This window comes from Populus trichocarpa, chromosome 18 (assembly GCF_000002775.5).
Source record: "Populus trichocarpa isolate Nisqually-1 chromosome 18, P.trichocarpa_v4.1, whole genome shotgun sequence".
In the NCBI taxonomy this organism is placed as follows: Eukaryota; Viridiplantae; Streptophyta; class Magnoliopsida; order Malpighiales; family Salicaceae; genus Populus; species Populus trichocarpa.
The window spans coordinates 14,703,276-14,845,022 of NC_037302.2; the positions used below are offsets into that span (position 1 = coordinate 14,703,276).

Sequence of the window (141,747 nt, forward strand, 5' to 3'; positions counted from 1 at the left end):
TAAAAATGACATCAGTCCCTAAAAATTAGGAGACTCGTCTAAAATATTGACGTTTGTCCCTAAAAAGGAGAATTACGTCTGGGTTACCAAAAGAAAGAATGGACATAATCCATATTTGGTATTTACATTTTTGACATCGGTCCTTTTGAAAAAAGAGACGTGTCGACTTTGGTTTTTGTATTTTTACAACATGCAAGAAAATTTACAAGCATTTATATATAAAAAATGGTCGACATGTTTTGACCCTTATTGACTCGGTGGACTCGGTTTTGACCGAAAATGACGGTTTTGACCCGAAAACTCATTTTTACTTGGCCGACATGGTTTGACCTGTATTGACCCGGTGGAATCGGTTCTTGTGGAAAGATGCGGTTGACTCGAGAAAAATATATTTTTGAATTTTCCTTTTTCTTAATTTTTTTGGATTTTTATAAATAATAATAGAAATAAAATAACATTTGAGAAAATCTTGGTGGATCCAAAATTGGGTTACAACAGTTGCCCCCTCTTTACAATGCTTACGGTGCAAAGGCATTGGAAAATTCATTTTCTTTTGACTTTGCATAGTAAGTTTTGTAAAGAAAAACGATGGAAGTGTTGAAAAATACACAGATTTTTCAGTTGGTCTAATTCTTATAGGCGACCTGCCCAAATGAAAAACATGAAAGTGTTTTCAATATTGATCTTGTGAAATACATGAAAGTGATTTCAGATTAATGTTGTGAAATACATGAAAGTGATTTCAACATTGGTTTTTTTTTTTTTTGTGAAATACATGAAAGTGATTTCAACAATGGTTTTGTGAAATACATGAAAGTGATTTCAACCTTAGTCTTGTGAAATACATGAAAGTGATTTCAACATTTGTTTTATGAAACACATGAAAGTGATTTCAGATTAACATTGTGAAATACATGAAAGTGATTTCAACAATGGTTTTTTTTTGTGAAATACATGAAAGTGATTTCAACATTGGTTTTTTTTTTGTGTGAAATACATGAAAGTGATTTCAACAATGTTTTTGTGAAATACATGAAAGTGATTTCAGCAATGGTTTTGTGAACCGACCCGTCTGTGAAATACATGAAAGTGATTTCAACATTTTTGTGAAATACATGAAAGTGATTTCAACAATGAGCTTCAGGGTTGATGAAAAATTCTAAAGGAAGTCATACCTGTATGGTTGAGATCTGATTTGTAAATCGATCTCAGAGATGATGAAATCTTCTCAAGAAAGTCTTGTATGTACGGTTGGGATTTGATTTGTAATTGGATCCCAAAGATGAGGAAAGCTTTTCAAGAAAGTCTTGTATGTATGGTTGGGATTCGATTTGTGGATCCCAAAAAAATGAGGAAAGCTTCTCAAGGAAGTCTTGTATGTACGGTTGGGATTTGATTTGTGGATCCCAAAAAATGAGGAAAGCTTCTCAAGGAAGTCTTGTATGTACGGTTGGGATTTGATTTGTAGATCCCAAAAAATGAGGAAAGCTTCTCAAGGAAGTCTTGTATGTACGGCTGAGATTTCTGCCGTTCAAAGTGATGGTAGGAGTAAATGCCTTATAAATCACGCAGTATTTGGCAAAAGACATCATCAACTTCTTGCATTTTCAATACTCTGAAAGTTCTTAACTTTTGAAGCTCTAACCATGTCTTCTTCTTCTTCCAATGCGAACCCAAACCCTGTTCCTGAAGTAGAGCCTGCAGTTTGGCGTACTACCTTTGAAGTGAATGGTCGTCCAGTTACAATAGAGGATACTGTAATGGACGATGAAGATATTGCGGTAGCCGTGGCTAGAGACATGATCCTTCCTCGTGATGAAATAATGCTGGCAGCTAGGACCGATATTGAAGCAGTGAATCAGTCACTTGCTCTTAGTATCAGAGCTACTTCGTCTTTGGTAAACGTTGCAGAGCGTCTTCATGCCAGAAGACTTGAGTTGAATACTCAGGTTCCTGATCTCCAACATCAAATCGAGAATTTAAGGAATAGACTCTGTGATGAGAGACGTCACAGAAACAACTTGGAGAGGAGAAACCAAGAGCTGAATGCACGTGTTGACTTTTGGAGGAACTACGTTAACACACGACACCTCGAGTTCGAGGAAGAGATGGAGCGCATGCATAAGCAATTCGAGGAATTCCGAGGCATGATTAACCATCAAGATGAAAATATCCCTGATCGTCCTCGCACTGTTTAACATTTGTACTTGTAAACCCCTTTTTCTATGAATAAAAATCCATCTTTCTTGTCTTCATTTATGAATTTTGCTTTTGTGGAATTGCCATATTTGATGTGATTTACAAGAACTTCAATTCATGTGAGTCTCGTTGGATCCCAGTGGGAATATTGTTTCGTGAAATATCTGCAAAACAATTATGCAATGCATGTGAAGTTAGATGATATGCAATGCATCTTACCTGTTTTTGAAATATAGGTTCCCCCCTCTTTGATGTTTCATCGTCATAGGGTGGCTTTGTTTGCATTCCAAAGCCTTCTTTGTTCTTTCGATGCATTGGCTCATTCATGTGCTAGCCATCCGCTCAGCTGTAAATGCAGTGCCCATCTTGGGCTGTCCGCGATAATTACTGCTCTCACTGTTTATCAAGCTTGACAATGCCCCCAAGTGTAGTGTTGCTTGATTCATCATTAAGAAGTTTAACAAATCGTTCATCTCCTGGATTCTTTCAAGAATTGTTCTCTGATTGATTGTGCGCATCGTGCCAACACCCATCAAGATTGTCAATCAGTTATGAACTCGACTTTAGTTGAAATATACCCTTTAAGTATATGCAGTCATCCACTTTCATGGAACTGTCATGTCATTCAGACCTGCATTTCATATTTTGCAATAAAAAGCTCATCTTTGTATGCTCAGCTTCTTTCTCAATAAGTTCTTCTCAACTCATCTAACCAGATTGTGAAAAGAAGTGTCTCGGCCTCATCAATGATGTTGCTTTTATCACTCATACTCATGTGGTGCAATGCGCATTTGAGCTTCAAATCAGATGGTCCCACGGTCAGTCTAAGTGGGTGCGGTGCATCCTCCCAACATTCATGCAAAAGCAATCATGTGATAACATCTTTCAATAGTCATAGCCATATTGGAAATGATAAACCAAGATGAAGATATGAAGATGTCCTTCAGGTACATCTTTGCTCTCAATTGTTGTCGGGGTTTACTGGATCATAAACTGTTCTTGAACATCATTGCCCTTAATTGATATGAATGTGCTCATTCACTGATTATCTTTCTTTGAACCATATTGTCCTTAGTTCATTGATTCATCATTTGATCATCTCTATCCCCCAGCTGATTTAAACACTGTTTGTTTTCCTTCTCGGAGGTCCATTGTATTGCCCCCAGGAGTGTCGAGGAGAATTGATGTCATTTCTGTCAGGAATTTGCAAACTTGGTCGATGTTTTTCTTTTGAAAATCTTTCTTATTTTGGAATCAAATCTCACATTTCAAAGGTCATGTCTATTCAAGTCTGATTGTTGAAATGAAATCAGAGAGATGTCAATTTTTGAAAGTATTTTTGAAAATCAAGCTTTATTGGTCAAAGATCCAACACACGCTATTCAATGTAGTCCTTTGATTATCTTGTATTTTGAGAGAAAAGAAATTGACTCGTTGTAAGATTAAAATGGTTTTTCCATGGTTCTTTGTATCCATTTTAAACTCTAATTTTGGGTATATCTTTTGATTGTCTGTGATGAGGTGACCTTTTATGAATTTGTGGAAAAACAAGGTACCCGAGTCAAAACTTGAGGCTTTATCAAGAAAGATTATTTCTTTTTCTTAGCAACAATTTTATCAGCATGCATAATAATCAGTAGCTTGATTCATGAAGTCACGACCTGTATGAACAACTCTTTAATTTTTGAGATCGCCATTTATCGGTTCAGATTGCTTACTTGATTAAAAAGGACTTTCTAAAGCACGTAATGTAGGCTATGGTTCATGGCTATGAAAGAAAGGGATTTCACAAGCTCAAAAGGTGTTTGAGGGTTTCAAGAACCTAGGATCACCATCAATTACTCATCAATCTCTTTTCCTCACGTTGTCTTTGTAGAGACAGTGACATATAACCTTGTTAATCTCAAAAATCAAAATTTGTTTAACATAGGTCATAACGCAAATCCAACTTTTCTTTGATGAATAGCCAATCTAATCTTTTGAAGATCGTAAAGGCTTTATCATAGACACACCAAAAGACATCACACTTGATTTTTTCGGGTTAACTTTTGGCATTTGTTGTGTCTTTATCAATCTTTGGCTTTCTTCTTCTAACCCTTTCTCAATCATTGGACTTTTGTTCTAAGCCTTCCCTTTATCCATCGACTCTAACATTGTCTTTGTCTTTTCTAGGAAAAGATTCTCATTGCCCCCAGTGTGGGGTGTGATCCTAGTCAGGGTTTTTTATGAAAGAAATATTCTATCAGCTCAAAATGGGACTGCAAGGGATATATATTTCAAGAATTGTGAAAGGATGAAACAAAAATGGCCTTTTCTCATTTCAAGCAAGGTCGGTTAGAACCGATAAATTTTGACCTCATCCAATGTAATGATTTAGACTTATACGAATCATAATTCATGAGTCCATAACTATTGAATCCACTACGTATCATTATGCATACTGCTAAAACTTAGCTACATGGTGTATGGTTCAATTTCATGTGTGAGCTCAAAAGTTTCTTGGTCACCTCATGTCATTTCAACAAGCATTGAGTCATTCAAGCAACATAATTTTAATCTTCAGGATTGACTAATCTTAAACGCATGTTGGAGCTTGATCAAAATATTTTGTAAATAACCTTTGAAAGAAACATCTCATGCTTTCAGAACAACAAAGGGACAAAGAAAAGACATGTTTCGTTAAAAGATGAGATGTGATCCCAAAATATAATGCAGAATGACAAAACTCATAACAAAAAGGATCGACAGTTTAACACTCTTCTTGGATAAGCTTTTCTGGCGATATCTGTGTTTTGCCAAGCATTTCGATCACTTGTCAATCTGAGGATGTTGAGGTGACAATATGGTTGATGACGTCATTTTGCACAAACTCAACTTGATTCTTGAAATTCTTGCAAACGTTCAACTGAATGGCACAAAATCCCCCAATGATATTCATGTATCTTTTACTAAGGGATGAGGGCTCAAAGGCGCACTCAAAAGGAGTTGAGGGCTCAAAGGTGCACTCAAAATGGAGTTGAGGGCTCAAAGGCGCACTCAAAATGGAGGTGAGGGCTTAAAGGCGCACTCAAAAGGAGGTAGGGTTAGAAAACACACTACCAAAAGGATGAGGGCTCAAAGGCACACTCAAAATGGAGGTGAGGGCTTAAAGGCGCACTCAAAAGGAGGTAGGGTTAGAAAACACACTACCAAAGGGATGAGGGCTCAAAAGCGCACCCAAAATGGAGGTGAGGGCTCAAAGGCGCACTCAAAAGGAGTTGGGGTTAGAAAACACACTACCAAAGGGATGAGGGCTCAAAAGCGCACCCAAAATGGAGGTGAGGGCTCAAAGGCACACTCAAAAGGAGTTGAGGGCTCAAAGGCGCACTCAAAAGGAGGTAGGGTTAGAAAACGCACTACCAAAGGGATGAGGGCTCAAAGGCGCACCCAAAATGGAGTTGAGGGCTCAAAGGCGCACTCAAAAGGAGTTGAGGGCTCAAAGGCGTACTCAGAATGAGGTAAATTGGCGGAGTCAGGGCAATAAGTCCAGAGTCTAACAGATGCTGGTAGACAAACTCGAGTGGTTGAGGTATGTCAATCGTGGCAAAGACATTTGAGCAGTTGATGTTACAGTGAGACCTGGTTGGACCACATAATTAAGGCTTCCCATCGTTAGAGGCATCCTTTGATTCATCTCTCATTATTGTTCTAGAATTCTTGGTAGAATCTTCAATCATTCCCCTCTTCATAGCTTGTTCAAATCTTTCGACAATCCTCACCACATCATGTCAATCTTCCCATGTTGTTGTGGTTATTTGTGGATTGGTAGAAACTTTCCAACAGTCAGGTAATCTTGGTAGCGCACAGAAACATGCAGCACCATCATTGCTGATGTGTGGAATCACGCATTGTCTCAACTGGGAGAGAAAATGATGAATCTGAAACCCTTTTGTCTTTTCTTCGATTCCTCACTGGCAGTACATCAAACAAACACCTATAGTAGGAATTCTGCTTTGTTAAAGTTGCAATGTTTGCTCTTATTTTTCTCAGATCAGCATCCCATGCTGCTGGACTGGAATGGTGTTCACAATAGAGATGTCTGGAAAGAAGGCCAATGCACCAGGAACAGAAAGCTATCAGCTATTATGTGCTCTTGGAATATGTGAAGGCTTTGAACGACTATCAGTACAGTTGAACGAGAACAAGGGTTGTCGTCATTAATTGATGACTGAAGACATTGCTGTCATTGTTCATGATGAAAAAGGAGAGGTGCAACTTCAATGGAACGTGGACAAGTAGTGTTCCCAGCAAGAGACTGTGCAAACGTTCCCTTTCCACTCTTGAAGCTCAACACTTATTCAAACAGATTTATGAGTCGAGTAGACCTCAGCAGGTGGGGGAACTTATGTTTCAACCGTGTGCATGCTTGATAAATGAATGAAATGCACAAATGGATGCAAAATGTCATATGTTTTATGCATGCTTGTTATTTGTTGCAAGGTTTCCTTATAACGAGGAATAGACCAGATCAGATTCTCTTAAGAAAGTTCTCACTGAGGACTCCAAACCTACAGGAACTTGAACCGATTTGGGGGAGAAATTTGATTTTTATTGGATATCCTTTAGTTGTTTTTCCTTCTACTCTCTTAGCAGAAGTAACTCTACCGTGATGTTTCCATGCCTTCTTCACTGACTCCAATAATTTCTTTGAGGTCTTGAAATCTTCATAAAATGTTGCCAGTTCGGTAGTCCTTGGAATAAACTGCTCATGTTAGATCCCACATCGGAAGTGAACGTCAAGAGCTAGGGCCTTATAAGTGCATGCTCATCTTGACTAGTAAGACGCGTTTAAAACCCTGAGGGGGACCTGGGTGGAAGCCTTAGGAATGGGTGGACCGGGGGGCCTAGAAGGGACAGTATCTGACAGGGTGAGTGTGTTGCACTACTCTGAAAGACGCGTTTTGAGGCCATGCGTGGCTGCCAAGAACAAACCCGTTAGGGGGACCTGGGTGGAAGCCCTGGACATGGGTGGATTGGGAGGCCCAAAGCGGACAATTTTTTTGCTAGTGAGGTGGGGTGTTATAACTCAAATCCAAATTGTCGTAAAACCTTGTTAGGACAATAACTAATACCGCAACAGACTTCTATCAACGGGACCCATGGATACTCACCACAATATGCCAGATAAGATTTGAAGTAAGAGTATCGACTCCTTCAATGAAATTGGGATTTTCTTAGACTTAGAAACATTGATTCCCATGTGGTTCTTCCTACTTCATGCAAGTGTTTTTCAGCAAAATTCTCCAGCTGAGAATAAAGATGCTATGGGGTGCCAACCAAACCTGAAATCTTCCCCTCAATCATATGACTCACAGTCTAGACAAACAATAACTGTAAGCAACATCTTAAACGACCCCTTCCAGCTTTTCTACAATAATTCAAGGATGAGAAAGTTTCTGCCAAAATTGTTGTAGCAGGGTTAATTTAACATGCTCTGGCAACTGAGACTTAAATTCTGATGGCAAACAATCCCCTTCATCATGTTGGCTCAATTCTGATCTGGTCAAAAATTCCTCAATAGTAATGGGTTTTTCCATCTCACACTTTCCTGTAAGGATCGGTGGAGACTTAATGAGCATATGAAATGTATATGAACATGTATGTTCATGCATTGACATTTGTTCGTGTCCTAATGGGTATATCCTACTTGATAGGATCTAGCTCATAAGGTTTGACTCAGTTTAGTCTATCCTTAAAGATATTCTCCGGTTCTTAGATTGCCCGAATTACTCGTGAAGTAATCGGCCTCTTAACCTTATACAACATGAGTAGGGGAGAAAGACTCCACAGTACTAGTTGCATAGGGTGAGTTACAATCCAAGCAAAAGTCCAAATGAGCATCAGTGGACATAAGTCACACTTGCCACTTGAATCTCTCTTTTCTAATCTTAAAAAGGACGAGCTCGGGTCCAGAGCTTTTATGGGTTCACAGTGAAGTGTGTGAATACACAAATAAATAATATATATGTATGTGATAAAATGAAAAATTGAAAAGAATCACAGTAGATATTGCATAAAATAAATAATGCAAATAAAATAAGTGCCCAAAAATAAATAGCGATAAGAAAGAGCAAATGAAAAGCAAACACAAGCAGTTGGCTCAACCCTAAAGTCCCCAGTGGAGTCGCCATTCTGTCGATACACGACGTCGGGCGACGGCTCCCGCTTTTTTGTTTATTTAACAAAAAGGGTTTTTTCTTGATTGGGGGAAACAAAGATTTTATTGGAGTCGCCATCTAGTAATTTGAGGGAACTAGAAATCCCAAATTAGACACTGGTCCCAGAGATTCGGGTACGGGGTTAGTTATGATTAAGGGAAGGTAGACACCACCCTTAAAACATCCTTTCAAAAGAAAGGTTACCCTTACTTGTGTGTTTTTTTATTTGATTCAAATGCTATTATATTTTGGGTTTATTTGTAAATTTTTTAAAATGATTAACGTTGGTCCCTAAAAATAGGAGACACGTTAAAAATGACATTAGTCCCTAAAAATTGGAGACTCGTCTGAGTTACCAAAAGAAATAATGGATATAATCCATTATATTTTGGGTTTATTGGTAATTTGTTTTTTTTAAATGGTTAACGTCGGTCCCTAAAAATAGGAGACACGTTAAAAATGACATCAGTCCCTAAAAATTAGGAGACTCGTCTAAAATATTGACGTTTGTCCCTAAAAAGGAGAATTACGTCTGGGTTACCAAAAGAAAGAATGGACATAATCCATATTTGGTATTTACATTTTTGACATCGGTCCTTTTGAAAAAAGAGACGTGTCGACTTTGGTTTTTGTATTTTTACAACATGCAAGAAAATTTACAAGCATTTATATATAAAAAATGGTCGACATGTTTTGACCCTTATTGACTCGGTGGACTCGGTTTTGACCGAAAATGACGGTTTTGACCCGAAAACTCATTTTTACTTGGCCGACATGGTTTGACCTGTATTGACCCGGTGGAATCGGTTCTTGTGGAAAGATGCGGTTGACTCGAGAAAAATATATTTTTGAATTTTCCTTTTTCTTAATTTTTTTGGATTTTTATAAATAATAATAGAAATAAAATAACATTTGAGAAAATCTTGGTGGATCCAAAATTGGGTTACAACATACATTTTACTTACTAAAATAAATCTTGTTGGATTGATTTTCTTTTTTCCTTCTTTTCTTCTGAAATGACTAGAAATGACTAGAAATGATCCAAAAATTATGAAATGACTAGAAATTTACCAAATCATGTCAAAAACATAATTTCTAAGAATTTTTGTACTTGTTTTTAATTTTTTAAAAATATATTGAAATCAGAGGTAAAAAAAAAAAACAAGTGACGACACATACCATGCCAGATTATAGTTTAGGAAATAGTTAGGATATTCATACCAAATGATGAACATAGAAACTAAGAGAGAATTAATATCAAAGTGCATCGTCATAGCAAGAACCTTGCGTGAGTATAGTCTAGTCATCCATGAGAATTGAATTTGTTTGTTTGGTATATAATTAATATTAATTATGATTGTTTGATGTTGAATTTCTAAACTCTAACTCACTCTCCCATTAATTTCTCAACTTCTATTCAAACCAGCTTCAAATCCTTTCAGATTTAGTCAGTAGTTAGTTAACTACTTGTCCAGTACTTGCGCACAAATTCTCACAACACTTGGATTAGTTTAGAATCATACGCCAATAAATTATTTAGGATTGGACATCCCTATTTTTAAGTTTTGATCTGCGTGATGCGATAACAGCTAGAACACAATCTTCAGCAGAACGATTCTTACTTTTTCTGTACTATATATCGACAACCAGCTAACCACCATGTTCTAGGGTAAAGTTATAGGTTATTGTGTGCTTTACAAGCTAGGCATATAAATTGATCCATAAAAATAACTTATTTTCCAGATTCCCAGTCTTAACAATCATTCCAGTCAAGAATTCCAGCCACGCCACCTCAAAGAGGAAACGGCTGCCCGTTAAGTTGGGTGTATGGTGTTTAGAATTGTGATTATAATTGTTTTTTATTTGGAAATATATTAAAATAATATTTTTTTAATTTTTAAAAATTATTTTTAATATCAACGCATCAAAATAATCTATAAATATAAAAAATATAAAATAAATTTAAATTTTTTAACAAACAGGATAGATCCAGTTTTCAATTCTGAATCATAAAAATGAACAAAAATCCATTATTTTTCTTAGTATGGAGCAGATAATTAAGGTGTTAAATCTTGTATCTCCTTCATTATTTTTCTTCTCTATCTTTGTCATTATTAAGCTCTCTGATTTTATTTTTCTTTCTTAAATCATGACGATCATACTAATTGAAATTGCCTCGACATGAAGGGTCTTTCTTTTCCTAGTGCAAAAGCAAGGATGGTGATGGGTTTCGATAGTCTTGTAGCTCCTGCAAATTTATATAAAATATCTAATAATATTATTTAAATCCCATGCATATATTACCTTCTATATAGTTTCTACATAAACATATGTTTTTTAAAATATTTGGATCAAAGTCAGTAAAATTTATATAAATTTTAATTTCCGATATCTTGTTTATACTCTAAACTAAGTAATCACAATCAAGTATCTCCGACCCCTCTATATAATATCAAAAAACTATACATAACTTTATACATTTCTATCAATGATTATGTAAAATAGTTTTCATTAACATACCCACCTGGGCCCTGGCAACGAGAGCCAAACTATATCATCTGTTCTTCGTGCATCTTTATTTCTTCAGTACCGGGCAAGGCTAACTTGTGGTGACTCCATGGACGAGAATCGTGCTGGCTTACTATAGATTTGGGGTCCCTGCATGATGAAACATTTGGCAATTAAGCACATGATATGTCTCTCTTTGGTTACCGAATGAGAAACAGAAATTTTTGACAGATTTCGGAATTGGACAGTACATGGAATTTTAAAATCAGAAGAAGAAAATGACATGATAATGCATGGGTACAAGGTCATGTTGGAGCTGCTTGTTCTTGAAAATGAGAAATTTTACATTAATTTTATTACATACTCTCAAATAAAATAAATAAATAAATAAAAACGATATTAAGATTCGAACTCTTATACCATATTAAATATACCATATTAAAAAACAAAATCCATAAATTTAAATTAATGAAAAACCAAAACAAAATTATGTTATATTCTAACCGACTGACTTAGGTAACTTCATCAAATTTCCTTGATTTAATAATAAACAAGGAAGACTTGAATGACTTCATAGAATTTCCTAGCTTTAACAATAGACAAGGGAATCTTTACTTCCATAAATAAGAGAGAAAATTGTTTGCTGGTGGGGTAGCTTTAAGAATATATCCATGTGTAGGTGTGTATCATTTTCCTAAATGAAGACTAAGACTAAAATTTGAATTAAAAAAAATAGTTTGTTATGACTAATTATCTTCATGCCGATTAACTTAGTTGGAAAAGTCATCAAATAAGAAGAAAAAAAACTGGAATTTCCACTTATAAATATTTTGTTCATATTGTTGTATGTAAAAAAATGGAGAAATTTGATAAGAAGTCAAGTAATAAGTTCCGAGAAGGGATGGTGATGTAGTCAGGCATGTGACAACGAGTGATTCTAAGCAATCAAGTGTTAGTCTACAATAACTAGATGAGGATATGTCCACAGATTATGTGAATAGTCTAGCAGATACATTTATGAACTAGTGAAATAAGTTTAAGTCTAAAAAGAGGTCTGATAGTGCTAGACCAAACTAACAACTTAAACGGACCACAATTTTTTATCCAATCGTTGGATTGTACTCAAATTTTTACAAGAGAGTTTCTGGAGATTGTTTTCTCTTTAGTAGCTACTGCGTCGCTACGCGAACTATTGAATCATTAGATATCAAAAATCTCGTCGAGACCCCTAATTTTGGCAGTTTTTTTTTATTTTCCTTTTTATTTTTGGATTTCCTATTTATTTTGGATATTATGCTTTTTCTTTCCTTTGTAATTTCAAATTTTTATTTTATTTCCTAGTTAAGGTTAGGTTTCTAGTTTATTTAAAGCTTTGTAAACCTCATAAAAAGACAAACTTCATTACTATTATTTCAAAGAAAATAATATTGTGAATTTAGAGTTCATATTTGCAATCCTTTTTTGCTCATCAAAGATTTTGTGTTTTTTTTTTATAGTTATCTTTAACTTCCACCCGATAGAAAACATGTATTGTATTGACTCATCTTTTTGTTTGGTTCAATATTTTTATAATTGCTAATTGAAAAAAAAAATCCAAAAACTCTCCTTGCCTTGTCAAGTAAGTTTTGGAGATAGTGAACATACTTTTCACATGAAGTTTTGTGATTCTATTGTCTACTTTAACCTATACTTTTTAATCTTATATAGATTTGTGTATCCATTCAAATTCTTTTGTGCTATGTTAGCATATCCTCTAAAAAAAATTTTATTGCTATAATTATTATATTTATGAAAAAAAATTCAAATTTATTTTTAGAAAATAATTAATTTGTGTCACACCATAAGATCAAAGACATAAGTAGGATTTTATTGGCTTACCATTATAAGAAATATTAGGGTAAATTGAAATGAGTGAAAATAAAAATGAGTTAGTAACTATTAGTATGAAACTACCTCCTGCATGCATGGATCAAATCAGAAAGATTTTAAGTTTTAAAGGTCTTCATGACCTCTCCACGGAAGTTTAATATGAAATAACAAACATTATAACTTTGAGACACACACTTAAGTAAATAGAAAAACTAATTCCAGAAAATTTCTTACCATAAAAAAAAAATTAAAAAAAAATTCATGCTATGCACTATTCAAAAACTAAATCCAAATCAATTAAACCATACATTTTTTTTATTATTGTATTAGTATATATTTAGCACTCAAGTGCTTTGCTGGTCACTTGACTAGTACATTAAGCATTACAAAACCTAAGTTATTAAACTTAGTCTCACCTCTAATCTTTTCCATGACTAAAGTTATGGATTAATCTAGATTGAACTGGGTTAATATATTTTAATTTTTTTAATTTAAAATAAGAATAATTTTAAAAAAAATCAAATCAAGTTTCGTCCAAGTCAAACGAGCCATGACTTAATTTGTCAAGTTAATTGAGTTAAAATGAGTCAACTCCGAGATGACTTTTTTTAAAATTAACTCAGGTTATAGGTTTTATAATTATGCACAAAATTATATCCATCTTGTTTACATCTCCCAAATAAAATGCACTCCTCAATATTTTAGTGCACACTAGTAGGGGGTGGCTCGCGCGCTATGCCACGAGGTAATATTTTTTTACATGAAAAATATCAAAAAACGCTAATATCTAAGAGTGTTATGTCTATCTGCAAAGCTAGATCCAGGAGTCTTAGGTCTGACCGTAACGTCCGATCCAAGAGTAATATTTATAATATTAATTATAATACCAATAGTAATATTTTTAATATAAATAATAATATTTTTAATATTAATAATAATATTAAACTTGTCTGACCCAAGTTCTTATAGTTTTTTATTCCTTGAAATCAAATTTATGGTTTTTTTATAGTAATAATATTTTTTAAAAAAAATTATTAATGATAATGATAACCATAAGAATAAAAATAAAAATAATACTAATGATTATAAACTTGAGTCTAGCGCCCCAGCCAAACCCAAGTTTCTGGGTCTAGTTTCCCTGATAATAATAATAATAATAATAAACTTATCTGATCCAAGTTCTTATAGTTTTTAATCCCTTCAAATAAAATTTATAGTTTTTCTTCAATAATAATAATATTTTTTTTAAAATTTAATAATAATAAAAATAATAATAAGAATAAGAATAACAACGACGATAATGACAAAGACAATAACAACAACAACAACAATTTTTAATTGTACCCTTCAAATCAAATCTATAATTTTTTTCAATAGTAAAAAAAATTTCAAATTTATTAATAATTATATTAATAATGACAATAATATTTACAATATTAAACATGCATAACTCAAGTTCTTATAGTTTTTAATTTTACCCTTCAAATGAAATCTATGGTTATTTTTCAATATTAATAATATTTTTTCAAATTTATTAATTATTATATTAACAATATTCATTATAATAAAAATAATAATATTTATAATACAAGTAATAATATTTTTAATATTAATAATAATATTAAATTTACATGATCCAAGTTTAAGTGGGTATGACTGCAACTCCAGGCCCAAGAGCCTTGGATATGGCTACAACGTCAGGCCCGAGAGCCTTAAATCTGGGTCTAGCTGCAAGTCCGTGTCATGAAAGTTTGATAATTAAATAGAAAAAAATTAATATTAAAATAAAATTTAAAAAGAAATAATTGAAAAAGAAAAAAACAAGGCAAAATATTATTCTATTAAATAGTACTTTTCAAGGAGGGGTACAATAAAATTCCCTCATGAGATCACGATAATCTAATGAAAAGTAAATAAAACAAATCTTGAAGTTCAATTCTCAATCAAATTGATATTAAAATATGAAATTGAAAGAAAAAAACTAATTAAGAAAAAGAAAAAAATATGAATCAATTGGGTTAACCTGTCAAACCAGGTTAATCCGTCAAATCCAAGATCCGTATTATGAGAATGTGATAACTAAATAAAAAAATATTAATTAAAAAAAAAACAAAAACAAAATATAACTAAAAGCATAAGCCTTTTTACTATTGATTACACAGTGTAATCTATAGTAAAAAATTAATCTTTTATACTTAATAGTTAATAAATACATAATTGGATTTTTTTAATCATGTATATATAATTGGATGTTGCATCACCTAACAACCAAAACAAATTAGAATTTGCATAATCATCATATATCTTCTCTTTTCTAATACTGAAAATACTAATTAAGCATTTATACATGATTAAGCTCTTCCGCGGCTTCTAGCCCACATCCTATTGGACGGTTATGGTCCTTCCAGGAAGCATCAAAACATACGACACCGTAACAACACGTGGTTCGAGGGCTCCACCTCCCTCTTCCTCTATAAACATGTTGTGGCTTCTCAAAAAAAAAACACTACAGAAAGAAAAAAACACCCACCATTTGAGGAAGTCCCCTTTTATCACTCTCTCAAAAACATAAGCTCACCCTTCCAAAACCCATGGAACCTATTGAAAATATTGGTGAAGAATACCAAAATTATTGGGAGACTAAAATGTTTCTCCAAAATGAAGAGCTTGATAGGTATAGTGTGTGCATACCCTTTCCATGCATGGATTCTTGCTTTTGTTTTTCTTGTAACCTGCTAAGGTGGCTTTTTTATCTTTTTATTTTGAGGCAGTTGGGCAATTGATGAGGCCTTTTCAGGCTACTATGACTCAAGTTCGCCGGACGGAGCAGCCTCATCGGCAGCCACTAAGAATATTGTTTCAGAAAGGAATAGGAGGAAGAAGCTCAATGAAAGACTCTTTGCACTTAGAGCCGTGGTCCCCAACATTAGTAAGGTGATGACATCAACACTTCACAAATTTTGTTTCTTTCTTTAAGTTCTATCTTTAGATAAATTATTGAGTGTGATTTGGATTATACATGAGTTGATTATTTTGTTCTAATTCTAGATGGACAAGGCGTCAATAATTAAGGATGCCATTGACTACATCCAAGAATTGCATGATCAAGAGAAACAAATCCAAGCTGAACTAAGTGAACTTGAATCTGGGAAATCGAAGAAAAATCAGGGTGGTTTTGGTGTATATTACCACCAAGAGTTGCCAGTCTTGTTGAGATCTAAGAAAAAGAAAATTGATTATCAATTTTGTGATTTTGGAGGATCCAAGATTTCTCCTATTGAGCTTCTTGAAGTATGTCCCTTCGTCTCTCCTCTTATGACACTACTGATTCATTGATTTTCTTTTTTTTTTTCTTTTTTTTTTTTGTATATTCGTTTGTTGATGTTAACATCATATATATGGCATGTATAGAAATGGTGGGGTAAATTTATTTATTTATTTATTTATTTATTTTGCGCGGCAGCTAAGGGTTGCTTACATGGGAGAGAATACATTATTGGTGAGCTTGACATGCAATAAAAGAACAGACACAATGGTGAAACTTTGCGAGGTTTTTGAATCATTGGGACTCAAAATTATTACAGCAAATATCACGACTGTCTCAGGGAGAGTCTTGAAGACGGTCTTCATTGAGGTTAGTCTCTTTAATTAATTTATTTTTTTCCCTATATATATCATTTCACGCATCTCCACATGTCACAGTACATATGGCACTAATTAAAACCAAATGAGATTGAAGACTTTGAGTGATAAGCTCTCTGTAACACGACAAATTAGCATGTGATTGTGACATCAATTTAGATATGAATAATAGCCTAATTAACCACTAAGACTATAAGAGTTCTTGTTTTTTTACCATGTATATCATGATTGAGGAATATAACTCTACACGGAGATGTTATAATATCTTCTAATAATTGATAAATTATGGGTTGATTTAGAATCAAAATAGTAGTTTACATTCATTAATTAAGATAAACGATTGTTGCGAAGATATTTCAGCTAAAAGAAGGTCATAAAACCCCACAACTTTCAAGATAAACGTCCACCACCCATTAAGATGTAAAAATCAAGTTTATTTTCAAACTAGAGTGCAAAGATCAATCATATTTTTGGTAAAAAGTTTGCTGGTGTCATGATATTGATTTAGTTGTGCTCGCTGTGATGTGAACAGCACCCTCTTCTTTTGGTATATATATATATATATATATATATATATATATTACCAAAATAAAGAGAATAGAGTGAAAAATCAAATCAAATAAATAAATACATAAGCATATTAACGGTTAGGATACTTGGTGATTTAGTTAGCATCCCATCATCAAAAAGACGAGTATTCAAAGGGCAAAGTGATGGAAGTGGCATAAAAAAAGTGAGGCATGAATAGTTGGAAACCGATAAGACCACTTTAATAAAGTGGGATCATACCATTGCGATTTTAATAATTTGGGGCAATCATGATTGGTGCAAGCCAGAGTGTTGGAATAAAAACAATCGAGAGACCAAAGTGATGAAAGGACCCCATCAATTTTCCACCATGTACAAGCATAAATAATCTTTTCCCTCTTTAGTGATCTAACCCATTCAATATTTTTTTGTGGGAATTAGTGGGATCTTGTGAAGATCTTTTTTCCACTCCACAAACTAGATCACTTGAAAATATATATGTGTCTTATTAGATTAAGAATGTTTAGGAATGTGATAACGGTTGTTTTTTAAAGTAATTTTCGCTCAAAAATACATTAAAATAATATTTTTTTTATTTTAATAAAATTATTTCGATATGAAAACACTAAAAAAATTAATTTAAAGTAAATAAAAAAAATTAATTTTTTTCAAAAATGCTTTTGAAAAAAAAAAAAAAACACGGTCTAAATCAAATATAAAAAACTCAATGATGAATAAAAAAGTCACTAAAATCATTGTTAAACTTCATTCAAGATTGACCCGATACAAGTTCTGAATCACAAATCAAGGGGGTTAAACTAGACTCGAGTTAGGTTTCAGGTCAATCGAGTCCCAGATCAAATTAAATTTAATAATAGTGATACACTATATCAACTCTCAAATGATTTTTTTAAAACCAAACTCAAGTTAGGTTTTGAATTTATTATGTTATAAAATGTGTTAACTGTTGTTGTGGTTCAAAATATTTTTCGTTCGAAAATGCATTAAAATAATATATTTTTTATTTTTTTAAAATTATTTTTGACATCAAAACAATCTAAAAACATAGAAAAAAAATTAATTTTAAACCAAAAAAAATTCAAATTTGTTAAAAACACGTTATCAATCAATTTTAAAATAATACCTAAATTTAATAATAGTGACTCGTTACATTTACAATAAAAACAAATAAATTGTACTTACAAAAATGATATTTTAATGGTTTATAAATGGGAGCCGCAATAAATTAACTGAAAACGGACAACAAGATTCAGTTTTTTTAGGTGTCCATATCACAGATACAATGTATACAATGTTTAGTTTGCCAAAAATAAGAAGGCATGTTTCCCACATGCAATGTATTTTCAAATATGGAGAAGCAAAAGCACGTAAATCTCATGGCATAATAAAAGGATGAGATCCATACAAAGACATGCTTCTAATTTTATAAACTCTCTGGTTTTTCTAAGGTGGATCTAATTCAATTTGACCCTTCTAGTAATCACCTTCGCTGTTTCATATTTGTATAACCTTTTCTTATTCCCTAACAATTGCTTCATGGCACAATGCAAAAGCATGATGAAAAACTCAGACCGGTCTGACGAGTTGATCCAAGACCTGGATCGGTCTGAATTAAAAGAAATTGTCATGACAACAGTGTTTTTAATTTTAAAAAGAAATTGGAACAATCGAAAAACTTTCCTAGAAAACTACCCCATCATAAAACCATAAATGGTTGAAAATGAGGTCTACATGATATTGTTTTAGGAAATGCTACAAAGAATAAGATAGGAGGGTTTTGAATTAATTAATGTGTTATATGGATAGCTAGATATCATCAACATTTTGTCGTCTGTTTATTTTTTTGAATTGTTTATTCAACTTGTTTTGTGTTCATTACATTTAAAATTGGAAATCAAAACACCTGCTATGTTTGAAATTTGTGTTCAATCACTAATTAAGACAATTTTTTTACCTGTTCCACGACTGGACTCCGGGTTTTAGGGTAACCTGTACTCCAATGTCCTCGATTTCGACAAAGTATTGCATATTTATTTATTTCTTTACTAATTTTTTATATATCAAAATTAAAGAAATTTTCATAGAACCTAATCCAAGATTCGGGTAGTGGATTGAAAGAAATTTTTATTTGTTTTTTTTTTAATATATTAAAATAATATTTTTTTATTTTTTAAAAAAATTATTTTTGATATTTACACGTCAAAACGATTTAAAAACATAAAAAAATAAATAAATTTAAACAAAACAATATTTAAATTTTTATAAAACACACACCTGAAGGGCTATTGTTTACTGTAATGGAAAATATTGAAGGTTTCCGGCCAAGAGGTTCTAGGCTGACTTGAGAAGCATGTATGATAATAAGCCTGGCTAGCTTGTCATTCAATCAAATGCGGTCATGCTAATTAAACTCAGGTCCAAAAATAAATAGCAGAGTTTTTTTAAAAAAAATATATCAGTTCAGTCTCCTTTTACCAGATTGTTGATGCTTGTAATGAAGATCGAAATCAGCTATAAGATTTATTTTTGTGATGTATATAAGAAAAAAAGATAGATTTTGTTTCGATGAATAATTGAAAATATACAAAAAGAAAAATCACAAAACGTTTGTCAAATTTGTTTTGCAGGCAGATGAAGAAGAGAAAGATAAATTGAAGATAAGAATTGAAGCAGCCATTGCAGCTCTTAATGATCCACCAAGTCCTATGAGTATGTAACTAGATTAATATCAAATCCAAGCACAATGGATATCACTTTGCAACCATGCATGGATTTTCTTTTTCCTTTTAACTTCTTTTTTTATTTTTTCTCTTTATTGAGGTTTTTCCTCCTTGTTTCCTTGATGAAGGGTTTAAAATAGTAGAAATCGTATAAAAAAACGCATGTATGGTCACTAAACTTGGATTTCATTTGACGGTTTAATAGTATTTTAAGCAAAAAAAGAAAGGAAAATTATAACTTCTAAGAATAAATAGACTTTGTTTAAGGGATTTTAGAATAAATTCTCTGCTTTTTAGAAGTTAATTATAACATAAAATCTCAAAGCTTTGGTGAAAAAGAAAGTGTTTTCTATGGCCGTAGGCCAAAGTACATAAAGTAGGCCTCGAAGCCATCGTTCATCGAAAAGCTAGTAAGACATGCATAAATTTTCAAATCTTAACTTATGGCCCATCTTGCTGGATGGAATATATTGAGAAGCACTAGCACATGCCTTAAGAACAAGTTTCTCTGCAGGAATATTTGCGAGTGGTTAAAAATTAAAAAGGTATAAATTAAAGAAAAGATGATGCTGTTGTCACTTTATAGTTCATAGTTAATTTCAAATGATTGCTTCGTGTTTTTCTTGAATAAAAAAAAAATATTTAAATGTTGCTCATATTTTTTCCTAACAGAAAAAAAAAGTGTGAAAATTTACCCAATATAACCCGGTTGACTTTGCTAGTTCAAAAACAATTCATACAACCCGTGAAAATAATATTTGACTAAACAAAATTTCAAGATGATATTTTTTTTAATATTAAAATAACAACATATTGAATTGACCTGAGACAACGTGTTAAATTCATGACCCGACTTATGAGATTATGATAATCTCATTGAAAACAAATCAAAATAAATTATAAAATCTAATTCTCAATCAAAATAAACATTATTCCTAAATTATAAAACTAGAATAACCTAATGAAAATAAAATTGAAACAAATCATGAAGCCTAATTCTCAATAAAACACAATATTAATTGATGAAATTGAATAAAGAAAAAGAAAAAATAAGTCAATTGTATAAACATGCCAAACCTTCGACCCGAGTCATGAGACGAGGACAACCCAATAAAAAACAAATTCAATGTTAAAGGACACGTGACCCGGGTTATGAGACCAATAATAACCTCTTAGAAGAAAACAAAAACAAAAAACAACCTGATTTAACTAGAGTTAAAATGTCAAAACCAATGATCTTAATCGTGAATCCAAGATATTCTCATAAAAAACAAGTTACAACAGATTATAAAACTCAATTCCCAACTGACCTAATGTTTAATTGATAAAATAAAAAAAAATCAATTAAATAAAAAACACAAAAAAACAATCCGAGTCAACTCGGATTAACCCGTTAAACACTATTCTCGAGTCATGAGACCAAGATAACCTAATGAAAAGTAAACAAAACAAATCATGAAATTTAATTCTCAATCAAATCAATATTAAATGATGAAATTAAAAAAAAATAAGTCAACTGGGTTTATCTGTTAAACTAGGTTAGCCTGTCAAATTTGGAATCCGTATCATGAGAGTGTGATAATTAAATAGAAAAATAAAATCTAATATTAAAAGAAAAAAAACATTAATTAAAAAAAAAAAGCAAAGAAGGAAAAAAAAAACAAAGTTAATGATGACCAAATTAATATATAAAACAAGAGGTTTTCATTACAATTAAACTAATAATACTATGTTAAGCAATTCTATCAAGAACAAATCTATTTTCAAGGGGGGAAAAATGGTGGAACGTAAGATAAACATGTTAATTATAAGATCAATAACCTTTTTATATAAACATTAAAATAATTGTAGCGTTTTGAATTTTTTTTTCTAATAAACTTGTTTGTGTTGATTATTTTTTTTTAGTTTTTTTAATAACACACTTAAATAGCTAATGCAAACCAGACTTAAAAGAATTTGTATCATTTCCTTTTCTCAGTCCCAATCTCAACTTCAAGCTTACCAATCTTAACCTCCTACGCTTGACTTCTAAGAGACCCGAAGAGCTCTTAATTCTCTCTTTTTTTTATAGGCAAATACATTAAAGCCTGAAGAAGGCAAAATTAACAACCCAAAAGGGTCGGGGAAAGCTGAAAAAACATAAACAAAATAGTCATGCCAAGGCACAGACATAACCCTACAGCAGAAATTAGCAAGAAGTAGATATCTATCCCCTGCCAAAGCCTTCCACAAGTAGGCAACCAAGAATCCTGTCCCTGCGTAACAGAGTCCCGAGGCATGAAAATCTCCATGAAGATTTACTCAGTATCAAACACAACACACTTAATTATTTTTATTCTTGGAGTCAGTAAGTACTTATCAAAGCCAAGCCACCAATCTGCAAGCTCTGTTAACATCTGTCGTCTGGTGGCTGGAGAAAATCTTGAGGCAAGTATGAAGAACTGATCCAATATTGAATCTTAATTTTAATCTCGATCTTAACCTCTTACGTGCTCAGGACTTAGCATGATCTCACTCTTTCCATCAAGCATCTTAGAATAAAATTACATCCAATTAAGACACCTCAAACCTGACCCAGCTAGATCTTCAATTACCTTGGGCTCGATCTTTTGATTGTGATTGTCGAGGACTTAAAACCAACCCGGACTTTGAGCACCCTAGATCTGATCTAAACTCAACCTTGACCTAAACCTAATCTCAACCTCAAAAGCCTAGACTCAAACTTGTCTCCATCTTTCCCTCGAGACGTAATCATGGTTCGTTCCTCGGGCCACCTCAAACCTGACCCTATCCTTGGATGCTTAGAGCCCGATCCCCTAACCTTTGAGTGTATCGAATCCAAACCTATCCTGGTCCTAAGCACTCCAAACCTATCCTGGCCTTCATTCGAAAGGAGGAGGAAATGGGGCTCCATGCTAAGCACCATTGCCGTGTCTAAGCTACTATCTCATGACAACCAGATTTCAATCCTACCCTGATCTGAAGTTTGAGCCATCCCTACATATTCTAGACATTATCGGATATGATATGCGCTATTTCCCTAACATCTAAAACGTAACCAAACTTCCAAGTCATATGTTAAAAGTAAAAACTAGTTTTGGCAACCATTTAAAAAAAAAACTTTTGGAAACTATCTACTTTTTTTATAAAAAAATATAATGGCAAACAACTTTCTTACTCATTTTAGGAATACAATATATTTTTACACTAATAGAAAAATATAATATATCTTTCACAACCCAAACAAGAACATAAACATCAAGAACCCATCTCAAAAACCCAAGTCAAACCCCAAAAGAACAACGATAGAATTGCTAATATCAAAGAGGAAGAAGAAGATAAAAGGCTAACCTTCAAATCTTCCATCTTAAGCTTTTCTCTTCATTTCCACAGCCAAAAACTGAAACTTCACAGCAACCCATATCAAGTTTCACGCCTTTAAATGCTAATCCTAAAAGGGTTGTTCAGTTTAAGCCTCCCATTAACAGGCACTCGATTTTGGATGAGGAGGATGAGGAGGGAAAGGAGAGGAAAAGAAAACAGAATGAGACTTTTTTGCAATCTGATTCTTCTTCAGTGAAGGGTTTTTGTCTAGTATACCTGTTCCAAGAACTTAAGCTACTTTAGGGGTTGCTTCATTGGTTCTGGGTCTGGAAGGAGGTCTGTGATTGAAACTAATGGGTCCACTTCTAGTTCTGGATATGGGGTTGATCAAAGTAATGAGAGTTGTGAGAATTACGATGTAGGTTTTGATCAAAATGGAGAGGATTATGTGAATCATGATAGTTATGAAGATCACATTTTGGGATCATATTAGGGTTTTGTCCAGGGAGAGAGATCATAAAATCTTGCATAGGTGTTTGTGTTTGCTGTGGTTTGGAGTTTTAAGGGAATATCAGAATGCATTTTCTTTCAAGACCAGCAAGTGCTTAAAATCCTTGAGACCTCTATGCAGACTAGATTACAGAAATAATGTTAGCCTGAGTGTCCCAGTACAGATATTCATTGAGACGATGGTCTTTTAGTCTGGTCTTATTTTCTCTTTTGAGTCAGGCTCATTAAGACATGACATGAAATCGAGTTTTCTGGATAATGTCTCTTCCGGCCTATGCGTAGGGTACTTTGACCTGACCCATTGAAACCATGAATTTGTTTCAACTTTAACCACAGAGGAGGGGTAAAAGTGGTCTTGTTTGTTTTGTATTTATAGTACGGTTGCTGTCGGTGATATTTGGAGTTTTTTTTGTCTAGCATTCTAAAAAATAATAAAATAAAATGGTATAAAAAATATTTAAAAAAATAATATAGTTTAATTAGTCATAGATATCTGCGAGTCATAAATATCATTCGCATCTCTTTTGAATTGCAAAATTTGAAAGGCATGGGATTTAATTAGGAGATAAGAGAGGGAAAAAAAAGGAAAAAAAAAGAAAACGACCAAAACTTTAATGATGATACTGTTGATATCGTTAGAAAAATATTGACAAAATAAAACCAACGACATCAAAAAAAATCATCAATGATGATCGGAGTAGGTCACTGAGCGGCTCGGAGGCAAGTGAACCTCGAAATCTTTAGACAGTCCGTGTGGCTCACTCCTTTTATCGTTTGTGATCTTCTTTCGTGTCATCGAAGTCGTCTCATTGAGATATTTACAACGGTACTGGTGGTGTTATTTTCAAAACTTTGATGTGTCTTTAGGGTTATTTTATTTTTTTCTCTCTCTCCTTTCTCCTCCTTGTAATTTGTAAAGAGAGAGGAGAAAGAGAAAAAAAAAAAAAAAGAGAGAGATCTTAGAGAGCTCTGAACTATACTAACAACATCGTGGAAAAGATCTTCACAAGACATTCAAAAATATTGAGACACGCATGCGTCTCCGGGGTCTTTTTCTTTTTCTTTTTTTTTCTTTCCTTATAAAATCCTGTGCTTTTCAAATTTTGCAATTTAAAAAAATCATTGCATATGTCATCTATTATTTTTTAAACTCTGTTATATCTCTTAATATTATTTACATTGTATTATTTTATAATTTTTTTTTAGCATGCTAGAGTTCAAAGATACTCTTGTATTTTCTATAAAAAAGATGAAGGTGATATCTGATTCCTCACCGCAATGAAGTTGCTGCTGTAGGCTAAAAGTTTGCTTGATTTAACAGCCAAAAGGAAAACGTAAGAAAGAAAACAAGGGCAGGCCTGTTCAGTGCGCCACCAAAGCTTCATTAATTATCATCATGGAAAGTATTTACAGTCTAAGCCACCAGAACCTTTTCTCCTAAATGTTCTTACATTTCTGGCAAATTCTTTGATTCTATAGCTGTTGGGCTCAAACTTGAGGCTGCCCTCATGACTAGATATTATTGAGCCAGAATTCTGAAGTAACCTAAAGAAAATGATATCAAAATTATCATTTCTTTGAGCTCCTTAAAGGAGTTGATGTGAAATTATAGGATTCTAGTTGAGTGCGTGAATTATCAGCTTTTAGATGCTCCGTATTTCTTTATGTATATTTCTCTTCTTCCGTAGCCTGCTTCATCTAAGGGGAAGCCATTGAAGCTGCACAAAAGGAAGCATCAAATTGGTTCTTCGTACTTATGATATGAAGCAGAATTGGCAGAGCGGCGTGCCAGAGGGTTTCTCAGTAAAGCAGAAACGCATGCCAAGTACGGATGGTGATATGGAGATATTTTTTTTTCTGTGGTGTCAAACAGCTGGTGTTAGGGATATTTTACCTTTCTAACACAGTTTTGATAAAAGTTTTAGAAAAATAAAAGACTATTAAAAATAGCATTGAGTTAAAAGAATGGATAAAGCTTAGATTTTTAAGATACCTGTATTATTAAAAAAAAAATTTGATGAGATAATTTTAATTATATCTAGAAAAATTATTAAATAATTTTATAATTAGTTAGAGATTTTATTCAAAATTAATTTAGAATTAATTACGATAATCTTTCTAGATATAATTAGAATCATAGTTTTTAGACCTAGCCCGGTACATGGCTCGTGTTCTAGGTTTTGACCGGCTTACTGGGTTAATTTTTTTAAAATCAAAATGACATCGTATTTTTTAAAAAAAAACAAAAGTTAACAGGTTGCAATCGGGTTTTTGACCGGGTCGCTGGGTTAACCCGTCGAGTCACACCGAGTTTTTCTTTTCCTATTTTTTTTCAACCCGGCCCGGTTCCAGCTCCAGGTTGGCCGGGTCCCGAGTTGACTCACCGAGCCGGGTCGGATTTCAAAATTATAGTTAGAGTCTTCTTATCAAAATCTTTTTAATCTTACCTAGTAGGTCAAAAATTGAGCCTCAATGTCTTTATAATGATCCATTCTTTTTTTCTTTTCTCTTTTCTATTTCATGCCACGTTATCTTATCTTCTCCCTCTTTTTTATTCATTAGATTTTAAATTTTATCTTTTAGTTACTGGAATTTTATAAAATTTTAGAGTTAATTTTTATTTAAATTAATTAATTGAAATATATATATATATATATATATATATATATATATATATATAATTAATGTTTAGAATGTTAAAGGATGACATAAATTTAATAGCATCTGATTCACAGCTGAATCACCCAAATATCAGTAACATATTTGCATGGCTGAGACTAACAGATTTATGGATTCATATGCTCGTATGTTGCCCTTCTGACCATTATTTTGATTGTTGTAACGGGTTGCTTTTGCTTGTTAAAAGAGAGAAATTTATGCATCATTATTGTGTTTGCAACACCACTGCCAAACAATGCCCTCCCAAATCTCCTATGATCATATCAAATCTACTCGCTACAAAGTTGTTTGCTTTATCTATTTGGAATCAAAAACTCCTTACCCTGCAAAGTTGGATATCTTTTCTTATGATACTGGAAAGTGGGTTCGGCGCAGGGTCCTGTTATCCATCAAACTTCCTCCTCCTCCTCCTCCTGCTGCGGACATGGATAGTTGTATTAGGCATGCTTTTCACTTGGATGGAATGATATACAAGCTATCCTTTCCCAACAACCTCATCAGGTTTGACCTAAATGCTCTCAGTGATGTGGCTATTCAACTCCCACACAAGAATGTCACTGATCGTCATGATGGATTCATTGGGATGTCTAAAGGAAGCTTGTATTATTCAAGTCATGGCGAGTCTAGATTGATGATCTCCATTTGGGTTTTGGAAGATCGTTGCAAACGTGATCCTTTTTGGACACTCAGACATCGCATCTCAATGGACTCTGCTTGATGTCCAAATACCCCCGTCGACGAGCATGGCTTTCATTTTGATACCTATGCTCTTCATCAAAATAAGCTTCAGATATTATTTTTCTTGGAATCCCTGCCCTGCTCTTCAGTTACCATCCTGCATCCAACAAATTCGAAGAGGTTTTTGCAATGGCCAGTTAACATAGGGCCAGCATTTTGACCACCTTTAAACATGCATTTTTATTTATTTTAGCGAATAAATTGTTGCTGCTAATAATAAATTATTTTTCTTTTGTATAAAGATTTTATTTAAATACAACTAATTCATATAACATAGGAGAAAAAAAAATTTCATGAGAAATCAAACTAATTTTTTTGAAGTTTCATGCAACTAAAAAATATATAAAAATATAAACCATTATTTAAAAAACAAAATTAATTCAATTTATTTAAGAAATACAACAAAGGGCAAAAAAATGTTCTTTAAATGGAAACACTTAATGGAAAGGGAAAAAAAAAAAGGGTGAAGCATTGATCACGTCTTTTTTTTTCATAGGAATCATCTGCTCCTGCTATTTTGTAATTGAGCAAAATCAAGTAACAAGTGCCTTGTTTCCTACTAGTTGAAAGTTTTTGTACCCTGAAAACCTAAATTTAAAGTTATTTTTACCTTAAAAAATCTCAAAACCAACCATCAATATTATATTAAAAAATATATAAATACAGTACACATGCATATAATGCAAATATATACATCTCAAATCAGATTTAACAGCATCCATTGGCAATCAATTATTCATCGGATAAAATAACTATCCGAAACAAAATTCACCCATTTGAAACAGTATCTATAATGTCTGGTCCAATCATCAAAGATACCATACCGCAGGGCTCATCTTGAGAGAGAGAGAAAATGACTTCTACGGATACAATTAATTGGTATAAAAAGGACCAGGAATGGATCATGGATGTGATAAGTTAAAAGTGAACAGCTTAAAATGTGATTTTCTGCCCTCCTCCTAGGTGCAAGATATAATACAGAATTGGCAACCACGCAACAAAATACACTTAAGTTGCTAATTCATGAGCAGTTTGGCAGCAAGATCTTTGTAGCTGACTTTCTTCTTCACTGACAGTAAACTGGGATTTTCAGCTGGCTTTTCGGTATCTAGGGTTGGAGTTGTATTTTCCGCCTTCTTCATACTGAGGCTTGACTGTGCATAGGGACCTTCAGCTTGCTTTTCATTGTCAATTGTTGGATTTGTGGTCTCCCCCTTCTTTATACCAAGGCTTGGAATCATGTCCATTAAGATGGCATGAACTGGATCGACCATGACTTCTAGTTTCTCAGGCTTCTCAGTCACCTGGTCATAATACCTTTCGCTCATTTCAACATCAGGAGCTTTATCTAACCACTCTTCATGTCTGTTCTCTTCAGCAGTCTCCTCCTTTGCTTTATCTCTCCGTGATGATTCTGAATCTTCTACCGTTTTAGTTTGTTGGATATCCAAATTGTACTTGCTAACTGGCCCATGAATTTCTTCATTTCCTTCACTCATTTCGTTTTCTTCAATTTCATCATCATGCAAACAGCTTTCTTCTGATTTCTCTTCAAGTATTTTAGCAGGCTTGTTTGCTATTCGTGTCCGTGTTCTTAGAGCTTGGCCAGCACCTATTTTTCCCTTCTTTGTGCTCCCACCAGCAGGCCTCCCTCCATGAATTTCATAATTTCCTTCACTCATTTCGTTTTCTTCATTTTTATCATCATGAGAACAGCTTTCATCTGGTTTTTCTTCAGATATTTTAGCAGGCTTGTTTACGATGCATGCACGTGTTCTTCGAGCTAGGCCAGCACCCATTTTTCGTTTCTTTGTTATCCCACCAGCAGGCTTCCCTCCATGAATTTCATCATCTCCATCACTCGTATCATTTTCTTCATTTTTATCATCATGAGAACAGCTTTCGTCTGATTTTTCTACGGATATTTTAGCAGGCTTGTTTACAATTCGTGCCCGTGTTCTTCGAGCTTGGCCAGCGCCTATTTTTCCTTTTTTTGTGCTCCCACCAGCAGGCCTTCCTCTTTTCCTTGTTGTCTCCTTTTCAAGTGAGCCCAGTTTATTTGAATCTTTTAAAGCTGCTTTGCTTCCTTTCTCCTTGGCTTCACTATCAGTAACTGATGGCAATCTCTCATTTTCTGCACCATCTAAAATGGGAGTTGCTTCTTCCATATCTAGGTCACATACACTTGAGGAAAAGAAAAGGCAGTATGAATGAGCGGTGTTAGTTACACTGCTTATAAATAAAATAGAAGAATTTTAGAAGAGGCATGCATGAAAATGTGAGCAAGTTATGGTCCAACCAAAGTCTGATATATTATGATATTAAGTGGAAGAAATAATTCTATCATCGTTGTCAGTACTAAGCATAAACCAGCATCTCAGAAACCATCATGACAACTTTCCACACTGATCACTATTTCCACTAAGTTAAAAATGATAATCCCAAAATAAAAAAGAATGAAGTTGAGCAGTAACAAATTACAATGGCTCGCCTACATGCAATTGAATAAAAAAAAACAATTCATACTGAAGATGGTCAGCAGGTAAGTCAGAGCAAAGCTAGGATTCAACTGCCCACAATTAATAGGCAACTAGTCCCAGAGAGGATGGGTAAATGGTGAAGTTATTGTCCCAGCAAACTATGAAATGATGTAGGCAGTCTTCCAGTAAATTTATGACTTGGATTTGAGTTTGAATATTACAACCGTAGCATATAAGACTTTTCACCCAACTTTACAATTCACAAACCACTACAAAATGTTGTATGATGTTCTGACTAGGTGTTTGAATTTCTTCTTAATAAGACAAAAGGATATCATATTTATAATTATTTCAGGCAAAAGTACATATGCACTTACACTTCTTTGCAGTTTGACTCTTCCAAACCAGAGGGTTTCAAGTTATATGTATCCTCTAGCAACTTTTGCCCCCTCTCCAAAGAGTCCTCCAACCATTGAGATCCAATCACATACAACCTCTTATTCAGGAGAAAATGTTTCTCTGCAGTTGTGAAACTGTAGAAAGAATATCTATTACTATTTAAAAACAAAAAATTGAAATTTCTCCTTGAATATTTAACAGTGTGAATCACTTGCATAATCAGCAACATGGATTAAGTTTCTAGCAATACAGTATTGTATTATATAATTTCATCAGCCATAACAGTCAATAGAGTTAAGTAATAAGTTAAGAACTATAATGAATTAAAACAGAAGCACCACTACAACCAAAATGAGATAGTGGCAGTGACATGTCTGAATCTTTCCAATACAAAAAAACTGACAAGATGATCAAACCATGAAATCTTCTGCGGCACAACAAATGCTTCCAATAATCATGTTGAATTGGTTTGGAAATATGCAATATGTCATGTGAGTATGGGTTATGAGTCATGTGCAAAGATGCACCAGCTAAAAAACAAATAATCAAATAATTCAACTCGACTTGTCAAAGACCATTCTGAGATAAGTCATTGTATGTCTATTTATTCAGTACCCAGAAATATAATCACTTTCAATTTCCACCTAAATCTAGCAAATCAGATCCCGCTGCATCAAATAAAAAATGTGACTGTCAGCTTAAATTGACAATCATATTACATGAAATTGCCACTTAAATTACTTCTTTATTCATGCAGCAAACGCTATGCCCTTTGTAACACAATGTGTTGTGCTGCAACCCTACCAATAGGCTCACTCTTAAAATATTATTTAAACAAAAATAGAAAAAACAAAAGAACTATCAATTTTGTTATTCCAACTGCTTGACTTTTGAAATGACTAATAAAACCTTTTATTGATTTTTATTTTAAACCAACTTAGAAGGAATTTAAGTGAAAGACCCAAAATAAAATGAATGAAGTTACATTAGCCATTTTAAAAAGTTAGATAGCATTCAAACCTATAGTTAAAGATTCCGCATGAAAAGGAAGTGCAAGTTATCCAACAGTTTCAGCTGCCAAACACCCTTGATCATGCAGGAAAACAATCGATAACTTAGGAGTACCTTTTCACAAGGGAACCAAAATCCACATCAGATGCTGGTACAATCAGGACCACCAAATGAGTGGCATGAGCAATATTATTGCTGACTTTGCCACCACCCATGAAAATTTCAAGTTTCAACCTCCTAAATGCAAGTCCCAACAAGGATTCCCAATCGGGTGTTCTTCAAGAAAAAGTGAATTTGCAAGAAAACAAGTCAACAACTCTTCAGATAATAAAGCATTCGACCACATAAAGGAAAGAAGATGTATTAATGGAGTTATAACAGTCATTAAATCTTACAAAGACTCTCTTGAAATGTGAAAATATACACAGCAGCCATGAAACAGAGACCATTTTTCCTCTGGACAGTACTTTTGCTTTAAGTCGTCTATGGCTTTGGCATCTTCTGATGCATTTATGTTGCTCAAAAGCTGGAAAGAATCAAATAAATAAAATAAATTGAATCCTCTCAAAATTCCATGTATCTATGTAGCAGTTCCAATACATCAACATAATATGATCAGAAATTAATGCTCCAAGCGTCCAAAGAGGTGAAAAGAATAATAAATGAATACAGTTTTACCTGTTTGATGTCTGAAAGATCAAGGTCCCAGTAGTAAGAATCAGAAAATTCATCAATTTCTTCGTGTAACTTCTTCTTTGAACCATCAGAGAGGAAAAGGAAGGACCTTCAAAAGGTATGTGTAGTCAAAAGCATTACCATCACAGCTTGTCATCAAAATGGATTAAAAAAAAACCCACTAAGCAACGAATTAAATGAAGGCAGGACTCACTTTGGCTGCAATGGAAGGAGCTTCTTTTGCAAACAGCAATCCAAGACCCATGAATAATGAATAATATCTCCGTGAAGCTTTGCTGCTTGATATTTAATCCCTGATACATACCCCTCTATATTATTTTTCTCCTCCAAAAGAAGTGGTATTTATGAGAAACAAACAGTGTGTGATTGTGGTGAGAAGGAGAGAGAGAATGGATGGAGGAGAGACCTTTGCTTTCAGCAGCTATACAATGGGTGACTGAGTTATTTAAATTCATTGAGAAAGTTCCCCCATTCTCAGCAACCATTTTGTGCAAGGATTCGAGAGAATTAGATGGAGGCACATTGACAAAGTCTGTACATGTTAAGGAAAGTTGCAAACATGGAAAAAGCAAGGGAAAAAGCTGATAATAGAGCATTGGAGGTTTAAAAACCATAAGGCAGCATAGTCCATAAAAGTGAAAATTTTCAAACTGAAAAAGTTCAGAGAATTTCTACTTCATCATATTTCAAAATGTGCTTCAGTCATAAGAGGCAAAGAAATGAAAGCATGTAACAACCAGAAGAAGGATACAAAACATCATATTTGAAAATATCAAAGTTTCCCCCTTGATGTCAGAAATATCAGTCTGAATTAAATGAGATGGAACAACAGACACACTCTTTTTCTCTCCTTTCCTAGAGGATTTTATGTGTGTCGGTTTGCTATCTTGCACATATCCGTACCCTTTTCCTTTTTGTGTGGTACCATTACTTGAATGTACTAGCTCTACAAATGCTGCAGTAAGAGAAAGGAAACAATTACCAAACTAGCTTAAGCGAGCTAGACCAAAGTTCAATAGGTCAAATAATAAATTTATACAGCGCCAGTGATGCATGGAAAATCTGAACACATTATGTGTCCTTACACTGCACATCAAGACATTCATGCCAAGGCTTGTCATATCTCACTCTGTCAATACGCGGAAATCTCAAGCTGTATGGGGCAGAAAACACCTGGAAATCAGAAAGTGAACTGAGTTCAGGGTTGATCAGACAGGTATAAGCAGGAGTTATGATCAAGGAAGCATAACACGATTTTCAAAGGACAAAAACATTATGTTCTTCAAAAAAAAGAAAATAAACCAAATTTGACACTTCTAAACTAGGAAGAACTTAAATACTAAAGTTACACATACCTCAGAACTTATAGTCCGAATATCACTGGTAATGGAAAGTATAATTGATCTACAAAAGTTAGGGCAAGAAAAAAATATTATGGGCCAGAATAATATCAGTAGAATACATATTCCATCCAATGTAACAGGAACCAGAACAGAAATTTTACTTGTCAGGGTTTTCAATCCACACATCTGGTCTCTCTTTTGAATTATTTGTAACTTGATAAAAACTTGGTGGTGAGTTCTTTGGGTATTCATTCTTCCTGAGAAAAAGTACATGTGAAAAGATACAAGTAAATATCTTTATGATAGCATCAACAAGATGCTCAAAGATGGACCAAAACTTCCAAATATGAGAGGGTTCTAAGGCTACACAGGCAAGGCCTTTGCTTTAGAAAAATGGACAATGCATGCCACCTAACAAAGACTATATGGCAAGTAATGATGAAAGTAAATCCTATTGTCAGACGATTTCAGTTCCATCCACAGCTTTGCAATGCTTCTCTTGGAGTGAGTGATACAAGCATGTTTTAAACTCAGAATTCCAAAAGTACCTAAAATAAGGCTTTAGTTTGGAGACAACAGTATCCAGCTCCTCATCTGACAGCCCATTGCCCACTCTGCAAAAGGAGATAAATCTACAAAAGAAAAGAGTGACTTCATGTGCATTGAATTTTACATAGAATATCAACTAGTACATAATTATATTTACAGAAAATTGTCGATAGGGGTAAATACTTACCGCCTGGGATATGTATTAGAAGCAGGACGCTCTGCTAGACCCAACAAGAATTGAGCCACCTGCAGTTTGTAAGAAAATTCTTATTCTGAAGGCCAAAACATTAAGATCACATAGCAAACAGGATCCTAAGAAAGAAGCTGAAGAAACAATCCTATCCTACAGCATTTTTCTGCGAGTGGCAGTTCAACACCTCCATCACTGCACTAGGAAATCGTTTCAATATTTCCTTTTCCCTAGATAAACAGTGTAAAGAAGAAAAAAATTAGAAAGAAGGATGGCAAACAAACCTCTCCTCCACGACGTCCAGAACCATAGTATCCCCCTATTGACAAATACATAAACAGTGAAACGCATTCAATTTCTTTAGAGGAACTAAAATTAAGAGAAACGAGTACAGACCTATGATAAGAACATCTAAGTCAGAACCAGCACGAATGTACTCAGGCTTCAGTTTCAACCACTTTCCACTCCGATCACTTGGTTCCCATTTGGAACCAAGGTCTTTTAATACAATACCTTCATCCCTAAGAGCATACATCATTTAATAAATAAGAAATATTTAATTAACAACTCTTAGAAAAGAAAAAAAAACAAAAACGTTTCACATTTATACACATGCTATGGACATGTTTCTCTCTACGAACAAATTTTGGAGTGGGGGGGCTGGAAATTGCAAGTTCATGTTTGTGAAGATACGGGAGACAATATTACAAGTTCATGGAAGGATTGAAGCACATTAGTAACTCCCAAGTTTCAATATCACTAAAAATAAGGCACAAGCTGTCCACACTAAGTAACAGCCACTCCAACCTAACAGATTTAGTGGGTGTTATTCGAAGAAGATTTATAACATTAATTAAATGAAAGAGAATACCAACCTGTTTTCAATGGTTTCCTTAAAAAACTTCTCAATGTCATCCACGTTATATGCAATAAGCGAACAATAAGGTTCCCCTGTATGATTAGTGTGAGAAAATTACTAATAATCCATAAAAATAGACATCACGTAAAACATTCACATAATAAAATTTTACATACATATACTAGAGCTTAGGGTTAAAATGCCAAGCAGTACAGTATCCTGCATATCCTAATGAGTCTGCATATCCAGACAAGCAACAACCATGAGTAAGTACTAAGCCAAACTGAGTAGGTGTTTGGAGGGGGGGTGGGGGGGGACACACCTAGCAAGTACTTTAGCTAGGAGTTGAGCATCCACTTGACTTGGGTTGATAACCTCCCAAGGACGCTCGACATTAGGATTCAAATATAGAAAAAACCAATCGGAAACATAATATATAAAAGGTTTTTTAAAATTCCTTACTCGGATTTTATAACTATTAAATGAAAAAAAAAAGAGGAAATCTAATCTATTCATGTTGGATTCATAATATATATAAACATTCATCAGGCCTGTTCATTTAAACCCACCAAACCAATAAGTCAAATCAACTTGACTTAATTGGTTTATTTTGGGCTCCAAATAGACCCAGCCCAACCAGTCCGAACCAGCACATGCCTAAGGTCACTACCTAAGCTGCTACAGAAAATTCTACTCACTACCTAAGTTGCAAACACAGTTAGTGCCAGCAATGATCACAGACTACCAAGGAAACAAGTCACTGAATTTACTTAGAAAAATCAAACAATTTTAGCTTGAACAACTTCATTTATACGCTACAGTCTACATCACATGAGAAGATTATTGAATGCATCAATTATGCACAAATGATACCAATGTTAATTTGTGTACCAGGAAGACGATGAGCATTAAGACCCCCATTAGGTACTAAGATCTCTAAACGACCCTTCACTGGCTTGACAACTTTACGGAGCAGCTCATGCCTTTCCTTCAAGGTTTGGTGAATCACACTTGTATCTCCAACATAAAGAATATCAAATGCAACATCTAGGCAATTATGTAAAGGTAAACTGAATCCATTAAATTATTTAAGTTGTGATTTTGATGATAAATTCATGTGGTTACTCATAACTATTTTGTTATCTCAAAGTGAAAGAAAAGCTGAAACTGGACTGAACTTCAAATCAAGTCTGACAAAAAGGATACAGCATAACTGCAAGAGAAAAGACATGCGTGTTATATCTTAACCACTGATTTCTAATTTAGGAACAGGGAAAACAATTACTAACAAAGAAGAGATAAAAACCTGTCTATCACTATCAAGCCCATCCCTTGCAGCCTTTGCTGCGAAAAGATAATATGTAGTTGTAAGTGATCATTACTCCCAGAAATGAAAACAAACACCCCCACCCCCAAAACAACAAAACAAAAGGGAAAAAAAAGGGCAAAATTTCAATCAATGTGTCAAATAACCTATTTCTTGATTTGAACCAAACTCTGCAAACCGATTCAAAGATGTATCCCAGACCAGCATTTCACCATCAAGAATACACCTACAACGTTATGAGGAAAGAAAATTAGTAGAATCTAACATTTCTAAACTTCACAAGGTTAAACTTGCGGTCCTGAAATTTTTCTAATGTTGGGTAATGATTTGGTACAAGGGAAATGGGGTTTAAATTTTACCTTTGTATTATTTAACCATGTTTGGTTGAATTTTTAAAGGATTTTAATTATTAAGGAGGTACTAGGTACCCCCATATTGGTGTTTTTGGAGGCTAAAATTTATTCTCCAGAAATATTTTTTTCTCTCAAAATACACACTAAATTAATTTGTAATTGTCTCTCACCAATCAGTACTAGTAATTTAAATATTTTCTCTCTTCCCACTAACATTTAACCCTTCAATTTATGAATATACCAAACATCTTTAAAAACTGACTTTCACATCCTTAAAATTGCTCTTGGAATAACTCCTATATTAATTCACCCTCATATTTTTTAATCTCATACCAAATGCCACCTTAAAAAGATTCATTATGCATCTATGTCCTGCCTTGTCGTATTGATCTTTGAACACTTAGCTAGCATTTGAATTATAATGCCAGTGATATCAAATATATTTGCAAGTTTTATACACAACAGGTAGCTTCAAACACACACACATAGACACATTATCCTAATAAACATGGAAGAGGAGTAGGAAGGCCTGCAGTGAAATCATCCATTTAGAAAATAGTTTGGCCTACCTGTGTGTCTTGCAACTTGCAGGACACACAAAGCAAAAGAAAATTAAAAAAAAAAAAAAGACATAAAAATCCAACATAAAGAAGACAATAATAACTAGAGATGGGATTACCTCTCATCCAAAACATTTTGTACAATAATGTCCGACATTCCATGAGCATATTCAGAGTGATCTAGAAAGTTCCTGCACCAGTATCCTGCATGAGTATCTACGAAACAAACTCAGAAGTGTGTGCAGTTGACATTTCTCAACATGATAGAGCTTAAAGAACTATTAAGTTCACAGTGATCTGAGTTTTGCAAAACTTCACATGGAAGAAAAATTGCTTGTCTTGGGAAAGTATTGACATATTGTAGACCTTGAGTTCAGGTTTTAGGAACTACAATGATACATTTACTTAGAGTCGGGAAACTACAGGCTTATGCAAAAATAAGCAGGTGAGAATAGTGTTACATGTAAAAGTATAAGCAGCATCTATTACCAACATAACTTTTTAAAAAAAAAATTAAAAAAAAAAAAGACCTACCTTGAGAAATAGTGTACTTCCGCACCATTCTTATGTATTTGGATGCGATCACCATCAAATTTACATTCCACCACCACTTCCTTCCCATGCAACTGCAGAAATAAGGTACAGCATATGAGATGCTAGTTCTTAAAAAAAGACATTAAAGAAAAAATGATGTGTACATTGCAAATGCATTCATGTAATCCAAAAATTAAAAAAAAAATGCTGGAAGAAACCTTTTTCCATGCAGCATGTGCATCACTAACTCTCATTGCTAGTTGAGGGCGCACTGCTTTTCCAACTTCAATATCCTGAAACAAAAAAATAAAGAAAAAATCATAATTCCACAAGGTGCTAGTCGTTAACATATAATGATAGTTGCAAGACTGACCAAAAACACAAGAAAATCATCAGATAGCCAGAGATAGAAAACATTCTCTTATCCCCTAAAATGCTTACACAATGCACACTGTCTTTGAATCCAAATTGATAATCTACATGTAATCTGTACATAAGGTGAGAACAAGACACTTTTTTCAAAGTTTAGCAACACATACCTGACGTTTATGCCTTTGATTTCGATCCCTCAGCTTTTCACAAACCAATTTCAAGTCACATGTAACATTAAACAAGTCTTCCGCATCCGGGTGAAATTCATGAAATACACTCTTTTCACTCATCCCCAACTTCAAATCTGCAACATATTTACAAAAAGACGCCTCAAAAAAACTCACATACCTGAAAACAAAACACAATTTTCAAAAACTAGTATTAAACCAATCATTACCTTTAAGAATAATCATAATAATCCACTTCATTTCCTGTGTATTTGTCTTGTTTATCAAAGCAGCAAGTACTGCAGTTTTCTCACCCCTGATCATAAAATCATCAAAGATTATAAATAGCAATACTTCAAGTACCTAAAACACCACAGGAAAAAAAAAAAAAAAAAAAAAAACACCTCTCAACAGCAAGTGAAACCTGCTATGGGAAAAATCTGTTTCCCACCACAAGTATTCAAGAATCACCACTACTAATTTAATGGGGCCAACAAAACAAAGGCTTTGATTTCGTCTAATGCAATTCATGATCATCAAATCTATCACAGATACAAATGCTCTAATTCACGCACAACCAGCAATTGATTTGCTAAACCCGGTCACATAAAAACTAGTGTAATTTCCTCCTCTCAAGTCTCAACACCCACAATTCACTAAAACTATCATTACCTTCTACTATCAAGAAACTTAATCTAACAGTATTCACAAACAAAATTATCATCATAACTCCAGCAATGCCTACTTACTCAGCCGCTAATTTTCACTTCCAACAACACCTAATCTAAAACACTACAATCAAAACCCTAGCAAAATTACCAAAAGAATCAAACTTCAATACCTATTTTCACTGGATGCCAATTTATCAAGCAAACCATTCAGCTCCTCAATCGTCAACCCACCCGACACCGTTCCCTGCCTCCGCTGCAACACCTATTTAACCAAAATTAAAAATTAAAAAAATATATATTATTTTTCATCCAAAATAACTAATTTTTTTGTTAAATTTTATTAAATTACTTACTTCGGCAGCAACGAGAGAGAAATTGCCGGCATTAGCACCGGTAGCGTTGGCGCCACCTTTACGCCAATTAATCAACTTCAAGGCATCAGGGGAATCCCTGGACATGCCGAGTGCTTCAATGAGGGAAACGGCGAGGACAGATTCTTTGAGACCATAAGTGCCGCGTTCGCGGTCGAGGTTAGGTAGGATCAAGCGGACGGCGGAGAAGTAATCGGACGGAGAGCAGAAAGTGTCGATGAATTTGCGGAATTTAGAGCGTTTTCTGGAGGAAGTTTTGGTCTTTGAAATCCAGTTGAAGAGACTCACTAAGATGGAGAATTTCGTGTGCGCAGTTGACGACGAAGAGGAAGAGGAAGCCATTTTCGGGGGCTTTTTTTTTCTTGGAGGTTTGAATTTAAATATGGAGGAGGTTTTTCTTGTTTGTATTTGGTGTAGTGACACGTGTATTGATTTTAGCTTGCAGGGGAAGATGTTCTATTACGGTAGTATTTGGTAATACGATTGAAGTTCTCTTTTTTTTTTAAGTGATTTTCGTGAAATTAATGCCTTTTTTTTAATATTAACTTGGTATTTTTAGATAAAAAATTGAAAAATAATTTAAACAATAACTTTGAACATCTACAGTCAAGTTTGTTTTTGAATCATTTTTAATGGATATTAATTTAATATTTTTTAGATAAAAAATAATTTAAATAACAATTATTATCTCCTATTTAATTTGATAGATCAACTCAATGATGAAGAGTCTATTTAATGTTATGTTTGTTTCTCGGAATTCAGTTTTCGGGAAACTACTTTTCAAATTTTCCAGTTTTTGTTTGACATTAAAAAAGTTGGTCAACGAAAAATATTTTCCAGTCAAAGAAAAATTCAACTTGGTTTCCAGGAAAGTGTTTTCCTAGAAAATTTAGACGGAAAACACTTTCCGGAAGTTGTGAAAAATTTAGAAATGTCATATTACTTGCTGATTATATCAAATTTGGTCCTCAAACTTTTGATTGGTATATATATTTTGTTTTGAATATTTATTTTTCAATTTCATCTCTTAAAATTTAATTTTTATATTAACTTTGGTCTTCATTTTTATAATTGTTATTTGCTTTTTCCTTATCATTTTTTTATTGAAATTTTTTATCTATCAAATTTGGTTCTCATTCTTTTAATTATTACTTTTTTTTTTGAAATAATTTATGAAATGCTAATTATTATTATTTTAATTTCTTCATCTTTCATTTTTTTTTATTTTTTAGATTTGATCTCTATTATTTTGATTATTATTTATTTTATTTGAGATAATTTATGAATTTATATTTTTTTTCAATTTCATTCTCATTCAACTTTTTAATTTGTAAGATTTGTTCCTCATTATTTTAATAAACTTGAGAAAAATAAAACATTAAGAAGTTATTTTCTAACTCATTTTTCATGATATAACCAAACACTGGAAAATGTTTTTCAACTTATTTTTCATTACACTACCAAACATCAAAAAATAATTCACTTTTCCGGAATTCACTTTCCAAAAGAAAACTACTTTCCAGCAAACAAAGATGCAAACTATGTTATCTTAAATTTTTTCAAAAAAATTATATATTTTCAAATTATCTTGATGTGCTGATATCAAAATTAATTTTTTAAAAATAAAAAAACTTTATTTTGATATATTTTTAAATAAAAAGCATTTTAAACTATAATCGTTATCACAATCTCAAACACGCCGTTAATAACTTGAAAACTTAAAGCCTGGTCTAAACTAAATTTATTTTTAATGGTTTTGGGCATTAATCCGATTAAATTCAAGTGTACAAATCATGAAACAACTTCAATATTTTTTTTAATTTTTTTTTTTTAATTTTTAATCTAAAAGAATGTTGTTGTAGTTTCTTTATTTTATTCAAAATAAAATCATTTTAATATTGACTCAGGTTAACCAATGGTTCCTGAGTCTTTGAGATACCAATAGCTTCAGAGTAAATTAACAATCGTTAGGTTGAAATCCAAACATGGCTCACTGGCCATGTACAGGCTTACCTATGGATTTGAATTAACTAGATTTGGAACTCATCAGAAAGTTGAGCCATTAAAGCCGAAGAACAGACGCTGGACACATTATAAGAAGAAAAAAAGATCAAGACAGGTTTGTCTACGCGGTGAAAACTACGGTTAAAGCCAAAAACACAAGAAAAGATGCTTTTTGGCTTGAAACGTAGACAGAAAAACGGGCATTAAGTTTCACTCTCTGGAATGCTACAGCAAGCCGAGCAGTATGCATATATACATGAGAAGTACAAGGATTTGTTTCAAAGCATGACAAAGAGACACCCTTTTATACCCCGTTTGTCACAGCAGTCCACACTGCAGAATCTCCTCCAAGATTTCCCACTTGATATATATAAACCCAGATGGATTATCAGATTCTTTTGTGTATCGCTTTTTTTCTGGCAAGCCATTACTTTAGACACAACAGTTTAATCAAGTTCATTGACAGTGAAATGCATGCTAGCAGTAGCAGCTTTACCTGTAAATGCATATTCATAACGAACACTAAGCCAGTGATGGAAGCAATGGACAAGTAGCAAATCAAGTACGAGCTGACAGTGGAAAGCTGGCAGCTTAATTTGACTAACTTCTTTTATATCAATAAATATTAAACCCTTTTAGTTTTAAGCCACAAAGATCTTGTAAAACAGTTGAAGCAGAAATTAACGGTATTGAAGCCAAAACCAAAACCCAGACACATCAGACCAGACCAGAGGCAAATCTTACAGGAGAGTCGAAAAACTTTATAAATAAGCGAGAGCTATGAGTGGAGAGCTTAGTTTAGAGTATTCTGCAGTAGTTGAACTCAGTTTTGCATGGACACTTTTCCCGAGTCCACCAACGGAAACCACCTCTGCAAATGCAGCTGGTGCTCCTGCTCCCGCAAGTACAATAAGCACCCCTACATGCATCACAACCATCACATACTGAAAAATATATCCCTATTTTTTGTTTTTAGCATCTTTTAAAAAAGATGTGAAATAATACAGTTAAATTTTTTTATTTTTTTGCAAAATAGTAAATTTTATATATGTCACGACAGTTTGTATATATTGATATTAGAAAAGGTAATTTTTATAAGTGATTTCCATAATTAATTTTTATACCTTAAGCATGTCAGGTTATTGTTAGTAATTGTTTTTTTGAATTTATTTTATCAAGATTTTTTCTAAGATACAATAATATTATAATCAGAACTTTAATATTTTTCTAAGATTTTTTTTTTCATTCTTTCCTTCCCATCTAATATTTTTTAAATGTTGTTGTTATTATAAATAATATCAAGTTATAAAAATTATGTTTTTCGATTTAAAGGTAAATAAACATATTATTTTTTTAAAAAATTATTTTTGTTATTTTGTTAATATTTTTAATTGATTGAACTATTTTAAAAAAGTAAAGCAATAATGCATCATGTCACATCACATTCAATTCAGTCCTGAAGCTTTCAGTAAACCCATGAAAGAGTGGCGTATTTGATGTGCGTGCTGACATGACTGGAGAAGGTTGTCCTACGACAAGATCAAACTTCACATTGCACATACAAAACATCGTCACAAGCACAGATGCTGTTTTCTTTTTTAGTATTATTTTTTTTATTTTTCGAAACTAACACATGAAATATATATAAACTGTGAAAGTTGCGCTGATGGGATAGGCTCAACATTCACCTGTGCCCAACTTGAGCAACCTAAGAGATGTGCATATGATAGTTTTCTAAAAAAAAACTTGCGCAGTTGTTGTCTAGTACTTTGTACAGTATCCATGGTGATAATTTTCATGTGTCACGGAGTAATTTCATCAAACAAAACGTAAAAGCATCAACTTTGGTATGTTTGTGTAGAGATTCAAGGTTGGCATGTCTCTTTCTTCCTGGTTGAAAAGGGGTGCATATGGGCTGTGGATTTGTGTTGAATGGATGGATGATTTTATTTTTTTATTTTTTATTTTTTTTAATGTGGGTATTCGGGATAGTTTGTGCGCACCTTGACTAATCACATGGGTTCTAAAATTAAAGATTATGTATATCTCCAGTGACCCTAAGGTTTGTGAAACTCGAACTAGTGATTTTTAAAAAACAAATCTAAAATCTGATCAATTAAATTATATCCTTTAGAGTTGATGGTTTTATTTCTTGCGTGGACTAGTTTTGGAAATATTGGTTCCTATAGGAGAATGGAGCTTTTCTTGGATAGGAGGAAAAAAGAAAAAAAAAAATCTATATTTCAAATTAAAAAGGGATGGAGATGCTCTAACTCTTACATAACCCTCTTAATTTTTTTTTTTAATGATAATGTAATAGTTTGGAGCCTAAGATGAGGCTTTGTTAAATATAGAAAATGACCACTCTTATGCTTTGGCTTATACCAAATTTAGTTTTGAATAGGAGATTATGCATGACATAAAGATATTTATAAATGGATTATGAATAGATATAACTATTTAACTTGCTCTCAACAAATATAAAACTGAACCGCTTTAAGTAAATGGAAAAAAAAATTTAGTTAAGTTACTTAATAAATAATAGATATAATATGAATATTATCAAATCCGATTTAAATTCATTATGAGATGTATTAATTTGTATTATATATAAAACATTTATATTTTTTAATATAATTAATATGTGTGTGTGTATATAATTAATAGGAGTCATATAGTAGATATGGATATAAAAATTTCTTATCCAATTGGACAATAAATATGATATAAATTAATATAGTAAATATCCAACCCATGAATACCTATTGTGATGAACCAAGAACGAAAGATAATAAAGTTTATTATAAGCTAAAATCAGCAAAGATTAAAAACACTATAATTATGAGTAGACACCTAAATTATTTAATTTTTATTCATTCAAGTTTTACTTGTCAAAGACTATTACAACCATTTATATAGAAAACAAAAAACTAGAAAATCTTATTAATATTAAATAGAAAAAAATAAAAATCTTAAATTGAAAACAAAAAAAAAATTAAAAAAAATATTTTTTTCTAAAAAACTCGTGCATCAGTTATTTTTGGGTCGAAGACTTAATTGGAAAACCATCATCTATCATAAAAACATCCTACATATATAAGCAGAACCTCATCAGTCATAAACTCAATCATCATTTTATATATGATCCTTATTACCTTAATATAAATCATCTCATCATGGGTTCAGCACCCCGATTTTCAAACACACATCAACACACAAGGAATAGTTAGGTTGTAATACAACATAAAAACTAGAGGTGAGCAAAAAAATCGGAAAACCGATTAAACCGAGAAGACCGGAAAAAAAAAAAACCGAATCGAAAAAAAAAAACCGATTAAACCGAGTAATTTTTTGAAAAAACTGGCCGGTTCGGTTCGGTTTCGGTTTTATAAACAAAGAACCAAAAAAACTGAACCGAACCGAAACCGACAAAAAACCGGAAAAAAAACCGAGCCAAACCGAAAAAACCGAGCCAAAACCGAGAAAACCGAGCCAAAACCGGAAAAACCGAGCCAAACCGGTTTGAACCGGTTTTTGCCCTAAAAAACCGAACCGAACCGAAACCGGTCGGTTTGACCCGGTTTCGGTTTTTTTTTCAAAAAAAAATTTCGGTTTGGTTATTTTTTTTGATAAAAACCGAACCGAACCGAAAATGATCAACCCTAATAAAAACACACATCAACTACCACAACTGAAAACAAAAGATAACAGGATTTACAAGTCAGAACTCTATAAAATCAAGAACACAATAAATATGATAAAACATTCAAAGTATTTAATTTTTATTAATTCAGGTTTCACTTGTAAAAAGACCCCCCCCCACCATAAAATAAAATCTTTTAATTGAAAATAAAAAATAAAAAAAAATTATTTTACATGTATGAAATGAAATTAATTTGGGTGATATTAAGAAAATAAACAAATGGTTTCCATAAAAAAAACATAAACAAATTGATTGTTTCAGAGATATATTGAAAAAAATCTCTCTTGCACACACACACATATATATAGAACTATATCAAATCGGAAGATATCTCCTATATTTCCATCTTTATCGGTTATATCTATCCTTTTATCAATTCTATGAATTAATCACACCGTCTCCATTCAGATAATCGAAGGTAAGCTTCCATAGAAGCGAGCAAAACTGCCAGCCATGGTTTAAGATATTGCTATTTTAGAAGGATGGCGATGAACCTGAACTAGTTCATGCATTCTTTGCCCTAGCTAGATGGTCCTCGTGACACAGGCTAAGAGACACATAATGTCTCTGCACATTTGAAAATAATTGGATCAGTTTCTTTTGCTTTAGATGCTTTAGTACTCGTTTGTCTACACTAGCAATCACGTTTCAAACTGAGGTCGGTTGTGCAAAAGCAATTAAAAGGCTGACGGATGGTGTATTATTAGTTATTTTTTAAATTTTATTTTTAAACATTAACACTTCAAAGCGTGATTTCTGTATAACCAAGGGCCATTTCTTCTTCTCTTGAAACTTTGCATGACTAACCTTCGGCGGCCACCATGGATCGATGTCACAATCTTTCATTAATCGACAGCCCAGAAGATCATTTGTCTGTTTTTCCCTCACTGCCTTGAAATATTGACTATATATCTCCTAATTATTTGAATTTTATTGTAAGTATCTTGCAGACCAAACCAAAGTCTTGCATATTAACCAGTTATTAATTAATGGGCGACTTAATTTGTGACTTGAATGATAGGTTTGAATGATATTTTTTCTGCTAATTTTAATGATAATTAAGAGATAGTTTACACTTGTTTGTTTTTATCTCTTTTGTATTTATATATTTTAATTTATCATTCTAATTTATTTATTTTTTGTGAAGCTTTAAAAGATAAGTTATATATGTCGTCAAGCCATTGGGTTCCTTGGATTGTTAATAAGCAGAGACATGAATGGTGATGAAAAGGACATGATATGAAGATCTGGCACCATATATTCTTTTTCAAACTCTATCGTGTGGTTCTGAAGATAAAGAAGATAACACAAGAAGGTGGCTAATATTTGTACCACTAAACCTTAGGTCACATGCATCATGAAATTTCTATAGTCATAAACCATCCGCCAGTGGTTATCCAATTTTAAAGGCTGTGGGATTTCCAACCCACCCTTATAAAGATAAGGTCCTGTCAATTTTGTCATTGTATTGCAGATGCAACTAGCTAGAGGATATGCTTTTGCGGCCATATCGATTTCCATGTCCCCAATTGTCAATTTTTTCTCAATTTAAAACCCTAACTCTTTGACACCATGGTTGTAAAAACTTATACGGGATCTCGAATCGGCAAGGATCTGGTCTTGGGTTGAGAGGATTGATCTTTAAAAACTATTTTTTAAAAAGAATAAATGGATTGAAGGTTGGGTTTTAACTGGGATGTCAATCATGTTTTTTTTTTTTTTTATGTTTTTTCTTCCATCCAGACTGATTCAAGCCTTGCATTAGTCAAGCCAATTCGGGTTTTACACCTATGTTTAACACTCGGTGATAGTTGCAAGTAAATTAGTTTTTCTTAACTATTAAATTTTAAAAGATATTAAAAAAATGTGTGGTTTTGAATATAGATGATGTGTTTAAAACTTTGTTGAAAAGGAAGTCGGTCTATAATTTTATTTTATTTTAAAAGATATTAGCAAAAAAATGTGTGATTTTGAATATAGATGATGTGCTTAAAACTTTGTTGAAAAGGAAGTTCGTCTACAATTTTATTTTATTTTTTTGAAGTTGAGGAATATTCTTTGATCAATTTATACGTCTAACAAGATTAGTTACGTCGGAAGAGAGTTAGTTTTGATAGATAATTTTTGTTTTTGGATTATTATGACGATTAAAACAAAACAAAAATACAAACCCTTGATTAAATAAATCTTTTCTTACGATATTTTTCTAATGCTTATATATCTTGATGATCCTTTATAACCATAATCAGTGAATTAAATGATAGTAAATATGTTTAACATAATTTTCATTTCTATTTCAAAACAATTAATAGATTAATTATGGCTTATATATCAATAAACTATTCTCTCAACAAATAATAAACTGGTCTTTTTTTTTTCACAAAGCACAACTTTAGTGTGTGTTTGGTAAAGCAGTATATGGTATTTTTCAAAGGTGTTTTTAAATTAAAAATGCATTAAAATAATTCTTTTTCAGATTTTTTTTATTTTTAACATCATCACATTACAATCATTGAAAAATATCTAAAAATATCAAGCAAAAAACACTTTAAAAAATAAATTAAACCACAAAAAAAATATATTTAGTTTAATGGAAGTTAGGTGGTAGAAGAAACAATTCAGGTTATTCTAGAGGATGAGACATGTGCATAGTTGGTTAGGCCTGAGTTAAGAGTACTCTGGAGATTAATCTATATTGATCTGGATTAACTAAAAAGAACTTAATGATCAAAACAATGTTGTTTTTACCAAAAAAAAATTAATAAGTTTTTGGTTAGGTTGACCAGGTCATAGATTAACCCAGATTTTTTTATCGAGTTATGTCAAATTAATTTCTCTCCCTGTTTTTTTTATTAAATTTGATTTGATTAATCCTCTAGATTAGTTGGTCAGATCTATTCGTGAGGTAGGTAAAAGTTTTAAAACTACAAATCTGCATTTAAAGACAAACTATATATTTAGTGGCAATAAAAAATGTGTTTGGGATATTTTTCGGAAATATCTTGAGAGGAAAAAAAAACAAGTCTGAGGTATAAAACCTAAAAGGAACAAAACAAAATGAATTTATTTTAATAGATTTTTTTTTTATCCTAGGTGACGACAAGGCAAGAAAATCTTTCAAATTATTAAGAAAATCTGTCCATATCTTGAGGAACAAGTATTAATAATTATTCTTAAAACACTCTAAAATCTTTCAAATTAAGCATAGTAATTAGAATAATGAAAATAGTTATTTTGTTTTTAATTTTTTTTCTTTTAAGGAGTTATTGAACTCAGCTTGGTATAAAAGGTTGATTCAAGACCTTGTTAAAGTTGGGTTTTAAAAGATTATTGGAGAGTTAATTTGGTTAAAATTTAAATTTGCTAGTGATTATGTAAAAAATTATTGATTCTTTTTTGTATGTATTTTTTTTCAAAACTATATTATTTTTTTTAAAAAAATATAATTCACTCAAGTTAACTCATAAATTTTTTTATGCCAAATTAACTTCAAATCAGCAAAGCAAATTAAAACCTCAAAAAATTATGATTTATTTATTTATTAATATCTATGATGAAAACCTAGTTGGTGATTTTTAAACATAAGTTAATGATCCTAATAAGCTCAACGTATGATACCCATCCGCCACATAGAAATGCAAAAGAAACCAAAAAGGTTGAAATCATTGCTTTTGCTCTCTTGTCCAAAAGAAACCCAATCTCTGCCTAGATACACGTGATAATCCTCTAACCAAAAAAGGTAATGCCAAGTAAGCCCTAACAAAATCTAAGATATCCAATGGAATTCTGCCATTTCAGCAGATAAGAAATTTTCCCCATAATATCCTAGATAGATTTGCAGGTGGAACGGGTGACAAAAACTTGGGCAAATCTAAATTGGGGCATCCGTGCTTGCCCATGATTATGATTAGAATTAGAAATTCTAGTGACAAGTATGCCCTAGTTTTAGTTTTATTTCTTTGAATAACTTAAAATGACAATGATTATTGAAGTCATTGACATTGCTAAACTCACTTTTAATAATACTAAGAGTGTGTTTACTTTTATAATTAAAATTAAAATTAAGTTTGAGTATAACTTAATTATGCATAAAATTCAACTCTAAAAACTAGTTTGAGTATTTTTTTTTAAACTGTTTTTTATTTAGATATATATTAAAATAATTTTTTATATTTTTAATATAGTTTAATGATTTTTCAAGATAAAAACTCTTTTAAAACGCAATTTGAAACACACTCTCAATTAAGCATGAAATTGATTTTTTACCATCAAATTTCTCAATTATTTCAATGCTAATTAATAGAAATGCATGATTGAAGTTGCTTCTTCTATTTTCTTCTCTTCTTCTCTCTATTTTGAGTCTCTTTAGGAGTTTTATTTTGTGTTGTCGTAAGCGGTAATGTTTTTATTTATTTATTTATTTATTTAATAAACTCAAATCTAGTTTTCTTTTTACTAAATGTGATGTTTATTTTTTATTGTATATGTCTAGTTTATCCGGTATTTTTTCTAGTTTAATGCTTGATCTTGTTTTTTCTTTTTTTATTGTGCTCTTTTGTCGTTTTATGGGTCTTTGTAGTCCAATGAAAGTTTTATATAGATTACTAATATTTTTATTTTTACAATGTTTTAGCCAAAAACTCATATCAATGGGAAGATCAAGGAAGTAGAGTTACTAGTGGATTATTGCAAAAAAAAAAAAATAGCTGTGAAGCGAGAATAATACTACTTTAAAATCAACTATAATTAGATGAGGTGATCTATAAAGTAAAACATCAAATAGATTTTGCTATTCAAATACCAAGTACAACATCAAGACAACATGTAAATAGAGATATTTGTAACATTGTTTTAAATTTAGATTTTTGACATAATCTGGAGCAAAGGATCATATTAAAGTTTATTACAAGTCAAAAATTTAAAAGACTAAGAATAATTACGAGGAGACGTCTAGAATATTTAATTTTATTCATTCAAGTTTTATTTATTAAAAAATAAAAAAATAAACTAAAATCCCTAAACTGTGAAAAAAATACTGAATAAGAAAACAAAAATATGAAAAGAAGTAAAATCCCTAAACCAAAAAGGATAAACTAAATATAATTTAAAAAATATTTATTCAAGCAACCTCTATAGTAAATTTATAACACCTTTTCACATCTTATTATGGGTTCATTAAGATTTCCAATAACATCACACAATAATTAACTACTAGATGTATGTTTGGCTTGAAGGTATGGTGATTTTTTTAATAGCATAATTAAAGCACAAACCAAACTTTACAAAAATAAAAAATACATACTTTTTTATGTGAATCCCACAAAAAAAAACCAAATCACACCTCCAAACCAAACACCTCTATAAATTGTCAGGCTTTAATATTATTCGATTCATCTAGAAGCGAATGATAACGATGCTTGTTATAAAATCGTTTTGATCAAAACAATAATTTTTTTTTCAAAAATAATCAAAAAAATATTATTTCAAACAATTTTATTCTATAAAAATAAAAATCAACAGGTTTTTAATTAAATCAAAAGTCCATCTAAGTTTTTAACTTGATGACGCCAGGATTAATTCCTTCCCCTGTTGTTTCTTGACCGACGGTTTAGGCCTTGGATCATAATTGGAAGCTTACTATATTATTACTTTTGTTATTGTTGTTAGATTACTTAGTAGTAGTAGTTGAGACTTGAGATATTGGTTCTGAAATTGTGATTAATTAAAAAAAAAAGCCAACAACTATAAACAGGGCCAACGAAGTAAATAAGCATGACAAAAGCAAACTAAAAAGAGTGGTCCCACAACAGGGACTCCTACGGCAAACTACCATTGTCTCTTCCTCTGTTCTCTGCCCATCTCATCCCTTAACTTCTCAGTCCAACCCAACACTTACACAGAGATAAAGAGAGAAGCTAGAGAGAGAGAGAGAGACAGAGAGAGCGTGGCATTTCTGTTTGTGTGTTTTTGCTGTGTCTACACAACACCTTCAACGGATCTTTCTCTCTCTATCTGTCTCTACCCGTGACCTTCTTGCTATAGCTAGCAACCTGCCTGTGGTTGTGCCCACAAAATAGAGTCCCTTCTTCTCTTGTTTTTATCCTCTCTCTTCTCTTTATATGCTGAATTTATAACTGTTTGTGGACTAGGAGTCTTTGCTTCTCTTATTAATCACCTCTCCTTTTAAAAACTCACTCTCATGTTGGCTACCACTTCTTAGTGGGTTTTTCTGGGGTTTTGGGACTCTGGTTTTTTAGTTAGACAAGAAGAAAAAGGCTGAGCTTTTGTAGTTATTCTCTTTATGTTTTTTTTTTTTTAATTTCATCTGGGCTTTTAGAGGATTTGAAAGGGGATTTTTTTTTTGGGTTTTAATATGGTTCTAGGTTCTTCCTCTTTTGTAAAATATTATTTCACTCTTGGCTTTTTCTCCTTTTCCTAAGCTACAGAAAGAAGTGGTATTTGGCACTTTTCTTGCTTCTTGTACTTTGTAGGGGTTTAGGGTTTTTACTAGTTTCTATAGAAACTCTCTCCTTTTCTCAATTACATCACCAAAAAGGTTTAATTTTGTAGCTTTTCTTGCAATCGGGTCTCAGAATTTCCTCCCCAATTCAACCGATTCTCAATCTGAATTGGGTTCCTCCGAATTCCAGGTTTCTCTTTGAATTCCGTAGTTACTAGTACTAATTTGTCTGGTATTCTAATTCTCAATTCGTCTCTGTTTAATTATCTTCTATTGGCTGGATTGAAAATCCCACTTGAATTCAAGGTCTTGGACCTTAGATTCTCGCTAAAGTTTCCATCTTTTTTATATTTTCCTTGTTATTGTCACCTCTAAAATGTCTTCTCCATGTTTAAGTGGAGGTGGGAGAACCTATGGATTCGATCTAGAAATAGTCAAATCCTCATCTACTTCCTCAACAAGAACATCACACACATCTTCACCATCTTCAACTATCTCTGAATCTAGCAATTCCCCATTAGCAATCTCAACTAGAAAACCAAGAACAACTCGTAAAAGGCCTAATCAAACTTACAATGAAGCAGCTGCCCTTCTTTCCTCTGCCTATCCAAACGTCTTCTCCAGCAAACACCTCACAAAATCTAGCAAATTCACCAAACCCCATGACAACAGTATCCTCCTTGACCAATCCCCTGACTTGTTATTGCCTTTGCGCGTTTTTGACAACTCTGGATTCCTACTCCACCAACCAATCCAAGAAAAACCCAGATTTGGAAATGAGTCAAAAGTTGCAAATCTTAGAGACAAGTCATCTTGCCAGAGCAGTGGGGAAGTTGACTTCCATGGGAATTCAATGGAATTATGTGATGGTTTTGATGAGGATTTCGATGCCGAATCGATTCTTGACGAGGAAATCGAGGAGGGTATTGATAGTATTATGGGGAATTTAAGTGTAGGCAATGAAATGGTTGATGAGGTGCCTAATGGCATTAGTCCTAGCTATGGTCATGATGGTGGCCAAACGAATTCCTGGTATGGGAATTCAATGGAATATAATTTTGGCGGGAAATCACAATTTGGTCATGGAATGGCGATGAGAAGAGGTGTGAGAGCTTTGAGACAAGTTGATGAAGGAAATTGGTGGCATTTTCCCTTTGTTGATATGTTACAAATCTCTCCAAGACTCAACACCTCATCCACCACCACCACCACCACCACCACCACCGCGGCTGCCACCAGAAATGCCAATGGCAACAACAGTCCAGATTGCAATTCAATTCCCAAGCCAAAGCCAAAATCAAAGTTGAAAATGAAATCCAACTCGAGCAGCGAAAAGAAGAAAAAGAAGCTGGAGAAAGTGGAGATGCCTGCCGTGGTGGAAATGAAGAATGAGGAATTGGAAGAGGAAAATCCAATCAAGGAGAATTCAATTCCACAATCCAATCAAAGGTTGATATTGAAATTGAATTACGACAACGTTTTGAACGCGTGGTCCGACCGTGGTTCGCCATTTTCCGAGGAAACTATGGGGTCTGCTGAAGGAACTGATGTCTCTGTATGTTTCTCATCTCCTGCCGGGAAATGATTTTCCTATGAAAATAAAATAATGTTTCAAACTTTAATAAATTAATTACTTAAACTCTACTGTATTTAGTAAAATAGTTGCTTTTTCTCGGCCTTTTGCTTCCTGCCACCCTAAGTGCTGCCAATTTTAAATCTATAGTTTTTTATTTTATTTTTAAAAAGTTGATATCTTACAAACGTTTTGATTTTTGAATATTCTTTTTCAAATAAAAAATGTTTTTCTTAAAGAGTTACTTACTACATGGTTATAATCTAACCGGGATTGATCCAAAAAAGATTTGGTTCAACTTAGGCTAATAATTTTTATTAAATTTCTTAGGCTAATAAATTATATATCATCTAATTTAATTAAAAACCTAGTTTGAATTAGGTTTCGATTCAAATTGTTACTAGATGGTCTACAAGCCCCCCCCCCCCCCCCCCCCCCCCCCCCCCGGTACATTTGAGTAGCTAAACATGACAAGGATTTTGTTAAAAAGTTATTGAACTTGATTTCAATCGAAACTTGACGAAAGATTTCGATTCAGGATTGTTTTGATTAATCTAAAATAAAATTGTTTTTTTTTTAAATTAAACTGGGTTTTAACCCGTCTAATGAATTTTCTTCCAACATTATTTAAAAAAAAAAACTGAATTTCGAGATATAAATGAGGATGGAATGGAAGAGAAGATGAGAGGAATTTCATGGTTTTTGAAGGCACTAATTTGTTCGTGGTTATTTTAATTTTATGGGCAGGCCAGGCTGGCACAAATTGATTTGTTCTCAGAGAATGGAATGAGAGAAGCTAGCGTGTTGCGCTACAAAGAAAAGCGGCGTACACGCCTTTTCTCTAAGAAGATCAGGTACCAGGTCAGGAAAGTCAACGCTGATCAACGGCCCAGAATGAAGGTACCTTTCCTTCTCTGTTGTACTCCACTTTTGTTTTTTCTTTCAAGTTTTTGCTTACTTATAAAATCCGGCCGGTCCATGGCTTGAGGTTTGGTCACATGGCACGGGCTACTTTAAATTGAATATAGTTCAATCTAAAATAATTTTTTTAAAACAAATTAAAACAATTTGGTTTAAATTTTTTAAAATTAAATTGAGTTTTACTCGAGTTTTAACTCTCTAAATGAATTAAATTTAACCGAGTTAACTGCTATAAAACTTGATTTAATCAATGAATTATTAGATTATATTAAGTTTCACAACACTACTCGAGTATTATTTGCAATGATTTTTAGTTATATAATGGGAGTGTGATTGAAAAGAAGGGGGTGGATGGTGATACGTGGGACCCACTTGAATGGTGGGACCCACTTGAATGGTGGGACCCACTTCAAGGGCTGAAATTGATTACGGGACAACTTTCTGAATGATTCGTGGTGACATGATAAAAGTCTGATGAATAATGAATCAAAGAGCATGTCAATCATACTTCACTTTGTCCCCTGGCTTTAACTAAAAGTAAAAAAAAAAAAAAAAAAAATCAATTCTTGCACCTCATCAATATAGCAAAGTATAAAAAAATATTTTTCTAAAAAAACAAAAAAAATAATATAAGCTTTTTAGATCCTTCTAGATTTCTTGAGAGTCTTGGTGATCCTTGCAGTGCCCTTTTACTGGGATTTACTAAAAATAATAATCGGATAGCTTGAACCACCTTCTTCTTTAAGCTCATATTTTACCAAGAATGCTTGGTAATTTATGCCTCGGAGCAATCCACTGCCTCTGTACTCTAATTTATAATAATTTCTTTAATGCTGCAGGGGAGATTTGTGAGAAGGCCAAATCCAAGTACAAGTAGTGATGAACATGAGGAGAGGAAAAAGAAGACTTTCAAGTTGTGAAAATCATCACCACTTTCATGATGATATCTGTTGTTTTGTAATATTTCGCTTTCTTTCTTTTCATCTTCTAGTTTAATTTTCCACACTGAAACATGAGGAGATGGAGGCTGGTTAAGGAGAGGAGGATATAGAAAGTAGGGCCAACTAGGGTTTTTTTTTCTTGGCCTAGGCTTCAAGTATTCTCTATATACTCTCTTTTGTTTTCTAGTCTTTGGAAAGATGCTTGAATTTTTGACTTTGTTAAGACAAATAAAAATCATCAATACCATTTAGCAGTATAAAGAGCTTTTTGAGGGTTTCAAGCAAGCTTCTTAATTTCCCTCTTAATTCTTGCAGAAAAGAAGTATGAACTAGCAAAATGTATTCCTTCAATTAATGCCAAGAAACACAATATAAAAGATATGAATAGCATGGGAAACGCGACCTAGTCATACATACCCATGTTTTTATCAGTATCTAAATTCATATTAAGTGGACGTAGTTATCAAACGAAAGTTCATATCCACTGACTCTGTGTGCCATTGATTGTTTTATAAAATGAAGAACGATGAACATGCATGATCAAAGGATATTTATGCTTTACAAGAGTACTAGAAAATGAGATGGTGGATTTAGTGCCATAATTAAGTTGTCGTTTTTATATAGATTTGAGTTATGAAAACACAAAGTCAGTATGCACTAGCTACAATACTAGCTAGGTTTAGGTTTTGTTGGGTTGGATTTGATAGTTGTGGTTTATGATGTGTTCTTGTTTGTTTTACGTGAAGCATGTCTTTTGTGGACAGAAGATGATGTGTTGGGTTCTATTTTTTTATGTTTTTTTCTTCAGATTTTCCTTGCTTTCTTTGACAAGAAAAACCCACTAATTAATCCCTGCGTGATTACAAACGTTTTTTTAGCTCTATTTGTAGGATACCTTATGAAGCCAAGAAAATCACTCTAAACTATTGGAAGACCTCTCAACCCTGTGAATGTTATTAAACGATTTTATTGAATTAGGATTTTACCCAAGTTTCAAAGGAAAAAAAAAATTAGGTTATAGTTGTTTTGGCTTGACACAATTGACTCAATAGATCAATTCATAACCCAATCGATTTGATCAAAATCTAATTAAAATTCTTTTTAGTTTTTTTTTAAATAATGTTGTTTATTATTATTTTTTAAATAAATTTAAATGATAGTGTTTTAATTATTTCAATCCAAGTTAACTTACTAAAATATGAGACCCCGGATCATGGTATTTTTTAACTTTGCCCTCCATCTCCATCAAATTAAAATGCCCCTTGTAGTTTTCCAGGGATTCTCAATAGGATGAGAATTAAAATCTAGTCCAGTTGATTAGACTATAAGGTAAAGGAAGGTACTATATGCAGGTGAGGAGATTATAAGGCATCGTATCTTGATTCTTTATGTGTTCTAAGTAACAACGCTAATAGGAAGGTGAAATGGTCCTTTTCTTCTTAAGGTTGTCTAGCTAGGCCAATAAGGTTTTTAGTGTTTGTCAAGACAATCGATGTCTTTAGGAGTTTAATGAATTTTTCTTTCCTGGTTTCTTTCACGAGTAGGATTGCAAACTTCTTCAGCATTGTTCTGTCTAATGTTTTCCTCTTTGATGTTCTCCATTTGGAACATGATCAGTATCATTCTAGCAGTAAACAAAGGGAAGCATTTTTGTGGTCTATATCGATCTCATATTTGAATCACCATAGGAGGGGGCTAAGCAGCGGCTTGACTTGGAGATCAAAAATCTTATCCGTGGATGTCAGCTGAGGTTTTCAGGTGATAAGAAATCAGAGTTCACTGCCTACTTCAATTGAGTCCACTCCATTTTATGCATCTAAACATGGGAAACAGAATTTGTTTTGTACTGGATGCCTAGCGCTAAAATTTGGCAGATGTGATGATGTAGCTTAATTATAATGAAAAAGGCGAAACCAACTAGATTAAAAGTCGATGCTAGCTTGTAGAACGTGCTTGTAAAATTTCAATCTATCCAACTATCAGATTAAAAGTAATATCTGTTTCCATCAGCAAGTTCGTCCGGACTTCTTAGATTTGGAAATCACAATCTAGTTTATGTTACACGTCATGTACCCTAAATGTTATGAAAACTTCCAAAATTTCTGTAAAGAAGCTACTTCAATCACTTGGAAAAAAGAGGGTAACAATTATGCATGCATGTTAAGTTTTCCAAGAAGTCCTCATCTAACAACCACTAGCATTTTGTATATAGTAGAAGGAAGTTACAAGGAAACCATTGACTTTTTATCAGCAATCACAAACAGATGCGGAGAGGATTCTCCTTATGTCATCAATTCTGATGATCCTTCAGTTTCAGTTAAGGAGAACCATATACTTTCTGAAGACGAGAATGAAAGTGATGCTGTTAGAGCACCTATGATGCCTCCTATAGTATGCAATAGAGCTGAATATTCACATCCTTTATGTTTTGGAAGAAGTACAACTGTCAGTTCAGCGTCTGAAAGTTCTGCCCTTAACTTTGTATATGGGAGAAGGAAGCTAAACTCTGTTACCTTTTTATCAGGGCATGCCCCTGCAATGCCAAAGAGAAGTGGAGATGAATATCCTTCTCTAATCAGCTATGATGATCCTTCAGCTGCACGTAAGAAGCAACGCCGATTTTCTCAACATGAGCATGGAACTGCCTCTATGTTCGTCCTCCAGTACACAACAGAGAGGGTCCCCCATGCCCTTCAAGTTTACAAAGGCGTTCTCAGCTACTAACTGTCAGTACTATGTCTAAAAGTTCTGCATGTAATCTCGTCTACAGAAGAAGGAAGCTGCCAGGAAACCCTGGAATCACAGAGAACTGGAGAAGCTGCCTTTCAGTCACCAGCCTTTTATACGCTACATGCTGTGTTATTTTGTCCATTGCTGTTTTTATCATGTTCTTAAACAAGTTTTCTTGAGTCTTGCTGGCAACATTGCAAGATTTAAAAGGCTAGGAAGAGGGAGCAATGACATTGGTCTAGAATTTCTGTGTTATGATTTATAAAAATATTATATTGTATTGTGCTTTAGCTATAGACTTTCGTGTTGAAATGAATCTTCATTTTCCAGATGTTATCAGATTTAATGGCTTGATACATCCCTGGATATCCAGATGGATCTTTAGTGCCCCCTTTCACTCAGTACTTAGTAGCATATGTAATGGTGACTAAGAATTTGTGGAACCAAACATGGTGGCAATTTTGTAGGTGGATTTGTAGGCTGAGCGCTTTAGTCTGTTTTCTTCGAACATGTTGCAGGTTTTGAAGGTGAGAGAGTCCACTCATCTGGAATCTTCATGATTGATAACGATACTAAATGGCCTTGAGCAAAAACATTTTGGAGGCAATCATTTAGCCTCTACAGTTTTTAGGCCCAAATGCAGAGGAAACTGAATTATCTGGCTTCATTAAAGCAAAATGACATTTATTTAGAGAAAGACTATGGATTCCCTTTTGCAGAGAATCCATGTTTAACGTGGTGGAAGAACAGAAAGTAGTAATTAATAGTTTGTGGAACAGAAATTGTAGGTTTAGTTGCATGTATAGCCAAGGACATAAATCATCGCATGAAAAAGGCTCTGTGTTTCTTTGATTCATCAGTCTGTACCAAGGCACAGTGCATTAGGTTGTGTCAGACAAATATTTTTAGTTTTCTGTTCTCTGTTATCTCCTCTCTGTCATTTGCTCCTTTTCTTCTTCTCATGCAGGACTTTACTTTCTTAAGAATTAAGAATATTATCTGCTCCATGTCATTTGTTCTGTTATTTTGATTTTCATATAGAGATGTCGATGCTGTTGGTGGACCTGTAGTGTTGGATCCATCATACTTTGTCAGTTTAGCAGTAGATTTGTTGGTGTTTTAAGAGAACTGAAACATCCTCTAGTGCAGGAATTGAATTCAAACAAGCCTTCTAAACTTGACTCTGTAGGTAATTGGCTTCAGTGTATACAGTCTATAGATGATGCAGCAGAAGGTGGCAACGTAACTATATGTGGAAAGTGGCGCAGGTAAACCAAATAACGATCTCCTCTCTTGGGTGATTCTCCTCGTGTGTTTATGTTAATTAACCTGCATTTAGTTGGAGAGCCTCCAACCCGAACTGTTTAGTTATTGCTTGGAGAGTCCCAGCTTTTTTGCAACTAAATGCAACTCCGTAGAACTTCCTGTATTCTGGAATGAAGTCCCAATGGTTTCCTTCATGCTGGTTTATTTTGATTTTCTTGTCTTAAATGCTATGATATTGACAAGCATGAAGATTGACAAGTCCTTTCTTTTCAATGATAGACCTTTGTGACCATATGACCATATTGTATCAGCTACTCTTTCTTGCGCTGGTGATTCAAAACACTTAAGTGTGTGTTTGATATTGTTGTAGCTTTTATGGTTACGGTTTGAAAAGAAGAAGAAGAAGAAAGTTTAAGAAAAGCTACAAATTGTAGCTTTTCTCAAACCACGATTCAGACTTCTGTGGTTTATCTAACCCCCATATTGTGTTTGCGCTGAAGCTTTGCGGATTCTTGACATGTTTGCTCTCTCCTTTAATGGCAACTCCTTAATGATTGCTAATTCACTTTCTTCTAATGTATAACAAGTATGATCAGTTACTGCTGAACTTAGGTATAAAAGAAGTATATGATGGACCCGCAAATGATAAATTTGGAGAGTGTGGATTAATTTTTCCATTACATTCAAGCAGCTCTCAGCCACTTCTATGTTCCATCTTTCATTAGTCCAGGATAATTGAAAGATATTACCCTTTTGGAATTTCTTTCTGAGAAGTTCAGGTGATGGAATAGAATGCTTAGAATCTCTTTGTTGTTTTATGGTTTAGATTTATGTATCAAACCTCTGCCTTTTCAGATTGTTATGACAAACAAATTAAAGGTTATACTTTGTTTATGGACTTGTCATGGTAGAAGTTGAGGTTACTGTCATGTATTATCTGCTTATCTGGTATGAATGCAAGGTTCTTCGACTATTCGGTTGATTTTTTTTTTGGAACTGTGCAATAGAATTTCGTTTAAATTTATTGGAGGAATGACGGCACTAAAAGAGCTTTTCTTCTAACGATCGGATTAAAAGTTATAATCAGTGAAAATCTTCTTTGGCTCGTCCAGACTTATGATACACGTTAGTTGTTACACATCCTGTGTCAAATGACTTGCTCTTTGCACGCGCATGAACCTCTGAGCAATTATTATGTGATGATGCTATGGTGCTTATTTCAGTCATAATCTCTTCAATGTTTGGATGTTGATGATTCCCCCGAAGATCTTCATGAAAGTATCAGAAATGATATTACTTTCACCTCTTCTCTCATTGTGAAAGATTTTACCCAGGGACACACGCATGCACACACATGCCTCACTAGGATATTGAGGTCAGTTTTAGCCTTCTGCAATGCACATTATGAATCCCAATTTGTTGCAGGGTTTGGATGCAGCCGCTACCATGTCTGCTTTTCTGATCAGTCACGAGTATTATATTTTCTATGCACTAAAAAGTGTAGGCAGTAACATAATTTCTGTTATTTGAATCAGTCTTCACTTGACACTCAATGCTAACAGCCTTTTGTTCTCCAGCTCCAACGCTTCACAGGCCACTGGTCCAGCAGACAACACACGATTAGACCATCGGAACAATATTCCATACTTCTTTGCGTGCTGTTGTCCTGACTTAAGACTTGGGAGGTAATTAAGTACCTTTTGTCATCTGAACGATTCAGGCAGAGGAATGTGCCGATTCATCATGCTTAGATGTTACTGACTACTGTACAAACTCCTCATTCTAGCTTTTAAAACCCAGATAAAATCTGGACTTGAAGTGCGAATTCTTTTCGATAGAGCCTGTATATGGTGAACCAGCGATTGGAATTTGTGTTACATTTCCTTCGGTCATTGAGTGGAGCAAATGTAGCGTTCTTCTTTTCCTTTTCTTTCCACATTAACAGATAATATATGGTTTCATGTTCATGTTTTTATGTCCTCAATCTAATTGAATGTAATCCATGTAAAGTCTGAAATCAAGTGGCACATTGCAGTGGTTTTATCCTTCCTTGAGAGATTCCAGACGCACACTATCCGGAGCCCCAGGCCTAAGGACCGAAATAAGAGGTTTCGGCATAAAAATCTTGAAAGATTTGCTCCAAACAATGCTGGCATTCTTTGAATGGAAATTTGGTTATAGCCAAGTCAATTGAAGCATTTCAACCTTTTCAGGAGTAATAGCATAAAAATCTTGAAAGATTTGCTCCAAGCAATGTTGAGGCTTTGCTGATAATTCAACGGCAAGATCACATCTATAATCTAAAGATTATTAACTCATAATCTATAATCTAAAAACTTGCTCCATTGGCTCTTAGATTTAGTTTTGGAAAGGGCTGCAAAGCAGAGCAAGTGCTTAGTCCAGCAATACTCATAAAACAAGAAGAGAGGACACACATCTAGAGTTAAAAGTTCAGATACTGCTACTCTAAGAAGCAGCATCATTCTAGATTAGCAACAAACAAGTTTTTTATTTTCATTGTTTATTTTTTTGCTTGAATATATTATCATGGGCACATTTTTATTATATACTCACCTTACAATAAAGGTCAAAAACATTGGAGGTATTGATTTTGATAATAGGTAGATTTACTCTGTTATTAATTCAAGAAAAATCATAAATTTTTTCATAAATATAATAATTTTATACGGAAGATCATTAATATCTAATTAATAAACAACTTAATTTTTTTTATGGTGTTTAGTTAGTATCACTGAATAGAGAAGACACAGAAGAAAAAAAAACATGTTTTGTAAAAAAAATAAAAAAATAAATAATAAGACATAAAAATAAATTTATTATTATGATTTTATTTATTTATTTTAGACAGGGAGACATGCATTTATGTGCCGATTGTCTCTATTTCTTGAGTTTCAAGATAGGCTAAAGAAAAAAAAAGTCATAATAAGATTGGCAATAATAATAATAATAATAATAAGCAAATAAATCAAATGGCAAGTGAAAAAAGGAACATCTTTTTTACTGGTTGCACACATACAAGCAGCCTGCCCATAGAAAATATAAAAAGGGGTCAGAGAGAGACTTTTTAGTTTTTAGTTTTAGAGAGGGAAGGAGGGATGGGTTTTGCGCAGTCTCATTGCTCAGCCGTTTCCTTATTCTTGTAAGGTTTTGACAATAGGTATAACTTTCTTGTCCTTTTTGCTTTCTTGGTTTTGAATTTTGCTGTTAGTTTGTTTTTCCATTGATTTATGTTGCAGATATCTGAATGTTGATGTTTGTATGGAATTTACAGTAATTCTTGAATGATATTTACTTGTTGTTTTGGTGGTTCTTTCTTAAACTTTGTGTGAAAGAAATCAAGGAGAAGAAAGTAGGAAATTGTGAATTGAATTGTAGGTGTTTTAAAGAAGTTAGGGCATTTTCTTGAGTACCTTGGAAAAGGACCCAGCAAACCCTTTAATGATTTTATAGAAAATCCCACTTAGCATTGTTAAAATAGGTTCTTGAAACTTAGTTAAAAATGTCTCAATTGGTTATTGAAGCTCTAGTTGGTGTTGGGTTTAGGTTTTGTTTGGTTAGATTTGATTGTTGTGATTTTAAGGTTTTTTTTTTTTTCCTCTCGTGGGTAAGAGAGTACATGTTCGGGGTTTTCTTTTTATGGTCTATACTATAAGTTTTGTTTGTTGCTTGGATGATTCTTGTTGTCTTTGGGAAGACTGGGGTTTTGCTTTTGTGGTGAAGTTTGAATTTTTCTTTGTCCACCCATGAATGCCTACTTGAACACAAATGTTATAAGCCCTAAAATTTGGCAACTAATGGTGCCGTTTGGTTTCTCGTTTGGAAAGTTGAGGTTAGAGAGCTCTTAGTTTCTTATAGTAATCTAATAAGCTGTCATTATGTTATATGGCTATATGCTTGCCCTTATATGCAAAACATTCGTTAAACCCTTTAATCTTTTGGTAAAAGGAATATTGAGGAAGAAAATGAATAGAGAACACCAAAAAAGGATAGGTATCTTCTAAGATGAAGATAAAAATTACCAAGCTCTATTTGTAGGATACAATTCGGAAGCCAAGAAAATCACTCGAACTATGGTTATTGATTAGAATGTGATTGATTTCTTAAAATTCTTGCATCTCTTTCATCTAACACACCAAAAAGAAAAAAAGAAGAACAATTGGAAAATCTCTCTCCTCTCACCCCTAGAAAAAAGCCCTCAATAGTTGTCAAGTGGTTCTCAATAGGATGAGCATTATAGTTCTAGTGCAGTTGTGGGTTATAAGGCATCATATCTTGATGTTTTATGTGTTTAAAGTTCTAACAGTGCTAAGAATCAGAGGACAAGTCCTTTTTTTATTATCATGATGGTTGTCTTGTTATGAAAGTATGCTGACAAAATTTTTGGTGTTTGTAGCAAATAATGGATGCTATTATTTATGAGTTAGAATGTTACTGAATTTTTTGTTCATGCCTATACGAGTAGCATTGTGAACTTCTTCAGCATTGTGCTGTGCAATGTTTGCCTCATTGATGTTTTCCATTTGGAAAATGATCAGTATCATTTCTGCAGTATACAAAGGGGAGCGTTTAATGGTTTATATCAATCACATGTTTGTATCATTGGAGGGTGCTAAGCAGTGGCTTGATTGAGAGAGCAAAAATCACATCTGGCAGATGTTAGCTGAGTTTTTCAGGTGAAAATGTTGATACCGAGTTCCCTTCCTAATTCAATTGAATCTACTCCATTTCATGTATCTGATCATGGGAAACAGAATTTATTTTGTGAAGTCACGCCTGGTACTGAAATTTGGCAGATGGGCCCAAAATGTCATGAACACTGCCACGATTGCTGTAAAGAAGCTGCTTCAATAACCGGGGAAAAGGAGGGTAACAATTATTCATGCCTGTTAAGTTTTCCGAGAAGTCCTCATCCACCAACCACCAGTAAAATGTCTGAAAGTTCTGCACCTAATTTTGTATATAGTAGAAGGAAATTACAAGGAAATACTATTGACTTTTTATCCGCAATCACAGAGGGATCTGGTGAGGATTGTCCTTATGTCATAAATTCTGATGGTTCCTCAGTTCCAGTTAAGGAGCACCATGTAGGTTCTGAAGATGAGCATGAGACTGAAGCTGTTAGAGAATCTCTCATGTCTCCTCTAATATGCAATGGAGCTGAATATTCACATCCCTTATCTTTTGGAAGACGTGCTCAGCTTACAACTGTCAGTCCAGTGTCCGAAGGTGCTGCCCCTAATTTTGTATATGGGAGAAGGAAGCTGCAACAAAACTCTGTTACCTTTTCATCAACTCAGGTCCCTGCAATGGAAAAGAGAAGTGGAGAGGATTGTCTTTCAGTGATCAGTTCCAATGGTCCTTCATTTGCACACAAGGAGGAACGCCTAGTTTCTCAATATGAGCATGGAGCTGCCCTTATGCTTCCTCCCACAGTATATTCTTCTTGCCAATTAAGTTTACAAAGAAGTCCTCAGCTACCTACTTTCAGTACAATGTCTGAAATTTCTGCAAGTAAGTTTGTATACAGTAGAAGGAAGATGCGAGGAAACTCTGTTACCTTTTTGTCAGCACAGGTCCCTGGAATCACAAAGAGAAGCAGACAAGATTGCCTTTCAGTTGTCAGTTCTGATGGTCCTTCCCTTGCAGTTGAGGAGGCATGTGTAGTTTCTCAAGATCAACATGAAAGTGGATGTTCGCTTCAAAATGGAGAGCCGCATGTTTCAAAATCAGAATCTAGTAGTGGATGTTCGCTTGTTGAAGACCAGGTTTCTGATGAAGCTTCAAAAAAGAGCAGGCCGAAAATCATTGAGGTTGACGGTGTAAATGATAGTTGCTCATCATCAAAGTCAGATGTGGAACTTGTTTCAGCTTCTACAAAGACTGAAGGACATGATAATGGTGAGTGCTCTTCATCCACTGTAATGGCAGCAGAGTTCGCAAGGGAAGACCAGTCTGAAAAACACAGGTGTATCTCTATACTCGGAAAGCAGAGGGCTTTTGATGGAATTTGGCCTGGAAAAACCCGTGCTTCTGCCAGAAGAATTGGTGATGGTAGTGGTAGCAGCAGTTCGCGGTCATGCAAAAAATGTTTCCTTAAAGAGTCCCCAGCAAAGATGCTAATTTGTGATAACTGTGAAGATTCATTTCATGTATCTTGCTGCAATCCTCATGTAAAAAGAATACCAATTGATGAATGGTTATGTCGTTCATGTATGAAGAAGAAACGAATAATTCCCAACGAGAGAATTTCCAGAAAACCTCTCAATATAATTGGTGACATGGGCAGATGTAGAGATGCTTCATCTATAGGTGAATCTGATCCTATAGCATTGATGTTGACAGATACTGAGCCATATACAGGTGGTGTTCGAGTTGGTAAAGGTTTTCAAGTAGAAGTTCCAGATTGGTCAGGTCCCATTATCAAGTATGTCGTTTTGCCAATCCTCTTAATTTTGAATTTGTGAAACAGATATCCATAAGAAATAGGTAGTCTGAGTATTGCATGCAATTTTATCTTATAGACCCTCCTATTAGCATTCATATCCAAGTCATATTTTTTTGTTGGAGTAATGCTCAAGTGTGAACTCGTTTAGCTGGTTGATTTGCGTTACGGGGAGCATTAGAGATTGACATGTGAGAGTTGGTTCCCTCCTTTTTTTAATGCATGTTCCATCTAAGTTGCTGGACTCCATAAAAAGTAAAGGATCTTCATAGCAGGAGCTTGCTTTCCTTTCAAAGCTTTTTTTGTTAGGTTTGATAAGTAATTGGGGAATCCTAATGGATTCTGCATAATAGAGATGGTGTAAGTTATCTGTAGAGTCTTTTTCTGGAAGAGAGAGTCGGTACTTTCATTCTGAAAGTAAATAAGCTTGATGATGATGATCTTGGGATGTTCCAACATTTCAAGAATGAGGGCTCATGCCTGTGCTCTTTTGTGCTGTCCATTTTTTTTTCTTCTGCTCCTAGAGACTCAAGTGTCCATGAGTCTTGCTGGCAACCTTACAAGATTTAATAGGCTAGAAAGAGGTTGCAATGACATTGGCCAAGAATTGCCATGCTACAAATTTATTAAAGATGTTACTTTCTATGGTTCGTTACTATAGACTTTGGTTTTGCAATAAATCTTCATTTTCGAGATTTTATCTGAATTAATAGCTTGATACATTCCATGGTGTAAATATGCCCCCTTTTGACTCGGTAGCACAGACTCTAGTAGCTTGGTAGGATCAAACACTGTGGCCGTTTTGTAGGCATGTTTGTAGATTGAAAAGGTTTACTTTCTTTTCTTCAACATGTTGAAGCACACAATGTGGCCCCATGATATCCAATTTGAGTTGATCACGGACTCTTTGAGAGATGCATGTTTAGAAGGGGAGAGAGTTTAGTCTTCAGGAATTTCGTGGCGTTTATAGTTATTGGACCCAATTGCAGAGGAAACTGAGAATTATTTGGCTTTTAAAACAAAATGACATTTTTTTCAGGGTACTACTATAAATTCCCCATATTTGGAGCATCTATTTTTAATGCGATTGGAAGAACAAAAAGTAGTTGTTGATTGTTTGTGGAACAGAAATTGTAGGTTTAGTTCCATGAAAGGTATATAGGCTAGAACAGGAATCATTCTGTGAAAAGGCTCTGTGCTTCGTTGATCCCCCGGTCTGTACTGAGGCGCAGTATGATGGCTTTTTCAGACATAGATGTTTTTAGTGTTCTATTCCTTGTCCTCTCCTCTATTTTATTTGTTTTTTTTCTTTTCCTTGCAGTAGAACTTTTCTTTCACAAATTTAAGAATGATACAGGACTGATTCTAATTATCACCCGTATGTCCTAGCTCAGTTACTTCTAACATCATCCGTTATTTTGGTTTTCATGTAGTGATGTCGACACTATTGGCAAACCTGTGGTATTGGATACATCATACTTTGTCAGTTTGCATGTAGGTCTTCAAATTGTTTATTAGTTTCAATTTCATCAGTTTAGCAGTAGATTTGTTGGAGTTTTGAGAGGACTGAAACATCCTCTTGTGCAGGAATTGAAGTACAACAAACCTTCTAAATTTGGCTCTATAGGTAATTGGCTTCAATGTAGACAGGTCATAGATGATGCAGCAGAAGGTGGCAATGTAACTATATGTGGAAAATGGCGCAGGTAAACCAAATAATGATCTTGTCTGTTGGGTGATTCTGCTTGTGTGTTATTGTTAATTAACCTGCTTTTAGTTGGACAGACTCAAACTCAAACGCTTTAGTTATTGTTTAGAGAGTCCTATGCACAGTAAAAATCTCTACTAGGGTTTTTATACAACTCTCAACACTTGGCCCATCCATGAACTATCTCGAGTAGAGGTAGGTCTTTAGCCTAGCAATGCTTTACTAGGAAATCTTTCCCTCGAAGTTTCTGTAATAATTTTGTTGGAAAACACAACAAATGTTATGGAGAATTTAACCATCAAGCTTGAATTCACATTGTAAGTTTTTAGCGGTTCATGTCTTGTGTAACAACATTCACCAAGTGGATGTATTATGAAATGTGAGCAAGCATTAATGTACCACTCATTTTAAACCAGGTTGTAAAGTCAACCATGAATGTTTAATCTCCTTATTTCATATTGTCAACTAAATCCTTCAGTGCTGAACTTGTTTTATTTTGGCATTACCGTGTCCAACTTAGTCTTGCAATTTCAGGAATGAAATGCCAGTTTAATTTTAATTTACTCATCTTAATCGCTATTGACAAGCATGAAGCTTGGCAAGTCCTTTCTTATCATTGATGCATCTTGGTCAACAGATTGAATCATCTGCCCTTTCTTGTGCTGTTGGTTCAAAATGCCATTCCAATTGGTGGGAGATTAAAGTGGAATCAATTAATATATATATATATATATATATATATATATATATATATCATGGCATTGGCTGCAGTTTCGTAAGAGACCCAAAATAAATTAGTTTGCTAACTCTTTCCCATTGACAATCCCACCAAGTCATAATTGACGAAGGGAGATTCTTTCTAAGATCATGCTACAAGGCTAGCAGTTTTTTGTGATTTGATGCCTACTGGATTAGACTGCAGAAAGGTTGCTACTTCTAGGGATCTCTTTTTTCTCAGCCAATGTGTCTATAAAAAGTTGAACCTTTTGTTTTGATTCCGAGTGCATGGGGATGTATACATTTTCATTGGGCCAGGAAACACTTACAATTCACTTTAAATTTTAGTCTGGAATAAATTTTCAAATATTTTGGTCCTGAAAATAAATTTTCAAAGGCATTATTCTTGTTTTACTACTGTGTTTGCATGGATGGTGTTTTTACTTTTTATATTATCAGTGATATTTTTTGCCATTATATTAGTACAGGTGTATGGGTGGGTCTGGCACCTTGAGAGTCCCTTAGCTCCATGGGTCTGACTTCTGAGGGTTTATCTACCCCCTACATTGCATTTGGCCTTCACAAGGAAAGTTACGTACTATGTGTCACATCATGCATGATCCAGAAGTGGAATTCCTGATGATGTTTTTACTTATATCATGTCATGGAAGGCTGCTCATTTCTCTGAGCATTATGGTTGTTGTTTGCCTTGATTTAAGTATTAGCTGTGGTCTTTTCCTATTTTGCGATAACTTAAATTGTGAAATGCAATGTTTGGTGATCTAAGCTGGCAGAGGCATCTTCTCTTTCCCCTGCTTGTCTTTGTTTCAATTTTTGTGCATGCCTCTGCGGATGTGAATTCCTGTGTCCTTCCATGTTTGCACTTAAGAATTGATCTGATATACATTTCTTTCTAGTTAAGCTTGAGAAGATTAAGTACTAGAATGTTGTTGATGTATCAGGGCTCCTCTTTTTGAAGTCCAAACTGATGACTGGGAATGCTTCTGCTGTGTCTTTTGGGATCCAATTCATGCTGACTGTGCTACACCTCAGGTGAATTGGGCTTTTATATGTTGTCTTCGGAATTAATGGACTTTCTATGTAGCAAACAAATGCTTTCGGGTTTCTATTATCTTCTTCACCGTCATTATAAGTACAAGTTTGTGGAGATTATTGAATATTCTCAAGCTATACTTAAAATATAATTCATATTTTATCCTAATCAAATCTTGTTCCATGCATCTGCCTCAGGAGCTGGAAACTGATGAAGTTATGAAGCAGCTAAAGTATATTCAGATGGTATGTTTTGAACATATATTTCTTGGTTTAGAGTTTTAGCACCTACATCATGGTCTGTGTTATTTAACCTTTCTTGCTCTAGTTACTTTTTCGAAGAATGCATGCTTAGGCTGTGGTCAAGGGCTGTTTCTACGACAAATTACTCAGCTGTGAAATAATTCAGTTTCAGAGTAGAAGCATGGTTAGAGTTGGTAGAGAGAACTTTGAATCTTATCATTGAGCATGGTTTTGGTGGTTAGGTTAATAAATGTGGAATAAAACTGACTGTATTTTGTAAAACTTATTAACATAATTCATATAACTGTACACATTGCTTTCTTCTCTTTATGTGTTAACATGTCAATTGTTGTGCAGCTGAGACCCCAAATAGCTGCTAAACGGCAGAAATTAAAACATGCCAACAAAGGTGATCCAACGGATGATTGCAAGGAGTGATGGATTAAAAAATGAGCAGAAACTGCTCAATATTTCGATGAAGTATTGTCCATACAGCCTGCTTTATACATTCATTCTCACAGAAATCCACAGAGCTGAATTTTGGAGTTAGGTATTGCATCATAGTAAAAAAAAAAAAAGTTACTGTAGACAGTAAATGATCAATGGTATATGTGAGCCTGTGGTTGAGCCTTCTTGAATGTGCTTTGTTTTTCTTAAGTACTGCTGCTGCTGCTAATGAGAGGTGCATAGGGGCAATGTTTGATGAAGGTAAATATGAAAGCAAGCTAAAAGGTTAATCCAGGTCCATATATGTAGTTCCATATTTCACCAGATTGGTTTTAATGATCAATTCAACAAGTAAATATTCCTTTCTCAGAAGACAGATGCAGCAATGCGGCTCGCAATTACTTGCCTCCAACTACCCAGATTAGGTTCCCCCCCCCCCCCCCCCCCCCCCCCGTTTCTTTCTAATGGTTATCTTTACCAGTGCATACTGATTAAGGAATGAAAGTCTCAAGTTTCTGTTATGAACAGCAGAGAGTAATATTCCAATTCCTAATGCATGGTTAAGAAGACTGGTAGAGTGGCATTGCTGTTTACCATTTTGATAGCTGGGGAGAATGGGAAACATGGTGTACATTTTGCATTTATTTTTACTCTAGTAATTAATAAAGTTGTTGGAATAGTATCCTTGAACTTTGATAGCAACTTCAATCACACGTGTAACCCCACATTTTTTCAATTCAACTTTTATTATTCAAGTAATTTAAAAGCAGCAGGCAAAAACATGATGGGATTGCTCGTGGGGTGAAGTGAATTCAGAGGTAAATATAGAGAAATTACTGAAGTTGGACGAAAGTCCAACAAGTGAATCTTCTTGAGCATATATTCTCAAGTTGCTTGTCAGTAGAGATGATGGCATTGTCACAGGATAGGTCAATGTATTCAGGGGAATAGCTTTTGAGCAAGGATAGGTCAATCTGTGAGATAGCTTTTGAGCCTCTAGCTTGAACTCTAAGAACACATCCAAATTGCATCCAGAGGAATCATAGTTGCAAGAATGGGGCAAAAGGGAGAAATTTTGTATTTTTTTCTTTCTAAGAAACAAGGTACTTGTGTAAGGAGTGTCCGATGATTGGCATTACACTGATTAGAAACAAGAGATGTACAATGCCAGCTCTGCCTGCAAAAGTGTTAAACAAAATGCATTGCAAATAATAATATAGGTTTCTCAGTGTCATTTCTTTTCTCTTAGCTCAGCAATAGGAACGTAGACAACAGATTCGTCTAGCGGACGGATTTTGGAAGACTTCCTAGCTTTGCCAGTTTGTAGTTTCACCAGTTTCTGCTTCAGATTCTCTACTCTCGTCTTTGCTCTACAAAGTTTCTCCATATCAGATTCAGCAGCTGCTGAAATACGATTACCCTTTTTCTTTACTCCCTTTGTTTTTGCTTTTAACAGCTTCTTCAAGCTCAGATCATCATTGTGCTCAACATTCATCTGACAGTGATAAATGCTAACAAGCGTGAGGACACAATGAAATAATAATTCCATGTCTAAATATTGGGAATGGCTAGAGCAAGATGCATCAATCCTACAGAAAAACTCTAAAAGATCTTGATTCTAAGGACACCATAATAATAGATTGCCCCCAACACCCAACTCACGCACACACAAACCATCAAGACAGCTGACTAAGATAATACACAATTTTCAGCTCCTGATCTGATTACTCAAGACTTCATTGTTTTTAATCAAAGTGCAATCAGAGATGCAAAGAGGAGAAGCAAGATGGATGGATACAGGTAGCACACGATTTTGAGCCAGAATAAAAAAGAAAAGAAAACGATCAAATCCTAACAATAAAAAATACCTCATTGCTTTTAGTAGGTGATTCGAAGGAACCTCTTTTCTGTTCATTTTTCTTTAAACTTTTACTTATTGACCTCGGCTTCTTCCTCTGCAAGATCCTTTTCAAATTCTCTGGGGTACACACCCCAGTTTCTGCCTGGCTATCCTTTAACAGTGAAAGATCAGCAGTTTTGTCCTTCATGACATTTAAAGTGGGTTCAGCAGAGACTTTGGAACTAGAATAATGAACTTGTTCTCCCTTCTCTACCTGTTGTGCAAGTGAATTGTTAGATACAAAACTGAAACACATAACGACCTTAAGAGATAAGATTTGAAAGTTTTAACTCTCGAATAATCACATGAATCAGATAACAGCAATGACATGGAATTTATACTTTTAACTTGGCGCCTAATGAGCATGCAGGAGAAATGATTATTCTTTTGTCAGTTCTAAAGACATTGTTCATATTTGAGAAACATTAAGGTCAAAATATTGGCTGTAATATGACTGTTTAGTAACAATTTATAAGATCCACACAGAAAAAGGAGTCGAGAAAATCTACAACTAAAGAAGTGACTTTGGATACTGAGCTGAAACAGAATTGTAACTGTTGCATTTAATGTACATGAAATACCAGCTTACCTTTCTAGACTTCAGAGCTAAATAACGGGAATTCTTGAACCATTTGCTAACCTGAAATTGCAACTTGAATGTAAATAACCGGATCATGGAAGTAAAGAAGAGCTAACGTGATGTTAAAGAGTAATCCTAGAGGACAATATAATGTACTGCCACAAAAAGTAAAACGAAGAAAGAAAAGGCACATTTTCTACTTTTTTGTGTGTATGTATCCTATTGTAATTCCGTAAGTTCTATTTCAAAAAATCATTCTAGTGCATGCATTGATTGAGTAGCTTAAGTTGTTACCTTCCCAGGTTCAAGGCCCAATTCTTTTGATAGATTCTCCTTGACAGTTCTAGATGGAAGTTCATTCTCTGCAAATACCTGGCGAAGTTTCTGGGAAATCACAGGAAAAGGGAAAGATAGCTTAAGCAATTTACCAAATTAAGTTAATAAATAAAAATAAAAAGAGAGAACATGAGAGATTATCTGACAATACACTTGGAGAAAACTACTACCTCAACAGCATCAGGGGGGAGCCTGAAAATTGGCCTTCGAATTTGAGGATCTCGTGGAAGCTTCATCATGCCTTCAATGGTTGCATCATTTTTACATCTTCTTTTACTTTCATATAGAGTCATTAGGGTGCTGGCTGCATCTGACTCCTTCTCTCGTCGCTTTCTTTTGCTAGGACCCCAATCTTCATCTTCGCTGGGTTGCTCATGTGCAGGAGCGTCCTTTCCAAACATCTCCTGATAGGAAAGAATATAACATTGCATTAGATAAATGAGTCTGAACTATCTCTCGTGAAATAGAAAGCTTCAAAAATAAAATGTAAAACTCTACATCATTTGTTTCAATGGAAGAAATTTGAGAGCTAAACAGAAAAGGTATTGAGTCTTTGGTGTTGGATCTTTCCATCACTAGCTTATTTGGGAAAATGATTGGTCTAACACAAGCATTTATGAAATGCCCACTCACTCCCCTTCCAATGATGATGTCAAGAACGGTTTGCATGTTAGAGAGTAACATAAAACCATTATCGAGGCCTTATCTAGCCGCTGAAGCTTTTGGAATGAGATGTTTCTTTGTCGTAATATCAAAGTCTTTCTTATAATTAAAATTAAATTGCAGCACACTTGAGAGGGCATACCTAAGTTTCAAACTTAAAAGACTTTCACTTGAGAGGGTGTGTTAAAAATAAATATAAAACTATTTTTAAAGCCTCAACTAACAGTTTAAATTTTTAGATTGAGATGGTTCATTGACATGTTTGCAAGCTACTTCAAAGAAAAATACCATAGAAACCTATTAACCTTCAACAAGAACACCACCAAAAAACTAATCATGCATGGTGGAGGAACAAAAGCAAAGTCTAGTGAAACAATTCATCTTGGCCCTTGTTTTTTTTTCTTCTCCTAAATTTGACCCCTAAGTTTGAAAATACATTAGTGCTTCAACATTTCATATTGAATATGGTATAAACTTGTTCACGAAGATATAGTTTAAAATTTAAAACACAACTTTTATCCCATTGTATGGCCACTCAAAATCACCTAAGATTTTTTTCCTTCTCCTAAATTTGACCCCTAAGTTTTAAAATACATTAGTACTTCAACATTTCTTATTGACTATGGTATAAACTTGTTCACGAAGATATAGTTTAAAATTTAAAACACAACTTTTATCCCAGTGTATGGCCACTCAAAATCACCAAAGATGCGCACCTCTTTCCATAAATTAGAAACCAAACTATGAAGTTGATTCAAGACTGTCACACCAACCATGACTTCTGGTTTTATGCAAAATTAGTGATGCTATATTTATTTTATGGTAGAAGAATTTATAGTACTTACATTGTATAACTTCTTATAATCAACCGCTCTTCTCTGCCTACGGCCACAAATAATTTCCCCATCACTGGTTTCATCAGAATCTAAACTGCTATAAATAGAATTGTTTCTGAAGTCCAAGCCGTCCACCTCCCACCTCCTGGATCCTGAAAAAACCTCACCATCTGAAGACCAACTCAAGCGGGTTGAATTGCTGGTGTCATCAGATGCATCATCATCAGTACCTGCTCCACTCATGACGTTCTCTCTCCTCTCTGGATCATAATCATCATCTTCAGAATCATCAGAAGGCCATTCTTCTTCTGGATTTAATAGCATATTTCCACCATCTGGAACTGCTGCTTCTTCTTTGAAAATATCCTACTTCAAGAAAGAGTGAACATCAGTTTGGTTAGCAGGGCAGCAAAACCAAGATTCTTTTATTTCCGTTTATTTTATTTTTTTTGCAAGGAAAAAGGCTTTAAAATATTTCAACAATAACCTGCCAACCGCTGTCCTCTGAGAAGTGGGTCCCCAAATGAGCATTCATGGCTTCTATAATTTCCATCCTACAGTCACAGAACTTGCAAAACCATCCCTGATCTCCTGGAGGTACTGCAGAAGTGCATATTACCAAATGTATAGAAAATCTTAGAAACAATCAATTTGTTTCGTGACTCAGTAGAAAAGTTTTACAAGAGAAGTGAGTAGAACTGACTATTTTCAGTATCCAAAGGAGGATCAAGGCATTTTTGGTGGAAGGCACAGTTGCATGTCCCATCACAGAGTACAATATCATTATCTTGGGAAACTTCATTCAATTTGCACTTCGCACAGAATATCTATATGAAAATATGGAAAAGAAAATATAAATATAAGCAATTGTGCTTGGAGCCCAAGTTCATGCAGTAATCTAAACCCAAATTTGACTAAAGAAAAGGACTCCACAGTTGATGCTGGGAAAAAAAAAATGCATGTTTCAACTTTTCTTAGACAATATTTGTCTCTTTTTGCCTCAATCAATTTCATGGCCCAATTACTGAATGAGCATGTTCTTTTTCAGCTTCTCGATAGTGAGAAGCAAGAAGTGAGTATGCTTATTGAGAACTGCATGCACAAATTTAGGAAATACTAGGTACCAGTCTCTATTAGCAAGAATTCATGAAAAAGGTTGATTCTTCTTTAATGTTTTACAATCCTGAACATTCTCACAAAGCTGATGCTGGTTCTGCATGCTTACATGTTCATGGGAAACAGATCCATCTGGAGCCATAACAGCATCTTCAATACATCCTACTGTACTTAGAGAATCCACCTGCCGAATTATTTCACGTAATCCAAGTTTACATTTCAAAATCTGTTTCCTGGCTCTCAGTAGTTCCTTTTCTGGCCGAATCTTCTCTCGACTGTGACAGAAATTCAGTAAAAGATAAGAACAAATGGAGTTCTTTCATCATTTGAAGGTTCTATCAATTTCAAACTTCCAGTCAGAAGAGTTCTTTTTGTTTCATTTTGTATTTATGCATGTTGTAAACTGGGAAAATTCCTTTGGTCTGAGAACAGATTCAGTAAAATATTCCAAATTTTGAAGAATAAATGATTGAAAAGAAAATTCATCTCGAAGCATATGCAGATGAAAAATTAAACACAGTTAACACATCCACCAGATTCTTTTGGCTGAACTTTACAATGAAAATGTCTTTGAGCCTATCCTAATTCTCAACTTCAGTAGGGAAATATTGAATCTCATATAAAAATTTGATCAGAACTTCCTCGAAATATCAGATAGCTCCAAATCTGGTAAAATTTTCAAACATAGATACCCGTCAAAATTCATGTAACAGGATTAGAAGAAAGGGGGCATATTCATTCAAGCATCCAACTTCTTCCTGGAATAAATTTGTTTGTACAAGGCATGCTTCAAGAAAATGAACCATCTTCGATCAACAATTTGAAAACAATTATATTTCACCTTTATATCTTTCACATAAAATTTTCTCACTGATTAAGAAGTGGTTAGACTTTAAACGGATTCCTTAAACCATAGGTTTGTAATCAAAAGCTGAAATTAACTAGCAGATGTTCTTTATTTTTTGAAGGAATCGAAAGCTGAATTAACTAGCAGATGCTCTTTATTTTTCAAAGGAATGATGTGTAAGAAAATCTGTTTACCTTTTACCTTTCCAACCTTCTCCAGAGTAAGCATCTATAAGATTCTGCTCCAGCTTCATTTTAATCATCAAGTACCTTGCTCTCCTCTGCAAGCGTGGTGGTTCATCTAGCTTTACCTTGTCCTTTTGCCTTTTCTTAGGCTTCCTCTTCTTGACTTTTTTAATTGCACCTTCATCGGCATTTTTTCCATTCCCCTCAGAATCAATAGTTGACAACTGTTTGCCTTGGAGCTCTGAGGAAGCCCCATTTCTTGAGGCCTTCTTATCAAGTGCTTTATGCAGAATTTTCCTGTGAATCAATCTTCTACTGGTAGAGCCATTCCTGATGCCCTTCTTAGGAGTAACCTTTTTCTTTGATACAGATGAATTAATGATAGTTTTCAGATGAGGTTTAGTTTTAGGTTTTTCGCTTTTTCTATGAGATAATTTGCCACCCTTCTTTATCTTCAATGATTTAATCAGCAACGACCCATTCACTGTGTCAGATGGTGAAGATTCGTGCAAGTCTTGCTGCTTTGATTTCTTTCCAGAATCACCCATATTGATCTCTCATGTGTGAGAACTGAAAATATCATTACAGATGTATAAGCAATCGTTTAGCTGTATAGTTATTGCTCATAAATAAAGAAGAAGCTCAAGATCTACTGCAAAGATAATTCTACAGTTTCCACAACTTTTCAATTCTAGTTTCAAGCATGACCTAACATGAAATATTACCACCATTGAATTCCATAAAAGTCAGCTTTTTCAGCATGTTTCATCTAATATAACTAACCATGCGTTGACTTTTTGGAAAATGAGCAAAATTTGGAAATATTGGAAATATTTCTTCATCGACAAAGAAAATGTAACGTCCAATGTTAAGAGTAAAATTAAAGAACACTCAATTTTCTTTAATCATCTTTAAGATTCAAACATCCACGGAAAACGAAATCAACATGGAACCCTAAACAACTTTGACAATTAAAGCCAAAAAATATTCCATGCATTTCACATCCAAGACTATCAAACCCATGGTCATTCATTAACAATAATATCCTTCAAGGTGATCACTGGATTACATTCTCAACTCTAATTCCAGCACGTTTAAGCGGCAAGAAACAAATTCTTAGATTCATAAACCACAATCATCCATGATCACCAACAAAACTATCACAAGGAAATCACCCCAAGGCAAACATCATTAGCATTGAAACCAATCTATAATCACCAAAAACAACAATTTAAGAAGAACCCAGATGACAAATCAAAACCAAGACCTCAAAAAATATTCACATTGAAACTAAACATAAAAAGAATGACAACCCAAGAAAGCAAGCTCAAAATCAATAACGAAGAAAAGGGTACCTCAGAAACTCAAGAATGAGACACCTCCACCTCCTGCACTATACTATAAAATACAAAGAGCATGTATTTAAGGACAAAGAGAGAGGTTTTCTTGAGTGATTTGTGGCCTAGAAAAGGCTCCAAAGTTTTGAAATTGGAAATTTGAAATCTGGGATTTGGTGTCTAAATAGAAGTGAAGTGGAAGATATTTAATCTGATGATTGAATGAATGATTTGGCAAAGGGGTGGCTGTTTCTCGAAAAGCGCCACTCAACGGTTTTCGCCTTCCAAGTCCCTGTTTCTTTCTGTCTCGTAAAGGAAAGTGACTAATAGAAATTACTTGCCATAAGGTACCAAAATCAATACTAATTATTTTTTAAAATATTAGAATATTTTGGAACCAATTTTCGAAAATGAACATTTAAGCATGGTTATCACTTATCAGCACTATTCAAAGTTTAAGCAGTGGGTTTGTCAAATGATATTTTGGAATAAAAAAATTAAAATGATCTTATTTGAAATTAAAATTAAAAAAAAGAAGAAGGAAGCTACCAATTATTTCATTCAACAAGATCACATGCATGACCCAGGATACCAGAATTTGATTGAATTAATTTCTTAAATGATTTGAAAGGAAACTTGGCATTATTATTTTTATTAGTAAATTATCGAGTCATTTTATCAGACTAAGCTGGTTATGATAAGTAGTTTAAGTATTATAAATATTTTTTTAGTTTTGAATCTGTGATGATAATGCAAGGAACAAATTCAGTATCATCGAAAGCCAATATAACCCTTTGAATTATGTTTATTATGTTGTTGCTCGTTTTACTTTAATTTGGGTGTGTTGCAGTAATGTGTGCAGCATTGGACTATTTTGCTTTGTGTAAAAACAGGGAAATGAAACCGTCAAACCCTTTTTGTGATTATATGTGAACTACTAGTTAGCGTTTGTAACAGCTAATTCTGTGATGGGATGGATTATCCTTGTTTTTATGGTGTGAAACTACTTTTCTAGTCTTGTAAAGGCTTATTTTACATGAGTTAGTTTAATTGGTGAAGTTATAGAAGTATAGTTGCAAGGATTAGCTAGCTAGGTGGATCCAAGAAAATGTGTGATCATTTCAAGCCCCCTAGCCTATGCATCAATGATCCCATTTGACCAGGCTAGGGACTTGTTTTTAAGTTATTGGCAAAGTTAATAATATTGAAATGATATTGAAATTGCATTTTAAGAGGTTGCTTTGGCAAAGTGTTTATCCTTCATTAGGGTTTTTGCTAAGGCGAGTTGTTAGCTAGCCTTGCATGATGCATCCACAGCTCTACGAATTTAGATCAGGCAATCTTCTTAAAACTGGCAGATTTTAGGTTAAAAAAGATCACAGAAGAAAGAGATCAGGATCGCCAAGAATCCATTTTTCTTGTTCCTGAAAGAGAAATAGAGGCTCATACAAGAAAGGGCCAGTTCAATGGCTGAGCTATAAGGGCGTGTTGCCTCAACACCATAAATTGCTTGGGCCAGAATTAGCTCTAGGAAAAAAGGGGAAATCCACACATTAAGGCATAGCACTCTGCCAGATTTCACATAGAAAAATCAACATTCTAAAATGGAAATTAAAATGAACCCATCATTGAATCTTTGGTAAGAACGTAGTAATCAATAACAAAAACACAGTTGTTTCTCTTGTAACCATTCATTTTAACAGTGGATCACAAAAGTAATAAGTTCAACCAGTCAAGGTATTTTATTTCATCATTTCAGACTGCAAACCATTGGCAAATACAGCATCTTCCAGTCTACAATATCCAGAAATACCAAAAAAACACCAAGCAAATAAATGGTCACCAAAGCAACTTCCAGAAGGTTCAATGAGTCCTGCAAAGACAAACAGTCGTGTCAAAACCATAAAATATGATTACCTTCACAAACAGAGACATGGACCCGCACGCACATGTGCAGCAATAATCCATATTGAGTTGTACCTAGTTAAGAGTTAAGGTTCAAGTTGTAAGCAACACAAACATTGCTGATCTCAAGCCACCCAAAATTGTCAGGAAATGTAGCACAGATGAGCACACCAAGACTCGGTTCCAAAATTATTTGAAAACTCACAATAGATATACACACATGCATGAAGAATTTCATAAAACATGAGTTTTCTTCTAATAGAGAGGTATGACAACACTCATTACAAAGCACATACTAATTTGGCTGTCAAAAAGAAATGTAATAGATCTGAGTAAAGATTTATTTAGTAGACATGAGAGAGAGAGAGAGCAACTCAGATAATGCAAATTGAGTGTGAAGTTGTTTGCGATATGTTCTTAGCATACACTTTTTTCTCTTTGAACTTATATCACCCATCAAAAAAACTACAGAGCGTTGTGTTTCCATCAAACATAAAAAAGGAAAGAACAGGCACCAAAATAATCCTCTTCCAAGAAAAAAACAAAGAAAGAAAAACTCCTATCCCCACAGTTTAAGTTTCATTAACCCCATTCAGAAATTTTCAATCAATTTAAAGGAGAGAAAGGATGCCAGGGCACTCAAGATTCCATTCCAAGAAAGAAACTGCTACCATAAGGTAGGCTTGAGTTTAGGCAAAGGGACGATGCCTATGGGAACCCCTACAACCTCATACACAATTCTTATAGCAAAGAGCATCAAAAACAAAACCTGTAAATACAAATGTTAATCCCTTTTTCCTATGCATTAATAAAAAACTACTTGGTATCTATATGAATAGACCATAAAAAAATTCTTTATTTTCATAAACTCCGGAGAAAAAAGAATACTGTGTGCCATGCATGCATCAGATGACCACGTAACTTAAGCATGTAGCACAGCAGAGAACATAATATTAGTTAATGCTTCAGTGGTATGGTTGTCAAATGTACAATGGTGTGTATGCACATAACAAATGTATACATCCAGGGATACAAACATATGTATCAATTCAGAAACACCAATTTGCAAAGTTGAGCACTTTATTATGGGCAGGGTGGTGAAGAGAAAGGAAGGCCAATGAGATGTCCAAATGAACATTGGCTCAACAGTGATGAAAGGGAAAACAGATTGTGTACACTAACAATGTCCTTTAAACTATTGGTTCATGAAGGTACACATCCATGAAATTAAGCCGTGAAGAGGACAGATAGCACAAGATGATCCAGGAAGACTTGGGCATAACACAAATTTTAATTCCCCTCATACTCATCCCTTTTCAGTTCTTCCAGCCTTCTGATTCTAACAAGTAATATAAGCAGAGCATAAAGTGGGTTTAGAAGAAAATTAAGGAAAAAACGCAAAGGTTCTCTTAGGAAACTACATAGGCAATACTCTAACAATAGGATACGGCAAGTATCTAACAGAGCAAGAGGAAAACAGTACAGAGGAATCCACAACACATTCATAAAAAATCTAATTATCAATACTCCGGGCATTATGAACTTCAAAAGTGTCAAGTTATAGCAAAGAAAACGTAGATAAAACCAATAAACAATACAGTCAACCACATAACTTGTAACCAAATATTGTATAGTCAAGTATTTCCCACCACACTCCTTTCCACCAAACCCCCACCCCACCTCCCCAACCCCATCCTTCTTGAACACATCGCTTCAATCATCCAAACAAACAAACACTTGTTAAATGGTATTCTGCATCCACTCAAACAACTCCTCTCAGTCAAATCACTTCTTTTTATTTTACCATACTACACCTGAAACGAATAAAATGAAATCCAAGACCAAAGCACTAAATCACATTAACCCACAACCAATTACCCTATAAATCCACCTGGGAAATAAAAGCGAAAACATGAATGTAACTGTAATCACTAAGGATAACCACTCAACATGCTCATGTGCCAACCAATAGAAATTAACAAAATGAAAAATAAAGCTCTAGTAAAATCCAAGAAACCCAGATTCATTAATCAGGGGGAAATGGGGGGGGGGGGGGGGGGGGGCAGCAACACAATCCAATCACACATTACAGTTCTCCCACCAAATGAAAATTCCAAACATATGCTTGCAACGTTCTCTCACATCAAACCCAACAAAGAAATCCCCTAGACAAACCACAACCAAACTCAAAAAACACTGATGTATAATTACATACAATCAAAACCAAACAAAAACCACCAATAAAATCACTAATCACACCACAAAAAAACCCAACCACCTACATTTCAGAGACATGTCAAAATCAACTACCTAAACGTGCCTTAACACATGAAAGTAAAAAAAAAAAAAAACAAAACCTACCAAAAAAACTATCCAAGAAATCTACTCAATCCTTCTGAGCTTCCAAACCCATCAACAAAGCCCAACAACAAAAAACAAGACTAGAAGGTAACTGTCCAAAAAAACCGATCGATCAATCAAATCCCATCAAAATACACAAAACCCACAAACAAAATCATCAATAAATACCAAAATCGCTACCTTTAATAAAAAGACCGATAAAAACCGTCACTCCCTAATGCCCACCATGCTCCTTAGCATGTTGCTGGTGCTCAAGATGACGGCGTTCCTCAGGAAGAGCAATAAGGTAAGACAAAATCATGCCACCATAGCAAACATGAAGAAGTGGATCGATCGAGCTTGTTTCTATATACTTCGCATGGTAATTATCCATTCCTCTTTGCACTGCTTTCTTCACATAACCAATTGACAGCATCGGCTTCACGTGGTCGGGCAATTCCTTAACTTTCAAGCCCTTAATTTCGCTGTAGAGCTTCCTTAATGCCATTTGATCGAGTGGGATCGATGAAACCCTAAACCTATTTTTTTTAATTTGGGGATCAGGTTCTCGTTGATGAGCGGAGAGAAATGTATAGAGAGAGGCGAGAGGGTGGGGAGTGGGGAGCGAAGGGAAGATTCTGGTACGGTTAATTTGATGTGTTTGTAAAATCATGGACCGTCAATTTTGGTGATATCCATCTCAATGAAATTTTTGATATTTTTTTAATTTAACACTTTTTTTTAATAGGTAAAATAACACAGTTTAAAAATACATCATGAAATAATATAGTTTATATATGTCATGGCTAGAAAATACAAGATTTAAAGTTATCAATGTTTGGAAATGAGGAATTGGCATAAATTATAATAAAAATATAGAAGGAAAAAAAAAAAGGGTTTTGAAGGCACATAAAAACTCCAATTACAATATCACTGTTACTATAAAACATATTTCAACAAAACAAATCTAATGACACAAAAAAAATCACCAACAGTACCAGAGTAGGCCATATTTTCGCCCAAAAAAGACAGGTGGCTCATTTGCTTTTGATAATAAGTATAGCCCACTCTAGTCATAGTTAGTGACCTTGATGTCGTTGGATTTATTTCATCAATATCTTTCTAATAGTACCAGTGAAGTTATAATCAAAGCTTCGATGTGCCTTCAAAGCCTCTTTCTTTCTTTCTTTTTATTTTATCTTTTCTTTGTTTTTATTGTAATTTGTGCTAACTCATTTGAGATTTTTCTAAAATGTCAAGTTTTTAAACAGTGACAACTTTAAATCTTGTGCTTTTCAATCGTAATATATACAAATCATGTTACTTCATCAATTCTCTTTTCAAATTGTGTTATGCTGACAATTAAAGAAAAACAAATCATGCTAATAAGCAGGACTACCCGAAAATTGATGTTTTTTCTATGAATAATAATGGATACCCATGGATCGAGTTTTGTACTATCCATACCCAAACCCGACCTGATAGGGTTTCAGATACCCATAACTTGAACACGAAATCAAATGGTATGATATACAACTATTTAGCACATAATGAACTTGACAAACATTTAATTTTTTTCAAATTTTAAGGTTATTTATTTATTTTAGGTCATGTAGATTGGTATCCGTAACCAGCCCAAAACCTGACTTTTTGTCTTCGGATTTTACCCAAACCCAAGTAAAAAGCTTGGGATAAAACCCAATTAAAACCCGAGTAAAAAACTCGTACGTCATTTTGATCATTTAAAAAAAAATTAAGGTTAACTTTATTGATTTGTGACTAGAGCCTTACCCCGAGTCAATCAATTATGATCATAATTATTTTTATCCTTATATGTCTTAATTTAACACATTTGGAATGAAGTTTTTCTTAGAGGGATATTTTAGGGATAAAAAATAATGAATATTATATCTAAGAACTTGTATCCCCTCTATACCTCTTGTTTTAAAAATGTAGAAATTCATTCCAAAATTATCTTAAATCATATTTATTTTTATGTTTCTGTCTCTTTAGCTAGATATATTTTTATCTTCTTTGTCTCCATTTTTTTTTGTTGAATAACCAAATGCTACCATTATAATATGAGTTTTCTTTTATGAACCATTCCATCCCAAGAATGCTAATAAAATATAATCAAATTATAAAAAAAATAAAATGGAATATTATCTTAAGTGGCAATTTTGCAACTAAAATTAAGAAATTAAAATCTTCAAAACGAAAGAAAAAAATAAATATTTAAAACTTATCTAAAAACATGAAATTATAGAGTACCGTGTTAGCGCAAGTCTTTTTTAATTATCTTATTTAATTTTAGCTTACCGTCATTATAGATAATGTAAGATAAATTTATTTTTTAGAAAATTTTGAAACTTAAGGTAAATCATTAGACCAACTACTTCAAGAAAAATGATTTATAATTAATATTTTGTTTGAGGTGTGGTGGCTTCTATTAAAAAAAAAATATCAAATTGATATTTTTTTAAGTATTTTTTCATGGTTTTGATATGCTAATATAAAAAATGAAAAAATATGAAAAAATCATCTTAATACATTTTTAAATGAAAAGTATTTTTGAAAAAACACACCACAACATAATAACAAACACATAAAATTCAACTTGAGGAGGAAAATTCAAAATTGAATGTTTAAAGACTCAATTAGAATTTTTCAAAGTTTATTTGAATTTATTGAGGGCTTAATTGCAAGAAATATTGATTTTTAAAAGTTAATTTAGGCTTTAATTGGAAGAAATTAAAGTTTGAGGTCAAATTGTAATTTTTAAGAGTTAATTTGATCAAATCAGGGGCTTAATTGCATAAATATTAAAGTTTGATGAGCAAATAAGGACTTGATTGGAAGAAATCCAAAATCAATGATCAAACTGGAAAATGCATGTGAATATAAGAGTTGAAATTGACCAAATCAGAGGCCAAATTAAATAAATTAGAAGTTTGTTGTCAATTGAGAGTCAAAATACACAAATTCAGAACCAGAACCAAAATGTAAAAGACGGTCAACTTAAGGGCTAATATTTAAGTTTGGAACTATGGCGGGAGTTAAATTGCATGCAATTAAAAAGTTTTTTTTGGTTAATTAAGGGTGTATATGTCATAATTGGAAGAACAATGACTAAATTGAGACTTTTTCAAATCTCAAATTAAAAACCTTAATTTCTAGGGTTTTAACCCAAAAGATGCGTCATTTAGCTTCATTCATTTTCCAATTCATGATGATTAGGTTCGCACCTTCCAAGAGCTTATTTTAAAGTTCTAGACCTCCAAATGACATGAGGTTTTTTGCAAATGGAAGAGGAACATCCTCTTTACAACCTTATTTTTATAAAATTAGACGTTTACATCCCAATCATAGAAGTCCCTAACATCTTGTTCCTAATTAGTCATCATTCAATTTTCAGATTTGAGGCTGATTAGGTTGGCATATTGAACGAATGAATGTGGAGCTACAAACTTTCAAATTGAGTAAGAATGGATCCAAATGAAAGGTGTGCACCCTTTTTACTAGATCTAGGTGGTCTCAGGTGATGATGACATCGGAATTACTCCGATGAAGCTTTGAAAGTGGAAAACTTAATCAACCCCAACAATGTAACTATCTTGCAAAAAACGACTCATGTTTTATGTTTTTTTGTTAGTTTTTAGATTCAAACATCTTTGTGTATGATATTGTGACTTGTTGGGATAAGCCAAAAATGCTTTAGAAGCCAAAAATGCCATTTTTCTGGGTTTGATAGAGGCTGCCTTTTCTGAAAATTTTCTTAGCTTTCTAGGCATGTTTTTTGTGTTCTTGGAAAAAACATTTCCTTCGCCCTTAGATTTGGACCAAGTTTGATCCATTTCTTTGCACATAACCCTTTCTTTTGCATGACTAACCAATAATCTAGTGTTTATTTACACCAATAACATGTCTATAATGATTTTTAATCTTAGAGTTTTCAGTTTTAAACTGAAACCTATTTTGTCCAAATCATGATGATTTAATGAAAAATAAAGTGAATGAACCCTTAATTCTTGATCATTAAATGATTTGCAACCTTTCTATGCTTCTGATTTCATGAAATCTAGAGTGGATTTGAGTTCACGTTATTGGGTTCATTTTGGGTGTTCTTCGCACGCTTTATTTTTTGTGTGTTTGATACATTTTGTTCAAAGAATTTTTAAGTTTTTTTAGGTGTTTAATCTGTTTTTTTTTTTTACTTTAGTTTTGTTTTTTAGGTGCATTTTCAGATGTTACTTTGTTTTAAACTAGTGTCTTGATTTCTTAATCTGTTGGTGATTTGGAGAAAGGGAAAAGGAGAAAGAGAAAAGGGGGTGGGTGGGCAGGGGAGTGGGGATTGGGAAAGGGGTCAGCAGATTGCCAGATTTGTGAAATCATGAAAGCGGTCTGTTTTACCGATTTAACGAGTTTGATTGATTTTGAGCGAGTTTGATCGGGTTTGACCGATTTTATTGGTTTTCGAGTTTTTAACCCGATTTTACATGTTTTATATTTTTTGACTAGTAAAATCGTACGATTTTACGAGTCAAAAGGCGTTTTTAAGAACATTGCGTATCAGGAATGTTAATACTTTCTCTTTATATAAATTTTTTTTTCTCATATTTTAAGATCCGATAGAGTTCTTAATAAATAAAATATTAAGTGATTAAAATATTAAGTTTGGAATAAATAACAATAATTCATTGTCCTATAAAGTACCAGTTTTTAGAGGTCGTTTGGTAACGAGGTTGCGTCAACCCATTTGGTAAAGGAAAAAAACAGTTTACTGTTCATGGATCCCACAGTATTTTTGCGTCCGAAACGCAGGGGAAAGAAAAGCAAGCAAATGCTGCTTCCTGCGCATTGTTCATGCTAATTAATTAGCATGCTACACTGTTCACTGAAACAGTGTAGCCAGCTCCACTGTTCCTGTCGGACCGGTTCCGGTTCAAAGCTCAAAATGCATTGAACCAGGTCCGACCCAGTAAAATAAAAATTATTTTTTATTTTTTAATATATTAGCTTCATGTAGAATGAATATCAGATCTTTTATTTTATATATATCCTTGTTTCTGTTTCTTCAACGGGGTATGTTTCTGTTTCTTGTGTATCTATTCTTTCTATCTTGAAAAAACTAACCAGATTATGTGCATGATTTTATGTAGGAATTCAATCTGGATGAACTTTTGACCCATCAAGTTATGTTGGAAGACATAAACAAAGCTTTTCAACTACTGAAGCAAGAAGACTGTGTCAAGATCCTTATCAAGATGTAACGAATTTAATACGATAGAGTATAGACTCTTGAATAAATAAGGCGTTTAAAAAAAATTGTACCATAACTTGTAATAAAAACTTTAAATGCTGTATCACACTATTAATTTTAAGAGTTAATACGAATATGTTAATAACTCAACGATATTATTTGTGTTTAGTAATACTCCAATTTTAGCTTCTCCGAAAAAATTTCTTGTTCTTTTTTTTTAGATATTTTCAGTAACTTTTAACGATCAATATAGTTCTATGCAAAATGTAATACTCCAATTTTAGATTCTCCGAAAACTTTTCTCATATGGTACTTTACTTTTGTTCAGAAAAATCTAAAAAAAATTAAGAAACAAAAATATATTTTTTTCGGGTCAATCGTTTTTTTCCCATAAAAAACCGAGTTCACCAGGTTAATAAATGTCAAACCATGTTGACCAGGATAAAAAAAATAAGTTTCAGGTCATCTCGAGTCAAAATTGTCATTTTCGATCAAAATTGATCTTATCAGGTTAGTACAGGCCAAACCATGTTGACCGGGGGTAAAAAATGAGTTTCCTACTATTTTGGGTCAAAACCATTATTTTTTCAAAATTAAGTTTACCAGGTCAATACAAATTAAATCAGGTCAATCAAAGATAAAAAAAAATGAATTTAAAGCCATTTGGGGTCAAAATTGACTCCACTAGATTACACTGGTTAAAAATTACTTTTTAGTGTTTAAAATTAATTTTTAGTTGTTGAATCGAGCTTTTTCTAATATTATTGTGAGCTTTTAGTTTTACTTGTATATATATAATAAAAGAAAAATTAATAAAGTAGAAGTAATTTTTTGAATGGAGAAGTTAATGTAGGTGAAAATTTTCTTCAAGATGCTGCATATCTTTTGTTGTCGTGTTTCCTGGACATAAATGTTCCTCTCCTTACCATTGTAACTTTGAAAAATAAAGTTAATACGATATGTTAATAACTTAAGTTTTTCTTCGTGCTGGTAAAATAATGATTTTTAAAAAAACAATTCAAAAAATATTAAAAATATCAAAATCATTATATATATATTATATCTAATAATATTAGTTCTGAAATCTTGATTGAATCTAATCTAATCTCAGCCCTTAAAAAACTCTCATTTGATCATATCCTGTCATGTCATCTAGTGTACTAAGCATACAATGCATCTTATTACACCGAAATAAATATCTATTAATCAGAATCATCAGATCAAGTGAACCGTAGCTAAACGATTAATTTAGAAGTGATCCAATGGTCCACAAGCTTCACATTCATTAGATTATCATACTCGCGTCCTCATCTTAGCAAACCCCGTAGACTTTCTCTTCTCTTTGCCGGCAATTCTCGCTCTCCTCAAATCTCTCAATTCTAGCCACCTCAATTCGTTGGACAGCCACATAAAGCCTCATCTCCTCCTCGTGAGAAAACCCCAGGTTGTTATTATTGACTTACACGCCTCATCTTACCAAAAAAAGATCGCGACGTCTTTAGTTATCTAAAGCTTTAAACTGTTGATTCTCTTTTATCAGCCATCAATAACAATCACCACCACCACAATCATCATTATTAAAATGCTTCCACCAAGATATACCAGAATCTACCCTTTTTAGCCTAAAATCTCATTGAAAAATCTCTCCTTCTCCAACAGTGGCTACATGTGATCAACCCACGCTACCAAGGGTATTTTTGTAATTTCAAAGAGTATTTCTATCTTTTTCTCCTATACTAGGTAATTTTGAGGACTTCTAAGGGTATTTTATTTTTCTTGTATTTCGTAAAATATTTGAAATATATATAAAGAAGAATGACAACGTGGGTCCAAAGCTCAATTCTCAAATATGAATTATGCTAATTTTTTAGCGATTCCAACTTAATTTTCCTTTTTAGAAATGAATGTTATTCATCGAGATAACTCTTTGTTTTTTTAAAAAAAAATGATCGATGTCAAAAGTTTAAAAACAAATATAAATTATACTAATTTTTTTTGCAACTTGGACGTAACTTTTCTTTTTAGGGTTAAACATCAATTTTTCGACGAGTCTCTTACTTTTAGAAACTAATGACATTTTTTAACATGGCTCTTATTTTTAAGGACTGACATTAACCCTTAAAAAAATAAATTGTAAGTAAGCTCAAAATATTATAGTATTTGAATTAAAAAAACACAAGTAAGGGTAACATTTCACTTGAAATGATGATTTAAGGGTGATGTCTACCTTTCTTCGATTATAATTAATTCAGTACCTGAATTTCTAAGATGGATGTCTAATTTAAAATTTTTAATTCTTTCAAATTACTAAATAACAACACCAATAAAATCTTTATTGTGGTAGAATTTTCTTATTGATTTGGTGTTACAATTTTCTTTTATAGCAGAGTGCATGGTAGCTTGTATGGAAGCTTTTGAAAAGCATGTGTAAATCAGATACAAGTTAATCAAAATATTTTAAATATTACTATTAGCGAATGGATGAAAGATTGATATTATAATCAAACATCAATTACGTTTACAGTAAAATTAAAAAAAAATAAAAAAGATTTAGACTCAATTGATAATAAATTTAAACGTCACCTTATTCAGGGTGGACCCAGCCAAAGCTTTGTATCACAAATCAAGCAAGTTAACATAAATTAAACAAAACTTTGACTTAAAAAAAAGCTTGAATCAATGCTATTTTGAATATATATATATATATATATATATATATATATATATATATATATATATATATATATATATATTTTGACTTTATTACAATTTCATCCTCCAGCTATCCAATATGTTAAAATAGTCACAGTATGTCGTGAGAGTAAATCTTAGGACCAAATTAACATGAGAGGAAAAGGTTTAAATGCTAAACATCTGAAAATTCCCTATAGGTAATGTCTAATGGTAGTTAAAGGTGTCAATTGAAAAATATTTCTATGCTTAAAACTTCTGTATCTTATTAATTTGATGTGAAGAATTTTCTTTAAAGCAGATTACATATAGTATTTTGTATGTAAACTTTTGAAAAGCATGTGTAAATTACATACAGATTAAATAATCTTTTAATTATCACTGACACTGAATGAATGAAAGATTAATATTATAATCCAACGTCAAAATTACATTAAGAGTGAAATGGAAAAAAAATTCAAAATATTTAGACTCTTTTAAAGGAAGATTAGTCATGTTGAGTTTGTGATTGTACTTTTTAATAAATATGTTTTTTGAAAATTAAATTTGTTTTTTTATCCTTGTAGAAATATAATAATATTTTAATTGCTAGATAGTGTAATTTAAAATTGTTTGACATGATATGGTTGCGGAAATTGATTAAAATTAATGGGAAAATTAGCAATTTGTCTAAACTTTTAGTTACAAAAACCTGTATTAGAGGTCTTGTCCCGTGGAACTCTGCTAGATCAACGAGGTTTAATGATTGTGTAATGGAGAGGACTTAATTTTTAACAGAAAATGCATGCATGGAACAGCATAAATGTGCCAAATTAGCATATTTGAGAATATAATTGTTGTTGTTTTTAAAAATATTTTTTTTTTAAATATATTAAAATAATATATTTTTTATTTTTTAAAAATTATTTTTAATATTAATATATTAAAACAATCTGAAAATACTAAAAAAATATTAATTTGAAGAAAAAAAATAATTTTTTTTTAATTTCTTTTAAAATACTTTCTAATCATAAAAACAGATACGTGGGGCTATTTCCAATCATGGATCGTGAATAAATGTGTGGTGTGCGTGTGGGGGTGTAGTCTAGCCTCTAGGTGAGATCATCAAAAGATTCTAGCTAGCTTCCATACAAACGCCGAGTCTGCACAAGAAGGGTCGATAACTCCTCAACAATGTCAAAGAGCAGCAGCTCACAGGTGATAACATGCAAAGGTATGCTCAGAATCTGCTAAATGCACATGCTTGCAAATTTGCGTTGGCAATTTCTTTCACTGTAATCCTTCTTTTATTTTTGCTTGGGATGTATTGTGGCAGCGGCAGTATGCTGGGGAGTAGGGGAGCCATTGAAGGTGGAAGAGATACAGGTGGAGCCACCGAAGTTTTCTGAGATTCGTGTGAAGATGTTATGTGCTAGTTTATGCCATACCGATACCTTACATGCCAAAGGATCCCTGATTGTTAGTATTACAACTTGTCTCACAAGTAGTTATCAATTAACTTTGTTAACTTCTTTGTTAATTTAATTCACCTATCTTGCTTTTCAGCCTCTTTTCCCTCGAGTCCTAGGCCATGAAGGAGTTGGGTACGTTAGCCTTGATTATGTATGTTTATGTATATATTCCCTAATTGTCTAAATCTAACATGTATGTTATGTAGAGTGGTGGAAAGCATAGGTGAAGGGGTAAGAGATCTTAAAGAAGGAGACCTTGTGATTCCAGCCTACATTGGGGAGTGCCAAGAATGTGAGAATTGCACCTCTGGGAAGACCAATTTATGCTTGAAGTACCCGTTAATCCTCAATGGGCTAATGCCTGATGGCACTTCAAGAATGTCCATTAATGGACAAAAATTGTATCAACTTTTTTCATGCTCAACATGGTCTGAATACATGGTGATTGATACCAATTACGTTGTCAAGATTGATCCAAGCATAGATCTTCCTCATGCAAGCTTCCTTTCATGTGGGTTCTCAACTGGATTTGGGTCAGCCTGGAGGGAAGCTAATGTTGAGAAGGGATCAAGTGTTGCTGTCCTTGGTCTAGGTGCTGTTGGATTAGGGGTATTGCAAATTAATGTGTTGCTTCTTTCTTCTTCTTTTTTCCCCTTTTGGTCCTTAATTTTCCTTAAATTATTTCTAAGCACTAGTCAGTGAATCAGATTTGATAATTAATGCAGATTCTTTGTACAAATTGCAGGCCATAGAGGGAGCTAGAATGCAAGGGGCAGCGAAAATAATCGGAATAGACAAGAATGAAAAGAAAAGAGAGAAAGGGCAAGCCTTTGGAATGACCGATTTTATAAACCCAGATGAATACTTCAACAAACCTATTTCAGAACTGATAAAAGACATAACAGGTGGATTGGGTGTGGATTACTGCTTTGAGTGCACCGGTGTCGGACCCTTGATTAACGAAGCCCTCCTGGCAACAAAACCAGTAAGTTTCTGCTTCTCTTAGCCCAAGTGCACTGTGCTATATTCATCGAATAGGTTAACTTGACATAAAAACTTGATTTAAAGATGTATGGATACTATATTAAGAGTTTACTTCTTTTTTTATATGATGTTAGGGGAAAGGAGAAACATTTGTAGTTGGTGCTGGAGCTGATCTAACTGTGTCCATCGACTTCCTACCTCTAATTTGTGGTGGAAATTTGAAGGGTTCTATTTTCGGGGGGCTCCAAATTAAATCCCATCTCCCCATTTTACTTGACAAAAGCAAAAATAAGGTGAGTTAAATATATTAGCTTCATGTAGAATGAATATCAGATCTTTTATTTTATATCCTTGTTTCTGTTTCTTCAACGGGGTATGTTTCTGTTTCTTGTGTATCTATTCTTTCTATCTTGAAAAAACTAACCAGATTATGTGCATGATTTTATGTAGGAATTCAATCTGGATGAACTTTTGACCCATCAAGTTATGTTGGAAGACATAAACAAAGCTTTTCAACTACTGAAGCAAGAAGACTGTGTCAAGATCCTTATCAAGATGTAACGAATTTAATACGATAGACTGTTGAATAAAGAAGGCGTTTAAAAAAATGGATGCAACTACATATTTATTTCTTTTCGAAGTCAGGTACCATAACTTATAATAAAAAACTTTAAATGCTGTATCACAGTACTATATATTGCATCCATGTTCATCAATCATGGGAGAAAAGATGTGATTTTGATATCAAGAGCTTTACTTTGGGTTTAGTACAGTGTTTTGTTATTGCCCTGTGGAACCCACTTCTAGCTGCTTTTTGTTAGAAAATAAAAAAGAGCTGGGAATTCTCAATTTATTGCAATCTTTTCAAGAATATTAGTAGCCACGAGCTACGACAGACAACATGTTTCCTGTTTTTTTTAGATACTTTCAATAACTTTTAACGATCAATATCAAGTTCTATCCAAAATGTCATACTCCAATTTTAGATTCTCCAAAAAAATTTCTCATATGTTACTTTATTTTGATTCAGAAAAATCTAAAAAAAATAAAAAAAAGTTTAATATTCAAATTTTTTTTTCAGGTCACTTGTCTTTTTTCCATCAAAACCGAGTTCACCAGGTTAATATATATATAGGTCAAACCATTTGATCGGGATTAAAAAAAATAAGTTTCATTCCATCTCGAGTTAAAATTGTCATTTTCGATCAAAATTGATCCCATCAAATTAGTACAGGTCAAATCATGTTTATCAAGGGTAAAAAATGAATTTCCTACTATTTTAGATCAAAATCATCATTTTCGATCAAAATCGAATTAACCAGATCAATACGAGTCAAATCAGGTCAACCAAGATAAAAAAAAATGAGTTTCAGGCCATTTAGGATCAAAATTGAATCCATCATGTTGACATTGATCAAAAAATATTTTTTGATGTTTAAAATTAATTTTTCAGTAATTAAAATTAATTTTTAGCTATTAAAACAAGTTTTTTTCTAATATTAATTTGAGTTTTTAGCTTTACTCGTGTGTGTGTGTGTGTATATATATATATATATATAAATATATATATATATATATATAAAAGAAGACGCTGCATATCTCTTGGCGTGTCTATAAATCTTCAATCGTTTTATTTTTGTTTTTCTTCGTGCAGGTAAGATATTGATTTTTTTTAAAACAATTTAAAAACTACCAAAAATATCCTAATTTAATATGACTTACCATACTAAATTCAAATTCAAATTCATCTCAACTCTTAAAAAATCTGTCATTTGATTCTATCTTGTTACGTCATCTGGTATACTAAGCATTCAGTACATCTTATTACACCAAAAAAAAAAAATATCAATCAGGATTATCAAATTAATTTTCAGATCAAGTGAACCGTATCCAAATGATTAATTTAGAAGTGATCCAATGGTCCACAAGCTTCAAGTGCATCAGATTACCATGCTCGCATCCCCACCTTAGCAAACCCCATAGACTTTCTCTTCTCTTGCCGGCAATTCTCACTCTCCTCGAATCTCTCAACTCTAGCCACCTCAATCCGTCAGACAACCACATAAAGCCTCATCTCCTCCTTGTGAGAAAACCCCATGTGGTTCTCATTGACTTAGCCACCTTATCTTACCGAGGTTGCGACGTCTCTAACTACCCAAAGGTCCCAAAGCTTTAAATTGTTGATTATCTCTTATCAGCCATCAACAATCACCACCACCACTATTAGAATCATTCCACCAAAATATACCAAAATCTGCCTTTTTTGCCCTGAAATCTCATTGAAAAATCTCTCCTTCTCTAATAATGGCCGCATGTGAGCAACATGCACCACCAAGTGTATTTTGTAATTTCAAATGGTATTTCTTTTCTTTTTTTTTCTATATAGTGACACTCGGATAATTTTAAGTACTTCTAAATATATTTTATTTGTCTTGTATTTTATAAAATATTTGAAATATATATAAAGAAGAATGACAACGCAAGTCCAAAGCTCAATTCTCAAATATGAGTTATGCTTATTTTTTAGCGATTCCAATATAATTTTTCTTTTAGAAATGAATATTATTCATTGACATATCTCTTTATTTTTAAAAAAAAAATAATCGATGTCAAAAGTTTAAAAACAAATATAGATTATACCATTTTTTTTGGCAATTTAGATGTAACTCTTCTTTTTAAGGTTAAACATCAATTATTCAACGAGTCTCTTATTTTTAGGAACTAGTGTCATTTTTTAACGCGACTCCTATTTTTTAAGATCGACATTAACCCTTAAAAAAAAAATTGTAAGTAAGCTCAAAATATTATAGTATTTGAATATATAAAAAAAAAACACAAATAAGGGTAATATTTCACTGAAAATGATGATTTAAGGGTGATATTTATCTTTCTTTAATCATAACTAATCCAGTATTTAAATTTATAAGACTGATATCTAATTTAAGATTTCTAATTCTATGAGATTACTAGATAACTACATCAATAAAATCTTTATTGTGATAGAATTTTCTTATTGATTTGGTGTTAGAATTTTCTTTTATAGCAGAGTGCATGGGAGCTCGTATGGAAGCTTTTGAAAAGCATGTGTAAATCACATACAAGTTAATCAAGATATTTTAACTATTACTATTAGCGAATGGATGAAAGATTGATATTATAATCAAACATCAATTACGTTTACAGTAAAATTAAAAAAAAAATTAAAAAGATTTAGACTCAATTGATAATAAATTTAAACGTCACCTTATTCAGGGTGGACCCAGCCAAAGCTTTGTATCACAAATCAAGCAAGTTAACATAAATTAAACAAAACTTTGACTTAAAAAAAAGCTTGAATCAATGCTATTTTGAATATATATATATATATATATATATATATATATATATATATATATATTGACTTTATTACAATTTCATCCTCCAGCTATCCAATATGTTAAAATAGTCACAGTATGTCGTGAGAGTAAATCTTAGGACCAAATTAACTTGAGAGGAAAAGGTTTAAATGCTAAAACATCTGAAAATTCCCTATAGCTAATGTCTAATGACAATTAAAGGTGTCAAATAAAAAATATTTCTATGCTTAAGACTTCTGTATCTTATTGATTTGATGTGAAGAATTTTCTTTAGAGCAGATTACTTTTGAAAAGCATGTGTAAATTAATCACATACAGATTAAATAAATCTTTTAATTATCACTGACACTGAATGAATGAAAGATTAATATTATAATCCAAAGTCAAAATTACGTTAAGAGTGAAATGGAAAAAAAATTCAAAATATTTAGACTCAATTGATAATGAGATTATACATCAAGGGCATACTTGGGCTCCTCAATTGATAATAAAATTATTCATCGAGGTCTTCTCTTCATAAGATATTTGACCCCATCTTTTAATAGTCAGAACTTGAGGCCGGCCGGTATTTACGGACACGTCATTACGAATTGTTTGACACGATATGGTTGCGGAAATTATATAAAATTAATGGGAAAATTAGCAATTTGTCTAAACTTTTAGTTACAAAACCTGTATTAGAGGTCATGTCCAGTGGAACTCTGCTAGATCAACGAGGTTTAATGATTGTGTTATGGAGAGGACTTAATTTTTAACGGAAAATGCATGCATGGAACAGCATAAATGTGCCAGCATAAAGCCATAAACAGAGTCTTCTCTCCCATGGACGAGACCCTAAGCTGGAAGTACATCAGCACAGATATCTCAAGTATTTTAATATAACTAATTAATTGTTTGGGGTGCATGGAGAGCGATTCTTTTTTATATATATATATTTTAAAAAATTGTGTTGTGTGCGTGTGGGGTGTAGTTTAGATGAGATCATCAAGATTCTAGCTGGCTTCTATACAAACGCAGAGTCTGCACAAGCAGGGTCAATAACTCCTCAACAATGTCAAAGAGCAGCAGCTCACAGGTGATAACATGCAAAGGTATGTTCAGAATCTGCTAAATGCATATGCTTGCAAATTTGCGTTGGCAATTTCTTTCACTGTAATCCTTCTTTTATTTTTGCTTGGGATGTGTGGTGGCAGCGGCAGTATGCTGGGGAGTAGGGGAGCCATTGAAGGTGGAAGAGATACAGGTGGAGCCACCGAAGTTTTCTGAGATTCGTGTGAAGGTGTTATGTGCTAGTTTATGCCATACTGATACCTTATATGCCAAAGGATCCCTGATTGTTAGTATTACTACTTGTCTCACAAGTTATCAATTAACTTTGTTAACTTCTTTGTTAATTTAATTCACCTATCTTGCTTTTCAGCCTCTTTTCCCTCGAGTCCTAGGCCATGAAGGAGTTGGGTACGTTAGCCTTGATTATGTATGTTTATGTATATATTCCCTAATTGTCTAAATCTAACATGTATGTAATGCAGAGTGGTGGAAAGCATAGGTGAAGGAGTAAGAGATCTTAAAGAAGGAGACCTTGTGATTCCAGCCTACCTTGGAGAGTGCCAAGAATGTGAGAATTGCACCTCTGGGAAGACCAATTTATGCTTGAAGTACCCGTTAATCCTCAATGGGCTAATGCCTGATGGCACTTCAAGAATTTCCATTAATGGACAAAAATTGTATCACCTAATTACATGTTCAACATGGTCTGAATACATGGTGATTGATACCAATTACGTTGTCAAGATTGATCCTAGCATAGATCTTCCTCATGCAAGCTTCCTTTCATGTGGGTTCTCAACTGGATTTGGGTCAGCCTGGAGGGAAGCTAATGTTGAGAAGGGATCAAGTGTTGCTGTCATTGGTCTAGGCGCTGTTGGATTAGGGGTATTGCAAATTAACAATTTCTTACTTCTTCTTTTCCCCCCCTTTTGGTCCTTAATTTTCTTTAATTATTTCTAAGCACTAGTCAATGAATCAGATTTGATAATTAATGCAGATTCTTTGTACAAATTGCAGGCCATAGAGGGAGCTAGAATGCAAGGGGCGGCAAAAATAATCGGAATAGACAAGAATGAAAAGAAAAGAGAGAAAGGGCAAGCCTTTGGAATGACTGATTTTATAAACCCAGATGAATACTTCAACAAAACTATTTCAGAACTGATAAAAGACATAACAGGTGGATTGGGTGTGGATTACTGCTTTGAGTGCACCGGTGTCGGACCCTTGATTAACGAAGCCCTCCTGGCAACAAAACCAGTAAGTTTCTGCTTCTCTTAATTAGCCCAAGTGCACTGTGCTATATTCATCGAATAGGTTAACTTGACATAAAAACTTGATTTAAAGATGTATGGATACTATATTAAGAGTTTACTTCTTTTTTTATATGATGTTAGGGGAAAGGAGAAACATTTGTAGTTGGTGCTGGAACTGATCTAACTGTGTCCATCAACTTCCTACCTCTTTTATGTGGTGGAACTTTGAAGGGTTCTCTTTTTGGAGGTCTCAAAATTAAATCCCATCTCCCCATTTTGCTTGACAAATGCAAAAATAAGGTGAGTTCTATATATATATATATATATATATATATATATATATATATATATATAGTAGTGTATGGTTATTGTTAAGATTGGAAAAACAAAAAATGGAGGCAGAGAGAACATATATCCCTGTACTTTTTAATTTAAAAATATACAGTTTTAATAAGAGATAAATTTATTTGTTTTTTATCTCATCTTTAGAACGCTAATAAATACATTTTATGTGTATGATTTTGTTCAGGAATTCAATCTCGATGAACTTTTGACTCATCAAGTTATGTTGGACGATATAAATAAAGCTTTCCAACTTCTGGAGCAGCCAGACTGTGTCAAAGTCCTTATCAAGATGTGACTAATTTAATATGATCGACCCTAAATAAATTAAGTGTTTTAAAAAGATGGTTGCAACTTGGACATTTTTTTATGCCAAGTAAGTACCATAAGTCATAATAAATACTTTAAATGCTGTATCACACTATTATTTCTATGTTCAATTATTGGAGGAAAGATGTAATTTTGATATCAAGTTTTACTTGGGTTTAGTACCATGTATTATGATTACCCACTTCTAAGTTGTTTTTTTTTTTTTTTGGTTAGAAAACAAAAGAAGCTTAGAATGATTGTATTCCGGTTGTGAAAAAACCTCACATGGAAATCGAGCATTTCATGAGTTTTGATCCTGGACCAGAACATGTGTGCTTGATTGTGAGCTTGATGTCTTGGTCTGGTTATTGGCTTGAGAGACTTTTTTATGCTTAAGTTGGTATATGTGTTAGAAAAATAATGTGCCAAAGAATTGAGAAAAAATGTGTTGGGTTTGAGAAAATATGACTTATAAGAACATGTTTTATTTACCTTGTAACCCAAAATATTTATAGATTTTGGTCATGTTAGCTCACCTAAAAAATATCATTAAAATTTATTGATGAAAACATTAATATTTACAATAAAAATTAATGTCTAGCATGTTATTAGTGAATTTTTGGTGAATATTAGTGACATGTTAGCTAGAAATATCCATTAATTGAGAATATAGGTGCTTAATTGTATAAAAAGTAGTTCGTGTTTGCACTATTAATCATTTGCTAGAAAATATGGTGTTCACTTGCATAAAAACTTATATTTGAAAATAATCTATCAATAAAAGCATAAAGCATTTGTGCGTGTGGGAAGTGCACGACATCACATTCTAACCCCTCGTAACTCAAAAAAATACTTAAGATATGTGCACATAATTAAGGCGCGTGTTGAATTTCTTATTAACGAAATGGAAGAGTGTGAAGCTATATATTCTTATATGGCCAAAACAACATTGTTGAGCATATGTACTTAATGAGTGAGTTATTGGGGATCTAAGAGAGCTAGAGTCTTTGTGGCAAGGAGCTCAGTTATTCTCCCTTGTCGTGGAGTTTTGTTAGTCATTAAAATATATTTTTTATAAGTAATGAAAGGTAATGAACTGGTTTTTTTTATAAATGACGTCACTAATGAAATCGTGGAAAAACTTCACATGAAAATTGGGCTTTCCACGGGCTATGATCTTGGGCCAAAATGTATGAGCTTGAGACTTGATGTCTAGGTTGTTTTGAGTTTGGTCAATCCCGAAGAAACAAGTTTCTCATGGAAAAAAGGACTCTTTGTTGTTTAAGTTTATGTGTGTATTAAAAAAATAATGTGCGAGAAAATTGAGAGAAAATGTGTTGGGTTTGAAAAAATTATGACTTATTAGAATATATTTTGTTTACTTGGTGATTCAATGTATTTCTAAACTTTGATCGCATCAACTCATCTCGGGAGTCGTATGAAAATTAACGGATGAAAATGTTAGTGTCTATTATTAAAAAGAGTGGTTGAGACATTATTGGTAAAGTGTTTGATGAAAGTTAGTGACATGTTGGCTAGAAAAAAAATATCTAATTACATAGAAAATGATTTTTATTTGTATTGTGAATCATTGCTTAGAAAATATGGGTCAACTTGTATACTTGCAAAAAAAACTATCAATAAAAATATAAAAAATCCATGCGAATGGATGACGTGGGGTGACATATTTTGACTTCATGCAACTCGAAAAAGTACATTGAGAAGAGCTGAGAATTGTTTTTAGTATGGAGTGTGGGTGTTTGGGCCATAGTGTTGATGATGACCATGTCGCGTGATGGCAATGGCTAACATTTACATTTTACACCACCAAATTAGCAATGTATCAAATTAAATAAATGTATCAAATTAAATAGTATAATTTTCAGGTTATGCTATAATGTTGAAATTTGTCGTCATAAAGATATGTCTAATTAATGTGTGTAATAGTGCCTACTCAACATCGAGAAAGAGAAAGTGATTTGGGTTTTTAGGTTAATATATCATGAATTCTCCATTATAAAAGCAAGCACGGTTTAAATAAGCTACCAAAAATTATCCTAGTAATAAAATAAGTAAAATGTAATAATACATGATGTGTGTGTAAACCTGGTCATGTCATATTTCATAAAAAATAAAATTAAAAATCTGGATAAGTCATAACCTGATTGATCTGGTTAAATTTAATATTTTTTTTAAATAATATTTTTTTAATTATTTTTTAAAAAATTAAGTTAATATATCCAATTCATGATTCAACCTTTATACAGAGCCGTGTTTAGTAAAAATGAGCATATATCAACATAATAAATGGCAGTTTAGAACTTGCAAATATTTAACGTAAATTTCATGAGAAAAGATTTTCTTTAAAAAAAAAATAGAAAAGAATTAGTAAAGTTATCATTAAACACAACTCATTACATATAAAAAATCAGAAAATTGTCAGCAAAAAGTCAAACCCAACATCTTGCTGTTTGGATCATTCAATTCAAAAAAAAAAAAAAAAGACTCACTGAATGACCACGTTGGGCAGGCATTGCCAGCCTATTCATGTATAGTTCCCCACGTTGGGCCAACTGAATGACCATACAGACCATACCTTGAACTACCCGAAATTCAAACAACAATGGACATTTACGTCATTTCCGAAGAAAACAAAACATCACCCGCCCTTTTCTGTGCTCAAAACAAAATTAAATACATGGTTATAATACTCAACCCAATGAAAAAAGGTTGAAATGACAATAATTTTGATAAATAATAATAATAATAATAATAATAATAATTTGATTCCTTGACCCACAAGTTAACTGGTGACTCGAATGTCATACCTATGATTAAATCATCCAACCTTAAAATATCAAAATCCTAAATTATGATTAATTAGCCATCTAATCATCGACTGTTTGTCCAAATTACTAAACAAGCCCTCCAGTTTGGTGGCGAACATTTTGGAGGTTAACAGAAAAAACAGAAAGAGAGAGAGAGAGAGAGAAACAGGAGGTCTTCCTCTTCTTTCTTTCTTTTTTTTTTTTTTCTCTTTTTTTTGGGGGGTTTTTTCTTGTCATCTTTCACTTTGAAATCTTTTTAAAAACCGAAATCAAAGAAGCTAAAATTTGAGATAAATGGGAACGTTTACAAGTCTTAGAAAAGCTTATGGGGCTCTTAAGGATACAACAAAAGTTGGCCTTGCAAAGGTCAATAGTGAATACAAGGTGAGATTTTTGTTTTGTTTTTGGATTCTTTATCCTTTTTTGTTTAATGGGTTCTTTTCTTTTTATGTTTAAATTTTTGTTATGGATTTATTTTTATTTTTATTTGGTTTTTGAATGGAAGGAATTGGATATAGCCATTGTAAAGGCTACCAATCATGTTGAATGCCCTCCTAAGGAACGCCATGTTAGAAGTAAGTTTAAGTTTTGAAGTGGGGTGTTGAAGATTTTGATCTGTGATTGTGATTGTGTTTTTTGAACGTGTAATTGAATTGTGGAGATGGGGTTATCTTGTGATTTATGGTTTTGGATTTTTATTAGGGAATATTCGATTATGTTTGTTTTTGTTTCCTTTTGTTTTTGTAGAAATATTTTCGGCAACATCAGCAATGAGACCTCGAGCAGATGTGGCATACTGCATTCATGCACTTGCTAGGAGATTAGCCAAGACGCGAAATTGGATTGTAATGTTGCTCTTTCTTTTAATCTTGATTAATTATTGTTGTTTCGTTTAACATTTAGTGATTGTTTCTTAGATTATAAAGGAACATTTGAACTTGTATAAATGAGTTTTGATCTAAGCATAGTCGTGTCATAATTGTAATGCGAGTTTTCATCAATACAAATATTTCCTAGATAAAATAGATGGAACTTGATTTTGGAAATTCGGATGTCTTTACACAGGTTGCGATAAAGACATTGATAGTCATTCATAGGACATTGAGAGAAGGCGATCCTACATTCCGAGAGGAGCTCTTGAACTACTTATACAGAGGAAATATTCTCCAAATATCCAATTTTAAAGATGACTCTAGTCCGCTGGGTATGTAGCCTATGTTCACTATTGTTTTTGTCAGTTGATGTGAAGTAGCTTTGAATTTTGAATATCAATAGCTTTTTAGATTGCTATATCTGAAATGCAGCCTGGGATTGCTCCGCGTGGGTTCGTACTTATGCTTTTTTTCTAGAGGAAAGATTGGAATGTTTTAAGACTTTGAAATTCGACATTGAGGCTGAGCGTCTGACAAAAACATCACCAGGGGCAACCAAGGTTTCTTCTGTACTGTGCATTAATTTAGAATCATATTCTAACCTGGCATCAGAATATGCTATTATCATGGTCCAGCATTAAGTGTCCGCTTGTTATAACAGGTGCATAGTAAAACACGGCTTTTGAATCGAGAGGATCTCTTGGAGCAGCTACCTGCACTGCAGCAGCTTCTTTATCGTCTAGTTGGTTGCCAGGTAAGGGTGTATTTTAGTAACAAATTTGTATAATTATGATCTTGGAATAAAGAGATTTCTTTTTGTGGCTTTGATGTCTCCTAACCATCGAATTATCTTCCATTTTATAGCCCTTTCCTTTTCACTTCCTCTAATTTTTGCAGCCTGAAGGTGGAGCTTATACCAATTATCTCGTACAGTATGCCTTGGCCCTGGTATGCATGATACAAACGTGTATTTCTTGCAACAGTGTTTTCAGAAGTGTTTTTTGCGCAAGTACTTGGGTGAAATTGTGCATGACTGGGGAATCTTTCGGTGAAAACCAGTTCATATATAACTGAAATTTAAATTATTTCATCTACCAGTTGAGCTGTGAATTTCATAAATGTATGGATCGGTGACAGTGCACTTTCTTCATCCTTATTATAGGGATAAGATTGTGTAGTGAGCTGCAGTCCCTTATGTTTAAATCATTCTCTTGAAGCATTACGGTGCTGTCTTTTTAGTTCTTGTAACCTGCTAGGGATAATGCAAAAGGTGACTTCAAGTGTTTGTTTTTCCCTTTTCTTGTTAACCTGAGACCGAAAAAGAAAATCTGGAAGCCTGGTCGCAGTGCATGATTCTTGAATGCATATGCAAACAATTGGTGCCTTTGTTATTTCATGAGGGTTTCTTCATATTTATCCAATTTCTTCCATAGGGCTGTTGATAACCATATAAAACATCTAATGTTCTATGCAGTGGTCATTATACAAACACTTTTTTTTTTTGCTTTTTTGTTTTTTAATTCTAAATCCAAAAAAAATGCAGGTCTTGAAGGAGAGCTTTAAAATCTATTGTGCAATCAATGATGGAATTATCAATCTTGTGGACATGGTAAAACTTTTATTCAAGTTTGTAATTTCATCTTGGATTAATTAATTGTATTTGTCCTCCTAGTTTTTTTTCCTCCATTAACATAAATTCCAAATGTTTATGCAGTTTTTTGAAATGTCAAAACACAATGCAGTCAAAGCACTTAATACGTACAAAAGAGCTGGCCAACAGGTTTTACAACCATGTTACTCTTCATAGATTTTGTTATTGTATGCTGACACTGGTTGCAGTCGACTGCTTTTAGTGCCAAATGGGGATGCCTTATTATGTGTTTTAGTTGTGCTTATTTGTCTAGTTTCTAATTCAATTTTGGTTGTTCAGGCTGAATGTCTTGCTGAATTTTATGACTATTGCAAAGGTTTGGAGCTTGCAAGGAACTTTCAGTTTCCAACACTGAGACAGGTTCTCTTTTCTACCAAACTGAAAATATTTAGTGAATGACCACAGCTGGTTCTTACCGACTTTTCTGTATTGAGCAGCCCCCTCCAACTTTTCTTGCAACAATGGAAGAATATGTTAAGGAAGCACCTCAGTCGGGTTCTGTCCCCAGGAAACTGGTGAGAAATTTTGTCCGTAGCAGTTTGCTTTTAAATGAGATGGTTGAAGATTTTTTTTTCGTCTGATAATTGTATCCTCAATTGGCCCAGTCTTTATTCAAATGTGTTGAAATGACCTTTGAAGTATGGGAAAATGGAATGTGACACCTCTATATTTTGGGTTTGTGATAAACATACTGTTTCACTAATAGGAGTATACACAGAGAGAGCCCGAGAAACCTGAGGAGCCTTCAGAACCTGCAGAGCAAGTTGAAAAGGCTGATGTTGAAGAAACATTGATAGATATGGAGGAAGAAGCCAAGCCTGAGGAAGAGGAGGTAGAACCTCCATTAGTATCCACTGATGCTACTGGAGATTTGCTGGTAAGATCAAAATTTTTCCGCATTTCCTTTGAAGTTGATATCTTGAGTTCTCATTCACGTTGTTTTCATATTTTGTTGCAGGGTCTGAATGAAATAAATCCAAAAGCTGCAGAGCTAGAGGAAAGCAATGCATTGGCTCTTGCAATTGTTCCACCTGGTAGTGAACATAGCGATTGGTTTAAATCTTATCAAGAAACTTTAAGTTCATGTCTGTGCGGTAGAGTATGAAGTTCATTTGGAGTAGCGTTTCCATCTTCTATTGATTAAATGGTCCACCAATTCATGATATAGAAAATCAATTCACCTTGTTTAAATGGTTATATTGCTATTTCTCTTCTGAAGCTGATGAGACAGAAAAAAGTTTTAAGAGTATGGGCAGTGATTAGTACCACTCAAGAACCCGAGTTATTCTCTTTCACCTCACATCTGGTGACACAATCTTTGTGGTCTCACGGTTGAAATTGATTATTTTGTTCTTTGAAACAAAAAGAATTATGAACATAAAAGTTCTTTTCCAATCTCTGCACGATGCGTCTTGACCATCCTATTTATTATACATTGCACGTCTCGTATGATATAAAGTACTTAATGTTAACATTGATGCAGGTGCCGATCCTCTGTCTTCATCAAATGCTTTGAGTGAACTTGGTAAGCCAAATGCAACAGGTTGGGAATTAGCACTTGTTACCACTCCAAGCAACCCTACTAGCCAACCAGCACAAAACAAAATGGTCAGTTTTATGGTCTTCCTTTTCCGTGATAAATATAACAAATATATTCAAATGACTACTGGTTGCATTTGAGATTTGAGTGAAGAACTGAGCAAACAACCTTCACTTGGTAATATCTTATTCTTTTCTAGAGCCTAGAACAGTTTGCTTGTTATCATTGAAGTTGGTTCATATAAGTGTGCACTGATATGTCTTTCTTGAAAATCCCAACCTGAAGTCATTAGTTTCACCTTCACTGTAATGTAATGGAGTTGCTAGAAATGTAGATGGAGGTTGCTCTAGGATCAGGTAGTTAATCGCTCGAGTTGGCATTTTGATTGATTGAATTGATTTGAAACACTTGAGCCTGGCTGATTTCTTGCTTTCGTATGCTTGATCCTAGAGCAAGCTCAATCTAAGTTTCTGTTAACTCAAATAGGATTCACTCGCTGCAGTTTTGTAACTTGAGCGTTGCATATTGCCTCATTGAAGGTCATTGAATCCTATTTTCAACTGAATCAAGTAGGATTCACTTGACTCCAGTTTAGTAGCTTTAAAGTAGCATATTGCCTCAATGAATGTCGGTGAATCCCATTTGCAGCTGATTCATTCTTCCAGTGGGGTCCATGAAAATGTGGTAACTGTTTTCATTTACTCATGATCGTGTTCTGGTTTTTTGGGTCAGGGTGGTGGTTTTGACCGGCTATTACTTGATAGTTTGTATGAAGACGATGCTGCAAGGAGGCAAATACAATTGCAAAATGCAGGGTATGGATATGGTGCCACAGCTATGAACAATCCATTTGAACAACCGGACCCATTTGCAATGTCCAACAGCATAGCACCCCCAACAAATGTGCAGATGGAGATGATGGCTCAGCAACAGCAGCAGTACCATCAGCAACAAATGATGATGCAACAGCACTACCAACAAAATCAATCAATGACAATGGTACCTTATCAATATCAACCACAATATCCTCTACAGCAAATGCCTCAGATGGGACAGATGGGTCCTGCCAACCCATTTGCGGACGAATTTTCGAGTTTCCCACAAGGTTCTGCACCGCATCAAGGAAACCACATGCTAATTTAGAGGCCCTTCTTTCCCAATTTGAGTTCATTCTTTGATTCTTTGGAGTAGCAGAGAATTTTTTTTGTTTCCTACGAAGTTTGATTAGTCTATCTCTTCTCTGTTTTTTTTTTTTTTCCTTCTGGTGAAAGCTGATTATTTGTTCACCCAGTAAATAACTTCATTTATTTTTGTACCGAGGAACAATAGATCCTTCATTTTGGATCAGTGGATGTAATTTCTCTGACACATGGTTGGACATTGTTTTCAATCATAAATGTAACTGACCGCGACAGAAGATGTTCATGAGAAATCGAATGAAAATGTTATTCATCTTACTTGAATTTATAACCATTTGATCATTATTAAAAAAAGTTTCAAAAATATTTTTATATTACTCTCTAATGTTAACTTTACTTAACTGGATTATGTGCTCAGGTAGGAGTAGGAACAATGTTAAGGAACTAGGTTCTCACAATCAAGAACCTGAATTGTGGTTGGCTCAAGAGCTTCACAAGGATATTGATACAGGCATACATTGTTTAGAACCTAATGCACAAACATTGGAGTTTTGGGGACCATGCCTGTCTACGACTGGTGAATGGTGGAGGTGCAACACTGAGTTGGAAATCCTGACAACGCAGGTGCTGGTGGTGTTATTCGCTCATCACGGTGATTCAGGTTCAGGGGTCTCTCTTGCTATATCTCTAAAACTCATGAAGCTTGTACTCTCTTCAGTACACATGTCTCGCGGACTCGAGTTTGATGTGTAACTTTCTAGCAAGTTTAAAAGCAAATATGGCCATTACCAGGCAGCTAACTTGCAGGCCGAGCTGAACCAAGTTTGATAATGTTACAAGATGACAGTGTTACAAAATCCGACCTAGCTTAGCAGCTAAACCCAATAAACCACTTACCTAGGGTCTGAACCGATAGAAAAAACTGTTCCTGTTTTTATTAAAATAATATTATTTTATTTTTAAAAAAATAAACTTGATGTAACCTAAATCAACTCAACCGACGTATGATCAGGCTTTAAACCGAATCGACCCGAACTCAGCTCTTGTAACTATGATGGATAAAACCCATTCCATAACGATCCATAATAGGTCTAACCGACGCGGGTATCAAGTGCATTCCTCACTGGCTATAAATATCTACGAAACTATCCTCGCCAAAAAGAGCAGGCAGTAATGGCAGCTAAAATCCTCTCTAAATCCCTATTCCACCACTGCACTCCCCACCATACTCCCCTCAAATCACCACCGCTAATCCCTATCTACCTCCACCACCGCCACCGTTCATCAAAACCCCAACTGATCGAAATCAATCTCTCCTCACCATCACTTCAATCAGACGGTGGTAATGGGAGCGAAGATGAAGAAGGGTTTTTTATTAAGAAACTTGAGGAGATTCTTCACCGTGTAATGCTTCAAAAATCAACACCTGATTGGTTGCCTTTTAGACCAGGGTCCTCTTTTTGGGTTCCACCCATATTGAGTGTTAACGATTTGATTCATAAGTTTGCTGGTTATAATCTTAGTGATGAAGAAACGCTTTCGCTTACAACTTGTCGTGGATGGCCTTCCGCTTCTTATTTTATTAAAGGTATGGTTTTTTTGGAGGTGTTGTGAAATGGGGTTTTGTTTAATCTTGGGAATATTGAAAATTTTATTTTTTATTTAATTTACTTTTTTTTTTTTTGTAAATTTTGTATGCTAGTTTGGAGCTTTGGAGAAATGAGGTTTTGTTTAATTTTGTTGGTTAAAATGAATTCTTTGTTGTGTGTGCTTTTAAGATTCTGTTATGGCTAATTTTGGAGCTACTAAGAAATGGGTGCATGTTGTTTCTGTTGAGTTTTGGGGAGTGATGTTTGTATGCAAGATTTGTTTTTTATGAATTGATTGGGGTTTAATTTATGAATGCTGCTGTTTATGAAAAGCCATTGCCTCTTTTGCCATGACTTGATTCTTTTTTGCCGGTTTGTGTTCTTGATCCTTGTAGCTGTTGAAAAAGTAAGACTGGCCTAAACTAATGGTACTCCCTCAATGTAGTTGTGAAAGATAGGTAAAGGATTAAATTGAAAAGTTTACCAATTCTGGATCATTGTTTAGTTCTTATGCATAATGTCAAAATGTGATGTATGAATTAGGACGTCAAAATGGAGGAATTCTACGTTGCTGTTAATATCATGGAGTTTTGCTACTGTTTATGAGGAAGAGGTGATGCATTTGAAATAGGAAGCTGGAATCGCTTGAATTGTTGTGGGTAGTAACATTTCCCCAATCGGTTATTATCATAAAGTTGTTGGAAAATGTTTTTATTATTGTTACTTCCATGTGACTATGTTTTGGTTGAGTCTTTTATCGGAAAACATTGGATAACCTATGGTAATAAAAGAATGAGTCTTTTATTATTGCAGTTTAATAGTTTTATATTGATACATATTTTTCTTGGCTGCTGATACAGCTGGAATCAATGTGAAGGTGAATGAGGAGGAGGAGGAGGAGCGGGTGGATTTGAAGGTGATGCCTCCTGAGGAGATGGAAGGGAAAGTGGTAGTGGAGGTTTTAACAGGCCCAACTGATATCGATGTGGCAGTGAAGGAGGAGAAGGGACATGTAAATATTAAGGTGGACCAAAAGGAGGGGGGTGAGGTGGGAAGGGAAGTGGTAGTGCAGGGGAATGAGGTAGAAGGGAAATTGGAGGTGCTGATTTTGGCAGGTTCGTCTTTGGAGGATGAGGAAGGATAAGATTCATATCACATGACAGGCTGGTTTCTCAGGTTAACGTTGTGTCTTTGCCCTTGCACTTCCTAGTTCTGAATGACGCATCCCATATTTGACATTGAAATTAGCATTAGATTTAGTGGAATGGGCTGAATTTATCATTTCTTGAGATTATATTGCCGGCTCCTGCTGTTGGCTTGGCCTAGCTATTTTGGTCTCCAACACGTCAACAGTCATTTGTAGCAGTGATTTTATGATAGTGAGAGCGGCCCTTCTGGTTTAAACTGTGATGATGTAACATTTTGCATCATAATACATTTCAATGTTCAGAACAGAATAATTTGAGAAAATTTGTACTGATACGAGGGCTCTTTACTCTCAAGCTAATGGCCTGCAGAGTACATGGCATTGTTAATTCAGGTAAAATTTGCATCTGAATTGTGCATAATTTGATGTCTCTCTATTTTGAATTTCCAGGTTCAATTTCCTCAAAAAAAATCTCCGTGTCGAAGAAAGAATATGAAGTAGAAATGACACCGATGTTGTACAGAAGCAGAAGCAATCCTGGTTGTTTATTGTCCGGAGAATTCTTGTAGTTAACTTCAATAGTTCTTAACTCACCTGTTCTACTACATTGTAGTCTAACCCTAATGTTATGCTGGTTGTCCATTGTTTGAGGACTGGAACAGTTCAGATATCAGTAAATGTTGTGAACAGAATATCAAGCTGCATGATCATTTTGTGAACAGTTTCTTGTAGCTTTCAAGTAAATGCACACAAAATTAAATACACAAACAAGAAATCTTGAACGATCTTTAGATTTATTATGCTTTCTGAAAAAGGGGCATGTCTGAATCCACAGAACTCTGGTTGGACTAGGAAGCATGAGTGAACACAGCTTGTATGTGTGTGTTTTAGGTGTTTTCTCCTCTGATTTGGAAATTTAGTGATTATTTTTGTGGAGTATTCAATTAATTCTAGTAAAACTAAAATAGAATTTAATTTAATTTTATCCAATATATTTTTTTCAATTTTGGTTTTGAATTTTTTATTACATTTTTAAGGGAAACCTAAACTGAATTTTTTGAAGCTTTCAGCATCAAACCGGACAATCTTATTATGTATTGGTTGTGGTTGGCAAAATTCACCATTTTTTTTTTTTGTTATTTTTGTTTTTGTATTTTAAAAGTATTTTTAAAAAAAATTAAATTTTTTTATTATTTTCTTTACTTTAAATTAATATTTTTTTATGTTTTCAGTTTATTTTGATGTGATAATGTTAAAAATTATTTTTAAAATATAAAAAAATATTATTTTAATATATTTCTAAGTAAAAAATATTTAAAAAAATAATCATAATTATATTTTTAAATACACTCTGTTGATCAAATTGAATAATAATAATTAAGCTTTAAAGAGTAGATTTAACTCATTATAAAAATAAATAAAATAAAATAAAAATTGTTTTACTCACTTTAAAAATGTATTTTAACTTTGTTATAATTAATATCTATGAGCTTTTCACTTTTTTATTAGATATGTTGATATTCATTTTTTAAAAGAAAAATCATCTTTAAAATTATTTAAAAAATATTTTTTATATTAATTTTTATAATCAAATATGTTTTTATCATTCCTGTGTTTGTTGTTGAAAATGAGACTTGATCTAACTAATGAATCCAAATATAAAAAAAAAAAACTAAAATATCAAAAATTCAATTGAGTTTAACAAAAAAAAATCAAGAATCTGTTTACCTATAAAAAAAAATTGTAGTTAAAACCTAAAAGTAACAAATATTTTATCCCCATTGTTTAAATCTTACACATCATCATGTAAACGTGGCAGATACTGATTCGTCAACTATGAAAAAAGCCCCTATATATATTTATTTATTTTATCGAACTAAAAAGAAAGAAACATAGATATCAAACTCTTAACAATGGCAGAACAACCAGAGACGGTGTCGTCGAGCGTGAATCAATCTTCTAACACACAAAATTCTCCCGAAGATAAGCTCAAGCAATCATGGGTATTTCTCAATTTCCAATTCCATTCTCTAAATTTCTTTAATTTTCGTTTTCAAGTCTTATTTTTCAATAATGGGTAGTCCTTGACACAAAAGGAGATTGATGGGTTCTTATGTTGTTGGCTTTTGACCAGTTTTTATAAATTGGGTTTTGTCTTAGCTGACAAAAAAATGAAATGAATTGAAGTTTATTTATTTATGTTTTAGCTGTTTTTAGTCTAAGATTTTTTCTCCCTGTGCTCCTGATTTGTGCATTTGGAATGAATTCGGTGTGGTTATGTTGGGATTGATCATTCTCTGGTGGTTTTGTTACCTCAGGTGCCGTCGGCATTCTCTGGTTTTCCAGCTTATCCAGATGGTGGTTTTCAGATGTTTCCTGTCATGTATCCTGCACTAGTTCCAGGGTTAAATGCTATGCAAAATCAAGAACAAGCGAATCATGGGCCTGGCATTTATGCAGTGCCTGTTCCTCAATTTATGGGACCAATTGCTGGACTTCCTTCAAACACCCTAATTCCTCTCACGCTCAACATACCTACGTAAGTATGTCTGTGTTGTGTAAACTGTTAATATCTAAGGTTCATAGCATTGTTCACAGGAGATTACTTGCACACATACTTAGATACTGTAACAATTCTACCTATCACCCCTGCTGCCGAGTAATGATGCTTGATGGTGGTTAACAAGGTGATATATCTTTGTTGTTAAATGGATTACATGAACTGCTAATTAAAGATTGCTGTTTTTTCATATTGTTTGCTCAACAGTAGACCGACTCCTGAGGCTGGGGCAACCAGTGATCAAGCACAAGGGGGACAACAGCAACTGCAGCAGCCTGCAGCTCAAAGGCAAATTGTTGTTAGGAGATTTCAAATTGCATTTGAGTTGGATTTGTTTCTCATACTTAAGCTGGCAGCCGTAATCTTTTTGTTTCACCAAGATGGATCAAGACAAAGGCTTCTTGTCCTTGTGTTTTTAGCTTCACTTGTCTATTTGTAAGTACTAAACTTTCAAATGATTTGTTGTTAGAGATAAATTGTTCACATAGCATTTTTTTTCTTATTACTGTATACTCGTTTTAATTTCAGAGAGAAGAAAAGTTCAAGCTAACTAGTCAAGCTCATACACAACCTGTCCCTTGTTTTAAATGTTCTATTTCCAATCACAAACACCACATTAAATAATTTGTTTTGTCCCTCCAAGCTGTAGCCTTTTATTGTTCATGTGAAGCTATTTTCGGCAAGTCATGCACCTGGAAGCTGAACCTTTTCAATGAGTGTTGTAGGTACCAAACTGGAGCTCTGACACCGTTAGTACAATGGCTCTCACAAAGTATGCAAAGGGCAGCTGCCCCTCCCCGTCCACCTAGGCCTGCTGTCAGGGCGGAAAATGCTGCAATAAGGCAGAATGAAGATGTTGCTTTGGCAGGTATTGTTCTTCCAAATGCATACTAAGGATTTTGGATGTTTTCTGGGTTTCAATTTAATTATTTTTTAGGGAATGGGGATTCATGTTGATATTTCATTTCCAATTGTATGGTATGCAAGCGTATTTGTGCTCTTTTCCACAAGTAATGGATAAATGAAACTTGGACCCATATCAACTAAAATTGACTAACTGAACTTTGTCTTTGCATTGTATCAACTGTAATTATGAAGTTTGATTGATTTTCTCATTCTAGTTATGTTTACCTTTTCTTGACCTGGTGGTGAAGGATCTTGCTTATCTATGAGATATACAGTAAGTAGAGTGCTTTCAGTGCTCTTGGTCAAACATGGGGTACAACTGTGTGCCTGTGTGCCCATAAAAACAACATTTTTTTTTTCTTGTGGAAGGATTGTTCTGCTGGACTGGTTTTGAGTGGAGGTTTCTTAAGAGTGATTTCATATCAGGAGAGAACAACAGATTGTTTTACATACAAATTGCTAATTGTTTGTGTGAAATATGTGCTTTTGAACTGCCTTGTAAGCATTTTTCTCATCTGTAGAAATTAAATATTCATGGGGGGGCGTTAAAGCAAGTTACAGAAGGAATACTTTCATAAGCTCAGATTATTGTTGCTTTATCATGCTGATATTCCAATTTGATCATACTTCCAATCTTGTCTTATTGATTATTGCACCAATGTTGTGTAGTCTATTTGTTTGTGTTGTTAGGAAGACAGGTACAGGTAATATTCACGCTATGGTCTATATAACCCATGTCACAACAATGTGAATATGTAACACAGAACCCCTTGGTACCTATCGTAGTGAATGGCAGCATTACATCCTTCTCACTGTCTTTCATTTTGTTGTTACCTGAATCCCTGTGGACTGAAAACATGATTTGGATAGAGAAAGCTGATTGAAGTTGAGAGGACATTATATTTCTGATTGTTGTTTTAGTAACTTTTTGACAATCATTCGACAACTTTTTGCAGAGGGACAACCTGCAGTTGAGAATGAGAATAGACCTGCAGAGGATGGTAACCAAGCAGCTGAGAATGAAAATGTTGCTGAACCTGGCGGAGACAATGGGGGCCACCACTGGTGGGGAATTGTGAAGGAGATTCAGATGATTGTCTTCGGCTTTATCACCTCTCTTCTCCCAGGCTTTCACCACATAGATTAGACCATACTTTAGCTGGTAACAAAACCTCCCAAACCAGCATAGAGGCGGGGAAGAGTTGTTTCTGTCGTTTTCTCCCTTTCTTTCCCTTTTTGAAATAATCTGAAGAGTTCTTCCCCCTTTCTCTTTATTGACAACTTTGATACATATTGTATGTATATGTACCAGTTATGGCTCCACTAGAATAGTTCGATGATTATGGATTTAGGATTTCACATCTAATGTAAATTCCTGCTACGCCAAGTTACTATGCTAAATTTGATTCTTGGGTTGTGATAAGTAGAATAAAAAATTTCAGGTTGCTGTTACTTCTTAGTTACTGCGCATCTTTTCCAACTCAGTCAGTTTCACTTTTTCCTTGTTATGGCAAGGTGCTGATGCATTTGCCCGTTATTTTAGCTCTCTCGGCCTGACTAGGTGATATGAACCAATCCCTCGAGAGCAAATGGACTTGGTTCTCTGCATCTCGAGTTGTCACTTGTCAAACTAAAGATGAGTGATCTGTCCAGTGGTCTAAATGGTTAAGGTATTGGACTCTTTTATCATGGTGCACGTTCAGAGTCTTGCATGAATCCTAGTTGAACTCTCTTTCCCCAAATTGGAGGGCATTGTTTTTACTAAATATAGTGATTTGAGATATTACTGTCAATAAATTCAGGGAACATCGGTAGCTTTAGCTGTAATCCAAGACATATTCACTCGTATTAACCCAAAATTATATGCGAACCAAGCATGGCAGTTTCTCTCATAGAACATGTACCAAAGGTGAGCCAATTTAGACCAGGTTGGTTATACCTGCAAGTGCCAGTTCTAGTGAGTTGGGTTGGCTGCCAGTGCATCAATCCATATATGAAGTCCACTTTGTGGCATTTCAAAATTCTGCTTTGAATTATGCTCTCCCTCACACACACACACTCTTGGCTTGGTCAAGCATAAAGTGTATGGGATGTGAATACTCAAAATTAAAATAATAATAATAAATAAATAAATTCAGACCATTCTTCAAAGATCCGGTCAGTTCACCTTGGCTTTAGGATAAAGTAATGATGTCTCTCAAGTAACAGAAATAATGGTTTCCAGCAGAGTTAAATCAGTCTTCCTCCTATTTGCAATTTTACAATTGAGCATTCCTGAACCTGACTGTCAGGTTATTGTAAAGGATTCTGAGAAGCAAGGGTTTGATAATAAGCAGTCATGACAGAACTCGTATCGAAATGTCTGTAGAGAAATGCAAACTTGCTGAAGCTCAATTTTTTATTTTTGGGAGGGGAGGGGTAACAGCAAGGAGCCAAAACTCACTTTTATTAGCACTAAAAGAATATTAATTACAAAATGTATATACAGGTATATATAATTAAAGCTCAACTCACATCTCAGATAAGAGATTGCTGATTTTCCGAAGCTCTTTAAGAGCTGTCATGGCTGTGACTTGTCCTTTGCCAACAAGAGCAGTTTTGGAGAAATTCTCTAATGAACCCACCTGACCCCTATCTTGCTGGAAAACAGACTCGATTATCTGCAGCACAAATGATTAAGAAAAGTTCAGCTTGAATGCCTAACAAAAAACATATACCATATCACTATAGTTTTGCTTCGCTGATAAGTCAAAGGCCAAACTACTTCCTAGAATTCCCCAGAAACTTGAAAGCTACATAAATTACATGTGAAGCAGAAAGAAAATCATAGCAGGTAGAGAAACTATGACCCGTCTCCCTGGCAGAATAAATATGTATTGAAGTAAATCAATCCATATATCAAGCCAATTTTCCACAACATATCATACTTTTGTTTCATATTTTAACAACTTTCAGACTGTCTGTCTTAGAAGCATTATCTTAGAAAGAATTACCTGAATATGTTCAAGCATGGACTGTCCAAAGTTCCTCAAAGTACCCATCACATTCTGATCCACGCTCTCTCCTTTGCTACTGGCATAAGAGTTGCAAGATCCATTGACAGACGAAGATCCTATTGAATTAATCTGATTACTGGCATCGTTGACAGGTTTTGTAGCCTCAAATGTGCCGCTTCCCTTTTCAGAAGTCTCCTCACCAGCAGTATTCCGTCCAAACTTCCAAAACCATTGAAATTTACCTGAAAGTTTCCTCTCCTTAGGACCTGCAACCTGTTTTCCAGCAGGCTCATTGTTGGTCCCAGAATTTAGAGACACACCTTCAGGGGGATGGGAAACAGGAAGGGTTGGATCTTCCTGGAGAGCCTCAGGTTGATCATCATTTTCATCGACAGACATATTCGAGGCAACGCTACTTTTCTCAGAGTCATTTTCATGCTCATTACCACCACTAAGAGAACTAGATGGGTCCGAAAACACAGATGAATTTTCCTCACTCCCAGAATTTCCACTAAGACATCTCTCCTCAGTTGAGCAAGTGAAGTCATTGTTAACACTGTCTGGTCCCCCTCCCTCAACTTCTGCAGTTTGATGGTCCTTCTTGCCTGAAACTTCATGGCAATCTGATTTTCCAATATCTCCATCCATCCCAAGTTCATGTGATAAATCTTCTAACAAACTACGCTTAATAGATGACTTCTGATCCTTCTTCCCACTCCCTGCTTTTACTGGAGCTGGTGCAGATTCTGTCCTAGATAGGGGCAATCTTACTTTTTCTGTCCACCGTTTTTTCTGGCTTGGTTTCAATTTCCCTAAATGATCATGCTTGAGTTCTTCTGTCTTGTGCAAATCTCTCCATTTCTCCTCCCAATAACTATCAGGCACTGCATTTAGAGGAGTTTTGGGGGAAACAGAACCAGATGAAAGTGCATGAGTATGACCTCTCACCACCATTGATTTACTGTGGTTATAAATCCCATCAAATGGAGGAGACACAGAGGACATATTAGTATCCAGTGCGAGGGACTGTAAAGACTTTGCCTTGTTTATCAGTTTTCTCAGATCTATATTCTCAGGAAAATTCAAGAGTCTCTGGAGACAAGTAGTTGCGTGCTCAGTGGCAAGCAGGGAAGACCTCAAATGAAGAATCATAGAAACAGACATAGCTGGTATTAATGCTCCCCGAGGTGATATAAAGATACGAAAACCAGAGTCTGCATCATCTTCAGCACCTTTTTCTAATATGACATTATTATCTGCTGCAAATATTTCATCCCATATTAACAAGAGGTTTTCGAGTGAAAATTCTCGTCCAAATAAAACCCGTAACCAGCGAAGTGCAAAATACTGAGGTTCAACACCCAGCTCAACAAGGTGGCTGTGTAAAGATGAATCAACAACAGACAGTAAATGGTACAAAGCAGCAGAAGCTTCAATGACAGGGGGTAAGCCAGAATGAGAACCATGTGCAGGGGAGTGAGAGTAGAAGTCCACAACGGCAACTGAACCATGAGACCCACTCATCAATGCATCAAACATACAGTAAGCATCGTGTTCCATAAATTTCTCTGATATGACAATACCCAATTCACCTTCAGCCCCGTAAGCATCCGTTAGTAATACAGTTGTCTGTATCTCAGGATCAAGCTCATTGAGAGACTTGACTTTGACAGCATTACCATGGGAGCCAATTTCATCCTCCATGGAATCCAAAAACTTTTTAAAATCAAAGTTGTATGTAAGATCATTTTCCTGAAATGCTAAACCATCAAATTTGTCTGTGAAATGGTCTTCATACTGCTTGCGCACTTCAGACAGATGCTCCGCATCAATGTGAAGAACATATAGAAAAGGCGCCAAGAGTTCATGCATTCCTGTCAAGGAAAGCCAAAATAACCAAAAGGGAAACATTAATTTCCCTGTAAACGGATACTGTAACACATTGAAGTGAATGAATATAGGAAAAATGAAGAGATTAATGATTAAAATGATTGTCTGAGTCAAATTAACAATATATGATGAACAGCTTGAGATTACAGGGTCGCACTAATGATTGAATATTGGTACAACACAAAGACGAATGCCAAAAGGGTTGATGGGAACATGTCTTTCTTTCAATTTAATTTACCTTGTCGATAACCATACTCTGGATGTCTAAGGCACCACAATAACAAGATTCGTCTTAACATTCCTTGGCAGCCAGGTGTCTGGAAATAGCTACCATGTTCTGGATATAAACGTGACAAATCCTGGTCAAGTGTTTTTTCCAGTTCAGCATTCCGAAAGAAGCGACCCCAGGTGCTATCTGCAGGCAGCATTCGTATATCATCATTGATACCAAGTAATTACAACATTTTCACACGACATACCACATATCAGAGTCGCAATAAAATTATTTGAACGACATGTCAGTGACAATGCAGATAAAATCAGCAATTGGCATAAATATACCCTAGTTCAAGCAACAAGCTAACTTCCATCCATAAACTTACATGGCGCAAACAAAATAGTTACCTGGGTTTTGTGACAGTGGATTGTCAATTACAGGATCAGGTGAACTCCTTCCATCCTTTGACAAATGTGGATCAACTAAGAGCCGCCTTCTTAAACCAGCATACCTGACAAAGACAACCATTTTGATTTGTGTTAACAACAAACCAGCATACAAAGTAGACTTAAACCTTGAAATCCAACTGGAGACTCCCTCCTAATTCGATTGACTTTTAACGACCAAAAAAACAACTGATCACAACCAAAACCCCTACTATTTGATTCCATGGATCAAACCCTGAAAAAAAAATATAATGATTTTCAAAGATAATCAACTAGCTATCATCAAAATGGAAACATAACAAAAAAAGGAACCATCTTTAAATTCTATGTCAACTAAAACATAATTAAAAAAAAAAACTAAAAACCAAAAAAAAATTGCTTTCACTAACCAAGAATTCAAAAATCTCAAAATCTCAAAAACGAAAAAAAATACAATTATCTCTTTTTCAGGAAAAAAAAAAGGCCAAAACTTTACCTTCTTCTAGATTCAGCAGTAACTCTACGAACATCATCAACACTAGAAGATGAAGGAGAAGGCAAAATTCCAAGATCTATCCTCCATTGAACCCCTCTTAAATTCTCAAAACGACTCTGAATCCCCTCTCCTGCTGGCATTTCCTGCTCAATTGAAGCTGACCCCATGATTTTTTTACCAAATTTTAAAAAGACCCAGTTCCTCAAATCAACTCAAAACACAAAATCAAGCAAAACCCAAGAATTATTTTCCTTGAAAACCAATAAAGTCACAAAGTTTGTGTGGTTTATGCAATTCTAAAAGAGACCCAGAAAAGAGGATGATTTATATTTACAGAAAGATGAAAACTTTAAGCATAAATAGAAAGAGAGAGGAATTGAGAATTGAAAGGGAGAGAGTTTTGTGGGGTGGAAGTGGACGGAATTTCATTCCAAAAATGAAGAGGATGATGGGAGAGACTTGATGCAGATACAGAGAGAGATGTTAATAGTTAAATAAAACAAGTTTATTACTAGTAGTTATTTATTAGTATTATTATTATTATTATTATTATTATTATTATTATTATTATTATAAGTTTTAATGGAAAAGCTGAAAAGGTGGATGTGGAAAATATAATAGTTACTTTATATTTTTCGGAATAATTGTATTATTAGTACACCCATTTTATATTTATTTTTAATAAAATACATAAATTTTTTTTTTCATTTGAGTATACTAAGTTTTTCAAAAATTCCAATCAAGTATTTTTATTTATTTTCTGTCAATTTGTTTCATTATATGATGGGGTATATTTTTTTAAAATATTGTTTTTGGTACGTTAAATTTTATTTTACGTCAATCAAATATATGAGCTTTAAACTTTTTTTATTTTGATATACCATTATTTTTTATTGTTTCAGGGGAACATGTTTTCGAATGGACTTGGTTGATTTGCTTGACTAAATTTTTTAATGTGGTCTTTTTGTCGTGATATTGTAAACACATGATATTCACTTATTTAAATAAGATAATAAATATTTTAGTTATATTAAAACTCATATAGTTGATTAAGAACTCATATAGTTGAGATACTTTATTGGAATAATAAATATATATATAGTCATATTAAAATATAAAAAATTAAAACCCATATAGTTGATTAAGAAAGAAATTTGATATATTAATAATGTAATTATCCCAATTCTTTAAAAAATTAAGTCATGTTGGGTTTTTTTTTTTTTGGATAATATATAAATGGGAATGCTTAAAAATGCTCCTAATTCATTATTCTTGATTGAGTAATATTATGTTGGTGTCCATGATTAATATAAATATATAACCCCTTCAAATTATTTTATGTTAAACTATAGTAGATTAAATGTCAAGAATAATTTTAGACCTTACCCTCTCAAATTGTAGTTTGTTTGTTGAGAGGCAATTGACCTGTTGGTGGGGGATTTGTGGGAATGGATTAGAATTTAGAAGAGGAGTTGAGTAGTCCTTTTCTAATAATGATATATATTTATTTTTTTAAGGGGTGGATAAGTTAATTAATAATGATTAGGGTTTGGTATTTGGTGATGAATTAGTGAAGTTTTGAAATGGGAATCAATGAATTTCTGGGTTTTTTTCTTTTTTTGGCAATCTGTATAAGGAAATTGCTTACTTTGTGTATAACAAGTTTTTTTTCATAAAAAAAAATTAATTAAAAAGATTTATCTTTACTGCACATCTCACCTATTTCTAAATTCAAGTTTAAGATCTCAATAAAATAAAATAAAATAAAACAACTTGTGGAGCTAAGGAAAAGGGGATCAAGACGAAGGGAGTTCATGTTCTTAACAGTGCAATTAATGGCGGCTCTGAGGAGAATAATAGGACCAAAATAGTCGGTGCTCGAAGCAATTTCTTCAGTGGTGGGCTCCCTGTTGCCATTGCAGCCTTGCTATGTTGCTTGATGGAAACTTCTCGGAGATTTAGCACGACGACTTTTTCATCTTTTTCAAACCATGAAAACACAAGGACTTTTGAACACCATGTCCCAATAGAATGTTTGTCATTAACGATTAAGTTGAAATCGGTTATTCTTAATCAAATAAAAAACGGTATTATTACTAATAAGTCCATATGTTTGAAGCAATTTAAGATCAAGTTTTTGCTAACAAGTGAGGTCTTGAAATTTAAGGAACTAGAAATTAATTTCAGTGATTGCTTAACATAGGGTGAAATATTCATTTCTTAGTCTAGGCCAAAAACTATTAAAAATAATTAAAATAATATTATTTTAGAATGAATAGAGATAACTAACTTAACCTGCTCAGTTTATGATATAAGTTTGAAACGAGATAAATTTAATAATTTTTTTTTATTATAGAAATCTCAAGAAAAGAAACTACAAGTTAAGTCCAAACCGAAAACATGTAGAATTAAAAGGAAAACTTACTTGTAAGAATTCGTTTTTTTGTTTCTAAATTAATTATTTTGATGTCACTTTAATTAATATAAAAAATATATATATTTTATAGTACAAATATTTTTATAAATCTTGTCAAAATAATGTTAAGAGTCCAAGAAAAGAAAGGAGAAGCGAGAACTTTGTTCTTTTATTTAAATGAAAAAAAAAATATTTTTTATACAGGTTATGTCTTATATATGAATAGAAAAAACAATTTTTTTTTTAATAACTCTTCTAAATACTTAAATCAAGCTCATCTCACATGAATACATCAGAGTTAATCCAATAATTAAAATGTATTAATAAAAGATAAAGTTTTTTTTCATTGGAAATTGAGAAAATATGGTTAAAAAAACGATTTTTATTTCTTTTAATTTTGATTTTAGGGCATAATATAATAAAAACACTATGATGCTGTATGTAACTAAGAGCATGTTTGGGAACGCGGCTGCAGCTGCGTTCCCAAAAAATTTGAATTTTTTTTTTTTTTTACTAAAATTTAATATGGTTTGTATGGTTTGGATCGTTTTGATGTGCTGATGTTAAAAATGATTTTTAAAAAATAAAAAAACATCATTGGCATGCATTTTGGCACGAAAAGTTATTTGAAAAACACCCGCAACCACACTGCCAAACATGCTCTAAGAGAGAGTTAAGGGTTAAACGAGGGAAATTAGCAAAAGATATTCTAAAGGCATATCCTTACCTGACGTGGCAACAAAAAGCGTGTTTGTTATGCCAAGAACAAGTTAATGGGGGCTGAAAGTGAAGTAAATGCTGACTCATATGTATATCTCCACACGACACGTCACGCACAGCTGGATTATTTTTTTCTTAATATTCTTGGATCCATTTTCGCGCACCAAACATGACTTCTTCTTCTTCTTTCTTTTTTTCTTTTTTATCAAGTTTTATATCCAAAGAGCAAACCTCAAATTAGTCCCTGATTTGTAGGTGTAATCTCAAATAGGTCCTCTATCAATTTTCATCCTGATTAGGTCCTTGATTTATCAATAGGTTCTCAATCAAATCCTTGTATAAATTCAAGTTAACATACATAGTGGATAAGTAGTCACGTGGAAATCATATAATATTTTTTAATCTCATTAAACACTCATGAATTTAATAAAATCTTCCACGCCATGTGATTAAAAATACCATAGGAAAAAAAAAGTAAGAGTTTTGTGTTTTTTTATATAGTTTGGTATATCTAGTGAGCTTCATGTTATTCACAGTGAATATATTAGAATATTCAGTGATTTTTCATGAAAATAAATAATCTAAGCTTGACATAATTAAAATAAATAATATATGTTGACCTAATAAGATATAAATGGGAAATTAAAACGTGAGGTACACGCAGCCTTTTTTTTAGGGAAAAAAAGTCTACACATTTAATAATATAAAATAAGATTTTTAATATAACAAATTAATACAATGAAAATTATATCTTTCTTCAATTAAGAAAAGGACTTGACATGAAGACTTTTGATCAAATTAATTGTACAAATTTTCAAAGCAATTTACATGTTGTTGCTGCAATTATTTCATCCTTGTGTGTGTGAAGAATTCAGCACCAAGATTAGTGCTTTACCTGTGTTAGATTTTAATTGGTTTTCAAGCTTCTTTGGGTCCATAACTCCTTTCTCTTTCCCACTCTCAATTGGCTATAATATCTTTCAATCACTCTCCATCACAAGAATGACAAATATTTACCCAATATTACTTTAAAAAATAATAATTTAGAAAGCAATGATATAATTTATAGAATTAAAGATCAAATTAAAATTAATTTATCAAAAAACACTTACAAAAAGACATCATTAATTCAGGATTCTCTTATGATACAAATCACAAACAATCACCTTATCAAACACCCACTTGAAAGATCAAAGATAGAACATGAATTTAGACTCCTAATTTGGCAGCAATCGGCAAGGTTGTGAAAGAAGAACAAAAATAATCATTTACCCAATGGTAAAAGCTTGGGATCAAGAGATTTGTTCCCTCTGTGGTCTCAGATTCGAGCCATGTGGTTACTCATATGATGGCCACTGGAGGCTTACATGGTCGTTAACTTCAGGACCCGTGGGATTAGTCGAGGTGCGCGCAAGCTAGCCCGGACACCCACATTAAACTAAAAAAAAAAAAAGGAACAAAAATTAATTTCAAAGCCTCTCCTTTAGAAAAGGTCGAAACATATATAATTAATCAGAATTTGTATGGTTTGGATGCATGTTGATGATAGCTACTTCAGAAAGGCCTTGCGTGTACAAGCTGGAGACAAGCCTCTTCCTTCTCTTCTCCATCTTTTTGTATGTTAGCTTGCTATTATTTATTATTCACGTCCAAACAGCATCATCCACCCACCACTTTGCTCCTTCTGGCCATTATTCTTCAATCTCCTGTGTGTTTTTTTTTTGTTCCCCTTTTTTATTATAATTTTTTGTTTCTACCTTCGATGCACCATGTAACTTTGTTCCCTTCTCTTTGATTCTGTTTTGTTTCTTCCTAATTAAAATAAATAAATAAACTAATTGTTGTGTACGTGGTTCTGATCTCCTTAATTATGCTGTCTAAATCTGTGTCTTTGTTCATTTCTACTATTATTAAGTAAATTCGGTGGCCGATTAATCTAGGATTTCATTTTTTAAGTAAGTAAATTGAATGTAAAACCTAGTTTAATTCTTTTAAAAATCCAAAACAATGATGTTTTAAATTAACTTGAATTGCCTTGTTTGTTTTTAGACTGGGTTTAATAAATTCTAAAAAAAGAATTATTGTTTTTTTTTCAAGATTCTCCATGAATTTATTATAAATTATATCAATTAATAGCTATCCAACTCCATATACATTTATGATCCCTAATAAATAGATCAGTTAATAGCTATCACTATCGTATCGGTTTTGTATCTCCAACTCCAAATACATTTATGGTCCCTAATAAATAAATCAGTGCAGTGAATATGCTTTTAAATTAATTAGCTAGGGAGATGGCCAAATTAAGGGAGAGCTAAGAAGATAATTACATTATTAACAACATTTTAACAAGTAATTAATCACAAGGATACGAGGTCAATCGTGTTTTAAACCGTGATATGCAGCTAGTTGTGTAGATAAACAGGTTAGAAAGACGCTTAAATTTTTTACAGATGAGTAAAGAACAATAAATTAGAAACCTCTTATTAGTGAATTTTTTGTTCATTTTAACTTTACTAAAATAAAATTTCATCAAGCATTTCTTAGGAAATAATTAAAAAGAACTATAATAAAAGGTATATTACCCTACCGAATGCAAACAAAGCAAGACAAAATTTCACACCCATAAATAATCCATGCATTCCCCTCTAAAAGGGATTTTGCCGTTCATATATCCACCGACTGATATATCTACCAAATGCATGGAGTTGCTACCAGCCAAAGATGGAGAGACTGGTAGAGCCCCATGGTAGTTTAGGTTTCTTTTCTCATGTTCTTGTTGCCTTTTAGTTGGGGTTTTTGAGTTGATGCTGCCTTTTATTCTTTTTATTATTATTGTTGTGGTTTAAAAAAAAACCTTTATACTTATTTAATTTACTCTTTTAAATCGATGTGATGTGACTTGATTAAAAATTTAAGTTGACGCATAACTCATTAAACCGAGAAAATTGTTTTTTTCTAATATGTTTTTTTAAAACAATGTTTTTTTACTTTTCTATAAAATAAAAAAAATTAACCTAAATTAACTTGAATTTATCCAGAACTTACTTCATATAAATCATAAAAAACTATGAGAAGAATCATGAAATCATAAAAAAAAAAAAAAAAAAAGAAGAAGAAGATATGTTCTGCTAGTGACGCATCAACCCATTTCCACCTAATGCATCCGATGGTCAACTAATGAGAAGTTCAAGGAGGTGTTTGTTGTATGCAATATTTCTTAATTATTGTTGCTTTGAATTTGATGGTGATTTGGGTGAAAAGAGTTATATATAAGAGTTTTTGTTGTCACATTTATATCATATTCTTTGGAAGGTTGATATGATTTGGTAGTGCCCTAGTCATCTTCTCTTGCAAACTTTAATTGGAGCATATTGTACGGTATTTAGATTTGGAGAATAATTTTCCACATGCATGACCAATAGTCTGTCTCGTGTAGATGTTGATGCGAGCTACCAAACGAGTCTTAATGGACCCCAGCCAGAGAAAAGAAGAAGAAACAAATATGAAGAGGGCTCCATTATATGTGTATTCTTTGCTCCACTCTGTGTTGTGTGAGTTCTGCCATCACCAAATGTTTGTAGCAACTCATGTGGTGCGTGTAATAAGATTAAGAGAATCACATAAAATTATTTATAAAATGGTTGTGATATAGTTTTAATAACTAAATAATTATGAACTCTAATTTTAAAATTTAATTTTCAAAAATTAAATATAAAATAATTGTAAACACATACAAGTTTAAGTGTTATTACTTAAAAGAGTTAGTTAGTAAATATTATAAAATCGTTAGTAATATCTCATTAAACAATTTGAGTTTTTTAGTTGTGATAGCTCTTTAACTACCCTTGAAAATATTAGATTAGATAGTAATTTTATGTTATTATTTTATATTAGAATCTATTAAAAGACTAGGGAAAAAATAATTTCATGTATTAGATTGGATGTTATTGCAATGCTTATCATGAATAAAAATAAGTATTCTCAAACTTCAAAGTTATAACCCTAAATATTATATATAATAGAGACGATCTTTGATATTTTATAGAAAGTTTGAATAATAATCTTAATAATTAAAAAAAAACACTCTAGAAAAGCCTTAAAAACTAACCTAATTAAAGAATCAAAGCTAAGTAAAAAAAATAATTAAAGCCCAAAACTAACTAGGAAATTAACTAAAATAGAAAAAAAAACAATAACTTCCAAGTCTAATTTTAAAAGATCTTATAGTTCGATCGATGACCGACAAAGTGAGTCCATAGAGGAAATTATCATGTTGAATCATTTAATCAAATTTGAGTTAATTTGATATCTTTTATTATCATCGTTTTTGTCATGCTTCATATCTTATGTGTCTAAGCTTCTTTGTTGTTTTTTTTAAACTTAATCTTATTTATCCGGTCTATAAATATATTTACAATATGTTCCACATAAGATATAAAAGATCTATTTTATTAAACCAATTAAAAATGATCTTTATCACAATACATGAAAATTACTACTTAGAAACTATTTAAAAATAATCAATGCTTTGAAAATTAATAGTTATCAACTAATCATCGTATTCATCAACCTCACCAAACATTCAAAGGACTAAGCAACCTAAGCTTTAATTTTAATTAATTTGTAACACCAAAAAATAGAAGCTAGCTAGGCTGGTCAAACAAGGATGATCTTTCATGTTTCTTTTCTTCAAATCTCATTATATAGGACCGACTAATTCAATTTGTAACCACAAGTTAGAAAAGACAGCGACAAATTGCAAAGGAAAAGACCTTTTCCTTGCATGTTCTACGAGGAATATATCTTATTATTATAATTATAATAATAATTATTTAATCATTTGGCAAGTCGCGAATTATTTAATTAATAATCTCTTAAGTTTTGCTAACTCAATTTTTCTGCCAACTACTTTATCATAATAATATATGTTTAATTTGACAGAAAAACCATATTACAATTGGATGTTTTGTATTTCTTACATTATTTTTTATGGCTCATTATTGGGTTTGATCTTGCTAGCGCATGTATGCCTTAATCACAGTGTCTATTTTATATCTTCAATCATTAATATAAGCCGATAAAGCACAAAGTATATATTCATAAAAAAGTGCTCCAACATTCTCCTTGTCAAAACTATATTATAATAAATTAAAAAAAAATCAAAGAAGCAAAGGATTTGCATGATAAACATGAAATCCTATCAGCTTTTCCAAAAAAGTAGAGGCCATTTTCTCATTTCTCTCGCACATGTCTTCAACCATTTCGAAACACGTTTTATGTTTAACAATGATATATAGCAGCACAAGCAATGAATGGTGTGTTATTAAGCAACTTAACAGATTGATTTTTTATAAAATAAAAGTTTAATTTGATTTTAAAAAATAAAAATAACACCATTTTATTTTTTTAAAATCCTAAAAAATTATTATTTTAAATTGATATGTTTAATCTGTGATTTGGGTCTTAAACAGGATTATAAGGGGTGGTCATGCTTGGTTTAATAAATCATAAATATGTTGGATAATCATAACTATGCCATTGCCTGCATAGAACATGCATGATTCACCTTGTCTTCCTTTGCGAAATGCACAAATTAATGACTCAATCTCCGTTATAATTTGATGCATGAATTAGCACTGTTTAGGCTAGTCCATCAAGAAACAAGCATGGTCGCCCTGCATCAATTATGCACCTATGGTGCTTCCCACGACAAGAAAAAATGGTGCCATTATAAGACACTTGGAAGGAACTTATGCTCATTCATGTGATTTCAATTATTTTAGCTGCTATGCCAAGTTATTTTCAGCTTTCTTGGACATTTGCAATTAATGGAAACGCAATTTGTCAAAATTAATTGCTGTGAACTATTCTCCTTTTTTTTTTAGAACCATAAAAAATAGGGTTTTTTTATTGACACATGCTATCTTGAAGGGAAAAAAAACTCCATAAAAAATTCTCTTTTTGTTAAAAAAAACCGAGGTTTTTATTGTCATAAATTGAAGCACAACGATGCACTGTCCTGTAAGTTTGCAACATTGCAATCCACAAGCTGCTAAGATTTGATTATTACCCCTATTTTTAATTTATATTTTCAGGGGATGAATTGACTGGCTTTGGGATTTTGCTCATCAGCTGTGCCTTGGTCTCAAATTTTCAATTTAACATGTCACTATTAGGGTTTCATTTTCTATGTGTACTTGCAATAGCTAGAAGGCAGTGTTGTATGCACACTACCGGCAATTGATTTCAGACCAAGAATTTTGAGGCCGACGAGGGTCCACCACAAGCCAGTAGTGCTCAACTATCCCGTAACTCTTGACTTCTCAGTTACAGCTGCCATTCAACAATCATTCAAGCATGCGAATCGTGTAATAATATTTTGGAAAAATCCTCGAAGATATGGATCTTGGTTGAGCCCCGCCGACCATACCTTCAGGAGATGACCACCTAGCTTTGCTGATCTTTGAGAACGGTAGGTATTGAGGCAGAGACGGTTCAAGATCTGGCCGACAGTTTAAATGGAAAGAAGAAGCTGAATTTCTAGTTTTTTATAAAAATATTATTAATAAGTTTACATGTTATTTTTTGTTATTTTTGATTTGGCTGTAGATATTTTTGTATGGTCTTTCTAAACTTAGATTGTAGTAAAATGTTAACCCTAGATAGAACAATATATCAAAAGATTCCTCGTAAAATTTCAGTTCAACCCGACAAGAATTGAGAGTTATGTTTAATAGTGTAAAACATGTCGGTAGATGATTTTACATCAAAATATAAATTTTCTTATTCAATATTACTATAATCATATCAGTTATTTTACTAAGTTCTCTAAACTACTTTTTATTTTAAAATATATTTATTTTTCTATTTTAGCATTTGTTTTATTTAAAAACTCATAACAATTTCATAATAACGTTATCAATTTTTAACCGAGATTTAAACCAATATTTTTTTGCACAATTCTTCCTTAACTTTCATTATTTATTTTCATTATAATTTCTCAGAATTATTTTCCCATTCTCAAAACATATCTATTTTAATTTTTTTTTAATTTTTTATCCGTAAAAACTTGGTACTGATTTCGGCATGATATGTACTACATTTGATTATTATTATTATTATTGGCTAGTTTGGGAAATTGCTCACATGCTGGATCCGTCCATGTATTTAGGAGCTGGTAACTTCCTGATGTTTCTTTTGTCATGTTTTCTAATTTGACAATGAACTCGAATGAAATAGTAGCTCTTGATTCAAGACCATAGTTTTTTCAAGGTTAAGGGATCACCATGAATTATATGGACCACCATTCATCAGCTCCAGTCTTTATTCACTTGAAATGATCCAGTAACCTGATGAGGAGGGACAGACAAGAAAGAGAGCCATAATGTTTTGGCCCATTTTCAAAACCCTAGTGTTTGATTGCCTCCTTGGTGTTGTTATGGTCCTAGCTCTAGGCACTATTTGGTAATTTGGTGCATCGCAGGTTATACCGCAGCAAAAAAATTTTGTTTTTGGTGTTTTTAATGGCGAAACGCAAGTTGTACCGCGTTGCCAACGGGCACTTAGCTCATGTAAGATGCACCTGACTTCCCTCAGGAATAAAATAACTTCAACTTGATGTGCACAAGCCGGAGTAAACACTGATTCAAGAAGCCAGCTGCCTTAACTGCAGCCTGTTTAGCTTTCGCCATTGCTTGAGCTTCAAAGCATTCACCTTGTCAACAGCATAAGCCACATTGAGACTGGATCCAACAATCACTCTATTCAAATCTATAAGAAGGTCCCAAATCATACATCTGCAGAAAACTATTAGCTTACTTGAGCTTTCTTGAAACACTTTATTCATGGCAGAGATTAGAGAAACCATCGTAGAGAAATTCAAATCTTTATAACCAACTAGTTGAGTTGAAATATGAACAATGAATATCAGATAACAAGTCAATAAATAAAAAAACTCAACGTATATTGCTGAGAAAATTTTTAAATGAATTTATGTATTCTTAAAATACAAAGTATAAGAAAACATGTTTTTTTTATCTTCACTGTTTTTATCTGTTTTATTCTAAGACAGTGAATAAACGTTAAAAATCGACAAACAAATCATATGCACAAGTTTATCATGGCAGAAGATTTAAATTGCTCAGTATCCTCTCTAATGCTACAATTTTTACAATCCACATTGAGTCATTAGCTGCTCAGTCAATGCACTTACAATTTGAGCTTGAATCAAAATGCTGCAGAACTTAGAATAGATACCTACTTTTAAATATACCTTTTCAAAGGACTGAGCTAAATGATTGAGACTGAACTTCAAATGCTGTCCAACTTAAAGTTTTGAGCATGTCCATAATCTCTTCAATCCTTGAGTAGTCGAGTATATATGAAAAATCCACCATAGCTAACTTTTCAATTGTTCCCTACACTTCAATCAGACCAAGGCCAGGCTCCTTCTTCAATCCGCCCTTCAACAGCTTCCAGGCCTCTGCAACACCATCCCGCATTTCATCTGAAGCATACAAGTTTGATAACAGAACACAGGGTGATGGTATCACTGACTGAAGTTTCAGAAGTTGTCTAGCTGAACATTTCCCAGCATCAATGTCTCCATGCAACCGACATGAAGACAGAAAGCTACCTGAAACAAAAGGATCGTGGCCAAAAGGAAATTTCTTCATGTACTCTTCTGCCTCTTTTAATCTTCCAGCTCGTCCCAGAAAATCAATGAGACTAGAAAAAACCTCTATTTGAGGAGAAATCCCATAAGTTTCTTCCGTAGAATTGAAAATAGACTCGCCCCTCGTCCACTAGCTCTGCATCCACTAGCTCTGCATGATTGCAAGCTGTTAAAAGGCCAACAAACGTTACGAAATCTGGCTTTACTCCCGTTGTCTTCATCTTCACCAAAAGCTCCATTGCCTTCCTCCGAAACCCATGATTTCCGAATAAAATCATGGTATTCCACGAAACAAGATTTCGATGCTCCATCTTGTTGAATATACCATGAGCCTTTGCAATGCAACCACATTTAGCATACATGTTTACACACCAACATCTTGATACAACCTTGTCCTAATCAAATGACCAAACCTGCTTTCCATTGCGTATCGACACAAGCCTAGAACAGGCAGCAAGAGCACTAGCAAAAGTAAAGTCATTGTCCTCACGCTACATCCATTCAAGAGAAACAGTAATAGTCCAATTTTCTTTAGAAAAATTAGAGGTGGAAAAAAAAATCCCTTCTCAGGTTTATTGCTTGGCAATGCAAAACTTCCCTCTTCTCAGATCATCACTACCATTACAAGTCCTCAACAGACCCAGAGAAGTAATTAATCTATCAGGCAAAAAACCCTCTTGATGCATCATTATGAACATTTCAAATCCCTTCTCAGGTTACTGATTCTCAACAAACCCTGTAATCAAAGCTTAATTTACAAGCAACAACATTAAGCTCTAATGCTTCGTTAGATACCAACAAAGCATCACTACCCTGACCACACTATGCGCGCGCGCTCATTAGGCACAAGTTTCAATTTTGAAAACGAACTCAACTGCGAAAACGGGTTCTCCACTCCGTTCATAACCAGAAATAATAGCTGACCATGAAACCAGATTCCTACTTTGCTGCTGTTGCCTGCAGTACTGTGAGACTGATGGAAACTCAAGAGAAAAATAGGTTTATAAGAAAGGTGTTTGATATTTTATTTCTTATTGCTTGATGAAACTTCAATACATCTTGACTATTTATAACCTTTCAATAAAGCTTAATAAGAGTTTTAATTATTGAAAAATAACTAATAAGGGTAAATCTAAACTATGGTAACAAATCAGAACTCAAAACTCAAGTCAGAAACAAGTTTTGCCCGGGTTGAGTTGCTGCCTTCAAGGCTTTTGCCGTATATAAGTCCTCTTAATTTTAGACTTTACTTCTCCTTTTCCGTGTAGGATACTTCCTCTTTCTTTCTCTCCAGTTTCCGCAAGGATTCAGCCCCATATAGCCGACTTAAAGGTGCCAGAAATCCCCTCCCCGCTAGGACTGTTCTGCCGACTTTGCTGCTGCAACTCTTTCTTTCGCTAGGATTTCTTCTTCTGCCTTTGCTGCTGATTTCTGGTCTACCTTGATCCTCATCAGAAACCTTGTCTTATTGCCTTGGTTTTTGAACATCGGTGTAATAAGGATCCAAGAAGTTCCGGACCATTGTTTCATTGCACCAGGGAGCAGCTTGAGCTGATGAGACTGGGAGGATAAGTAACTATTGAATTTCATGGGCTGGTTTGGTTTTAGTTTTGGGTCTTCAATAAGTTTATAGCTTTTATTTCATTAACCTTGTTATATTTGTTTGCTGGCCCAGTAGGGTTTGTGGTTTCAAACAGAGAGACCCACTGAAATTGCTCTTAAACGTAGAGAGGTTGACATAGTTGTCCCTGCATTGAGGTTTTGTTATCTTTGTAAGGAGCTTTTGAAAAATATAAATAAACTAACTTTTTACATTTTTTACACAATTTTCCATGGACGATGTCAATCTTTCCCCTAAAGATTTTTTCCAGCCTCGTCCAGAGGCGCCGTCAATCTTCATATATGTAAAGGTAGAAGTGGAAAAAGGCAAGAAAAAATCTCCATGGATTCAAGTATGGAGGAGGGTATCCTCGATTCGTGTGTATATAATTTTATCATGTCTAAAATATTCTTGTACTTTTTTTTTTTCTAATATTATTTAAAGTTACCTTTTTATTACATATGAAACATTTTATTTTTTTTTAATAGGTCATGTACTTTGGTAGACCTCCAATGGAGGTTCGATTTCATCGGAGACAAATATGGAAGATTGAAAGTTTCTTTTGAAGTATATGAAGATGGATATGGAGGTGGAAAGAATTCATGAAGGAGAGGCGATGGTGCCTATTCTGAACTAGATTTAGATAAATTCAAATCAAAAGTTTGTAGTGTTTATAATTATTACCATGTGTTTGTTATTGTTTGAAAATATGATTGTGGTTGTTTTTTTAAAATATTTTTTATATTAAAATAATATTTTTTTTATTTTTTAAAATTTATTTTTAATATCAACGTATCAAAATATCCAAAACATATAAAAAATTTTGATTTTTAACAAAAAAATAAATAAATAATTTTTTTAGAAATGCAAGTATAACCGCGTTTCTAAAAATTTAAATTAACTTATTAAATCAGATTAATAAAAAAAATTAGATTATTTTTGTTTTTTCAAAAAAAATTAAAATTAACTAGATTAATTTATTTGTCATTCAATTCAAATCTCAGTCAATTTTTAAGTGCAGTAACTGTGGTGTTTAGGATAGGATCGAGGTTGTTTTATAGCAATATTAAATATATTATTTGTAACAAAGTAGTAATAATTTAACGATTTAAATATTTAATAAAAAGGGAAAGTAATAATAGAATGAACTTGTCCGGCATGCTTGAAGGAGATGGACTCGATTTTCAGCCTGCATGAGTTGTTGCTTATTTGTACTTTTAACCATTTCAGTAAAATCACAAACACATTTGCTCTCAAGAATTGAAAGAAGGAGAAAACTACAGTCATATTTTATAATGATTCTACTACACTGATGACCCTCACCAGCAAGTAGCAACAATTAAACGCACCGAGACTTCTGGCTCAGTGGTAGAGACAAGGTTTCCTTGCCTTTATCACCTGGGTTTGAGCCTCAGCGTGCACGTCTGTCACTCCCGTAGTGTTTTATCTGTTTACTGGGCTTGCAGGATGTTCAGTGAGTCCGGGGATTAGTTGTGGTGCGCATAAGCTGGTCCGGATACCCGGGTTACCAAAAAAAAAAAAATAGCAACAATTAAATCCTCGGGTCTGCTTTCTATTATGGACTTGAGATTTAGTTTCAATTCTGCACCAAATCATAGGCCACCAAGTAAAAAAAAAAAAACAGAAAAAAATCGCTAGATTTGTTACCACACCTCAACATCTTGTGTATTTAGAGAACCATTTCTCCTCGATCTATACTAGGTTATTATTTCCCATGCTAAGTTGCTTTATGGATTTTAAAAAATCAAATATAAAAAAAAGGTTTGCAGGAATTCTCTAGCTTTGTTATTTAATTTTTTTTTTTATTAACGTGGTGTTCGAGTTAGCTTGCTCGCATCTTCATTAATCCCACGAGCTCTGAAGTTAACGATCATGTAAGCCTCCAGTGACTCTGAGGTTTGTAAGACTCGAACTAGTGACCTCTATAAAGCAAACTTATAGTCTTACCAATTGAGTTACACCCCTTAGAGTTAGCTTTGTTATTAATCCTAATTAAATAGGTCAAATTTGAAATTCTTTATCCCTCATCTTTATTTAGCATGAACTCAAATTAAATCACATAAAAATTATTTTAATATGATATAATTAATTTAATAAATTTAAAAATAATTTAAACAATTGGTAGAAATATATTTCTGCTTTACTCACAAAATTAACTAAAGTTAGATTGAATAGATGGAGCAGACAATCATGCAGCAAATTCAATGTTGTAGTTATGCTCATGATTCATCGAATCCAAAAAGGAGAAAAAAGCAAATAAAATATGGGATTATTGAGGATGATGATTTGGTTGGTAATCAATTAGCCAAAAAATAAATGAAAAGAAAAGTCTAAAACCTTTTGTCCCCTTGACATCAACTCTTGTTCCCCTTTTTAACAGAAAACCGTGTGATAGGCCATTCTCATCAATGCATCCAAATCTTGCCCATTTGCTTGTCCTATTCACACACACACACACATGCTGCCTATAGGCCATCAAATGTTCATATCCATGCCATGGCACTATAAAGAGTTTCGAAATTGCTGTTAAATGTTTTGGTTCAAGTTTTATTCATGATTATTAAACCAGACTCGGGTTGATTTGAATGAAAACCCGAGTTAGACATCAATCGAGTTTAACTCGGGTCAACTGGGATATATTTTTTTTTTTTTATGAAACCTGGATTAATAACCAATGAAGAGGAAGGCTAGAGGCAATTTTATGCTATTTGACAATAAGTATTCTAAGTTTCGATCTTGATATAAAATGTAATAAAAATTATTTATATATAAGAATACATTGGATCCAATTGACCCATAATGTCCTGACTTTGGTCGGTCTCTTCATCCCCACCTCATGATTATCATCCATGATAATCAATGTTTGTTTTTCCTTCCTTTTTTTTTTGGTAAATGTTTATTCCCCCATGACCACACATGCACCTATCTTTTCCACAGCTAGGAAAAAGGTGATTTCTTTGGGAAATGAATGAAAACCCGTATTGCTATTGTTTTACCTCGATGAGCAGGAATATGACATAAAAAAAGGAAAAAAAATGTGTAGCTACAGGAAATTATTTACTATATTCATTTTAGTGTTTATTCACTTTAATTTATTTGGAATCAGGAAATAATTCTCATGAGTGGATAAAGGAAGGTGTGTCCTATTATTACCATCATCAATATAATTACCAATAATATTACCATCATAATTAATATCGTTGTTATCATTACTAAGTAGATATTGCTATTCTTTTTTTTCTTATTACTATTATTCAAAAATTATAAATGAAAAATAATTTATTTAGAGTTTAAGAAAAAAAAAAGGCATAAAGCTGAGAGATAATTTCTCTCGTTAAAAATTATTTTTTAAAATTCCTCTCTTTCTTATCTCTTCTCATTATATTTATCTTTTTTTTATACTATAAATATTAACAATTGAGCACCATGAAATTTTTATTTTTTTCACACATATCATCCTCGTATCATGGTCCCCATGAATAATAAAAAGTTTTCTTCAATTTAAATAAGAAGAAATCATTGCCATAATCTAGTAATAACTTGAAACAATAGTTTAATAGTTTTTTAGAATAGTTAAATTTTGAAATTTCATTCAATTGAGTATTTAAGAATTAAGAATAGCTAACCCTATTGCGTGACTCTTAGGGAATGTTTATTTTTGTGGTCTAGCATGTTTTTTAAATTATTTTTTATTTAAAAAATATTAAATTAATGTATTTTTTAATAATTTTAAAGTATTGATGTTAAAAATTTTAAAAATATATAATTCTAATATATTTACAATTATAAATCATTTGAAAAAAAAAATACTTAAATGTGACTAAATACTTTTTTTTTTAACCCGGGGTGTCCGGGCCAGCTTACACGCACCACAACTAATTCCCGGATCCACTGAACACCCTGTAAGTCTAGCAGGCAGGTAAAACATCGCGGGGTGATAAACATGCACACTGAGATTCGAACCCAAATGACAAAGATAAAAAAACCATGTCTTTGTAGCTGGCCAGAAGTCTCGGTGCAATGTGACAAAATACTTGTCATGTCATGAAATTTCTTGGATGTGATGCAGCTAGTGGATTGCATAAATTTCATAATATAAATTCTTTTAATATCTGGAATCATTTTCAGCCACTAAATGGTCTTTACTCAAATCACATGTGATGTGTAAGCATCACGACAACTTTGGTAGGGGCAACCCTCACATGTACTCAACGGTTGGAAAGCTCCAAAACTCTTCCATGGCCGGAATTACAATAACGAACAAAAAAAATATCCATACACACAAATAAAGTTATGGTGGATAGGATATCAATTTATTGCTGATGATTTATCCAAGACTTAAAAAAAAAAAAAAAATCAGCATGTGACCCTTGTTCGAGTTTAGGGATGGCAATTTAATTAAAACATGATGAATATCAATTTAAATAAATAAGTTATATATATATATATAAACAATTGTGTTTTTTTTAATATAATAATACACACACACACATATACTTCATTATGTGTTATATTAGATGCCTTTGTGTGAACTCTATTTGATTTTTTCCACCGCCTTTGCTCACCACTTTGACCATATTCTATGAGTCATGTAGAGGCAAAGAATGTTGTAGAGTCGGAATTTTTGACGAATTTGATCCCAATTTACCATGGAATTCGTAATTATTCTATGGTCATAATTAAGAACATATGGTAGATTTTAGAATTAAAATAGTTGTACCTGATTTGAGAAGATTTGGATCTCATTTGTGGTTTTTTTTCTAATTTTTAAAAATAAAAATGTTTCAATAAGAGCTTGTTTGTTGAAAAAAATACACATTTTAATTTTTTAGAAAACTATATAATAACTTATTATTAGATAATGCGATCCAAGATGATAATTACATTTTTCTTCTGCATTGATACTTTGTTTTTTTACACAATTCACCTAAAAAACAAACAAGTTTTAAGTCTCAACCTAAAATCTTTACCTACAGTCTCAATTTGAGCAAAATCTCAAATGATCCTAAAGCAATTTTTTCATGAAACTTCATGTGCAATTCTAAACTGTCTTCGAATCTCATAGCTTGATCCCATCAATGTCCACTTTTTTCCTTAAAAGAAAAAAAAAGCTGCAAAGTAAAATATATTTGTTCTTTTATATTCAGGGTTTAGGGTTTTAAATGGTGAGTCAAACAAGGTAAAAATTATTTATATTCTATCGCATTATACACATATTAAGAAGTTGAGGAAGTATTGTAACTTGTGATTTTGAGTTTGTTTTAAAATTATATTAAATTGATAGTTTTTTTAGTATTTTTGATGTGTTTCTTAAAAAAATAAAATGATTTAATATATTTTTAAATAAAAAATATTTTTAAAAATACACTACATTGCAATATAAAAATATACTTAATCAGGAATTAGCAAGTTTAAGGGACTGTACTTCTTGTCCAAAACTTCAGACATGATGACCGTGTTCCAGTCAACACATTATGTCTCAAAAACTAACAATTTTTTTCCCAGCTGACCAGTCAATTGCAATATATACAAAATATTGAAGGGAAGACCCTCCATGCCCATCACCAAGTGCGTGTGTGTGTGTAAATAGTAATATGTAAAATTTATTTATTTATTTATTCATTGTTGAGAGTTTCGTTGGACTTTGGATTATACAATTATAATAGCTCTTTCCAATATATAATAATAGTCAAATAAATTAAAATTACTGAGATTCAAACCTACTTTACTAAAAAAAATCATCAAATACAAGATCATTGGTCATACTAGCTTGTGTATGCACAATTCACTTGCAACAAAGGTTAAATTGCAAAGAATAAGTTATTGTTTGTTGATTGTTTTATGGGTTTTTAATTATGAAAAATCCCCATTTTACTTAAATATATGGAAAACAATTATAAATACATTTAAAAAACATCAATTTAATATTTTTTCAAGAAAAAAATATTTAAAAAACACTTTAAAAAATAGAAAAAACACGATATTAAATAGAAAATTAGATCATAAAAACGATCATGAGCATAATACTTGCTTGCATGATGCAACATTAGGGAGCACTTTTCCTCCCTCTATTGATGCAATGAAGATTTGCATACTTGGAAGCTTGAAAAAGACTGCATTAATTAGTCAAGTCCCACCTTAAAGGTAAAGGTCGGTCCATGCCCGGACACCCAGGAAAGGATACTCGAATTAATTCAATACAAAATCATTACCCTTCTTCGAATCTAAAAGTTTTTAGCTTTCGGTTGCTTGCGCCAATCAAGGAAACCCATCAAGTATTTGTTTTTTTTTTGTTTTTTTATTAGTAAATCTCAATAATCTGACGATCCGTATGTATTCTTAATTTTTTTTATCATATTTTATTAAGGTTTAGCATTATTGGCTTGTTCTTCGTTTAATTAAAAACAAGCTACATATCCATATTAGATTAGAGAGATTATAAGAATTGTATTCGTAGCTACCAATGATCATACTAAAATTAAAGTTAAATAAATAAAAATTAAAAGCAATCGGAGTTTCACCATACACACATATTCATAGCATTGTAAATTACTATAGATTAGACTGGCTATTAAGGATAATATAATTTTTTCACAAGATCTTTTAGTTATTATTAGATTCATCGCGGACAAATCGATCTTTTAATATTTTTAAAATTTAATAAAATTACTAAATTGCCTTTTGAAAAAAAATTAAACTGGTATCAATTTAGTATTTTAATAAATATAAAATATAATTAAAAAATTAAAAGCGGCCGGTATATGCAACACACGTGCCAACATGTGGAGAGCCTTCACTTTCTTCATACGGCACGTGAGACATCTACTATAGTGAATTGCCACCTTTCACGACCGCGTTGAAAGCACCCTGTCATACTCTTCCTTATGGTCAGACCTGTGTATATAGTGATGCAACGGTTGAGTTTTAATAAACTTTTATTCTTTTTATTTTTTTTTCTTCGAGTTTCATGCTTGTCATTCAATAAAAATGTTAATGTTATTTAATTTTTTTTATTCAATCTGGTCTTAATTTTTTTTATTGATATTTTTGAGTTAATCATTACTATTTTTTTATTAGTATTTTTTATTATTTATATTATGGAATTAATAACTCAATTCTCTGTTTTTCTTTTTTCAGAAACGCTGACCTCATCCAAGTAAAATTTTTGACATTGAAAAACAATTGAGCTGGCATGCAGCGTAACATGTGCCGCTCATTTGGTTAAATTCTAAAAGAAAAGTAATTTTGTAGAGGACAAGCTCTTTAAATAGAGTCACTAATGGACACACGAATCATTTATGTAATCATATTTGTGGTTAGGAGTCGGTCTTACCTGGTTCAGAGACGCCAGTTGTCTTCTTCAAGGTGTGGTATTTATCGAGTCTTGTCTTTCAACTAAACCAGAAAATAAAGAAGAAAATGACGTCGTTCAAACAAAAATATCACACCATTAGGAGAAGACTATCAAGCTCATCTCATTAAAAAGAAAAAATCGAACTGTAAACTCAAAATCCCGTGAATTTTTAAATGGTGATTAAAAATGTGGTAATGACTGTTTTTTAAATATTTTTTTGTGCTGAAATATATATTAATGATGTTTTTTTAATTTTAAAAAATTATTTTTGACTTCAGCACATCAAAACATACAAATCATATTAAATTTTAACAAAAAAAATTAATTTTTTTTTTTAAACGTGATTTACACCGCATTTCCAAATATGTTCTTGGATATTCATAAACTCTCATTTGTTCATTAAAGAATAATTATCTTTAATCAGTTTCATATTACAATAGATCATGTAGTCTTTTGGTACCCAAAGCCACACCTCGTTGATACTCTCTCAAATGTCACAAGTCCAGCTGATCAATTTGTTTGCTGTCCATATTATTGCTTTGAGATAAGGTTTGAAAACGTGAGCAAAGTAGTTTTTGATTGTTTTGATATGTTAATTTTAAAAATAATTGTATTTTTTAAAATTATTTTGATATATCTTAATATAAAAAACACTTTAAAAAATAACCACAATCATACTTCTAAATATATCTAAATCCAACAAAGAATTTTAAACCTTATTTCTTATTTCTTATAGATGCCGTAATCCAAACATAAACTTGCTAATAAATTATATTTTATATTTAGCTATTATCCCGTGATAAAAAAAGAAGAAGATGTGAGAACAAATATTTTATATATTTTATATTTGATATTTTTAAAGTACAAAATTTCATTTAAAAAGATTCAAAACATATTTATTTTTGGTTATGGTTTCTGTTTTTATTATCCAAACATGTTTTTAATTACTTCATTTATTTTATTATTTTTTCTGGAACATTTCCCAAACACAATAGTTTATTTAAAATTTAACAGGAGAGATATTTTTAATCTTATATGTAAAAGTTGATTCGAAATTTTATTTACCATTAAACGTAAAAGTTGATTTGAAAATTTACTGACCATTAAAACTTAGACAATAATTTTCTTACGATGAAGTGGATTTGGGTTTCAATGACTAATTTATTTGATTATTACATGATATAAGAAAGTTTTATATTACATGGTTTAAAATTCAAAAAAAAACTTTTTTCTCACTTCATACAATAAATAATTTCATGTTTTGTTTTGTGGTAGGTGAGAATTAAATTGTTGCACGTAAATTCTGGCACGAGGTGCTTGGAGATTGTTGAATAATAAAAATCATAAAGACTGAAGGATATTCTTGTCATTGCACATGAATCTCCTGTGACAGGGTGCGCGCCAATCTTCTCTCCCCTCCTCCTTCCCCCCCTCAAAAAAATAAATAAAGAAAAATACTATTAAAAAGGATATAACATTTGTTGATTCATAATGAAATATAATATTATAATATTTGACTCAAAATCCAATAAAAATATCTATAAACATAAACTGTAAGAAAATAGTAATATAGATAATTTATTTTATTATTCAATTTTATCATTTGTTCACATCATAAAAAATTACATTTATTATTTGTGCAAGAAATTAAAGATCATATGATTTCCTCACCCTTAAAATCCAGAATTTATTATTTTTAGAAACATGCTATGCTATGATCGCATTAGTTTCCTCGAAACTATTGTCCTAACCTCAATTCTTGTACAAGTTGATATGTCGTGTGATAAATGATGAATTATTGGTTTCAAATATATTAAACAATTAATCATGCTAGTGTATGGTTTTTTAAATAAAAAAGATATTTTCTTTAATTTTTTTTTTTATATTAGTACATCAAGATATTAAAAAAATACTGAAAAAACATAAATTTAGTATTTTTAAATAAAAAATAATTACAAAATACTTTAAAAAACAATTACCAAAATAAACACATCTTAAAAGTTAAGTTAATGGAATTCTTTCCCAAATTTGCAGGTATATATTGCTTTTTTTTTTACTTCTATTAATTTTAGAATATGCTGTAAAACTAAAGCCACTTTCTTGGAATTGCAAGAATTTCTTTTTTCACCACCTAGCTTGATATTTAAGTTCAGAATAACATGCTTTTACCATCGAATTGATTCCCAATATTTTTTTAAAATCAAGAAATTAATCTATACTATAATTATCTTTAATGACCGGGTTTTAAACTAGAAGAATTGTTTTTTACTAGAAGAAATTCTTGATATATATATTTGTTTTTACTAGAAGAAATTCTTGTGATATAGTATTACTTAATTTAATAATAAGTGTATACGCCAGCCCATCATCTTCGGTCCTTTGTCTGTAAATCACTGATCTCTCTTTATGATTATTAATTAATTAATTAATAATATATAAAAAACCTGACAACCTCACTCTCTCTTTAGTCTCTACTCTCACGCTCTCTCTCTCTTACTCTTTGCTTAAGCCTTACACGGACTCTCTATTTCTTCTTTCATTTGCTAAGGAATGCGAATGCAAATGACAATGATCAGCAGCGACTAAAGCTGTACTTGCTTTTGCTATCTGAATGTGAAGTTATTTGCTTTTCTTCTTCTTTGTGAGCAAAGATATCAACTTTTTGGGTTATTTTATTTGATGGGATCTTTCTCTAGTGCCCCAGGAAATGTAGATTCTTTGCTTGTTTAAGTTCTTGATAGATTTGATTTTCTTTCTGCAGACTTAGTTGCTGAAGCTTGCTTTATCTGGTTTGGTTTGGTGTGTTGTGGTTAATGTAAGTACAGAGAGAGAAACAGCTGGCTGTTACTGTACTTTGAGCAGATCAGCTTCTTCCTCTGTATTTGGTAAGTGATATTAGTTAATGTTTAGCTTGGT

The 141,747-nt window shown here is 33.2% G+C and overlaps 12 protein-coding genes, 1 long non-coding RNA gene and 1 pseudogene across 36 annotated transcripts in view; 8 read left to right on the forward strand and 6 right to left on the reverse strand.

Moving 5' to 3' along the window:
- Positions 1-10,749: 10,749 nt before the first annotated feature.
- On the reverse strand, positions 10,750-23,854 carry LOC112324914 (uncharacterized). Its single transcript, XR_002978896.2, has 2 exons — positions 23,036-23,854; positions 10,750-11,054 (listed from the first exon to the last, which is right to left on the reverse strand). It is a non-coding gene; the product is annotated as an uncharacterized LOC112324914 (long non-coding RNA).
- Positions 15,265-19,862, forward strand: LOC7490495 (transcription factor bHLH35). Its single transcript, XM_002325225.4, has 5 exons — positions 15,265-15,447; positions 15,545-15,707; positions 15,822-16,064; positions 16,237-16,407; positions 19,592-19,862. Exons 1-5 carry the CDS (start codon positions 15,365-15,367, stop codon positions 19,679-19,681), a joined length of 750 nt encoding a protein of 249 aa, XP_002325261.2. The 5' UTR covers positions 15,265-15,364; the 3' UTR covers positions 19,682-19,862.
- A 3,753-nt stretch (positions 23,855-27,607) lies between the features above and the next one.
- LOC7484065 (DNA ligase 4) lies at positions 27,608-39,232 on the reverse strand. Its single transcript, XM_024590280.2, has 27 exons — positions 38,800-39,232; positions 38,617-38,708; positions 38,006-38,091; positions 37,776-37,912; positions 37,455-37,529; positions 37,237-37,328; positions 36,822-36,893; positions 35,936-36,015; positions 35,769-35,806; positions 35,669-35,675; positions 35,354-35,509; positions 34,479-34,554; positions 34,000-34,124; positions 33,888-33,922; positions 33,601-33,659; positions 33,413-33,496; positions 33,026-33,121; positions 32,877-32,925; positions 32,607-32,694; positions 32,273-32,476; positions 31,928-32,053; positions 31,715-31,814; positions 31,504-31,609; positions 31,221-31,351; positions 30,940-31,101; positions 29,793-29,948; positions 27,608-29,119 (listed from the first exon to the last, which is right to left on the reverse strand). Exons 1-27 carry the CDS (start codon positions 39,157-39,159, stop codon positions 27,952-27,954), a joined length of 3,960 nt encoding a protein of 1,319 aa, XP_024446048.2. The 5' UTR covers positions 39,160-39,232; the 3' UTR covers positions 27,608-27,951.
- An 11,173-nt stretch (positions 39,233-50,405) lies between these two features.
- LOC7484067 (protein CHLOROPLAST IMPORT APPARATUS 2) lies at positions 50,406-54,700 on the forward strand. 2 transcript variants are annotated; one of them, XR_008058073.1, is made up of 3 exons: positions 50,406-52,539; positions 53,310-53,457; positions 54,318-54,560. XR_008058073.1 is itself a non-coding variant. In XM_002324655.4 (3 exons), the coding sequence occupies exons 1-3, from the start codon at positions 51,361-51,363 to the stop codon at positions 54,396-54,398; spliced, it is 1,413 nt and encodes a 470-aa protein (XP_002324691.4). In that variant the 5' UTR covers positions 50,407-51,360; the 3' UTR covers positions 54,399-54,700. The 2 variants fall into 2 exon arrangements, 1 of the variants encoding a protein (XP_002324691.4); XM_002324655.4 differs by having other exon boundaries at positions 50,407-52,539; positions 53,305-53,457; positions 54,318-54,700.
- A 6,691-nt stretch (positions 54,701-61,391) lies between these two features.
- On the forward strand, positions 61,392-69,740 carry LOC7490497 (uncharacterized). 10 transcript variants are annotated; one of them, XM_052448981.1, is made up of 8 exons: positions 61,416-61,593; positions 62,830-63,109; positions 63,230-64,860; positions 66,312-66,372; positions 66,466-66,584; positions 68,266-68,356; positions 68,555-68,602; positions 68,957-69,740. In XM_052448981.1, exons 3-8 carry the CDS (start codon positions 63,230-63,232, stop codon positions 69,035-69,037), a joined length of 2,031 nt encoding a protein of 676 aa, XP_052304941.1. In that variant the 5' UTR covers positions 61,416-61,593; positions 62,830-63,109; the 3' UTR covers positions 69,038-69,740. The 10 variants fall into 10 exon arrangements, 8 of the variants coding, with proteins under 8 accessions (XP_024445978.1, XP_024445977.1, XP_052304941.1 ...); XM_024590207.2 differs by having other exon boundaries at positions 62,986-63,109; XM_024590205.2 differs by having other exon boundaries at positions 62,830-64,860.
- A 361-nt stretch (positions 69,741-70,101) lies between these two features.
- On the reverse strand, positions 70,102-77,181 carry LOC7490498 (pathogenesis-related homeodomain protein). 2 transcript variants are annotated; one of them, XM_002325228.4, is made up of 11 exons: positions 76,865-77,181; positions 75,519-76,079; positions 74,587-74,752; positions 74,065-74,188; positions 73,849-73,961; positions 73,371-73,727; positions 72,033-72,266; positions 71,821-71,910; positions 71,536-71,586; positions 70,915-71,160; positions 70,102-70,541 (listed from the first exon to the last, which is right to left on the reverse strand). In XM_002325228.4, exons 2-11 carry the CDS (start codon positions 76,055-76,057, stop codon positions 70,278-70,280), a joined length of 2,184 nt encoding a protein of 727 aa, XP_002325264.1. In that variant the 5' UTR covers positions 76,058-76,079; positions 76,865-77,181; the 3' UTR covers positions 70,102-70,277. The 2 variants fall into 2 exon arrangements, with proteins under 2 accessions (XP_002325264.1, XP_024445971.1); XM_024590203.2 differs by lacking the exon at positions 76,865-77,181 and having other exon boundaries at positions 75,526-75,663.
- Positions 77,182-78,565: 1,384 nt separating this feature from the next.
- On the reverse strand, positions 78,566-81,754 carry LOC7484068 (uncharacterized). Its single transcript, XM_002325229.4, has 2 exons — positions 81,293-81,754; positions 78,566-78,719 (listed from the first exon to the last, which is right to left on the reverse strand). The coding sequence occupies exon 1, from the start codon at positions 81,597-81,599 to the stop codon at positions 81,327-81,329; it is 273 nt and encodes a 90-aa protein (XP_002325265.2). The 5' UTR covers positions 81,600-81,754; the 3' UTR covers positions 78,566-78,719; positions 81,293-81,326.
- Positions 81,755-90,094: 8,340 nt separating this feature from the next.
- On the forward strand, positions 90,095-97,972 carry LOC7484069 (8-hydroxygeraniol oxidoreductase). Of its 7 annotated transcripts, none has more exons than XM_024589907.2 (7): positions 90,095-90,255; positions 90,358-90,500; positions 90,588-90,625; positions 90,700-91,117; positions 91,239-91,478; positions 91,612-91,770; positions 91,928-92,244. In XM_024589907.2, exons 1-7 carry the CDS (start codon positions 90,216-90,218, stop codon positions 92,036-92,038), a joined length of 1,149 nt encoding a protein of 382 aa, XP_024445675.2. In that variant the 5' UTR covers positions 90,095-90,215; the 3' UTR covers positions 92,039-92,244. The 7 variants fall into 7 exon arrangements, with proteins under 7 accessions (XP_024445675.2, XP_024445678.2, XP_052305172.1 ...); XM_024589910.2 differs by having other exon boundaries at positions 90,700-91,102; XM_052449209.1 differs by lacking the exons at positions 90,358-90,500; positions 90,588-90,625; positions 90,700-91,117; ... (1 more) ...; positions 91,612-91,770; positions 91,928-92,244 and adding exons at positions 96,027-96,169; positions 96,254-96,291; positions 96,366-96,768; ... (1 more) ...; positions 97,278-97,436; positions 97,666-97,972 and having other exon boundaries at positions 90,097-90,255.
- A 2,805-nt stretch (positions 97,973-100,777) lies between these two features.
- On the forward strand, positions 100,778-106,135 carry LOC7490499 (putative clathrin assembly protein At5g57200). Of its 2 annotated transcripts, none has more exons than XM_024589951.2 (15): positions 100,778-100,999; positions 101,121-101,190; positions 101,363-101,460; positions 101,681-101,819; positions 101,920-102,047; positions 102,149-102,241; positions 102,385-102,435; positions 103,031-103,096; positions 103,202-103,267; positions 103,418-103,498; positions 103,576-103,653; positions 103,857-104,015; positions 104,097-104,172; positions 104,622-104,746; positions 105,411-106,135. In XM_024589951.2, the coding sequence occupies exons 1-15, from the start codon at positions 100,910-100,912 to the stop codon at positions 105,819-105,821; spliced, it is 1,731 nt and encodes a 576-aa protein (XP_024445719.2). In that variant the 5' UTR covers positions 100,778-100,909; the 3' UTR covers positions 105,822-106,135. The 2 variants fall into 2 exon arrangements, with proteins under 2 accessions (XP_024445719.2, XP_002324695.2); XM_002324659.3 differs by having other exon boundaries at positions 100,779-100,999; positions 103,845-104,015.
- Positions 106,136-106,921: 786 nt separating this feature from the next.
- On the forward strand, positions 106,922-109,274 carry LOC7490500 (uncharacterized). The gene is made up of 3 exons (XM_002324660.4): positions 106,922-107,405; positions 108,267-108,582; positions 109,004-109,274. Exons 1-2 carry the CDS (start codon positions 106,991-106,993, stop codon positions 108,548-108,550), a joined length of 699 nt encoding a protein of 232 aa, XP_002324696.1. The 5' UTR covers positions 106,922-106,990; the 3' UTR covers positions 108,551-108,582; positions 109,004-109,274.
- A 1,133-nt stretch (positions 109,275-110,407) lies between these two features.
- LOC7490501 (uncharacterized) lies at positions 110,408-113,478 on the forward strand. 2 transcript variants are annotated; one of them, XM_002324661.4, is made up of 5 exons: positions 110,408-110,556; positions 110,872-111,092; positions 111,321-111,548; positions 111,839-111,981; positions 112,976-113,478. In XM_002324661.4, the coding sequence occupies exons 1-5, from the start codon at positions 110,467-110,469 to the stop codon at positions 113,164-113,166; spliced, it is 873 nt and encodes a 290-aa protein (XP_002324697.1). In that variant the 5' UTR covers positions 110,408-110,466; the 3' UTR covers positions 113,167-113,478. The 2 variants fall into 2 exon arrangements, with proteins under 2 accessions (XP_002324697.1, XP_024445271.1); XM_024589503.2 differs by having other exon boundaries at positions 111,324-111,548.
- A 960-nt stretch (positions 113,479-114,438) lies between these two features.
- LOC7490502 (uncharacterized) lies at positions 114,439-118,533 on the reverse strand. Of its 2 annotated transcripts, XM_024589502.2 has the most exons (6): positions 118,044-118,190; positions 117,781-117,803; positions 117,530-117,633; positions 117,144-117,320; positions 115,013-116,889; positions 114,439-114,679 (listed from the first exon to the last, which is right to left on the reverse strand). In XM_024589502.2, the coding sequence occupies exons 4-6, from the start codon at positions 117,202-117,204 to the stop codon at positions 114,530-114,532; spliced, it is 2,088 nt and encodes a 695-aa protein (XP_024445270.2). In that variant the 5' UTR covers positions 117,205-117,320; positions 117,530-117,633; positions 117,781-117,803; positions 118,044-118,190; the 3' UTR covers positions 114,439-114,529. The 2 variants fall into 2 exon arrangements, with proteins under 2 accessions (XP_024445270.2, XP_024445268.2); XM_024589500.2 differs by lacking the exon at positions 117,781-117,803 and having other exon boundaries at positions 118,044-118,533.
- Positions 118,534-129,309: 10,776 nt separating this feature from the next.
- On the reverse strand, positions 129,310-131,173 carry LOC18107832 (pentatricopeptide repeat-containing protein At1g20230-like; annotated as a pseudogene).
- Positions 131,174-141,278: 10,105 nt separating this feature from the next.
- LOC7484071 (subtilisin-like protease SBT2.5) overlaps positions 141,279-141,747 on the forward strand; it is a 7,996-nt gene continuing 7,527 nt past the window's right edge. The window contains exons 1-2 of one of the 4 annotated variants that reach the window (XM_024590448.2): positions 141,279-141,421; positions 141,593-141,716. The gene's annotated coding sequence lies outside the window, so the exon portion shown is untranslated. Of the gene's footprint in view, positions 141,473-141,592; positions 141,717-141,747 lie in introns of all 4 variants that reach the window. The other 3 variants (XM_002324662.4, XM_006372126.3, XM_024590449.2) reach the window with 3 other exon arrangements.

What these genes read in the sequence shown, in the direction of transcription:
- LOC7484068 (XM_002325229.4), bottom strand. Translation starts at nt 81,599, where the DNA reads ATGGCATTAAGGAAGCTCTACAGCGAAATTAAGGGCTTGAAAGTTAAG.
- LOC7490499 (XM_002324659.3), top strand. Translation starts at nt 100,910, where the DNA reads ATGGGAACGTTTACAAGTCTTAGAAAAGCTTATGGGGCTCTTAAGGAT. An exon ending in AGTTTCCAACACTGAGACAG is followed by an intron (nt 103,499 to 103,575) that starts GTTCTCTTTTCT and finishes TGTATTGAGCAG; the next exon opens with CCCCCTCCAACTTTTCTTGC. An exon ending in ATGCTACTGGAGATTTGCTG is followed by an intron (nt 104,016 to 104,096) that starts GTAAGATCAAAA and finishes ATTTTGTTGCAG; the next exon opens with GGTCTGAATGAAATAAATCC.
- LOC7484065 (XM_024590280.2), bottom strand. Translation starts at nt 39,159, where the DNA reads ATGGCTTCCTCTTCCTCTTCGTCGTCAACTGCGCACACGAAATTCTCC. An exon ending in ATCAAAGGCATAAACGTCAG is followed by an intron (nt 37,530 to 37,775) that starts GTATGTGTTGCT and finishes TTTTTGTTTCAG; the next exon opens with GATATTGAAGTTGGAAAAGC. An exon ending in GAGTCAAACTGCAAAGAAGT is followed by an intron (nt 29,120 to 29,792) that starts GTAAGTGCATAT and finishes CTTTTCCTCAAG; the next exon opens with TGTATGTGACCTAGATATGG.
- LOC7490501 (XM_002324661.4), top strand. Translation starts at nt 110,467, where the DNA reads ATGGCAGAACAACCAGAGACGGTGTCGTCGAGCGTGAATCAATCTTCT. An exon ending in TTAGCTTCACTTGTCTATTT is followed by an intron (nt 111,549 to 111,838) that starts GTAAGTACTAAA and finishes TGAGTGTTGTAG; the next exon opens with GTACCAAACTGGAGCTCTGA. An exon ending in TGAAGATGTTGCTTTGGCAG is followed by an intron (nt 111,982 to 112,975) that starts GTATTGTTCTTC and finishes AACTTTTTGCAG; the next exon opens with AGGGACAACCTGCAGTTGAG.
- LOC7490498 (XM_002325228.4), bottom strand. Translation starts at nt 76,057, where the DNA reads ATGGGTGATTCTGGAAAGAAATCAAAGCAGCAAGACTTGCACGAATCT. An exon ending in CAGAGGACAGCGGTTGGCAG is followed by an intron (nt 73,728 to 73,848) that starts GTTATTGTTGAA and finishes TTCTTGAAGTAG; the next exon opens with GATATTTTCAAAGAAGAAGC. An exon ending in TAGCTCTGAAGTCTAGAAAG is followed by an intron (nt 71,161 to 71,535) that starts GTAAGCTGGTAT and finishes CTTGCACAACAG; the next exon opens with GTAGAGAAGGGAGAACAAGT.
- LOC7484067 (XM_002324655.4), top strand. Translation starts at nt 51,361, where the DNA reads ATGTCTTCTCCATGTTTAAGTGGAGGTGGGAGAACCTATGGATTCGAT. An exon ending in CTGAAGGAACTGATGTCTCT is followed by an intron (nt 52,540 to 53,304) that starts GTATGTTTCTCA and finishes TTTTATGGGCAG; the next exon opens with GCCAGGCTGGCACAAATTGA. An exon ending in ATCAACGGCCCAGAATGAAG is followed by an intron (nt 53,458 to 54,317) that starts GTACCTTTCCTT and finishes TTAATGCTGCAG; the next exon opens with GGGAGATTTGTGAGAAGGCC.
- LOC7484069 (XM_024589907.2), top strand. Translation starts at nt 90,216, where the DNA reads ATGTCAAAGAGCAGCAGCTCACAGGTGATAACATGCAAAG. An exon ending in CTAGGCCATGAAGGAGTTGG is followed by an intron (nt 90,626 to 90,699) that starts GTACGTTAGCCT and finishes TATGTTATGTAG; the next exon opens with AGTGGTGGAAAGCATAGGTG. An exon ending in TAGGGGTATTGCAAATTAAT is followed by an intron (nt 91,118 to 91,238) that starts GTGTTGCTTCTT and finishes TACAAATTGCAG; the next exon opens with GCCATAGAGGGAGCTAGAAT.
- LOC7490500 (XM_002324660.4), top strand. Translation starts at nt 106,991, where the DNA reads ATGGCAGCTAAAATCCTCTCTAAATCCCTATTCCACCACTGCACTCCC. An exon ending in CGCTTCTTATTTTATTAAAG is followed by an intron (nt 107,406 to 108,266) that starts GTATGGTTTTTT and finishes CTGCTGATACAG; the next exon opens with CTGGAATCAATGTGAAGGTG.
- LOC7490502 (XM_024589500.2), bottom strand. Translation starts at nt 118,210, where the DNA reads ATGGGGTCAGCTTCAATTGAGCAGGAAATGCCAGCAGGAGAGGGGATT. An exon ending in AGAGTATGGTTATCGACAAG is followed by an intron (nt 116,890 to 117,143) that starts GTAAATTAAATT and finishes TTTCCTTGACAG; the next exon opens with GAATGCATGAACTCTTGGCG. An exon ending in CCATGCTTGAACATATTCAG is followed by an intron (nt 114,680 to 115,012) that starts GTAATTCTTTCT and finishes TTTGTGCTGCAG; the next exon opens with ATAATCGAGTCTGTTTTCCA.
- LOC7490497 (XM_024590205.2), top strand. Translation starts at nt 63,116, where the DNA reads ATGTTGATACCGAGTTCCCTTCCTAATTCAATTGAATCTACTCCATTT. An exon ending in TGGTCAGGTCCCATTATCAA is followed by an intron (nt 64,861 to 66,311) that starts GTATGTCGTTTT and finishes GTTTTCATGTAG; the next exon opens with TGATGTCGACACTATTGGCA. An exon ending in CATACTTTGTCAGTTTGCAT is followed by an intron (nt 66,373 to 66,465) that starts GTAGGTCTTCAA and finishes CCTCTTGTGCAG; the next exon opens with GAATTGAAGTACAACAAACC.
- LOC7490495 (XM_002325225.4), top strand. Translation starts at nt 15,365, where the DNA reads ATGGAACCTATTGAAAATATTGGTGAAGAATACCAAAATTATTGGGAG. An exon ending in TGGTCCCCAACATTAGTAAG is followed by an intron (nt 15,708 to 15,821) that starts GTGATGACATCA and finishes TTCTAATTCTAG; the next exon opens with ATGGACAAGGCGTCAATAAT. An exon ending in CTCCTATTGAGCTTCTTGAA is followed by an intron (nt 16,065 to 16,236) that starts GTATGTCCCTTC and finishes TTTGCGCGGCAG; the next exon opens with CTAAGGGTTGCTTACATGGG.